Source organism: Macrotis lagotis, chromosome 6 (genome assembly GCF_037893015.1).
Source record: "Macrotis lagotis isolate mMagLag1 chromosome 6, bilby.v1.9.chrom.fasta, whole genome shotgun sequence".
In the NCBI taxonomy this organism is placed as follows: Eukaryota; Metazoa; Chordata; class Mammalia; order Peramelemorphia; family Peramelidae; genus Macrotis; species Macrotis lagotis.
The window spans coordinates 71,958,088-72,102,266 of record NC_133663.1 but is presented as its reverse complement, the minus strand read 5'-3'; the positions used below and the strand labels follow the sequence as shown (position 1 = coordinate 72,102,266).

Sequence of the window (144,179 nt, the reverse complement as noted above, 5' to 3'; positions counted from 1 at the left end):
TTCCCCATTGCATTGCTTCCAAATAATTCAGTTCTTCCAAATGCTAAGTGTTTGCTCAGACTATTAGTCTGGGTTTGTAACTTCCCTGGGTCATAGGTCTGTTTCTTTATGTTCCAGTGAATTTAAGTAGTGGTGACTACTATTTATGAAGTATTTGGAGATTCTTGTAAGTAAGGGAATAAGATCACTCCATAGAGGAAACTTAGTGATCCTTTTGTCTAACCTTTTCATTTTACAAATGAAGAAATGGAGACCCAGAGGGAAAAAAATTATTTGCCTAAGACTATACATGATGATGGTGGTGGTGGTGGTGGTGGTAGTAGTGGTAGTAATTTTAGTGATTGTAGTAACATTAGCTACTACCAGTAATAGCAATAATATTAGCATCAGTGGTAATAATGGTAGTGGTGGTAGTAATACTAGTAAATAGTAGCAATAGTGGTAGTGATAGTGATGGTGGTAGAAGTGATAATAATAATAGTAGTCGTAACAGTAGTGGTAATGATGGTGGTACTAAGACTAAAAATAGTAGAAGTAGTGGTAGTGGTAGTGATGGTGGTAGTAGTAGTTGTAATAATACCATTAATAGTAGTAGTAACAAGTGGTGATAATGATGTTGATGATAGGGAGGGGGGCTAGTAGCCGCAACAGCAGTAGTAGTAGTAGTGAGATGAAAAGGAGTGGCAACGGTGGTGGCAGTGGTGGTGATAGTAGTAATAGCAGTAGTGGTAGTGGTAGTAGTAGTAGTAGTAGTAGTAGTAGTGGTGGTGGTGGTGGTGGTGGTAGAAGTGATAGTAGCAGCAGCAGAGATAATAGATAATAACTTACATTTGTAGAACACTTTAAAATTTTCAGAGGGCTTTAAATAGTTGATGTTCACACAACCCCAAGAGGTAGGCATTATTTCATAAATTAGGAAATTGAGACACTAATAGGTTAAGTTCCTTCCCCTGGGGCACCATAACCAGTAACATCTGAGGTTGGATTTGTTCCTCAGTCTTTAAGTCCAGGATTCGGAATTTGGATTCAAATCCAGTCCCCATATCCAGTTTGCTGTTTTTTTATCTGTATTTCTAAATAATCTGTAAGAATGAAGTATATCTCTTATGTCAAAGATGATAATACATGGTTTAGGAATAGTGTTCTGGGGGGCAGAGTCAAGATGGATGAAGAGAATAACCTTTCCTAGGAGTTCTCTCCAAAATATTTCAAAATCCTTAAAATTATAACAAACTAAATTTTCAAGAGGAATCCACAGAAAGATCCACTGAGGCAATTCCCCAGCCCAAGGTAACCTGGAAAATTGTGGGCAAAGGAGCTCCAGCCTTCTGGAAACAGCCCATGGGGCACCTGGGTCCTTGGGGGTGCAGGTTCCTGACAGCAGAAGCAGTTTACTAACCTGCCAACCCAGGGAGCACCAAGCACAACTTGGAAAATCAGCAGGGAAAACTCTGACAGGGCAAGCACAGAGCCCAAGCCAGCATGGCCCTCCTCAGCATGGCTGTGGCCCTCAGCACAGCCCAGATCCCAGGAAATGGAAACAGGCCCATAGAGCCACCCAACAGGAGCCACCAATAGCTGCTTCCAAAATGCTCAGCCCATGGGAAGGTAAGGCAGTGGGGGGAGACTGTCAAGATCTTTCCTCTGTCTCTGGGGCAAAACTCTGGGACTTTGTCCATATTCAGACCCTGATCACAGTCTGGGGCCCCCATACTGTCATAGAGCAGGGAATCCTCCTCACAGCCCTGGGGCAGAGAGGTGTTTGTGTGCTCATCCACAGACCAAAGCACAGGCAGGAAAGCAGTCAGAGTCTCTCATAAGACCTTGAAGGAACTGAGGTCCTTGCAAGGGTGTCCCAATAATACTCAAAAGCTCAAGAAGCACCCCAAAACCAGGGCACAGGCTGAGGAAATGAGTAAACAGAAAAAAAGGAACCTTACTAGACAATTACTTTGGTCCTATGGAGGATCAAAATATACAATCTGAAGATGAGAAAGTTCAAGCTTCTGCATCTAAAGACTCCAAGAAAAATTGAAGTTAGACTCATGCCATGACAGCTCAAAAAGATTTTGAAAATCAAATAAGGGAGGTAGAGGAAAAATTGAGGAAAAGAAATGAGAGAGATATACAGGAAAAACATGAAAATCAAGCAAATAGCTTAGTCAAGGAGATCCCAAAAAAAATGCTGAAGAAAACAACATGTTTAAAACAGGTTTGGGTCACATAGATAGCACAATCCAAAAAATTAAGGAGGAGAAGAATGTCTTAAAAAGCAGAATTGGTTCGATGGGAAAGGAGATAAGAAAGCTCTCTGAGGAAAACAAATCCTTCAAATGTAGAATGGAACTAAAGGAAGTCGATGACTCTATGAGGAATCAAGACACAAATATTCAGTACCAACATGAAATATCTCATTGAAAAAACAGAGAACAGATCCAGAAGAGATAATTTAAAATTATGGGAGATACCTGAAAGTCATGAGCAGGAAAAGAGCCTTGACTTCATTTTTAAAGAATTTCTATAGGAAAATTGCCCTGATATTCTAGAAGCAGAGGAAAAAATAGAAATTGAGAGAATCCACTGATCTCCTCCTGAAAATGATCGAAAAAATAATCCCCAAGAATATTATAGCCAAGTTCCAGAACTCGCAAATCAAAGAGAAAGTATTAAAAGTAGCCAGAAGGAAAGAATTCAAATATCATGAAGCTACAGTCAGGATCACATAGGGCTTAGCAGCATCCACATTAAGGGCTCATAGGGCTTGGAATATAATATTCTGGAAGGCAAAAGACCTTGGAATGCAACTGAGAATCAACTACTCAGAAAAACTGAACATTGTCTTCCAGGGGAAAAGATAGACTTTCAATGAACCAGGGAAATTTCAAATGTTTCTGTTGAAACATGCAGAGCTGAACAGAAAGTCTGACCTTCAAGTACAGGACTCAAATGAAGCATAGAGAGGGTGGATGGGAGGGATAAATTATGAGGGACTTAATGGTGAACTGTGTGTATTCCTGCATGAGAAGATGATGCTGATAATTCTCACATGAACATTCTCATTCATTAGATCAGTTAGAAGGACCTTATATAGACAAGGCACAGGAGAGAGCTAAATTTGAAGGTATAATATATTGTAAAAATGGAGTCAATGGATGAAAAGGAAATGTACTGGGAGAAAGGGAAAGGAGAGGTAGAATGGGCTAAGATATTTCATGTAAAAGAGTCAAGAAATAGCTTTCACAATGGTATGGAAAGGGGGGAGGTGAGGGGTAATGAGGGAAACCTCATTCTCATCAGAAATGGCTCAGAGAGGAAACAACACACATACTCAATAGGGTATAGAAATCTAAAAGAAAAAAGATCAAAAGGGGACAAGGGGAGGGGAGGAGGGATGCAGGTGAAAGAAGAGAGGGTAGATCATGGGAGAGGGGAGTCAAATATACCACATTTTCTTTTTTACCTTTAATAAGGTGGTAGGTTTGGGTGGCCTCTCCAGGACCAAGGGGCTGGGTAGTCACTGTGTCTTGGGGTGGGAGGTAGCCTTGGGGCCTCAGGGCCAGTGATCTGTCTCCTGCGCCACTCTGCTGCCCCATCACACATTTTTAAAGAGGGACAGAGTGAAAGGAGAAAGAAAATATTATAAATGATATTGGGGAGGAATGGATGGAGGGAATTACAATCAACAACAGCAACTGTAGAAAAATATGGAAGTAACTTCTCTGATGGACTTGTGATAAAGAATGTGATCCATCCCAGAGACAGAGCTGGTGGTATCAGAACACAGACTGAAACATTTTCCCCTCTTTCTTGCACTTTATTTTTCATGAGGCTTTATATTTTTGTGGGGGGGATTATGTTTACTCTTACAACAAGAATATTTTATTAATGTGTAAATAAATAAAAAATAAAGACAAAAAAGAATGAGAAAAAAGAATAGTGTTCTGCACACAGTAGGCATTTAATGTTCATTGAAATACTTATCAAAAAAAAATACTTATCAAAATTGAAGGCCCATAGAACACTCTGGAGCTGTGATATATCTAAGGGTCCAATTAGCAACATTTCAATATACAAAGGGATTTTCTTGGCCCTAGAATCTGTCTTCACTTTTCACCTCTCATCGTTTCCCAGTCTCTAAAAACCTCCATCTGATAGCTGATCTTTTCTAAATTAGAAGCCAAAGCAATAAAGGAGAAATATACTCTTAGACAGGTGGGAATCGGGAGTGGGGGTGAACTTTCGCAGTGATACCTAACCTCACAAGGCTTCTATCTGTCCTTTTTGTCAACAGTAAGCTCATAAGATTTAGACAAGGAAGGACCTTCAAGGTCATCAGAACTAAAGCCTGAAGAAAGGTAACATTTTTCTCTCTGAGACAAAAAGGAACCTTTGGGAACCCAAGTCTGACCCCAGGAATGATTCAAGATGAGTTGCAGCTGCTCTCTAATGGGGTACATAGACATAGTTAGTGAACAAGATAGTGCTTTCCCCAGTTTCTTTGTCCAACAATACAGGGGTCTGCACAGCTCCCGGTGCCTTAGGGAAACAGTCCTGCAAATGGAAAACGGATCAAGAGAGAACAAGCTTTAGATTCTTTCCTGAAATAGGATTTGTTCACAGGGTGCTGTCTGGCTCCCTGACTCACTTTGATTCCTGGTCAACCTGTAATTTTCCAGGGCTACCTTGGATGTGTGTCTGACAAGCAGAGGGGCAACTTCAAAACCAAAACAGACCTGGGTGATCATAAATACCTGTATTCATCTGACTCCTTGGACTTTTTGCTTTCAAACATTCCCTTCTCGCACAGTTTGTACTAGATTTGCCAATAGATTAAAGAAAAAACCATGTGGCCTACAAAATTTTACATGGTTCCACCCACATGTCCCAATACCACCCTCTTTCCTTCCCAATGACCCTTTGCTCCTATTTTTCACTCTAGTATTACTATGTTTAGAGAACATAGTTCTCCAACATCCCTAGAGAACCCTCTCCAATCTTCTGTCAATAACCCAATGTTCTTAGCCTCAAATAAAAAAGAAAGAGGAGGGGAAGGAAGAGCAAAAATAAACTGCAGGTTTTCTTCCTTTTATTTCAGGTACCTTTTGTATTTGGTCCACCCAGTTCTTTTTTCAGGCTTGAATATGCAGGTGCATTTTGTTTTTCAATGTGCTCAGAAAAAAAATCAACCATTCATTCAACAATATTTATCAAGTCTCTACCTCCTTTATGTAAAGCACTGATTTTCTCATGAAGAGAGGAAACCCTGTCCCTTCCTACTTTACAACCTAGTGAGGATGCTAGATAAGTTTATACCCATTTTACATATGAAGAAACTGAGACAGAGAAGAAAAGATCACTCAGCTATGGAAAGAGCCAGGATTCTTCCAACTCTAGGTTTAACATTGTTTCCACTCTACCACATTGTGTCTCTACAATCAGACATAGCTTTTTGTTTGGGTTTTGTTGTTCCAAGTCTTTGGGATAATATCTTATGCAATATTTTTTTCCAATACTCTCATAAATTTTGACTTTTTTAAAGTTAAGGCATAAACTATGTGGTGATATATTCAGTGCTAAGTTATAGATGTAGAACTCATATAAAGTGAGTCCAACTTTCTCATCTTACTGATGAGGAGGCTGAAGTCCAGAGAAATTGAATACTTGTAACATTTTAATTAAAAGGAAATGGTAGTGAGAATTGAGTTATTCACACTGACTCCATCTTTTGACTCAATTCTGGATATAACTGAATTCCCTTTCTATTGAATTATGGGAACTATGAGAGAGGGGGGAAAAACTGTGTTGCAATTTTGATCCTAACCCTGAATGGCTGGGAAGCTGGACAATCTCTACCTGCTGCTTACTGACCCTAAACTAAGGACCTAGATTATGCCATCCTAAATGCCAGTCAGATCCAAAGAGCAATTCAAGGTATTTTCTCATAATTATATATATCAATAAACTTACATGTTTTATCTGAAAATTGGCACCATGGAATAGAACTACCTCTTTTATTGATTTCAGGGAATTGTATCCTTTTCACTCTTTTCCTTTCAGGTTGGAAAGTTCCTAATCTTTCCTCCAATTAGAAATCATATTTCCCAATTGTATATCCAGGTTAATTGCTTCCTTTTAATTAATTTGTCTTATTTGTTTTTAATGCATAGGAATCTGTCTTCCTCTGTATTGGGGTCCAGTGCCAAAGCTGAAGGCCTGGTCCTGATTTTATGCAATTGATATGTGTTGCTTAATAAATTGACATACTCAGAAGTCTGAACCTTTGCTTCCTCAGTCATTTCATCTTTCACTTGTCACCAAGGATTTTGTGAAAGAGTTTATATTTTAATCTGGGGCAAGAGGACATCACAGAGGTTTCCACAAAGGAATGAATAACATTAATCCTTGTTTGGAAGATGAGCTAGAAATCTGGAGGTAAGAATATTGGTTGCAAAGTTTTTGCAATACTCCACACAAGCAAGAGGCAGCTAGGTGGCGTAGTGGATAAAGCACTGGCCCTGGAGTCAGGAGTACCTGGGTTCAAATCCGGTCTCAGACACTTAATAATTACCTGGCTATGTGGCTTTGGGCAAGCCACTTAAACCCATTTGCCTTGCAAAAAAAAAATCCAAAAAAAAATACCCCATACAAGCTGAGATAAGTACCTGAAGTAGAGAAGTAGCTACATGAGAAGAGCAGAGAGCAGAGATGCTATGGAGGTACTATCAATAAAATTTGTTAACTGATTGTACATGCAGGTAATGGAGAATGAGGAATAGGGAATGATCCCAAGGTTGCCTAGCTGATTGACTGGGAAAATGATGTTGCCCACCACAGAAATAGGGAGGGAAAGAAGAAAGGTGGTTTAAAGGGAAAGAAGATGGATTTCTAAATGCAGATACGCTAAGTTTGAAATATCTCTGGGTCATACATAAAGGGCTGTTCATCAAATAGTCTGATGATTAAAATCTGGAGTTCAGAATTTAAGAGTCACCAAATACACTAAGAGAAAAAGTGAAAGCAAAGAAGAGGGGTTCTATGTCAGAGCCCTGAAGCATATACTATTGTAGATAATTGAGACACAGATGATGTTTTAGCAAAAAGGGCTTAAAAGGGGCAGACAGACCTCAGAAAAGCCATAAAAGAAGCACAAAGAGGAGAAGTAGCCAGTAGGGTATAGTGTTCAATAGGGTCAGACACTGTTGAGAGGTCAAAAAAGTAATAGGACTGAGAAACAGCTATTAGATTTGGCTCACAAATGAATGAGAGTCTCCTTCTCTGCCATTGAACATAAAAGCTTCCCAGAACAAGCCACACCTAGGAAAATACCAGACAGGGTGAGGAAGCCTCCTGTCATTGAAACTAAAATTATTTTTTGTAAAGTTTCCAAAATTGGTTAATACTACATAAGGTTCCAGTGTGGGATATTTTTTAGTGGGTAGGGGCATATTCATAAAGGGGTGCTTTCCAAGTTGGCAACCAGCCTTGCCAAAAACCTGTTTAAATATATATCTAGTTAAGAGTAAAAAGTAAGCTATGATTCAGCACATGAGTGACAGTATGCTAAATTATCTTTTAATCTGTATATACAATTTCCCCATTTCTGCTTGAAGTCCTGCATTTATAGATATGATCATTATCTCATTTCCATTGAGAACATTTACATGATTTTTGACTCCCAAGTAAGGAGATTGCTTCCACACACCCCCAGGGAGCCTCATTATTTTATAGTTACATTGCTTGCATTGATCAGTCACTTGAGAGTATATCTGCTCTAGATGTAGTCCAATCCCCATATTTTACAGATGAAAAAACTGAGACCCGAGGAGGTTAAATAACAGGAATCAAAACTAAAAGAGATGTAAAAAGATCATTTGGCTGAGCTTAATCTGAGCTATGTGAACTTGTTTCTTAGAAAATATTTTGATACCTATATCTAAATATCTTCCATTGCAATGTTTTGTAGTTTATTTTATAGATTTAAAAATATTATCCTGAGGAAAGCTCCTCAGGTTTCAGTAGACTAAACAGAAAAATTTCAAACCAGGATCTTATGTAGCATTAGCCAATTTTGGAAATTGGCAAAAAATATTTTTAGTTTCAAAGATGACAGAGGACTTCCTCACCCTGTCTGGAGTTTTCCTGGGATAGGGGAGGGGTGCCTTGTTTGATCCATGGCATAGACAATATTAAGAACTCCTGGTCAGAAGGAAAAAAAAATCTGAGACCTATAGGTTTAGTGACCTGCTTCAGGTAATGAAGGCTGAAAAGGAAGAGATGTTCTACAGTACAAATCTGTGTTTCCACTGGTTCTGGCTTCTGCATTCCATATCCTTGGTTTCACAATAAAGTATGAGGGTTTCTCAAGTAAGCCTTCATGTTCTTTGGGCTCCAGATGTCATGGATCAGTAGCCAGCAGCTATGGGTCAGGTGAACTTAGCAAACACTCTTCCCAACTTTCTAAAAGGGGCTCCAACCCTTTTAATGGAATCCCCAATGCTTCAAAACATCAGATCCTTTCTCTACCAACTCATCTCCAGCCCTTCTCCACAACACCTCCCCAGGGAACCCACTGAGCTGATATGTCCCCAGTAGCTAACACTCAGAAAAGAAGGTAAAAATTCCAGGAAAGGGAATTCCCATGGCTGTCTAAAAAGCATCAGAAACCAGTCATGCAAAGATATTTGGAGGCTTCCAGCAGCTCTGGTCCTCTTTACAACTGTCAGCAGGAAGGTGATTTTGTAATGGCATACACTGTTGAGGTGAAATAAATTTTTAATAATAACATCAGCAGAAAGATACACTGGCTTTTTAAACCTATGATTCTGAGAGGTTCGAGCCCTCATGTCCTATCAGTTCAAGCAAAAAAGGAGCCAGTTCTATGACCTAAGGGAGCTATTCTTCCCTTGATCTCTTTTACAAAGCTTCAAAAGATTCCAGTACCAGACAGTGAAGGACAAGACTATTGCCAGATAGAACAGAAATGAATGGTCCCAGAGAACCTTAGTCCCCTCTCGATTTCTCTCATTTACTCAAAATTCCATTCTCCATACCTTTCCCATTGGCATATTCATTCTGAGTAATTTCCAGAACCTATAGCTTGTTCTTTCAATAACAAACATTTCTCCCATACCTACTATATCCCAGTGCTGAGGAAGGCATGAATTTTTCTTCTTTTTTATGTATTTATTTTTATTTAATTTTTTCATCCATATGCACATGTATGTTATTAAGTTACAAAATTTCCTTCCACCCTCCCTTCCCACCCCACCCCCCAGCAGTAAACAGTCAGGTTAGCATTGGACATACATATTTTTTGATAAACATGTTTACAGATTAGTCATTTTCAGTATGAGGAATTGGGATTAAGGGAAAGAGATATATAAGAGATAATTTTTATAAGGTCTTCATCAGATTCTGAAAGGATGAGTTTTTTGTTTTGTTTTGTTTTTCTTCCTCTGGATGGAGATAGCATTGTCCATACCTGGTCTCACATGGCTGTCCTAGCTCTCTGAACTACTGAAAGGAGCTGCTTCCAACAAGGTTGATCACCTCACAATGTTGTTGTTAATGTGTATATTGTTCTTTTGGTTGGAGGCATGGATTTTTTTAGATTCTCAGAGGTGGAAGGGACCTTAGAAGTTTTCTAATTCCTATTATAGGAATCCTTCCCCTCAAAGTCTTAACTCTCTTGGATAATAACAAGCTAGAAAGAGAGATAAACAAGGCATGGACACAAATAAACGTGAATTTTAAATATGATTAAACTCTATGATGAGCTACATATGTGTTAGAACATTCACAATAGCTATCTCTTATTACAACAAAGAGCTAAAAACAAAGACAATGTCTATCGATTAGAGACCAACTCAAGAATGGTGGTATATGAATGTAATTAAATATTTCTGCTATCAGAAACAATGAATATCATGAACACAGGGAACCATGGGAAGACTTAGTTGAACAAATGATTCAAAATGATATAAACAGAAGCAGTAAAGCAATATAAATAACTACAAGAAGGAAACTGAATATTTAAATACTATAAAATTATGACAAAACTTGCTCCAGAAAAAAGTAGGAAGGCATTTTATCCCTCTAATATGTACAGGTTTGGGTTTATGTGTGCAATATTATAACAGACTTTTTCTAAGATTGATCAATTTTGCTCATTTTTTTCTTCTTTCCTGTTATTTGTGATAAGGAATGATGTTCTAGGAAAGGGAAAGAAGAGGGATACATTGAAAAATGTAAGTTATGGATTTTTTACCAAGATAGTTGACTGAATGAGAGGCAGAAAGCACAACCACCATCTACTTATATCAGCAAAACCCTGAAGCTTACACCATACTGAATGATGATCAAAAAATCCAACAAGAAACTATAGTAGTGATTTCTTGCACCCCCAGAACTGCATAAGAGGTCACCTAGAGGCCCAAGAGGAATAGGAAAGCAAGACTGTCAATTCCAGCAAAAGACTCTCCTAATAAATCTAGAGATTTGAGAGTCATAAAAAAACAGCAAGAAAGAAGACCTCCTCTCATAAAGCTCTAGAGTTAGGATCCTGAAAGCCCTGAAGAGTAGAAGTAGACAACAGCCTTCCAGCTCAGACTGAGATACTTTGATTCTGACTTCTCTTTCCTGAGATATAAGAGAAAATGAATCCCCAAAATCCAACACCTTGAGCAGCAAAGATCTAAGTAGGAGATTGAGGACAGCAGAGCAAACCAGAAGACTCAAGACAAGATCAAATAGAAACAAATACCTCCCTCAAAAGTCCATCAGAAAACAGAACCTGATCCTACCAAATAGCCCCAGTTGAGAAATTAAAGCTAGACTATATGAATACCAAGACAAAATGGAATAAAAAGAGTTTAAAATGAAGTAAAATCTCTGAAATAAAGAATTAAAAGAAAAAATAGTGTAAGAGAAAAATGAAAAAATTTACACAAGGAAGACTCCCTGAAAACCACAATAGATCAAACAGAAATTAATAATGCCATGAAGCAGAAAAAAGAATTAGAACAAAATCAAAAGATTAAAAAAATAAAATTAAGATATCTGATATAAAAGTAAATGATACCCTGAACTAAGATAAGTACAGTAGGACAAAAAAGAAAGGGATGATTTTAAAAGTTTTTGAGAAGGTAGAGTAAATAGGTCTTGATGAGTGAATAAATGTAAGAAAACAAGAGAAAAGGAAGTGACAAAAATTGTTTATTTGATCCTGGCTATTTAGAGAAATGGTGCTTTCATTGATAATAATAGGAAAGTTATTAGGAGGTATATATTGGGGTAAGAAAATGATGCTAAATTGCTTTGGCAAAATTAGTTTAAAAATGAGGCAAGTTATTGTATCCATGTGAGGATATCCAGTGCACAATTAGAGGTGTGGTTTTGGAGGTAGTAGTCAAGGCTACAAGAACTGAATCAGAAATCAGTAACAATACAGTAACAATTACAGTAACAATATTATATGATGAACTGTGAATGACTTAGTTATTCTCAGCAATACAGTGATCCAAGACAGTTTCCAAGATTCATGAAAAATTCAATTCATATTAGAGGAAAAAACTAAAAATGCAGATCAAAGCAAACTATTTTTCATCATATACTTTTCAATTTTTTTGCTGTGTATTCTTTTGCAACATGACTAATAAAGAAATGTTTTGCAGAATTACACACATGGGTAGCCTATATAAAATAGCTTACTATCTCAGGGAAGAGAGGGGGAAAAAAAGAAGAAGGGGAAGAACTTGGAACTCAAAAATTTTTAAATAAATTCCTTTACATATAAATGCATAAAATATTATTTTAAAAAACCAACAATGGGAGGCTAGGTGGCACAGTAGATAGAGCACCAGACCTGGAGTCAGGAGTACCTGAGTTCAAATCCAGCCTAAGACATTTAGTAATTACCTAGCTCTGTGGCCTTGAGCAAGTCACTTAACCCCATTGCCTTGCAAATAAATAGATAGATAGATAGATAGATAGATAGATAGATAGATAGATAGATAGATAGATAGATGAATAAATGAATGAATGAATGAATAAACAAATAAACAAATGAATGAATAAACAAACAAATGAATGAATGAATAAATAGATAAACAAGCAAACAAGCAAGCAAATAAATAAATAAATGAATAAGTGAATGAATAAATAAATGAATGAAGAATAAATAGATAAATAAATAGATAAATGAATGAATGAATGACTAAATAAACAAATGAATAAATAAATAAAATGCATGGATAAATAGGTAGATGGATAGATAAGTAAGTAAATAAAAGAATAAATAAATAAATGCATGAAAGAATGAATAAATTAATAGACAAACAAATAAATAAATAAAACCAACAAAAGGTGCTAAGGACTCATCAAAAAAGTAAGAGGAAAAATAGAATGAGAAATGTAATGGACACAAAATGGGGTAGTATCAAGATGTTAAAATCCTCAATAGTGCTAAATACTACAGAGAAGACACAGAAAATGAAGAAAGAGGAAAAGATATTTAATTTGGCAGTTAGGATATTATTGATGAACTTGGCAGAAGCACTTTCAGGAGAGGTATAGACACTTTACATATATATATATATATATATATGTATGTATGTATGTATACATATATAAAATTGTCAAATGTCATGTAAGTATGCTTTATGTACCTACTATACTTTAAACTACCTTCAAATATACAATATAATTTCATCTAAATTTTGTAAGTTTCCTGGCATCTAGCATAATGATTATAAGCATATAATAAATGTTTATTGCTCAATTGAAGATTGTCATTGAAATAGCACAGACATAATACAGCAATCAAAGGCTCATTAGATTTAAAATTAAAAGAGTTATTAGTGATCATCTAACCCAATACCCTTTTAATGATTGTATGTTACATCTCTGGAGGATGCTCCAAGGAAATCTGTGGGTTTATTTTTTATTTCTAAGACAGGAGAAATATGAAAGCATTTGAAAGTGGAAGAGAAGACTAGTTAAAAGTGGGAAACAGAAGATATAGAGAGGGATAACAGATGGAGAAAGACTCAGGAGACTAGGGTAAGGGATCGAACCAAAAATGTAAGTCAAAGGGAAAAGGTTAATCTTGTTTAGAAAAAAAGTCAACACTTCTTCTGATATAGGAAGTAAGGAGGAATGGTTAGGTGATGACACAGAGAGTATAGAGAAGTATAAACACAAAGACTGTATAAAAGTATAGACACAGAGACTGTATAGAGATATAGAAGAAAATTGAAGGAACACAAAGAAAATGACATCAATCTTCTCAGATAAGCAGAAGTCAAGGACTTCTCTTAAGAAATCTCTGATTCTATAAATCCTTCAAGAAAGTCTATAGTAATCACTCAATGTATTTCATTCTTGATTTAATGAGGCTTTATTTACCCCCTACAACAATTGTGAGGAGAACTATTTGGATTCAGTGGGATTACTGGCTTTACATATACATTCATACAGAAATAGTCATTTTTATTTTGTTTTGTACAAGACATACACAGGGCTGATTCTGGTTTGCTTTTATATGGAATGATATCTGTATGATATATGGAATGATATCATTCCATTTGTCAAAATGATGCTCTTTGTTCTTAGTTAGACTCAGTGTCATTGATGGGCTAAGTGAGACATTTTTGTCCAACATGGAAAACAGCTGAGTTATTTGTTTTGTTGAATAAAGAACAAACCTTTTGAAGTTGACTTCCATTAGTCCAGCAAGAAACTGTGGTTTATTAATGACATTTCAACTGATTTCTTCTGAGATGCTGTTCTTGTTAGCTTTATAATAAAATGGAACTGAAAAACAATTCTCTAATTTTAGGTGAAAAAAAGTTTTTGGTAGAAAGGAAGGAAGAAAGAAAGGGAAAAGAAGGAAAGAAAGAAAGAAAGAAAGAAAGAAAGAAAGAAAGAAAGAAAGAAAGAAAGAAAGAAAGAAAGAAAGAAAGAAAACAAAGAAATGAAGAAGGAAGGAAAGGAGGAAAGAAAGAAAACGAAGCAACAAAGAAATGAAGAAGGAAGGAAAGGAGGAAATAAAAAGAAGGAAAGAAAGAAAGAAAGAAATCCCTCAAGTAACTGCTCAATACACCACATATATAGTTTATCTGAATGTTTACTCAGTGGGGAGGTGATGTATAATTCCATTTTCATACTTTCAAACTGACTAAGAGTGAATATCTAAGGGAATTCTGAAATACCAGGTACCCCAAATTAAAGGTAAAATCATTACACTGAGTTACAACCAGAAATTATGTCTGGCTTTCAGAATTCTTGTTGTAATTTAACCTCTTTAATAGTAATAAAAATGGAGCATGTCTGACTCATAGAATGTTGGAGCTAGAAGGTATCCTGAGATCATTTAATCCAAGTCCCACATTTTACAAATGAGAAAACTGAGAATCAGAGAAAAGAAGTGACCTGTCTGAGATCACATAGTGAAATAGTGACCAAAATTGGGTTCGAAATTGGATCATTTAATGACTAAATAATGATTCTCCTTCACTCCCCTTAAAAGTATGTTTCCCTTTTCTGTCTCCCCCTACCCAGCAATATAACTTTAGTTCTTCAATAAAGACATCATGGTACAAAGAAGAGATTGTTGATTTTGGAGATAGGGAGATAAGGCTTGAGTACTAGTTCTGCCACTTACTACCTTTATCACCTTAGGCAAGTCACAACCCCTCTCAGACTCAATTTCCTTATCTGTAAAATGAAGGCTTTGAATAAATGACTTCTAAGGTCCTTTTAAGCTCTAAGTCTTCCAATAAAACTTACTATAAATGAGTGAATATATACAAGATATAAAATATTCTGACTGACAGGAGAGGATATTATAGATAACCTAAATAAGCCATTTTCAGAAAAAGAAATTGAACAAGCTATAAATGAACTCCCAAAGGGAAAAAAAAAACCAAGATCACATGAATTTATAACTAAATTATATCAGGCAGTCAAGTAATAATTCATTCTAATAGTATGTAAATTACTTGCAAAAATAGAAAAATAAGAGAGTCTATAAAACTCTTTATATTGTATAAAAACAGTCTTGATACCTACTCTAGGGAGAGACAAAGCAGAAGACAAAAAAGTAGAATATCCCCCATGAATATATCATAAAAATATTAAATGAAATGTTAGAAAAGATGTTACTACAACATATTAAAAGGATCATATGCTCTGACCAGGCTGAATTTAGGTCAGGTTGCTTCAATGTGAGAAAAACTATTAACCTAATATGCCACATTAATAAAAAATATTAAAATGATTATTCATTAGATATAAAAATTTCAACAAAGCCCAACATCCCTTTGTTTAAAAACAATAGAAAACACAGAAATAAAATGTACCTTTTGAAATGGTAAGTAGCATCTATCTAAAATACAGATACAACATTACATTTAATGGTAGCAATACAAGGATATCTACTACTACTATTAATATAGTGCCAGAAATGATACTTAGGCAGTAAAATGAGAAAAATAAATTGAGGGAATGAACATAGCCAAAGAAGAAATAAAACTTAATTTTTGTAGATGAAATGATGATCTATTTAGAAAATCCTAAAGAAAACCCTACTTAATTAAAATAATTACTAGCAAAATCTCAAGGTATAAAACAAATCCACATAAATCATTAGCATTTCTTTATGTTACCACAATATAATGAAGGAAGAGCTACAAAAAAGAAGTATATATGAATATATTCATACATATTGGGGCAAGAGGTGTTCAGGGAGCATTAGCACCTCTAATATAAGGACTACTGAGCCCTTTTCTGAACTGCTTTCCACTCTTTATGTCCATTGGACATCAGCCTGTGCCTCCAAAAAACTGTAGTATGCACATCAGCTACACCCTGATAAACCTTTTTTTACAGATGGGCTAAATTATATAGAGGGTAATTGAAGGGATCTCAAACCCTCTGGTGAGTTAGGGGGCTATCTACCCTAAGCGTATTAAGTCTTCCCTTGGTGGAATGGGTGGATGAGAACAATTCATTCCAACAATCATGAAGGCAGCTGAAGCAGGCAGTGGGGAGGGCTTAGAATCTGGTTAGAAATTGAAGATGCCAAAGTCATGCACTGCTTCTAGAGTCATCAATAGTTGTCTTGACTCTGTCTTGCCATTGAACCATGGTGACTTTGGAAGAGAAAGTGAGGCCAAATTCTTTGTACAACTCTACCTCACTTAAATCTAATTTACACATGAATCAAAAGACATCACAAATACTATTTTATAATTTTTACCTGTCTTCCTCTTACCTCAACTCAATAAAATTCCTGGATGCAATCTCACAGTAAACAATAGCATCTAGTAGATCATGTGATTGTAAAGAGAAGAGACAGACAGAATGTGAAAATGAAGAAGGAAATGTGTGGTGCAGAGTGCTGAGCTGATCACAGACTCATCCTATCCAAGCTAACTATTCACAATCAACCAAAATAAAGACCCCAAAGCAAAAGGACTGCTAGAAAAATTAATGTCAAAAGATTAGAGTGAAAAAAAAAAGAAAAAAAAAAAGCAAGGGGTGGCTAGGTGGCGTAGTGGATAAAGCACCGGCCCTGGAGTCAGGAGTACCTGGGTTCAAATCCGGTCTCAGACACTTAATAATTACCTAGCTGTGTGGCCTTGGCCAAGCCACTTAACCCCATTTGCCTTGCAAAAACCTAAAAAAAAAAAAAAGATTAGAGTGCTTCTCTGAGAGAGAATAGCTTGTTGCTCACTTGAAAGGAAAGTTGAACCAATACACAATTGGCAATAGGGAGTAGAAAAAGAGTGGGAGACTTTCAGAAATCTGGTGTACAGTACTGTATTTGCTCATCTGAGTCAGAACATTCACAAACATCAAAATTGGCTTGATGAAAATGATGGGGAAATACAGAAGCTGTTAAATGAAGAACAAGACTCCATAGGGTTTACCAGCAGGATCATTCATCCATTTCTAAGAGGGAAGCATTTAATTACATCAAAAGTAAAATACTAGTGAAGTTTAGAGAGACGAAGGATTCTTAGATCAGGAAGAATGCAGATAAAATTCAGTTTTATGCACGTAGCAACAATCCAAAGTGTTTTTATGATGACTTGAAGGCTATTTATGGGAAAAAAAGACAGATGGTACAAACTCAGTGCTGATGGAGACACCTGAATAAAAGGGACACAATGCTAGAGACAGATGAACTGAACACTTCCACTATTAAGTGTCCTTAATAGACCGTTATAAATCAATGCAGAAACCATTGATCATTTACCTCATATTGAAGTCAATCTGTCTCTAACTGAAGTGCTATCTGAAGAAGAGGTTTTGAATGCCATTGAGTTCCTTTTATGTCACAAAATACCTAGTGCTGATTCTATTCCAGATGAGATTTACAAGGAGGGAGGTTCATTGCTCATCCAAAACCAAAATTTTCTAGGTTATATGGCATGAGGACTTTATCCCCCAGGAATTCAAGGATGCTTCCATTGTCCATCTCTTTGAAAGTAAAGGGAATAGATTGTCCTGTGACAATCACACAGGGATGTTTCTCTCCAAATCATTGGTGGTTAGATTCCTGCCAGGGCCCTTCTTAATAGTCTGATCCTTCACCTGGAAGATGGTAGCCTCCCTGAGAGCCACTGTGGCTTCAGAAAGGGTCAAGGAACAGATAATATAGTGTTTGCTGCTCAACAACTCCAGGAAAAGTGCCAGGAGAAAAACAGTTCTGTATACAATGTTTATGGATCTAACCAAAACCTTTGATACTGTGAGTCAGAAGAGTTTATAGAAAATGATGTAAAAAACTTGGTTACCTGGAGAAGTTCATCAGTATTGGGCATCAGCTTCATGATAACATACTTACCCAGGTTCTGGACAGTAGACAATGCTCTCAAGATTTTCCAGTCACTAATGGAGTGAAATAAGTATGTGTCCTTACTCCCATGTTTTTAATATAATGTTTTCAATCATGTTGTCAAATGCCTTCACTGAGGATGAACACAGAACCAAGGTCAGCTACCACACTGATGGTAAATTCTTCAACTTGAAAATCCAAGCCCAAACTAAAGTGGAGGGAATGTTAGTGCATGATCTTCTGTTTGTAGGTGACTGTGTACTAATGCAGCCTCTAAAGCTTAGAGATAATAAAGTATGGATTGATTCTCTGCTGCTTATACTAATTTTGGTCAAATAATTAACACCAGGAAAATACAGGTGTTCCATCAGCCTACATCACACCATCAGTCACAGAAAATTGAGAGGTTTTGAATACTGTGGACAGGTTCACTTACCTGGCAATGTACTTACCAAGGAGATACACATTGATGACATACACATTGCCTAGGCTAGCTCAGTATTTGGAAAGTTTCAAAGAAAAGCATGGAACAGCAGAAATATTAGATGGATTACCACAGGTACATAGAGTCATTGTGCTGACCTCATTGCTATATGCATGTGAAACTTGGACAATCTACCAGAGCCATGCCAGGAAACTGAGTCACTTCCATTTAAATTGACTTTTTTATTCGCTTTTATTTTTTTCATCCATATACACATGTATATTTTTTAGTTACAAAATTTCCCTTCACCATCCCTTCCTCCCCAACTCCCCTCAGAAGCAAACAATCAGGTTATCATTGTATATACATATTTTTGATAAACATGTTTATAGGTTAGTCATTTTTGGAATGAGGAGCTAGAAGTAAGGGAGATACATAAGAGATAGTTTTTATAAAGTGTTCATCAGATTCTGAAGGGTTGCTTTTTGGAGGTTTTTTGGGTTTTGTTTGGTTTTTTTTTCTTCTTCTGCATGGCAATAACATTGTCCATAGCTGGTCTACTATGGTTGTCCTAACTCTCTGAACTGCTGAGAGGAGATGCTTCCAACAAGGCTGATCATCTCACAATGTTGTTGTTAATGTGGACATTGTTTTCTTGGTTCTGCTCCCCTAGCTCCACATTAGATCCGCTAACTCATTCCATGCTTCTCTAGAGTCCGACCATTTGTGTTTTCTTATAGAACAATAATATTCCATAGTATTCATGTGCCATAACTTGTTTAGTCATTCCCTAATTGATAGACATCCCCAGTCTTAGGAAGATTCTGAAGATTACCTGGCAGGAGAGGATACCAGACACTGAGGTCCTTTCTTGAGCTAAATTGCTGAGCATTCCAGTGAGTACAACTATGTCATTTGAATGCCAAATGTATGCTTGTCAAAAAGACTAAATTGTGGAGAACTCATACAGGGCAAGCACTCACAAGAGGATCAGAAAAAGTGTTACCAGGATACTTTGAAAGTCTTAAAACCTTTGAATTTAATTGTGCAGCATGGGAGTTATCCTAGTATGGTATGCCCACATCAGAGAAGGTACTGTTCTCTATGCGTGAAACAAAATTGAAGCAGCTCAAAGGAAACATGAGATGTGCAAGTTTAGAGATCCCATTTCAAGTGTTCACATGGACAATTTGTATCCACCCTGTGGTAGGTCATTCCATAGTGGTCCGTTCGGCCACCATTGGACACACTGCAACTTGACCCTAATATATTCATTGTGGTCTTCCTCGATAACAAAGGACAAAAACCAACTAACCAACATTTCACTCTAAGATTTGCAAAACACCTTATAATTCTTGTCTCATTTGATCCTCACAGAAATCCTTTTAAGTAGGTACTATTATTATCCGCATTTGTCAGACAAGAAAATTAAAACTGATGGAAGGAAGTTTATTTTCCCAGTTTATTAGAACTAATATCTGAGGTAGGTATTCCTGACTCCCAAGCCACTTTGAGCAAACCTTCAACCTTGGCCTCATTGTCACCAACCAACCACCTAGCAAATCTACTTCTGGAGATAAAGGGGATAGATCAGAGTTCTAGAGATAGGAGAGATCTCAAAGGCCATCTAATCTCATCCCTTGTTTTACAGATGAAGGCCCTGATACTCAGATGAAGTGATTTGTCTAGTGGCCCTCACACAAGTAGTAAGCAAAAGAGAAATTTGAACTCGGGTCTTCTCTCTCTCTCTCTCCCCCAGAGTCATGTTCTTCTTACAGTACTTCATTGCAAGGGCATATAGGTTTCAAGGGAATGAACTTAATGCAGAGTTATACATATAAAAAATCTAAATTAGAAGATGAAACAGAGCTAGACACTTGATTTAGGGGGGATGTCTTTTGAGACAGTATAGCTTGAAGGAGTTCAGAATAATTCACATGAAATATCCACTCTTCCTCACACTGCCACCAAGAGATTTTGGAGCCCTGATTCTTCAAAGCAAAATTTAAAAGTGCATTTCCCTGTTTGTTCTTTCTTTCCAATTGCTCCCACTTCCCTCAGCCTCTCAACTTTATATTTCATTACAGTACAAACAACCCTACATGTTTCCTGCTCCTTCCCTCAGGCTAAGTGGACTTATTCATGCTCGAGGTTTAAAGAGGAAGATCAGTATGAAGGGCTAAAAAAAGAGATTGAGAAGTGAAAATAAATTAGCAGGCCAAAGAACCAGAGCCAGCTCCAAGTCCCCAGACCCTTCCCTCCCAAGAATACCTTGGCATCTCCTTCCAGAGGCCAGAGCTCTTTTGGGGTCCCACTCTAAGTCTGCCTTTCTTCAGGACTGATGGCAGACCCACCCTGTGAAATTCATTCACTCATATTTGCACATTTTTCCCTTGCAGAAAGTTGTGACTTAATGTCTCCCATATAGTATCCTTTCTCAATGGACAGGTGAACGTCCGGATCAAAACATTTATTCTGTGTCTTCATTTCATTCTGGCCTGCACTCCTCACCCTCCTGACCTTCTTCACAGCCTTCTTACCCTGGAAATTCATCTCATCCCTTTAGTCTCTTCTTGTAATCAATTACTTTCTTCCAAAATCTCCATTTCCAGAAAGCACCTAATAAATGTTTGCTAACTTAACTTGACTCCTATGATTTCATCATGATATGACCAAAACAATGCACAGCTAGTAGAAAAATCTATGAAGTTCAAGAAAAATCTATAGCTGGTGCTTGAAATCTCAGAAGGAACTTCATTTAGTCCAACTCCTCCATTTTACAGATGAGAAAATAGCTATCAAGAGATAACATGATTTTCCTAAGATTAAACAAATTTTGTCTAAAACCACATAGGTGTCAGAAGCAAGATTTGAATCCTATATCGCTAACTCTCCAGTTAGGGTTTGCACTATTATTTCAATTTTCTGCTGTCTTCTCCTCTTGGACATAGAGGGGATAGCAGGAATAGAATCAGAGCAATAGAGGTAGAAGAGATCTCAAAGACTATTTAATCTTACCTCTAATTTTCCAGATAAGGATATTGAAACTGAAATTACTCTTCTCTTCTTCTAACATTTCTATAGCATATTACATTTCCAAATGATTTCCCCTCTCCACCTCCAATAATCCCAAGAAGTAGGTGGTGAAAGCATAGGTATCCCTTTCTTACAGGTGAAAAAGCTAAGACTAGACATGAGAGTACAAAGAGAGATCAATCAATGAAGATATTGTCTTAATTTTTTAAAAATTCTAAGTAAGAGGAAGTGTGGAATAAATGAATAGAGGATTGACCATGGAGTCAGGAAGACCTAGTAAAATTGAATCCTACTTCAGATTCACAGTAGATTTTTGACCCTCCCTCCGGCAGTAAGTTGTTTCACCCCATTTAAATTCCCAAGACCATAAATTGCTACCAAGTTGTCCATCTGCATTGAAAGAGGGAGGGGAAAATGGTGGGAGTAGAGTTCCCCACAGTGATGAAATCACAAGTACCAATGAGATTTAAAAAAAAAAAGAACAAACCACAATGCCACCCACTCTACCCTTTCCATTTTGTATCTGCCTTATGAAAAGAAAAGAGACTTAATTCGACCAGAAGGACTCCCTTCATGGTTTACACAGAAGTGGACAAGTCCTCATCTTTCCCCTCTTTCCCCATACTTTCCATGATCGCCATAGGACTCACAGTATAGGCCAGCTGTTCTTGAACAGACCTTTAGGAAAGACTGGAGCATGCCTGGAGAGGAAATAAAAAGTATGTTCATGTCTGGCCTCAATTGCCTCATCTGGAAAATGAGGGGGCTGGACTAGATCATCCTTGGGTTTCCTTTGACTGCTGTGGTCTGGGTCTATTTCTACATCATGTGTTCTCCAAGGTCTCTGAATCCATAAGCTTTCTGCTCCCTTCCTCCATCAAAGCCCAAAAGAAAAATTCATTTGAATTCAGAACTTACCCAATAGTTATATAGGAAAAAAAGCAGAACTGGAGAGTTAGCTGGGGTATGTTCTAAAGTAGCCAGGAGCTGTCCCCATAAAACAAGAGACTAGATTTTGTTATTGCCTTTCTAGAGGGAAGAAAAAATAGTGAAATCCTAGGACCAACATAATAAGCCAACCTCTCTTTTCATACAGTCTTTCTTATAATTGACAAATCCTTGAAAATGACTTTTAACTTTCAGCCAGTGAGCTGGAAAAGGTTTCCTTATTTTTGTTTCCCATCCCTCTCTTTTTACTTAAGTATTTCTCTGCAAGGGGCAAAAATGATAAATGCTTTCTAAAGAATAATCCTCTGGTTTCTTTCCCCTTGAGCCTGAGTATGTCTTTGATCCTTGAATTCCAGAAGTATGTTATATTTAACAAATGTATGAGCATCACATCACACTGTGGTAAACACCATGCAGAATACAAGTGACATAGAAGACACTATTCCTTGCCCATAAAGAATTTACAATCTGGTTGACTTTTTGTTTGTTTGTTTGCTTTTGTCTTTGGCAATCAAGTTAAATGACTAGCCCAGAGTTACACAGCTGTCAGCCAGGGTTAAGTGACTAGCCCAGAGGCATACAGTTGTCAAGTGTCTGAAGCAGGATTTGAACTCAAGTCCTCCTGACTCCAGGGCAGGTGTTTTATTCACTAGATTCGCTCAGTTGCCCCTCTGGTTGACTTTTTCAAGAGAATTCCTTCAACCTTTCATTGTATGATAGTTTATAAGACTCCTTTGTTATAATCAAAACAAAAAAACATTATTTTAGTTATGACATATAAAGAAATTGTGAACATGTAAAGGAAATTCTAGTGTGGTAATTCTTTTTTACTAATATATATTGCAAACCATTTATGATTTGGTAAGGTCTGGAAGAGGGGTTCTTAATCTCTTTGTATGTCATGGACCCTTTTGGCAGGCTAAAGAAGTCTATGGACCCTTCTCAGAATAATATTTTTAATTGTATAACATAAATGATATATAAGATTACAAAGGAAGCAAATTATATTGAAATATAGCTATCTCTCTATATATATTTATATGTACACATGTATATATTTTAAAATATTCATAAACTCTAAACAATGTATACAGATGTGTGTGTGTGTGTGTGTGTGTGTGTGTGTGTAAATGTTCATTGACTCCAAATGTGATCTAGAGTAAACTGAAATAGAGGTTAAATCATCAAGGATGATTCAATAAGACTTGACGAAGTGCCTACTGTGTGCTCGGGAATACAAAGGCAAAAGTGGTACAGAGTCCGCCCTCGAGTTATTTAACTTCCTATTTAGGGGGAAAAAAATTGCATACAGACAAGTTAGTTCAATTTCTATGCAAGCTAAATTGAGGGGAAGGCATTAACAATTGGAGTCCAGACAATTGGAGCAAGCCAGGGACTGCATTTGAACCTGGTTTTCCTGTCACTAAGGCCAGCATGCTTCCCATTATGCCTAAGCCACCTCTATGTTCTATCCCAATAACAAAATTAACAAAACAAGGTCACAAATATTCAGTCACAGTGAACAAAGGAAGATATCATTCCTAGATTTAGGGGAGCAGATAAACGTGTCTCTACTGCCATCTTCTGGATCTGAGTCTGAGTGTCTGGACCACTCACATACTGTGACATAGAGCCAACATAAGCAATTTGAGAACTGTGCTTACAAGGAAATGAACTTTGAAAAATATTAACGTACAAATCACTATAGCTGCCATATTAGTAAACAGTTGACAGCAGATAATCATCCCTGAAACTGCAGGCCTTTTAAATGAATGCAGCCATAGAGGGGAAAATTCCAAAGCCTATTCAATCTGTGAGTCGGCAGCAGCATTTAGGGAGCCAGTACCTGCCAGAGAGGAGACAAGGGACACAGAAAAGCCAGTCCCTAATCTCAGGAGGATGATTAATATTTTTAGATGTCTCCTATTTAAGAGACTTAGCAAAAGGAAAAAAAAACTAAAAGAGAACTGGAAAGAACTTCAGAGGCCATCCAAATCAATCTCATTTTTCGGATGTAAAAGCTGAGATTTAAAGAGAACAAGTAGTTTGCCCCAAGATCTATAGCTCAAAGGGGGGGATTTGAATGCAGTTTCTTCACTTTCAAGTACTTGTCATTAAAAAAATATATTTTTGATATTTCAATGGATCTTGGACCTCCTTATTATGGGTATTCCCTCCTACATTGCAGATTGCAACATTTCCATGCCTTTGCAGTCTGAGTGAGTTATATCCATTCCTCCTGTATGTCATCCAGAAAATATCAACTTTCCCATTAAATGGGTTCAAGGTTTTGGTTTTATTCTTTTTCTAATATTTTTTGGAAATACTTCATTATTTCTTGCCCTTGTGACATGCTTTGAATTATCCTGCCTGAAAGGAAAATCACAAATTATTTTGGATATACATTGGACTGTTTTCCCCTTTATGCATGGACAGAAGCTCCAGCTAAGCTGACTCCTGAGTAAGGAGGGGTGATCCAGGCTAATTGAAGGAGCTGACCCACAGGTCCAAACTGAAATTCCATAGATGCTACAATAGGTATTGGGGGGGGAGCCTTCCCTCAGAAGGTCAGTCACCTTATGGTGTCATTTAATGACCAGCTGGCAAAGAAATCAGTTATGACATCAACAAACCTGCTGCCAAGAAGTTTACAATATGACTCAATTAACCCTAACTCAGTCAAGAAGATGACTGAAAGAATAATCATATGACGGTATGTTCCAAATCACTAGTAAACACAGAAAAGTACATTAAAACACCCTTGAAGTTTTTTCTCCCAACCTAAACAATGACAAAGAAGCCCAAATAGAGCAATGTAGGAGGGACTGAGAGAATACAGGCACGGAAATATTTATTGCTGATCAAGCTATAAAGTCATCCTGGAAACCAAACAATTTAGAAATATGTAGAAAATTGTAGATTTCTCTGCGAAAAGTGAATGCTACAAATTCCCCTCTGGAGAAGGCATGTGATGGATATGAGAAAATTGTAATATATAATGAAAAAGATATTTCAAAGAACAGGAGCAAAAGATGTTATGAAGGAATTATATGATGGGAAGAGAAGATGTGTTTATTCAAGGAACAAAAGTGAGGAATCCCCAATGAATCATGAAAGTACTCTAGCGGTACACTTCCATTGTCAGAAAAAAGTCAAGAAGATCTCAAGGGCACTGGGTAGACTCCCCATTAAAGTTTATGAAAGGAACATCAAGGTGGCACAGTAGAACACTGGTCCTGGAGTCAGAAGGACCTGAGTTCAAATCCTAATTCAGACACTTAATATTTACTTGCTGTGTGACCCTGGTCAAGTCAATTAAGCCCAAATGTGGGAAGAAGAAGGGAGGGAAGGACAGAGGGAAGGAGGAAGGAAGGAAGCAAGGAAGGAAGGAAGGAAGGAAGGAAGGAAGGAGAGAGGAAGGGAGGGAGGGAGGAAGATTAAGGAAGTACTTACACAAGAGTCTTAAGAATGGGTTGCAGTTTTCATTGTTACAGAGAATGTCCATATTAGCAAGATTCCAATTCCTTTTAGGTACTTTGAATGATTTAAGAAAAAGTTGAGGGACTGGTGAAAATTTAACACAGATTAGAGACTAGAAAACACTGATATTCTCGTCTCATCTTATAGATGATGAAGCTGGGATGATTTTCCAGGTCATACAGCAAGTTAAGGACAAAGTTTGAATTAGAGTTCAACCCTCCTGACTCCTAGTACAGGCATCTTACTACTCAATTACCTGTGCTTTAAATGAGCCTTCCATAAAATATGGTTAACACTCAAACTGTGTGGAGCCCAATCTCTCCTTGGTGATTCACGAGGCACTTCAGAAGCCTGTCATGCCTCAGAATCATATGAGGAATATCAATTATCATTTGCTATGGATGTACAGAAGTAGCTGGCAATAGCTCGTTCTGGCTAACAGAATGAATGATATCAGTAGCTTCCTAGTACTATACTTAACTGATGCACAGAGTATAGAGATGGTTGAATTTATGGCCATGAAATGAGAATCTCCTGTATTATCATCTGTCATTCAGGGAGTGCTAAAGCTGTGCATAATGCAGAGAAAACAGTTATTCCAGTAAGAGCTTTTACTGCTAAAGAAAACAAGTAGCATTCTAACTAGCAATTCTAGTACTCCGTACAAAATGCATCCCACCGTCCCCAGCAAGGGACCCTCCTAGAAGACCCTTAAATCAATCTTTTAAGACAAAGTCAAGACAAAAGACAAGGCCCAGAGTAGAAGATAATCCAATGAGAGAGGGGCTCAGAAAGGAGTCACTGGAAGGTAGCTACCCTGGTATTTTGTAGAGCCATACCTTTGCCATGTTAAGTAATTATTCTTGCTAAGAAATCAAAAATAATAATAATTATTATGTTGATTTGCCTACTGAAGAAATCCAAATGCTGTCAGCACCCTTTGAATTTTAGGACCTGTAGACCAAAGCCTGGACTGTCCCACCTTGGTTACAGTTCTGAAAAGAAGAACTAGATAGAATGGAAAATTCAACTTTATGCTATGGTAGTCTTTCTTTTAAGACTGTACATGGTAGAAAAGACAAAAAAAAATGTTAAATATGTAACTGATTTCATCATTAATTGTTTAAAAAACATATTTTTAAATCAGTTTTGCCAAATGGCTGAAAAAAAAAAGCCCCAGCACTAAATAAGTTTCCCCCCAAGATAAAACCAAATCTATTGTTAAAGAAACTTGCAGGGATGAAGGAATGGAAGTATTTTTTATGTTTTTTGCTTTTAAAAAATGAAAGAAAGAATAAATGAGGAATGTAGGGTTTGTTCCCCCCAGGGAAGCATTCCCTATCTCTCCCCCTTCTGCCAACCAGCAAATGTTCTTTGGAAGAAGAAAAGTGTTTATCAAAACAGACTCTCAAAATCAATCACTAATGGGGAGAAAATCAATAGAATATTGTGTACTGACTCAGGTCTTTGGAATTATTGTTGCTTGCAAATGAAAAAAAAAAAATCAGGTCTGAGTCCAACCAGAATACAACGTGAGTCAACAGTGACCTCTAGTGTGTGATGAGATTTATAACAGCAGATAAACTGATTTGTAGGTCATCAGAAGAGAGAGAGAGAGGCAGGGTCTTAAGGTTACAACAGCAACAGCAAACTGGTTTTTCCTAGGTTCTTATTAACAGAACACTTTATTTTACTGTTTAGATCCTGTGCAGGTCACTCTCAATGACCCAGGCACCTCAATGACACCTTATATAGTTCTGTTTCATACTTCACTCAGGGTTTCTTAGCAATTTTTTTTAAAAAGTTAATATATATATACATATATATATATATATATATATATATATATATCTTTAGTTGCAGTCTTTTATATAATTTTAACACATACATAGGAAAATAAGTAAAATTCCTAATGCTTAATCATTTGTGTGTGATGCTTTTGATACCACTGATGAGAATTCATTCAAATGTTTGACCAAGTAAACCAAAGACCCAGCAAGATTCTCTTTTCTACCAGTCTCAGTTAGTCATGAGACTGTGAAGATGCGATATGCTGTAGAAAATCATCATTTTTTCAACAAATTTAACCTACATGCCTGCAAAGATCCCATCATAAGGTTTTATGAAGATCAGAAAGTATATATAGTGGTCTGTTCTCACTGATTTCTTGAGTGCTATGATTGTCCAAAACAACTCTGAATATTTTTGGCCAAATATTTTATAGTAGGCTGCCTTTATTCTGAACCTAACTACATGGTACAGTGGGTACAGCACCAACCATGATACTTACTATGTTACCTTGGACAAATCACTGAACCATCATTGCCTGACATCCAGGGCTCTCTCCAGTCATCTTGATTCATAAGCCACTGACTCCAGATGGGTCTGGAAGAGAAAGTCAGACTAGTGACTTGGCACATTACCTCACTCAAATCCAATTCATGTGTTTGTCATAACATCACCTCCCTGATATCATGGTATTCTTCAAAAACAAAGGGCAAATATCATCATCATCATCAATTCTACTTATCTAATATATTTCCTTCTTCAATCTCCATTCTTTTCTGAAAAGTTCCATATTCCACATAAATCAGTCTTACTGTCTAATCCCTATTGTGTCTCTGCCTTTGCCATTAGAGATAGGAAATCATTCAGGTATGCTTAAGCAAGAACTTCTTCCTTCCCTATAAGACTCATAAACTTTATCCACATTATCAAACTTCCCTGGGGTTAAGGTAACAAAAGAACTTGACTTGTCCAGTTTCATTTTTTTTAAATGCTCTGCCTTAGTTGGATTTCACAGTGAGGTCTCTTGCGGGCTCATTTTCTTTTCAAGTTGTTTTTGTGATGCAGAATTATTCAGTCTTCTGTTATCCTTCTCTGTGATTTGGTTCAAATGAGCAATATGTTCCTAACTGCCTTATTTTTACTTGGCAAAGTAAGAGTGATTTCTTTATTCTTTGGGGCTCTCTATTATGGTACCTGGCTTTATCCTTCAGACTTCTTAAAGCAATTGTGAGTTGATGTCTTTGCTTTTGTCCATTTTCCACATTTTTAAGCTGATAGATCTTAGAAATCAATAATTCAAACCCTTCATTTATAGCTATGGAGGTGAACTTAGGTTACAAAAGTAGTGAATATCAAAATTTAAACCCAGTTTTCTAACTCCTAATTCAGTGCTCTTGTCACTATGTCATTCTGCTCCAATATAAATTGATGACATAAAAGATTATGGCAATGTATCATGATAATGCATTGATTATGTAATACTTTGTAGCTTACTAAGTAGTTCACAATCTTATAATGTAACCATTGCATACCTCACTTTATAAATGAAGAAATTGAATCTCAGAGAAGTTAAGTAACTTGCCCAAGATGACTCAGCTGATGATGTTTGTCCTTCATTCTCAAAGAAGACAATGAGGTGTATATATAGAATATATCAGAATGATTGGCAAGAGAATTGCAAAGACAAAATGAACAGTCATGTTAAAATGAATAAAAATCTTAATTTTTGAATGAAGAAAAATTCAAAAAATGTTTAAAAGTCCTTTTCAAATAAATATCTTTCAGATAAGTAATTTTACATTGCTTATATACTTATATAGATAGAAACCTATATAGATTTTCAAAGAGATGACCTATCTCAACTTCAGTTTTCTCATCTATAAAATGAGGATTGGACTAATTGATCTTTAAGATTCTTTCCACTTCCAAGTCTATGATCTCTAAAGTCCTTTATATCTTTATTCCTGTTCAGCTCAACAAGTATTCTATATACTAAAGAATATGCTAAAGATTTTAATAATAAGTACCTGGAAATATATATATTTATATATAGATATAATTATGTCTTGGAATAGAATATAGGATGCACTGAATCTTCCTAAGAACTGTTAAATCATATTTCTCTTTATAAAGGATACAAAGACTGTCTTTTAATTTGCAAAGTAAGAATTATATGTAGTATATATTGTACAACAGCAATAAATGGACAGGCTTGGTGTTTGGTCATCCAGATGCTGTTTGGGGAAATTCCACAAATGGAGAACAAACTCCCAAGAGCTACCCCTCACAGGAAATTTCAAGGTAACTAGAATTTTCCCCCGTGGAGACTGTTAAAGGATTAGTTGTATTCCATGGACTCTGAGGTCCCTTACAGCTCTAAGGTTTTGTGATCCTGTGAAAGCTCCTGTTCCAAATGACTAATACTGAAAGAAATACAAATTGAAACAACTCATTACATTAAATTCATAGCATTGCATACAAATTGACAAAGATGAAAAATGAGGGCACAGGAAATGGTGAAGGGGTTGTTGAAAGGATGAACATCCATGTATTGTTAATGGACTTGTGTTTTGTTTGAGATAAAAATTCTAGAATCCCTAGAGATTGGAGATGTCATCAGCCATTTTATGGTTTACAAATGAAGGATGTGATATGAAGATAGGCTCCAATAGAAAGTAATAAGCAGAAGGAAGGAGAAGAGTCTTTGGCTCTAGGAACAACTGGTTTGCTAGTTAAGACTCAAAAAGTATTCATTAATGACTTAGAAAGTCTCTAGAGAAGTGCTCCTAGGTATCTGAGACCTGTACTATTAATATTTGTATGAATGATTTGGATTAAAGGATGTTCATTAAATTTTCAGATGACATAGATCCAGGAAGGATAACCACATATTGGGTAACAGTCAGAATCCCAACAAGCTATAACTTTAGTCCATATTTACTAAAATGAATTTTAGGAATAGAGTCAGATATTGGACCTTGAGTTTTGGTATAGGATACTCACAGGTAAGGAAACTTTCTCCACCAATGCAGTTCAACATCCTCTGGGAAACCCAAAAAGTTTCTTAGAGTGCTGTAGGTTTAAGTGACTTGCCCGGAGTCAGAAAGCCTGGTATAATTGAATAGGGATATATGTCACAAATACAAGATGGGGAACTATTGGGGGTGGGGCTTGGACCGTATGTGACAATATGAGTTGATTGCAATAGCTTTATTTAAGTATTTGAAGCTGACTCTTGGAAATATTAAACTGGTTCTTTTTAGACTCCAGAGAACAGTGTGTTATAGTAGATAGGGTACATAACTTGAGTCCTGAAGAACTGTATTCAAATTCCATCTCAGACACTTACTATCCACATTACCCAGGGCAAGACATTTAACTGCTTTCTCAGTTGCTCATCTGTAAAATGGTGGTGGATTTGATGTCTTCTAAGATCCTTTTGAATTTCCAATTGCTCTAACATTTTAAAACTATCCCAAAATAGAATGTGTTTTCTCAAGTGGTTATAGGTTCACACCTCACTAGAGATGTTTTTCAAGCAGAAGTTTTAATGTTCAATTCTCATCCCTTCTGACATTCTTGGATTTTCTCATTCCTTCCAAGGTGTCAATGACTATTCATTCTTCAATGTGTTGTTAAATCAGGGATACTTTGCATATTCACCACAGACTACTAGAAGTAAAACCTTTATCCCAGATTTAAATGTTTATTTGTAGATTATCAGATGCCAAAGGAACCTGCTGTTGATATTTGGAGTAGAAGGAATGGACATATTTCCAGTAACCCCCAAAATCATATTCTGGGACTTCTGAGGAGGAGTTAAGAGGGTGGCTCAAAGGTAACCTTCTCCCAGAGCCTTTCCCTACTAAAGATAAATGAAGTTTCTACTCTGACATTCATTCTACAGATCCCACCAAGAAAAAGAGAAGATTCAAAGAAGTTTTCAACTGTAGACACCATTGAGGATCTTCAGTGAAGGTCTGTCTCTTTGAGGAGGAAAAAGAAGTCCTGGAGGCAGAAGAGTGAGGGAAGGCAGCAGGAGACTTTTAGCCACAGTGCCATCCAGGTCCCAACATCTTAATAATAACAGAGTTCCTGACAGCTAGATAGCAAGCCAGCAGGGAGGATCCCAACCCCAAACAAAGTCTGAATCCTGAGAGCAGCGGGGTAAAAGACAGGACTGGGTCAGGAACAATCCTCTGCTAGGTCAGAACCTGCATAAAGTAGGAAACAAACCTCTGCAAAGGCAAGGCCTGGACTGCATAGGCAATATCTTGACCAACAAGTAGTCATGAATCAGATCCCAGGCCTAGCAAAATAAAAACTTGGATCTATATTCCATATACCTAGGAGCAGAACTTCAACAACAAAAAAGCTAAAAGAGCCCTCACTATAGAAAAATTCTTCACAGATAAAGATGACAACAATGCCCGAAGAAGAAAGCAGTGAAAAATTACTCACAAGAGAAGTATCAAAACAGTCTATAAATTGGACTCAAATACAAAAGTTCATCAAAGAGCTTAAAAAAGAATTTAAAAACCAAAGAAGAGAGGAAGAAGAAAAATAGAAAAAAGAAATGACAGTCATGCTGGAAAATTGTAACATGTTGACCAAAGAAATCAACTCCATTTTCATGGAGTAAAAATAACCAACTGGAAAAGGAAACACAGAAGAATGAAAGAGAAAGAAAGAAAGAAAGAAAGAAAGAAAGAAAGAAAGAAAGAAAGAAAGAAAGAAAGAAAGAAAGAAAGAAAGAAAGAAAGAAAGAAAGAAAAGAAAAGAAAGAAAAGAAAGAAAAAGAAAGAAAATAAAATCCTAAAAATTAGAATCAAACAGCTAGAAACTAATGAATCTACAAGACTACAAGATTCCATCAAACAAAATAAAAAGGCTGAAAAAATTGAAGAAAATGTAAAGTACCTTCTGGGGAAAATGAATGACCTAGAGAACAGACCCAAGGAAGTCAATCTATGAATCACTGGACTACTAGAAAGCCTGGACCAACAGAAGAACCTAGAAAGCATCATGCAGGAAATTATAAGGGAAAACTGCCACAAACTACTAGAACAAGATAACAATATAACAATTGAAAGAATCCACAGAACCCTTTTAGAAAGAGACCCCAAGATAAAAACTCCAAGGGCTGTAATAGCTAAATTACAGAACACTCAAATAAAAGATAAAATATTGCAAACAGCAAAAAGAAAACAATTCAAATACAAAGGAAACACAATCACACAAACACAGGAACTATCAGCCTCAACACTGAAGGATCAGAAAACCTGGAATAACATATTTCAGAGAGCTAAGGACCTGGAATTACAACCCAAAATGTACTATCCTGCAAAATTCAGCATATACTGTGATAGGAAAAAAGATGGATGTTCAATGAAATACAGGACTTCCAGGAATTCCTGACACAAAGACCAGAACTGAACAGAGAATTCAATCACCAAACACATGACTAAAGAGTTATATAAAAAAAGGTAAATGAAAAAGAGTACTGATAAAACAAAATTGCTGTAAACAAATGTTGGTCCCCAAAGGGGAAGATATAATAATTCTAATTATTTAGAACTTTATTTCTCTAAGGAAAATTGGAGGGTAGAATATAATTGAAGAGAATGAACCTAAAGGATAGGGGTATAATTTAGTTTCACGCAAAAAAATCCTGTAAAAAAAAAGGAGTGTTAACTTCAATTTAAGAATCTCATTACACTATGATTCACTTTAGTAACAAGGTGATAAGCACCTTGTCTAATGAGGGCATCATAAGCTGCAAGGATCTGACACAGCAATTCTGTTACTTTCAATCATTTGTAAAGTTCACAGTGAGACTTCCAGAGTCTCCAAGGACTTAGAGCTCTTTAATATTCTTGCAATTAATTAGAACTGCATCTAGTGCTTCACTTAACAAGGGGTTAAGTATTAAGTACCCTGGTTGGGGAAGGAGCTAAAGGGGAAGAGACAAATGGCCTTGGTTCACTTAGCAAGGAATTAAGTACCCTGGGGATGGTGATATGGCTTTGGATGATACTTTGCTCATGAGGAGGATTGTGTGTACTTGAAAGATACTTGAAAAGAGGGTATGATAAAAAAATGATTATAATTACAGTTTGATGCAATTTGAGTCAATTCTGCTAATCAAGCAATCAAGTAAACAATCTGATGATGACTTGATAACAATAAGAGCTTATCAAGTAATCAAACAAACAAATTGTGTTGATGATACCTGATTAATAATATGAGAGCACAAAGGGAAGATGCACAAAGATTTATAATTTTAGAGGGAAAGAAGGGAGAATGTGGATATTGAGTAAATGCTGTTCAATAGATTTAGCCTAGTGAGGGAATAAGATACATTTCTACTTGGTTTTAAAAATCTAACTTAATCTACAGGGAAGGGGGGAGGCAGGGAATGGGAAACATAAGGGAAGAAGGAACTGATAAAAGCGACAGGAAGGTATAAATGAAAATAAACAGAAAGTTAAATTCCTAAAAGTCAAAGGGGAAAAGTAGTAAAATTTTGCTGAGGAGGAATAAGAGAAAAGGAAAGAGATAAATATAAGTGGAGAAAGGTAGCATGGAGGGAAATACAGAATTAGTAATCCTAACTGTAAATGTGAATTGGATGAACTGTCCCATAAAATGGAAATGGATAGCAAAATGGATTAAAAACCAGAATCCTACAATATGTTGTTTAAAAGAAATACATTTGAAACAGAGAGATATACACAGGGTAAAGGTAAAAGGTTGGAGCAAAATATAATATGCCTCAGCTGAAATAAAAAAAAAAATCTGTGGTCCTGATTGTAATCTCAGAAAAAGTAAAAGCAAAAATCAATCTCAGTAAAAGGGATAAGGAAGAAAACTACATCTTCTTAACAGGTACCATTGGCAATGAAGCTATACTAGTGGTATAGCATCCAGATTCCTAGAGAAAATAATTACTAGGAGAAATAGACAGCAATAATAGTGGGAGACTTCAATCTCCCTCTCTCAGAACTACATAAATCTATCAAGAAAATAAACAAGAAGGAAGTTAAGAAGGTAAATGAAATCTTAGAAAACTTAGATATGATAGACATCTGGAGAGGCTTAATGGGAAATATATAAAAGAACAAATCTTTTTCTTGGTAGTACAAGGCCTTCAGCAAAACTGACCATGTACTAGGGCACAAAAATATAATCAAATACAGAAATTCAGAAATAATAAATGCATACTTCTCAGACCATGATGCAATAAAAATTACATGTAATACAGAGTCAGGGACAGATAAACCATGAACTAATTGGAGATTAAATACCTTTATCTTAAATAATGTGTGAATCAAACAACAAATAATAGAAATAATCAATAATTACATGCAAAAAATAATGAGATCATATCAAAATTTATGGGATGCAGCCTGTTTTGAGGGGAAACTTTACATCTTTAAATGCCTATGTGAATAAAATAGAGAAAATAGAAATCAATGAATTGGGTGTGCAACTAAAAAAAGCTAGAAAAAGAGCAAATTAAACAGCCCCAATTAAATACCAATTTAGAAATTCTGAAGATCAAGGGAGAAATTAATAAAATGGAAAGCAAGAAAACCATTGATCTCTTTATGAAGAAGTCATTATAATAGACAAACCTCGGGTTAATCTGATTTAAAAAAGAAAAAGAAGGAAGATAACAAAATTACCAGTATCAAAAATGAAAAGGGTGAACTAACCACCAATGAGAAGGAAATTAAAGAGATAATTCAGAGCTACTTTGTTGAACTATATGCCAATAAATTGGAGAACTTGTGTGAAATGGATGAATATTTACAAAAAAATACAAACTGCCCAGATTAACAGAAGAGGAAATAAATTACTTAAATAACCCCATTTCAAAAAAGAAATTGAAGAAACCATCAATAAACTCCCTAAGACAAAGTCTCCAGATCCAGATGAATTTACAAGTGAATTCTACCAAAGCTTTAAGGAAAAATTAAGGAACAATTGATTTCTATTCTACATAAACTATTTTAAAAATAGGAGAGGAAGGAGTTCTGCCAAACTCAGTTTATGATATCAACATGAAAGAACGAAAACAAAGAAAATTATAGACCAATCAACCTAAAGAATATTGAGGCAAAAACCTTAAATATATTTTAGCAATGAGCAAGTTATTATCAGAGTAATACACCATAATCAGTTTGGATTTATACCAGGCAGGTAGGGATTGTTCAACATTAGAAAAAAACTCGACATAATTAAACATGTCAATAGTAAAACCAAAAGAAACATATCAATAGTAAAACCAACAGAAACTCAATAGATGCTGGGAAAAAACCTTGATCTAAAACCATCAACAAATATTATATTTAATGGGAATAAACTCAGAGCATTTCCAATAAATTCAGGAGTGAAACAAGGATGCCCATTATCACCATTACTATACAATATAGTATTGGAAATGCTAGCAGTAGCAATAAGAGAAGAAAAAGGAATTGGAGGAATCAGAATTAGCAATGAAGAAGCAAAACTTTGACTCTTTGCAGATGATATGATGGTAAACCTAGAGAACCCAAGAAAATCATCTTTAAAAACTCCTTGAAAGAATTAACAAATTCAGCAAAGCAACAGGATATAAAATAAATCCACATAAAACATCAGCATTTCTATATATGAACAACAAAGCCCAAGAACAAGATACAGAAAAAAGAAATTCCATTTAAAATAACTGCAGACAACTTGGGAATCTACCTGCCAAGAAAAACCCAGAAACTGTCTGAACACAATTATAAAGTTCTCCTCACCCAAATAAAATCAAATCTAAATAATTGGGGAAATGTCAAATGCTCATGCTTAGGTTGAGCTAATATAATAAAAATGACAATTTTACCCAAATTAAATTACTTATTCAGTACCATACCAATCAAACTACCAAATAACCACTTCACCTAGAAAAAGTAGTAATAAAATTTATCTGGAGCAACCAAAGGGCAAAAATAGCAAGATAATTGATGAAAAAAAATGTAAAGGAAGGTAGTCTAACTTTACCAGATCTAAAAACTATACTATAAAGCACTGATCATCAAAACTGCCTAGTACTGGTTCAGAAACAGAGTAACAGATCAGTGGATTAGAACATTGCTAGAGGAGTTGTGAACAGATCCAGCCTTTCTGGAGAGCAATATGGAACTATGCCCAAAGAGCAATAAAACTGCCCATATCCTTTGATCTAGGAATTCCAATTCCAGAAACTGCAGTAAATGACTACAGAAATTTATTTGACAAACCAAAAGACATCAACCTCTGGGATAAGAATTCACTATTTGTAAAAAATTGTTGGGAAATCTGGAAAATAATATGGCAAAAACCATAGATGCACATCTCACACCCTTTACCAAAATAAGATCAAAATTGATACAGGATTTAGACATAAAGGGCTATACCATAGTTAAATTAATAGATCAAAAAATTATCTATCTGATCTATGGAAAAGGTATAAATTTATGACAGAAAGAATTAGAGCACATTACAAAATGCAAAATGAATGATTTTGACTATATTAAATTAAAAAGGTTTTACACTAATAAAACCAATGCTACCAAAATTAGAAGAAAACCAAAAAGCTAGGAAACAATTTTCAAAACCAGGATTTCTGATAAAGGTCTCATTTCTGAAGTATTTAGAGAACTGCATCAAATTTATAAGGTCATAAGTCACTTACCAGTTGATATATGGTCAAAAGATATGAACAGTTTGCAAATGAAGAAATTAAAGCTATATATAATCATATGAAAAATGTTCCAAATCACTATTGATTAGAGAAATGCAAATTAAAACAACAATGACATATCATCTCACACCTATCAGATTAGCCCAGATGAGAAAAAGGGAAGATGATCAAGGTTGGAGAGGTTGTGGGAGGATTGGGACACTGATGCATTGCTAGAGGAGTTGTGAACAGATCCAGCCTTTCTGGAGAGCAATATGGAACTATGCCCAAAGAGCAATAAAACTGCCCATATCCTTTGATCTAGGAATTCCAATTCCAGAACTATATCCAGAAGAAATCATAAAAAATGGGAAAAGTCCTACATGTTCCAAAATATTTATAGCAGCTTTTTTGTAGTGGCAAAGAATTGGAAATTGAGGAGATGCCCAGCATTTGGGGAATGGCTAAACAAGTTATGGTACATGAATACTTTGTAATATTATTGTTCTATAAGAAACCATAAATGATTGAACTCTAGATAAGCATGGATTGACTTATGGGATCTGAAGCTGAGCAAAGGGAGTAGAGACAAGGGAACATTATGAGATGAACAACTTCAATGGAAGCAACTCCTCTGGAAAATCAAGAGAACTTGGATAACTGTATCAGCCTGGTTATAGACTATATTATCCCCAACCAGAGGAAGAAAAACAAAACAAAACAAAACAAAACAAAATACACAGAAAAAAACACCCCTACTGAATCTGATGAACACTTTATAAAAAGTATCTCCTATATAACTCTTTCTCTTAATCCAAATTCCTCATGCCAAAAATTACTAATTTGTAAATATGTTTAACAAAATATGTATGTAAAATGTATGTATGCACCACATGGTATAGCATTCAAAAAAGTTGAAGGAGTTACAGCAAAACTCTACTGGTAGGAGATCTCAACCTCCCACTCTCAGATTTAGAAAAATCTAACCATAAAATAAACAAGAAGGAAGTTAAGGAGTTAAATAGATTGTTAGAAAACCTAGATATGATAGACCTATGGAGGAAATTGAATGGGGATAGAAAAGAATATACTTTTTTCTGCAGTACATAGACTTATACAAAAACTGATCATGTACTAGGGCATAAAAACCTAATAATTACAGAAAGGCAAAAACAGTGAAAACATCTTTCTCAGATCATAACAAAATAAAAATCACATGTAGTATTGGGCCAGGGAGATATGGTTCCAAAAAACTAAAACTAAATAATAACCTAAAACTTAAAAAACTAAATAACCTCATTATGCAGAATAAGTGGATCAAAATAAATTATAGAAAGAATTAATTATTTCATCCTAGACAATGACAACAATGAAGCAACATACCAAAACTTATGGGACATAGCCAAGGCAACTGTCAGGGAATATATTATATTTTCAAATTCTTACATGAATAAATTAGAGAAAGAGGAGATCAATGAAGTAAACATGCAACTAAAAAAATTAGAGAAAGAACAAATTTTAAAACCCCAATTAAATACCAAATTAGAAATTCTAAAAATTAAAGGAGAAATTAATAATATCAAAAGCAAGAAAATTATTGAACTAATATATAAAACCAAGAGTTGGTTTTATGAAAAAACATCAATAAAATTGATAAATCTCTAGTTAATTTGATTAAAAAAAGCAAAAAGAAAACCAAATTGCTCGTTTCATAAGTGAAAAAGGTGACTTCATCAACAATGAGGAGAAAATAAAAGTAATAATTTGGGATTATTTTGCCCATCTCTAAATTTCATAATCTGAGTGAAATGGATGAATGTTTACAAAAATATAAGTTGTCCAGGCTAAATGAAGAGGAAATTAAATGCCTAAATAACCCTATCTCAGAAAAAGAAATTCAACAACCCAGTATTGAACTCCCTAAGAAAAAATCTCCAGGGCCAGATGGATTCACAAGTGAGTTCTATCAAACATTTAAGGAACAATTGGTTCCAATTCTATATAAACTCTTGGGGAAAACAAGAGAAGATGGAACTCTGCCTAACTCTTTCTATAAAATGAATATGGTGCTGATACCTAAACCAGGAAGAGTTAAAACAGAGAAAGAAAATTATAGACCTATCTCCCTGATGAATATAGATGTAAAAATCTTAAATAAAATATTAGCAAAATGATTACAACAAATTATGACTAGGATAATACATTATGATCAAGTAGAATTTAACCCAAGAATGTAGGGTTGGTTCAATATTAGGAAAACTGTTAGTATAACTAATTATATCAATAACAAACCTATCAGAAATTAGGTGCTGAATAGATGCTGAAAAAGCTTTTGACAAAATACAGTACACATTCCTACTAAAAACACTAGAGAGTTTAGAAGTAAATGGTTTGTTCCTTAGAATAATAAGCAGTATCTGTCTGAAACCATCAACAAGCATTATATACAACTGGGATTAGCTAGAGGCATTCCCAATAAGATCAAGGATGAAACAAAGATGCCCATTATCACCACTACTATTCAATATTCTACTAGAAATGTGAGTTTAAAAATAAGGAAAGAAAAAAGAAATTGAAGGAATTAGAATAGGGAAGGAAGAGACAAAACTCTCACTATTTGCAGATGACATGATTACCTAGAGAATCACAAAAAATCATCTAAAAACTACTAGAATTAATTAGCAACTTTGGCAAAGTTGCAGGATATAAAATAAACCCTCATAAATTCTCAACATTTCTATATATTACTAGCAAGGTGCAGCAGAAAGAGCAAGAAAGAGAAATCCCATTCAAAGTAACTTTAGACAATAAAAAATACTTGGGAGTCGACCTTCCAAGGCAGACTCAGAAATGTTTTGAAAACAATTACAAAACACTTCTCAGGCAAATAAAAATCAGATTTAAATAACTGGGCAAATATCAACTGCTCATAGATAGGCCAAGCTAATATAATAAAAAATGACAATTCTACCTAAATTAAACTACTTATTTAGTACCATACCCATGAAAATTCCAAAAAATTATTTTAATGAGTTAGAAAAAAATGTAAGTAAATTCATCTAAAATAATAAAAAGTTGAGAATTTTTGATAGTGGCTTAGCCCTACCAGATTTAAAAGAAATAGAGAGGTGGATCAGTGCAATAGACTAGGTGCAATAGCAGGAAATTATTATAGTAATCTGCTGTTTGATAAACCCAGAGTCCAGCTATTGGAATAAAAACTCTCTCTTCAATAAAAGCTGTTGGGGAAATTGGAAGTTATTATGGAAGAAACTTGGATTAGACTAAAACCTCACACCCTATACCAAGATAAGATCAAAATGGATACAAGATTTAGACAGAAAAAATGAGACTATAAGAAAACTAGGAGATCAAGGAATAGTTTACCTGTCATATCTATGGAAAGGGAAGCAGTTTATGACCAAGAAAGAGATGGAGAAAATCATTAAAAACAAACTAAATAATTTTGATTACATTAAATTAAAAAGCTTTTGCACTGACAAAACCACTGTAACCAAGATCAAAAGAAATGCAGTAAATTGGGAAACAATTTTTACAACTAGTATTTCTGGCAGAGCACTCATTTCTAAAAAATATAGAGAACCGAGTCAATTTAAAAAAAAACATTCCCCAATTGACAAATGGTCAAAGGATAAGCAAAGGCAATTTACAGATGAGGAAAGCAAAGCAATCCATACTCATGAAAAATTGCTCTAAATCACTAATTACTAGAGAAATGCAAAGTAAAGCATCTCTGAGGTACCACCTCATACCCCTCAGACCGGCCAATATAACCAGAAAGGACAATGATCAATGCTGGAAGGGATGTGGGAAATTTGGGACACTACTACATTGTTGGTGGAGCTGTGAACTCATCCAACATTTCTGGAGAGCAATTTGGAATTGTGCCCAAAAGGCAACAAAAATGTGCATACCCTTTGATCCAGCTATACCACTACTGGGACTATACCCTGAAGAGATCAAGAAAAAGGGTAAAAATATCACTTGTACAAAAATATTCATAGCAGTTCTGTTTGTGGTGGCAAAGAATTGGAAATCAAGGGGATGTCCATCAATTGGGGAATGGCTTAATAAATTATGGTATATGTATGTGATGGAACACTATTGTTCTATTAGAAACCAGGAGGGATGGGAATTCAGGGAAGCCTGGAAGGATTTGCATGAACTGATGCTGAGGGAGATGAGCAGAACCAGAAGAACACTGTACACCCTAACAGCAACATGGGGGTGATGATCAACCTTGATGGACTTGCTCATTCCACCAGTGCAACAATCAGGGACAATTTGGGGCTATCTGCAATAGAGAATACCATCTTTATCCAAAGAAAGAATTGTGGACTTTGAACAAAGACCAAAGACTATTACCTTTAATTAAAAATTAATTTAAAAAAACATTATCTTATTATATGATTTTGTTATCTCTTATACTTTATTTTTTTTCCTTAAGGATATGATTTCTCTTTCATCACATTCAACTTAGATCAATGCATACCATAGAAACAATGTAAAGACTAACAGACTGCCTTCTGTGGGGGGTGGGGGAAGGGAAATAAGGTTAGGGGGAAAATTGTAGAATTCAAAATAAATAAATAATAATAAATAAAATAAATAAATTCAGATTGGGGTGTACTGGAACCAACTCTATCTTATAGCTTACAAAAAAGATTTTTTTTAAATTTGAGTATTTTATTCAAAATCTATGACAACTACAAATCATAACTTGAATTATTTGGGGCTTTATTGTCTAGGCTTAGAAAGTATTAATAATATAATTTAAAACCTTTAAACAATTATGTGTGTGTGCATACTTTTTGCCCCTAGATATCTGTACAATAAACATTGTTGGAGCTCAGTAGAAATACAGGAGAAATGGTCAAGAGATGAAGGTATCATCAGACAAGAGGCCTGAGGACTAGCGTCTAGTGACAGTGATGATGAGGATGATGATGATGATGAAAAATGATGAGGACAACTGGTATTTTCACAGTTACTTCATGCTTAGAAAGTGCTTTATTTCCATAATCCATTTGATCCTCACAATGCTCCTACACACACTTGGCCCAGCAGCCTCTGTCATCACTAGAATCACTTCAGTGCTATTTCCATGTGTGAATTAGAGTGTCCCATAATTCTGGCTCTGACTACATTCTAGGGCTTCCAAGTATTCAGCAGGACAAGTCCTGGTATCAGTAAATCATTAGGTTACAGATGGAGCTGAAAAAAACACAACATTATAATATTCTCTCCTTTCCTAGACAAGGACTTTATTTGGATTTTATTAAGATATATGGGGACATCTGGCTTATACAGCAGATGCATCAGTGTTGTCAATAAGTCCCTACTGAATTATAGTTCTGCCCTTGATTAGTGATGTGAAGCTTCCTTCATGAAACTACTCTCTATGTAGAACCACAACTGTGGTGTAGTGACTGAGGTGGTGGCCTAGGGCCCTAAAATTTAGAAGGAATTTACCCTTAACAGCTGTCATCAAGTATAAATAAATGAACAAGGTAGCAAGAATGATTCTTTAAAACATAAAAATTGTCACATGGCACATTTCCTCCCTGCTTTCCCTAGCCCAGGTGAGTTTCTCTTGACCAATTCTACTCTCCTTCCTGAACTCCACACACATACCTATCCAACCCCATGGCAGCCTTGCAGTGTCCTAGACTCCCTGACCCATCCACCCCTACTTCTTCTTCCCAGATGAATTTGTTTTAAGAAGTTAATTTGAGTATTTTGCATCATAACCTGAGCACATTTTGCATTGCTTGTTCCAGGTGCAAAAATAATGGCAGGGGATAGCTCTCTCCCTATCATAGATTAGTCATCAACAAATTAAAAAAGACAAAGCACAAAGGGAAAGGAGACTGATATAGATATACATCTTCCTCAATATATTCTCTGCTCTTATGTATATTACAGAAATATCGTGAGAATAAATCAGTGATGTATATAAAACCTACTAGCATCAGTGTATAATTTAGTATGTTTTTTATAATCAGAGCTGCATTTCATTACCAGAAAGAATAGTTACTTGAGTCTTACGTTTTCCATAAATGCAACCAATTTCATCTATTCAGTAAAACAAGAAAGTAGAAAGCATAAAAGAGAAAATCAAAGAACTGAGATAAAAACAATTTACTCTCCAAAGTCTTTTTTCCCCCTACAAATTGAGCCTATGTTGGAACAACACAGAGACATGATAGGAAAGGTGCCTTTAGAAATGTATCTAAGTTGCATTCTTCAGAAATAACAAGCCTGCTATTTTGCTGCTTATTGAAATAAGAAATATATTTAACTGGTCTATCATTTTAGTGGATCATACAGCAACAGTGTCTCTTAATTTCTTCTATAAATGCATTCAATTGACAAAAGAGAAAGCTAGGGCAAAAATATTCTAGACAATTCTCTTGGAGAAACTAAACAGGACTGGGTTAGTCAACCATGTAGGTTTGAATTTAAAATAAAAATTTTAAAGTACCACGATTTTTCACAGTAATCAACTAATAAATCCAAAAGTCATTTAAACCTTTAAAATAAGATGCTAATATTTAAAAGGAGTTTACTTATCTAGGCAAACCTAGCAATCTGATTCAAGGCTCATTTCTCAGTTGTACAAGGAATCTTTGAAGCATTGGTGGCTGAAAGGTATGTGTTCAATTGTGTTATTTCATTGAGTGTCCTTTCAAAACTTAAGGTAAGTCTCAGACCCAGCCATGGCAATTAGGTTGCAGGCCTTGGTTATAGCTTCCAGACCAAAGGCAGTTCATACATGTAAACAAAAGCACTGTGTCCTTTTCTTAGGAGACTATCATTCTCCACTAACCATTGCTGATGAAATAAAAATAAGAGTATGACAACACAGAAAAAAAAAGAAAACCCCAGTAGTGTTCTATTTCAATAATTCAATAAGATTTATTAAGGACCTATGATATGTTTCTGCTAGGTGCTATGCACATGAACACAAAAACATAAATATGTTCCTTTCACATTACATTTTCCTGGAAATGAAACAAAATGAATAAATCTGGTTAAAAAAACAAGTTTTCGTTAGATATCCCTCTGACTCCTATGGATAATAGGAAGAATGACATCATTGGATTCAAGAAACTGCTATCTCTATATTTATATGTAGATAAAGCCCAAATTTTCCATCTCAATAACAATAAATCCAGCCTATCTAGCAATCTAGTAATTAGAAGGGTAGAAGATCAGAGTTGAAAGGAATCTAGAGGTTATATATTCTAACTCCTATTTAAAAAAAATCCCCTTTACACATTTCCTAACATGTAGCTTAGCAGCTTCTATCTGAATGCCTTCAGTGACGGGCAATTAACTATTCATCAAAGCATCTGCACCATTTTGAACTATTCCCACTTTGGAAACCTGCTTCTAAACCAGGACTTCTACACACCTTTTTGTTTTGTTTTGTTTTATCCTACAACATCTTTTTTGCATAAAATGTTTGGTAGTGATGTTCCTGAGGAGCCATGAGGAAATGAAGTATTTTTTCAATGAGTAATGAAAGATCACACCACATTCTCAGATTTAGTGTTGGGTTCAGCAAATTTTATTGTACACTATTTGAAAGTAGTTCATCCTGACATGGTATAAGCAGCAGTTTCCTATCAACTAAGATCATTTACTTGGTCTTAGATGTTCCTGCCCTGCCACCCCTCAACTGTCCCATCCACCACTAGATTATAATCTATTTGAGGGCAGGACCCATGTCTTATTTATCTTTGTCTCCATAGGCACCTAAGACTGTGCTTTGCACATAGGAGGCACTCAGGAAATTTGTTTGAGTCTGTTGAATTATTGAATTTTCCATTCATGAGATCGGCAAAATTTAAAGTTCTCCAAAAGGAAGTGCTGAGACCATGGATTTTCCCTGATGGTTTAAACACACACACGGTGAGTCCTCCTAGCTATAAGACTATAATCTTAACCATAATTATCTCCTAGAACAAGGCCCACACTAGGGCTAGTTTAGTCCTTCCTTGGAGCTAGGAAGGGTTCCATATTTGTTCCCCTATCTCCCTCCTACTTGTAACCTTCCAAAGAAAAGCAATGATGCTTTGGCTGGTTGCCCTGAGTCCCCAGGGTAAAAGTCAAGTTCTGTTCCAGATCCATCTCTTTAGGGACTTGGAAATGGAAGGTAGGCCAGTTCCTTCTGGCTGTCAGCCAAGTAGGTCAGTCCAGGCTTTTTGGGGTAAGTGAGGCTGGCCATTTTATAAAACTCTTCTGCAGCATCAAGAGCAATGAGGCGATCCTGTCAAAGCAAAATGCAGAGGCATAAGTAGGCAAGGCAGTGGCAAAAGACCCTCAAAGTCACCATTGAAATTCCTAGATGGTGACACCATTTATTAATATTTACCTAAAACTTACATGAACCAATGCAAAATGAAATGAACAGAACCAGAATAACTTTGTTATGACTTAGCTATTTTCAGTAATACAATGTCCAAGACAATTCCAAAGGGCTCGTGATGGAAAAAATGCTATCTGCCTCTAGACTATGATGGAGTCTGAATGCAGATCAAAGCATACTTTTTTTTTTACTTTATTTTTCTTGGGTGTTTTTTTCTCTTGTTTTTTGTTTTCTTTCACATGACTAATATGGAAATATGTTTTGCATGACTGCATATGTATAACCTATTCCAAAAAACTTGTTTTCTCAAGAAGAATAAGGGAGGGAAGGAGAGAATTTAGACTCAAAACTTTTAAAAAAAGAAGTGCTAAAATTGTTTTTATTACGTGATAAGAAAAAATTAAAATATTAAATCAATGTTTAATCAATCAACATATATTTAACACTGTTTAATTGTTAATCTTATATAAATTTTCCCTGTGTTGATAATCTCCAAATTATCCTATCTATAATTTATTCATATATAGTTGTTCATATGTTGTCTCCCCCATGAGACACTAAGTTCCTTCACGCTAACACACACACAACAACAAAAATATGTGTATTCCATAGTTATGTTCATGGTTGACCAAATACCAGAACAAGATATGACCTAGGAATCATTTTAGCCCAAGTTCCCCTATTCACAAAGGAGCAAACAAGAGGCCTACTTTTCTACTTAAACAAAGCTAGTTGTCTTTGCAATGAATCAATCAACAAGCATTTATCAAAATTACTAAATGTTTCATTTAAATTTTTTATTTAATTAAAATATATTAAGTTTATTTATTGAAATGAAGTTTCTAATTATAATAGTTCACATATATGCAGTGCTTTATGGTTCACAAACAAATTTTCCTCACAGATCTATGAGATAGCAGTGAAAATATTATTACAGCCTTCCATCTTATGGAGGGAAAAACTGAGGCCCAGGGAAATAAAGCAATTTGCTAAATATCAGTCTTGGAAAATTTTAGAATAGAAATTCAAATCCAGACCTCCAGCCTTACAGGTTTGTCCTCTGAGAATTCTTCCCAACTCGGAGCTCCTGTGATTTAGTGTCTCTAAATCTATTGCTCCATGACTATACTGTCTGATTTCTGGAAGCCCTGACTAATTCATAGGGTTCTTGCAAATATCAAGGAAGATGAATACTATATGAGGAAATTTTATGTAACCTTAAAGCATATATAAATGCTAACTCTGATTATGAGGCAATGGAAGGAGTGCTGAATTTGGAGTTAGAAAATCTGGGCTCAAATCCCAGTTCTACCACTTAAAACCTGTATAAGCTTGGAGGTCACTTAACATCTCCAGGTCTCAGTTCCTCACCTGTAAATCATCTGAAAAGCAAGGAGGTTGAACTGATCTAGTTTACAAGTATATCCCCAATATGTAGATCATCATCCTTTACTTGAATATCTTCAGGAATGGGCGACTCACTGCTTATCAAAGCAGGATCTCTGGGGACCCTTCCAATTCTAAACCTATTATCTTATAACCTTTTGACCCTAATCCTAGGCTGTTAATTGCTACCTTGATTCCTCTGAACTTCAGCTTCCTCATCTATAAAATAAGGAGTGATGGGTGAGGTTAGAGGATCATTAAAGTCATTTTCTGCTGGAAAATACTATGATCCTATGATATGGTGAAAAGTGTACTAGACAGATTCTCATGACCAGGGTATCTGGAAACATATTAATGCAAAAGCCCTCAATGGGGTCACAGTCTAATGGGAAAGACAACAAGCAAACAATATGTACAAACAAATTTGGGGGGAGGGGCAGAGGGGGATATTGAGAGAATAAATAGGAAATAATTAAGGGAAGGGGTGTTTTAGTCAGGGAAGTCAAAGGAAAGATAAGGAAGGTCTTTTCATGATCTAAATCTATAAATGTGATGATCTTTACCCAATTATCTCTTCCCTATTCCTCTAAAACCCCATGACCTTTGGCCCAGAGCTGATTTCCCTTTTATTGACCCAGTTCAAATCTTATCAGCTCTATGTCACACTGTTTATTAAAGGCTCAAGAGGGAAACCCTGGGGACAAAGTCCATCTACAATGAACAATCTCATCAATTCACAGCCTACAAAGGGATACTAAAGCTAGATTTGTCTCAAAGACTAAACTGGGGTGGGGGGGTTGGTGGAGAGGGTTGGAATCTCTCAACCAGTCTTGTCCTATTATAAATATTAAAGGTTGTAGGTAAGTACAAGCAGCCAATGCCAGAAATAAAAGAGGTATTGAGGTCAAGTTTGAGATTTAAGAGCAAAAGAAGCAAAATTCACCCACTTACCACCACAAAGAGGTACCTCTCTGAGAGTTCCCAATTTGATGGGAAAATATTTGTCTCTTCAGCAAGTTTTAACAATATCTCCCGTGCTTTTCTTGTGTTCTGTGAGTCACTGATGGTGCTAAGTTTAGTCACTGATAATAAGGAGTCTGCTTCCTTCTGAAAGCCTAGAACAAAAAAAAAATCACAATTGTAAAGTTGTGGTTTGATTAGAAAATGATTGCCCTACAGGCAATGATCATTTTTTACTGGGATGCATTGGTGAAGTGGCATCTTCAGTCTTCTATATCCTATCTAGAACATTCATCCCTCCCCACCTCCCGTGCTTCTTTCTGAGTGTCCAAAGCCACAGACAGGAAGATCCAACCTATCCCAGTCTGCCATCCTCCTTATGGTGTCAAAACTATGGACTCTTTTTCTTTCTGACTTCCTTCTGATCCAAGTTCCCACCAGGTGCAGTGGAAAGGAGTCTTACACCTGGAGTTAGGAAACCTAAGTTCACACTTCAATTCTACTACTTAATAAATGGGTGTGACTTTGGTAAATCATTTAAAACTCTTATTCTTAGTTTCTTCTTTTGTAAAATAAAGATAAGAGAATAGAGCCTACTTCACCAGCTAGAGAACTATCTAAGTGTGTTATTGTTATTAGGTTATTAGCCTCCTAACAACCTAGTTAAAATAATTCATGCAAAAATGTGAATTGTGTGGTTCTTCAAGAATGTTCACATTTTTGAAACAAGAGATGTAATACATATCTTTAATTGCTGTCAGACAGAACCAATCCTGAGGTCAAAAAAATGAGTAAAATCCCTGGACTTTATGCTATTGAAAGATTGTAACCCCTAGACTAGCATATTTCTGCTTCCAAGAAGTAAAACTTGCCCTGCCCTTTGAGGTTTGTTAAGGACATAGATGAAGAAAAAGGTACCTTGGAAACCATCAGACCTAGTCCCCTAATTTTATAGATGAGGAAACTGAGACAAACAGAGGTTATGTGATTTGCCCAGGGTCACAAAGCGTCTAGTGTCTAAGGCTATATTTGACCTGACTCCGTGTCCAATCCTCTACTCACAACTGTTAGGAATAATAATAGCAATTACCTCCCAGGGTTGTAGTGAAGTTAAAATACTGTAAAGCCAATATATAATAATATAATTTAAAAATATAAAATAAAATAAAGTGCTTGGAAAACCTAAAGGCACTAAATAACACCTTTTTTAAAGTGTAAAAAGTTTTAATCTATTCGATAGCTGTATAGTTAGAAAATAATATATAACAATAAATAAAAATAAAAGCTGTATATATTATATTACATTGTTACATTGTCACCTTATATTGTTACATTACATTAAATTATATATTATATTGTTCTATTATATATATATCAGTTCAGATCAAATTATGTCATATTATATCACTATATTAAATTTATTATATATAATAAAAGTCATATGTGTAATAAGAATAATAACACTAGCACTTGTATATAGTAAAATTTGCAAAGCACTTTATATGTAACCTCATTTGATTCTCACAATAAAGCTGTGGGAAAAGGTGCTATTATTATACCCATCTTAAGAAGAGAAAGTGAGACTTAAGAGAGATTAGCTTTCTTGTCCAAGTTCATGTAACTAATAATATATGTCTGAGGCAGAATTTGAACTCAGGTCTTTTGACTCAAATAAAACACTCTACCCACTATGTATGACTAGAACCACACAACTTTAGTGGAATAAAAATACAGTACCTAAAAATCAAAGTGCATGTGTATCCATCATTAAGACATAGTAAATTATGAGAAAATGGAAACATTATGTAGCTTCTCTTTATGTGAGCTCAAGAGAGATAGAAGTGAGCAAATAATCTTCACAGAGTAATCAGGCAATTCAAGGAAACTTTTGGTCAAACCAAAAAGCAAACCAAAATAAAACAAAAACCTCTAAGGAAGATAAAATTTTTGAAGGAAATTTTTTTCTATATCAGAATATTTTTATAAGAATGTGGACACAGTGGGGAAAAAACTCATTAAATAATCCCAGCTCCTCATAGTTATCCCTTAGTCTCATGAGATAGCATACCTAAATCTTCCAAAATGCGTTTCCATCTGTTTCTCACTTCCCTTCGAGTTCTTCGTAAGGTGTAGATATCATAATTGAGTTTTTGCCATTCCTGTGGAATAATCACAAAATATAGTCACTATTCCTTGTACCTCTACAGTGTCCCTTTGCTTTTGCTCTTGACTTCCAGACCTTTTAAGCAAAGGGCCAACAAATTTGCAAATTCTCTTCCTTAGTCTATAAGAAGCGATCACCATAGTTTCAAACATACTACTACCCCAGATCCTACTAAGGCAGAGCTTTGACTAGCAATGATGAGAAAGCATCAAACATTTACAGTTCTTCATGGGCTTTCTATCTTCCTATTGTGGAGGAAATGGAAAGCTTAAAGATTCTGAGACAGAAGAAACTTTAGAATGCACCAGTCCATCCCCCCACCTCATTAAGTGACTTCCTGCCTGAGGAATTTCTACTTTGGTAACAGGTCTTACATTGTGGAGACTTTCACTGATTTGGAACTGAAGGAGACAGCAGCAGTAAGAGTCCCCAATTCATAGTGCCCTAGAATGGCCCAACCACTTAGTGGAAAGGTAGTCTTTGCACCAACTTTAGGCTTATAAGGGAAAAGAATGTTAAACCTTTGATCCTATGAAATCTGAGCTCCAATCAAAGCCCTTTCTGCTTTGTAGGAATCCAAAGGAATTTGTGCTCCCCTGATATAAGCCTTCAAGAACCTAGAATCACTCCCTCAGTTCCAAACAGTGGAAACAGGGTGGAATTTTAGTGGTAACACTGTACTTCATAAAATGGAGAAAGTCTCAGAACAAAACCCTGGTTCCCATCTTCTGAGCTAATCCTTTCTTGACAAAGCTTATCTCTCAGGTACTCCACAATTATTCAAAATTGCCCAATTCTATGGATTTCATGTAGGAAGCCTACTTGTAGGTCATAATTTTGAAATCTGAATCTCTCCACTCTCTTCAAAGGGAATTTGAGAGTTAAGTACTTTTTTTAAAGGACAGTTACTGGAAAGTATTTTTGCAAGGGCCCATTAGGGGATAACATTATAAACCATTTTTATACCATTCTCACACCCATTTCCTGGAGCTTAACAGAACTAGGATATTGGCCCTGTGTATTCCCTCTTAAAATCCCCTGCCAGTGGTTCTGGCTGAAAGGATAGGCCTCTAAATATCTATTTAATTCTATTTAATAAGGGGCAAGTCTCATGATACCTTAGCTCCTCCGGTTTCACAGAAAACTCTTCTCTCTTCAATGAAGGCCTTTGTTCTCCAAGCTAGTTTACTGTTTCAAGGTTAACCTTGCTCCTTGCTCATGGACTTTGGTGGCTAGTTAATTCTCACAGAGAGGATCATACTATGTGAACCAACTTTGTGGCCCTAGTTTTGACTGAATTTTACAGGAGACAAGGAAGGATGAATTTGTACTGGTATCATTAGGAAAAAGTACTGACCTTAGACCCAAGAAATCATAGGGGGAAAGAGCAAGAGAAGGGAGCAAGCACATATTAAGCAATCTAAAAAATTATCTCATTTGATAATATTAATATTAATTAGAGGAATATAATTTTGGAACTAGAAGAAGTCTTAAAAAGTTATGTAGTTTAATAACACTATATTGTTTTATTCATATAAGGAAATTTATTCTCATAGGAGTGACTCCCTTCACCCAGTCAATAAACCCTAGTGACTCCCTATTTACCTCTGGGATCAAGGATCAAGGATCAAGGCCCTGGAGTCAGGAAGACTCATCTTCCTGAGATCAAATCTAGCCTCAAACACTTACTGGCTATGTGACCCTGGGCAAGTCATTTAACCCTGTTTGCCTCAGTTTCCTCACCTGTAAATGAAGAAAACAGAAAACAACTCCAGTAGCTTTGCCAAGAACAGCAGCAACAAAATTACAGATCAAGTCTAAAATATACTCCTTGGCTTTTAAAACTTTTTCACAATCTCATTCCCTCCTACTTTGGAGTATGTGAAAGGAAATAAATTGTAAAAAAAAAAGATTCCTACTGACCTTCCTGGTCTCTCCCACATGGGACAGTCCATTTCCCAAGTCCTTATCTTTCCATTAGTTCTTTGGCATGACTTGGCTTGCTCTCCCTTTTCACCTTCATCTTCTGTTTTCCCTGATCTCCTGTAGGACTCACCTTCTATAGGAGACATCTTCCTCTATTTCCTTTCAGTGTCTTCCATCTGAGATATTTTCATTTGCACTGTATATATCATACATGGTTTGTAGTTTGTCTCCTCCATTAGAATATTAGCTTCTCAACACAGGTTCTGTATTTTGGCTTGCCATTTATATCTCCAGATCTTAGCACCATGTCTTAGATATAGTAGATGCATGATAAATATGTGTTCTTTGACTGACTTTGATTAAAATCATGTCCCTAATGAGTGGCAGGGCTAGGACTTGAAACCACATCCTTTAAATTCAGATACTCTGATCAACTCCAATGTATCACACATTCTCCTTGGTTTCAAATTCTGATGAATTGTGTCTGCTGGCTAGTTTAACCTCCTTTGTGTAAAATGAGAAATATAATGCTTATATTATCCTAAGGATTTGAAAACACAATACATATTATCTCATTCCTTCCTCACAAGGATCCTGTGGGGTGCCTGATTTTATTGTCCACAATTTCCAGGTGAGAAAACTGAGACTGAGAGGGGTTATGTGACTTGTCCAGGGTTACACAGAAAAATCAGTTAAATTAAACCTCAGGACTTCCTGATTTCAAGTCCAAAATTCTGTTTACTTTGCCACCTAGCTACCCAAAACCAGAGATCATCATAGATAACTGCTTGTGGCTTAACAGAAATGACACTGATCCATAAAAATTCAAGAACATAGTTTAATAGACTTTAGCATGCCAAAAATCCATAATTTCCAAATTATATTTATTCATAGAATACAAAGTTTTGAAAATATAGAAATGCAGCAGAGGAAATCAAATCCATGAGTGACCAGCAAAAAGTACACATCATTTCTATTATTCTACCTACTACTGGAACTGTGCTGAAGACAATTTCAAAGAATTATAGAATATAATCTATATACCAACATTTATTATTTATTCAATTATAAAAATGAAGACCCTATGTGATAGTAAACATTATATTAAACATAAATGAATAATAGTTAGATAGTGAACAGTCCCAGACTTATTCCTGTTAGAATTCTATAATGCTAGCTGAGATGAGATAACAATTTTATTATTATTATTATTATTATTATTATTGAATTTATATAGCAGCTAAGGCATTCAAAACTGCTACATATGTATGTTTATATGTACATGTATACATATAAAATCTCATTTGACCCTCACAATGATATGAGGCACACATTATAGATATTGTTTCTATTTTCTTCAGAAAGTCAAAAGCATTTAATTTTAAAATCTTTAAATTTAATGACAATTTATGAGCCTTAAATTTCAACAATTTCCCAGTCACATGATCAATAAGATGGAGGACCAGACATTTTCTCTGACCCTGAAAATGACTTAGGTTTCTCCAAAAGAGGAATTAAATGCAATTCATAAAGCAATTTCATCTCTCTAGGACACCAAGAACCAAATGAAGTAACAATTCAAAGAGTTAACAGCTAATTAGGCTAATCTCTAATCCCTAATATAATTATTCAGCAGCCCCTCCTGCTTTGGCAATCCAGTTCTAGAAGGGCTATACAAGCCAATCCACAGACTTGCCATAGAAATGAAATCAGACTTTCCAAAGCTCATGCTGGAGAAAAACAAAAGGTCGATGCTTGTTCTGGCTGGGACCACAGTTAGCAGCACTCGGTGTTAAATCAGAGCTCAGCCAGAGAACAGAGAAACCTGGATCAGAATACTAGCAGGATTGGCTCTCTGCTAAGCCTGAGGGAAAGTGCCTGGCATCTAACCAGTGCCAATTCATTTGAGGATTCAGAGTGAGGCCTGCGAAACATAAATTCCCTGTTGTGGTGAAGATTTATTTAGTTTGGAGGTCTAGTTCCCAGGGAAATCATCATCAAAGGGGAAAGAGACAAAAACTCAGCAAGTGGGAAAAACAAATTACTAAATATTTTAGGAAAAAATATGTCAAATATTTTGAACATAAGCTCAAAGTTTTTGTTAAGACATTAACAAGAGAAAGTAATAAAGCCTCTAGATCAATTAATTTAATGCAGACATCTATAAATAAATATTGTAAGACAAAAATGAAAGCAATAACTGATGAGACAGAGGAAACTAGATTCCCAAAGAAGCATGGAACCAAATAGGATATTATAGTGTGATAGAAAAGAAAAAAGAAAAAAATGTGAAAGCATAAAACACAGTGCCTGACTCATAGAAGGTGCTTTATTCATGTTGACTGAATGGTTGAATACATGGCCTGTATGGCATTAATAATTGACAGAAGAGAAAACCTTGAATTCATTGTGGCCAACCTCATCAAAGAAACAAAAGAGAATAATTAGTAATGAAAATAAACAGAAGTAAAAGACAACCTGAAACAAAAGAGGCAAAAAGCAATAATTCTGAAAGAAAACATAATCTCTATATAAGAAAAACATATTGCTCTCAAAGACAAGATGCATGAACTACTTAATGTAAAGTGAGGCATAAAAGGAAAAAATGATGAAGAGGGAGAAAATCCTTTTTAGGAAAAAAAAGTACCGAAAATGAAAACTTATAAATCAAATAAATGAAAAATTATAAATCAAAGTGAGAAAAGAAAAAGATTTTCTTGACTAATTAACAGAAAAGGAAAGAAAGATTTAGATAATTTGATGAAAGTGACAAGTGGAAACAAAACTCTGGAACTAGGGAAAAGGACAACAAATGGAGGAAGAAAGTTTTGAGAAGAGAACTGCTGTAGTAACTAAAATAATTAAGGACAATATGTTTTTAGAGAAGAATATGGAGAAATTCTAATTTGAGGAGGGAAAATCATTAAAAGCAAAAGGAGGAAAACACAGACCTCTCAGAACTTCAAATGTGAATGCATTAAACAAACCAATTGAAAAAAGTGACAATTTGATAAGAAAACAAATACCCACAATCCTTTGCTTTAAAAAAAACACACCTAAAAACACATATGCATACAAAATAAAAATTCATGACTAGAACAAAATTTACTATGCATAAAGTGAATTTTTAAAACCAGGAACTGCAATTATGCTATCTGATAAAACGAAAGCAAACCTTAACAACATAAAATAAGAGAATCAAGGGAAAATATTTTGCCAAAAAGAACTACAGACAAAATAATATCAATTATTAAACTTATGTGCTCCAAATGCTTCAGCAACTTAATTAATAAAAGAAAAATTAATTGAACTGTAAAAAGACATTGATATGTACTTCTCAATCTTGCCTTCTTTCCCCAGGAAATTCATTATTAGGAAATTGCATTCTCCTACAGCAAGATTGACAAGACTGACTTGGTACCCACATCTCATCAGTATCCTCTGGTCCTCTGAAACTCTGATTGGAAGACAATGATATAAGTTCCAGGACCTTTATTTAAGGAGAGGGCCCAGTACGGTCTTCTCCTCATTTCCCACCTAGTTACCCTATTTTTGGACTGCTTTAGATTTCAAAATCATATCCCTAACTCCTGGTGCCTTCCCTTTGTCCTCCTCTCTCTCCTTTTCCCTACCAATCCTCCCATTTTAGCTTCTTTTTGTGTGTTGCCTTTTGCCTATTAGATAGTAAATTCCTTAAAAGTAAAAACTATTTTTATTTTTATTTATATTCCCAATCCTTAGCACAGTTCTTGGATCATTGTAGGTGTTTAAAAAATATTTATTGCCTGACTGACAGATAAAGAAAGTGAGATCCAAAGACTTGTTCAAAGTGACACAGTCCCAGAAATGGGACTAGCCCCCTCAAAATTCAGTGCTCTTCCTCCTAAAGGATGATAAAATACAACCCGCAAGAAAGCATTAACTGCATCCTGATTCCCACCTCTGCCTAACTAGTCAATGAAGCAAAAACCAGCAGTAAAGTTACAGCCCAAACTAGAGAAATAATCAGAGGTATTGCTGTTAAATATCTAACACCTGGTTCTCCAAAAAATAAAATATATCTGGGATATCCTTTTAAATTTAATCTGCATCATTAACATTTTCTCTCCAACATGATCTTAAGTCCAGACAAAGCAACAAAACAATAAATGATTTGAACTGTTTGCTGATTTCCTAGGCATAAATTTTCACACTCAAAATTTAACAATAACCTTTCAAGAGCCTTTATGAAGCTCTAGCTCACCTTAGGAGATAATTTCAGGTTCAAAGAAAGTCTCCAAACACTTTTTAATGTCCTTAAGCATGCCTGGCTGCTAAGTACATGGAAACTCTTAGATTCGGTATGGTTGTTAGGGAAGTTAAGTGATAGAGTGGATATAGTACTTGGCCTTGAAGACAGGAGGAGCTGAGTTCAGATCCGACTTAAAACATTTGACACTAGTTCTGTGACATTGGGCAAGTCACCTAACCCTAATTGCCTCGAATCCAGGGTCATCTCCTGTCCTCGTGATTCACATCTGACTACTGGACCCAGATGCTCTAGAGGAGAAAGTGAGGTTGGGGACTTAGCACAGTATCCCCTCACTCAAAACCAAGTCATGTGCTCATCATGGCATCACCTCCCTGATGTCACTGTCTTCTTTGAGAAAGAAGAATAAACATCATGGCAGTTGGCTATACCCACTCATTTTACCAAATTGCTGGCTTGGCTTTCATCCATTATTAATGAGCCTAAGAGCAGAAAATATAACATTAAAATTGTTTTAAATTAAAGATAATTAATCAAATGTCAGTATGGAATCATGAAAGTTCTACCCAACTAAAAAGCATTGTCAAGCAGTTCCTGATTTGTCATGCACCATCAAAAACAAAATCTGGTCTCTAAGTGAAGAAAAATTACTTATTAAAACAGTGCTATATCAATTCAAACTTATACTAAAGTAAGCAGTTACAACATTTTAAACTGCATTTTTAGAAATAACTTCAAAAATGATTATGGACAATATTGGGCTCTTAACATGGGGGCCATAAATGTGGGCTTTTAAATATATATATATACTTTGTAACTATTTCATTATAGTTTCCTTTCTTATTCTATGTATTTTATTTTATTCATTTAAGAACATTATTCTAAGAAGGGATTCACACGCTTAACTGGACTGCCAAAGGAGTCCACTATACAAAGGATTCTAATCTAAAAAATGTTCCCCTTAATAAGTGAACTTATAACTTTAACAGTATGAAAGTCAGGTTAATTGAATCATTAGCTTACTGCAATCAAAATGGAATTTGGAGACCATCTACTTCAAACTCTTCATTTTATAGAAGAACAACTGAGGTTCATAAAGATCACATGATTATCCAGGATCATCAGCTATGATAGCAAGTGTCAGAGGCAGGACCTGAACCCCAGCCCTTTGCCACCTAATCCAGTACTCTATTTACAATCCCACACTGGTATAAACATAATTCTCAGGATGGGAATGACAAGATATTTCTGAGGAAAAAAAGAACAACTTCAATATGCTGATGGACTGAAAGAGAATGAGAAGATTCAGATTTCGTATTCTTTTCAGGTTTGACCTCCTGAGGAGGTACAAAGCTTAAATTTTCTAAAGCTGCTCTTGCAGGACTCTAAGTAGACCTGATAATTTACCAGTCAAGCGATGTGCTAGTTGACACAGATGTCCACACCTGGCCTCATTTCTCCTTGACCCCAAAGCCTGTGCCAGAGAAGTTGTCAAACAGAGATCTCACTGCAAGGATGTTGCTTTTGAAAAGACAAGGGCACAACCTCCGACACTACTTAGTCAAACCCTGATTCAGAGGAGGTGAGAGAGAGAGAGAGAGAGAAACAAGAGTTTCAAAAAAAAGTAAGAAGGAGGCAAAGATTTGAGTGACTGATGCTCTCCCTTCCCCTAGGCAGAGCTGCTTTCTGCTCTTTTAATTTATATCATTATGTCCACTCCTGGACATAATGGACACTCTACTTTGTACATTGTACTTAATACAAAAAAAATTCTCTATTGAAAGAATATCAACCATAGCAAAAATAAATTTTATTCAATTCTCTTAAATAAGAAACTGCTCCAAGCAGATGCTAGATTTCTTATCAAATTTTCCACCACTAGCATCAAGAGCTATATCCCCATGTCTTTGGTATTAAGCAATCTGTTTACTGAATACTACTAAACAGATACTTGCCCCAAACCTCAGAGAACTTACATTTCTAAACATAAGACTGTTTCAGAGACATTTCTTTTAAAAGTACTAAGGTGGACCTATATGATCAGATAATTACTGCATAGCTAAATATATATATAAATTTTAAAAAGTCTGCATAGGGGAGATGAATATTTGTGTACACCTGCAGATTAGCCAAATGTTCCTGAATTAAAGTTGCTGCATAGGTGGTAGGACAGACTACATTGGAACCTTTCAATCTTTTCCTTATGGTTTCTCACCATCTTATGTCATTAAATAAAGACCCATGAGTAAGCACCTCTTTGTGTTTCCAAAGTGCTCTTGGACCAGTTCCTAAAATAAATGTCAGGGGTTTTTAAAAGAATAAAAAAAAATTTGCTTTTTCTTCTTTTTTCGGTATCTATTTTGTTTATTTATCTTTTATCCCCTTGCTTCATGGAATCACACACTGGAAACAGGACTTTTTCATTGTCTTTGATAATATCCAGTGCAGTGTCCAAACACAAAGGAGAAGTTCCGTATGGTTAGAAGGGTTGTCTACATACTCCTGTTTGCAATGATATTGTGCTGATGGCAAAAATTTTGGACAACTTCAGAGCTTACTTTTGAGATCTACAACCACTTAAGAAGGGTTTAGCCTAACAGTACAGAGAGAGAGAGAGAGAGAGAGAGAGACAGAGAGACAGAGAGACAGAGAGACAGAGAGACAGAGAGACAGAGAGACAGAGAGACAGAGAGACAGAGAGACAGAGAGACAGAGAGACAGAGAGACAGAGAGACAGAGAGACAGAGAGACAGAGAGACAGAGAGACAGAGAGACAGAGAGAATGAGCATGTGTCCCAGGGAAAGTAAACTGGATTAGCAAAAGCAAAAAGAGAACATGGGTTCTCATCTCTTATCTGTCATTTTCCATGTGACCTGGTATACACCACCTAATGCCTCTGTGTCTGTTTCCCCATCTGAAAAATAAAGGAAGGAATGGGAAAAGATGACCTCTAAAATCCCTTCTTAGTATCAATCTATGATCCTATGGAGAAGAAAGCCTTTGTTCAGACTGCGATATAGGCAACTGGATGAATATCCCATAGAATTGGTCTATCAATACATAAGCAGTCGAATAGAAGAAAAAGAAGGGACTAGGTTAGGTTTTGAAAAGTAGATGACCCTTTCAATATTTCCAAGTTGTACTCTGAAAGAAAAAAAAATCATCTTTTTAACATCAATGGTCTTCCAGTGATGGTGTAAATCATGGGGCATCCAATCTCCAAGAAAACAAAATTTAAGAATTATGAAAATCATTGGATGCCTAAATTCTATGAGATAAATGTTGGGGGAAAGAAAGAAGATTAAACTATGTAGAACGTTAAGCTAGAAGGAACCTTAGACATCACTTGGTCCAACTTCTCACCCATGTAGGCATTTCCCCCCAGTGCCACACCTCCCCATCACATTCCTCATTCAGGATTATCTAACATATAATCTGCTTTTTAAAAAACTCCAGTTTTTGTGGTATATGTATGTCATGGAACACTATTGTTCTATTAGAAACCAGGAGGGATGGGATTTCAGGGAAACCTGGAGGGGTTTGCATGAACTGATGCTGAGTGAGATGAGCAGAACCAGAAAAACACTGTATACCCTAACAGCAACATGGCAGTGATGTTCAACCTTGAAGGACTTGCTCATTCCATCAGTGCAACAATCAGGAACAATTTTGGGCTGTCTGCAAAGGAGAGTACCATCTGTATCCAGATAAGGAGCTGTGGAGTTTGAACAAAATGCAAGGACTATTCCCTTTAATTTAGAAAAAAACAGATATCTTATTGTCTGATCTTGTTACCTCTTAGACTTCTCTTTAAGGATATGATTTCTCTCTCATCACACTCAATTTGGATCAAGGTACAACATGGAAACAAAGTAAAGCCTGACAGAGTTCTTTCCATGGAGGGGTGGGGGGAGGGAAGCAAGATTGGGAGGAAATTGCAAAACTCAAATAATATCTTTAATAAAAATAAATTTAAAAATTAATTAATTAATTAATTAAAAATAAAAAAACTCCAGTTTTGGCAGAAAGATAAATTCACCTTTCCCATTGTTTCACAACTCTAGCTATTAGAATTTTTTTTTTACCTATACTGACGTGTAAGCCATCTGCCTATAAGTTTTCCTCATATCGTGAAATACATAAAATTACAAAGGAAACTAATTATATTGAAATACAAGTTTACCCCAAATTAAGAATTTCTGGTAAATGATCTCATCACCCATTTGACTTAAATAATCTAAGCAGCCTAGAAGCCAAGTTAAGGAAGTTAGTATGGGAGGATGAATCTTTATTTGTGACTTGGGGGAAACCTGTCATCACCAACACCCTTACCTCATCCTAGTCCTCACTTCTCATGCCCAGACACCACCCCATTCCCTACCATTCAGTAATGCTACCTTGCATCCAAGAATGAAAGCACTATAGGGCTTTCCCACAAGTCTATTCTGCAATAATGCAGGTACTAATCTATTTTCTTATTTGACCTTAAGAAAACATGTCATTCAATCATCCTTCTTCTCTGAAATGTTCTCATCACTCCTTTTTTACCCTCAGGATGTAGCCTGGTGTGATCTGAACATCCCCTTCAAATCCCTAGAGAGGCTTTTAAAAGGATAGGCTTACACAATCAATTTGATTCATATGAGTTGCTTCCTCCTCAGAAGTTAATGAGCTCCACAAACACTGGAAATAAACTTAACATTTCCTTAAAATTTCTTTTTGTTTTCAAGTGGGAATCAAAATGTATCTTCCTAAAAATGCAGATAGAGGGGCGGCTAGGTGGCGCAGTGGATAAAGCACCGGCCCTGGAGTCAGGAGTACCTGGGTTCAAATCCAGTCTCAGACATTTAATAATTACCTAGCTGTGTGGCCTTGGGCAAGCCACTTAACCCCATTTGCCTTGCAAAAACCTAAAAAAAATGCAGATGGAAAGGAATTTCCTATGGGATTCACTTTCTTTTCCTAAGAAGGTGCCTAGTTTCATTGATCATTAGGCAACTAGGCACTTGTCTTAACTTGATATCACAGGACAGGTGTATGGGTCAATCTTTTTGAGAAATGACAACTATCTAAAACGAGGTCTGTCTGGTAAAGACTGATAATCACTGACTTCCCTTGTTGGAGGAAGAGAGGCAGAATCATAGAGTAGAATTTTAAGTCAAAAGATGGAATGAAAGGAAAGGTCTCATATTATGTGTATCCATTTTCCATTTACAATTTAAGTCAGCAACAATAGCATTTACTATTTGCTAAATCATTTTCATTCATGCTTTCTCCTTTCCATAGTCATTCCTAGGGAAAAAAATGTGAAACTATCCAACATTTCTAAAGTGGTTTATGGGGAGTTTGGGTGTGGATGGGGAGGGAATGAGATGAGACTGGACCTTTGATTTCATTGATCTGGGTGTTCATAGGGAAGGGGCACTCTATCAATGTCAGTAGACATTCTCATTGAAACCCAATGGATCAGCAATGCCTGTTAAGCTAGAAGAGATGATTTATGAAGGCATGTCATGATAGGTATCTGTGGACAACTCCCTTCATCTCTCATCTAATATTCTAATACTTAGAGAGAAGAAGCTGACCTAGTCTGGTAGAGGGAGTACCCTCACTGTGAACTCCCCATGCTGATAAAATCCCAAGAAAAGTTCCTGTCCTTATCCAAATAGTGAAACTACATGATAACTGAGCTTCTTCCCAACTATGACATTTTCTAAGTGTGGTACTGGAGAAAACACCACTGAGGGCAGTGATAGGAACCCAATCATACTAGTTTTTCACAATCAACTGCTAAATTTTCAGTATTAGTATTTATTCCTGGGAAATCAGCAAACAATACAAACTAGGATTTGATTTATTGTTCTGTAGATTGTCTATATTTAAGAAAATCATGAAAAAGGTATATAATACAGATTGAATTTAAAAGTGTGTCATATATAATATTTATATTTATTCTTCATTCATTCATTGGTTTACTTATTGGTTTTATTCACTTATTTATTTGTTGGTTTTGCTTTTAATTTATTCTGGCAAAGAAGTTGTTAAACATTAACCAGTACTTGCCTGGTATTAAGGTTTATTCCTTTATACATATACATACACCATAAGCAGGGAAAGCAGGGAAAAGGTGAAATAACTTCATGCAACTCTATGCTTCGTCCACAAGGAGGCAAACCTCTTCGAGTCTACTTGCTTCCCCTATAAAGCTTGGATGAAAATTCAGGGTCCCCAGTGGATAGCACACTGGGCTGCTATAGCAATCTATACATTGCTCTCTAAAAAGAGGATGATTTTTGATTAAAGAATGAAGTCATGTGGGACAATTAAACCTATTGTGGGGTAAACAATGGATTCATACCATCTGGGGAAGAAATTAATTTTTCTTGTTGTGTGCTGCACAATTCAGTTTTGGGAACTTTGATCAAGTCATATAAACTCTCTGTTTCTACATCTGTAAACTGATAAGTGTGGTTATTTCTTCCAGGGCTAAATAGTTTGGTACTATGAGCCTATAATCTCTTGATTTCTCCAAACTTTGGCCTGAAATCTTATAGCTAATTCCTATACTTTAATTGTGTTCATTGATGCAAGAATTTTTAATAATAATTTTAAAATAATTTATCATATCTGTGCAAATACTTTAAATACAAATAATTATAAAATGTTAGAGTTTTACTTTTAAATAAACGTTTTTACCCTCCTCTTTCTGGTATGTGGAAATGTTCTTTGTCTATCGATGTAGTTTGATCTTTAAGAATTATTCTTAAAATTATATTAAACTATAATTATATTTAAATGACAAATGGTCCAAACACTTAGTTTATCTACATGGTACAGTGGATAGAGCTCCAGACCTAACAGTTCAAATTTAACCTCAAACACTTACTAGCTATGTGATACAGGGCAAGTCACTTAGCCCTATTTGTCTCCATTTTATCATGTGTAAAATGAGTTGAGAAGGAAATGGCACAGCATTCTGATATGTTTGCCAAGAAAACCCCAAATGGGGTTGTGAAGAGTTGTACATAACTGAAACAATTGAATAACAACTCTATTTGTTGGAGAGGTCCTATGTTTGCCTTTTCATGTTTCACCTTTTTATCTATAGCATCAAAAGAATTGATGTAGAGGCAGCAAAAGATAAGCCCAGAGTCAAGGTGCTTCCCCTCTCTATTTTGATATGCTGTTTGTTGTTACTGCCACTATTGCTATTGCTACTGCTACTGCTACTACTGCTATTTCTGCTTCTGCTATGGTTAATGCTGCTATTGCTACTGCTGCTTCTGCTATTACTATCACACAGCCAGGGGTCAGCAGAAGCTCAGAAAACCTAAAGCTTTCCGACCTGATTACCCTGACCTAAATCTTTATCTGATTTTTTCATTAGCTTTAATCAGGAGGCAGTTTAGAGTCACTGATGCTGCCTGTCTGTTAGCAGAGCTGTGAAGGATATTCAACTGAGAGGCAGGTTTGATTTTTCTACATTCCAGGGGTTCCATCCCACCTCTAACAAGTCAGATGGGTAAATCTGACTTAGCTGTTCCCACCCAATGGGCAGGGTGAACTAGAAGGATCCTACTGTAAGGTAATGACATTCTATGCCATCCCTGTTCTAGTATTTCAAAAGTTATCATGTGAAAAGGGGGAATTGGTTTTGATGTGACAGGCCTCAGACAGCAGAATTAGAAACACTGAGTGGAAGTTGTGAGAAAACAGATTTAAACTCATTGTAGACAGCCCCAAAACAGTTTGGAAAGAGACCAGGTTTGGAGCCAGAGGACACAGGTCAAGTCCAATGTCTACCTCTTACTAGTGACTTTAGTCAAGTTATTTAACTTCTCTTGTTTCCGTTTCCTAAAAATGAGACTATAAGATTAATATAAAATAAGGGAATTTCACTGAATGATCTCTGATGTCCCTTCCAGCTCTAATATTTATGAACATAAAGAAGAACATCATAACAAACGGGCTGCCAATAAAATTGGTGAATGAATTCCTATCAGTAAATGTCTTCAAGCAGAGAGTAAATGAACATTTGTTAGGAATGCCTGAGAGGGGATCCTTGATCAGATCTAGGCTGGATTTAAGATCTCTGGGTTCAATTCTAACTGTAGGACCGGCATCCTGAAACTTGTATAGTTAAATTTCTATTTGGTAGAGGAGAAAAGGACAGGAATCAACCAAAAATGAATGACTAATTCAAGCACTCCTCCAAGTTACATCTAAAAGCTGGGCTGCCTTCTCCAAAATAATAACTCACATTTATAGACACCTTGTTCAAGCTTGCAAAGGGCTTTTAGGAATATCATCTCACCTAAGCCTCCTGATGATCATGTGAACTAAGTACAAAAGGTATCATTAGCCTCATTTTATAGGATATCAAACCTAGGCTCTAAGAAGTCAAGCTATTGGTTAGAGCTTGGAGCGGCAGGAAATGTCAAAACCAAAGTTTGAACCCAGACCTTCCTGAATAAAAGTCTGACACATTTCAATTTAGGGGTTCTTAATCTATGAAATAAAAAAACACACTTTTTGATATCTATATTTCAATAGAATTGGTTTCCTTTTTAATCTTAAGTAATTTATTTTATATACTTAAAAGCATGATCAATTTACATTTTATTTTATTTTTAATTTATGGAATAAAACAGGCATTCTATAATACAGTGCAATAAAAAGTACATGAAATGCAAATCTACTATGCAGATTTCCTATTCCTTTCAAATATACAAAAAAATTATGTAACTTTTTACATTTTTTTCTTCCCTCCTCCCACCAAAAAAAAAAAAAACCCAAACATTATTGTGAGTTTTATCAGATTGCCAAATGATCCAATGATATACACAAGAAGGTTAAGAACTCTGGATTGATACCATAATGCTTCTGTTAATGAAAAGTAAGGCTCTCTCTCTGTTTAGTGGTATATCTCACCTGTCTTTATATTGACTCAAAAATAGTAACATGTTAGCCCAAAGCCCTGATATTTCTGTATGTGAAAACTAAGAAAGCCAGAAAGAGCCTGGAATAGGCTTGTGTTCCTTGTCATGCCTACGTAGCTAACTTATTTTTAAGCAAATTAGCTTCCCAAAACTGTCTATTCTAAAGTTAATTTTTGCAGCTGCACTTCTGACTTTCTCACTATTCGGATTCATAGGACCAGAAAGACTTACCAAGACTCTTAATAGATACCTCTACATCCAGGGAGTAATAGTAATAACCATTCACACTTCTAAATTACATTGGGTCTTTAATAAAGTGCTTTCCTCAGGAGAACTCTGAGGAAGATGATGTACGTATTATTATTCCCATTTTACATATAAGAAAACACAAGATTATCTCTGTTTGATCAGATCTAGACTAAATTTAAGGTCTCTAGGTTCAATTCTAACTATAGGACTGGCATCTTAGGATCTGTAATAGTTAAATCTCTGCCTAGGTAGAGAAGAAAAAAGAAACATTGGTTGACCAACCAGAAATGGATGGCTAATTTGAGCACTACTCTAAGTTACCATCTAAAAAGAGAGTTAGTTGCCTTGTTCAAAATAATAACTGACATTTATAGATACCTTGGTCCCAGGGTCGTGTGTGTGTGTGTGTGTGTGTGTGTGTGTGTGTGAGAGAGAGAGAGAGAGAGAGAGAGAGAGAGAGAGAGAGAGAGACAGAGAGAGAGACAGACAGACAGACAGACAGACAGACAGGAGACAAAGAGCAAGAAAGACAGAGAGACAGAAAAAGACAGAGAAAGAGAGATTATAAAGATTCAGATTCACAGGATTTAAAGTTGAAAGGAACTTCAGAGATCATCGAATCCAGCCTCCTTGTCTTCAGGATGAGGAAACTGAAGCCCAATGAATCCTATAACTATTGCTACTTGTGGTGGGAGTCAAACCTATGTCTTCCTATTCAGATGTCTTCCTATTCAGATCTCCACCTTCTCTACCATATTGTGTCCATAGCCTAAAGAAATCAGGGCAGATAAACAAAAGAGGAAAATAGGATTCAAACTTTTAAAAGGTTCAAGGCAGGTAGATATGTAGTTTAAGTTTGGAATCAGGGATTTAAGAGTTCACATCTACCCTTAGACCCTGAACAAGTGACTTCATCTCTGCCTCAGTTTCTTCAACTATAAAACTGGTGCTAATAATGTCACCCACTTCCCAGTGGGATCCAGTGAACTAATAGGCTAAGTGCTTAGCACAGTGTAGGTACTATATAAATGGTATTGGGTTGCAATAAATGTTATAATCAATTTATAAATGTTAATTGCAATCAAAGTCATCAAGGCTGATCTCCTCATATTATAAGTGAGGAGGCTAAGATTCTAGGTGAAATGACTATTCCAAAGTCCCACAATAGAGAGCTGAGGCAAGATTTGCTACTGAAGTCATTATACAATGTTCCCTTTCAAACCCAGATCTCCAAACTCCAAAACCTATTTGATTTCCACCACATCAAACTATTTCTCCTATTGTGATGTTTGATTTCTCACTTCCAAGGAAAATTCTTCACAAACAGTTCAGTCCCCTGTGACCTACAGGCACACACACACACACACACACACACACACACACACACACACACACACACATATACAAACATGCACACATTCATATATATGTGTGTTTGTATATATATACACACACATTCATATGTATATATGTTTGTATACACACAAATACATATATCTCCCTATCCTCACTTATCTGGATAACTTTTCATTTGGGATTCACTAAAATGTATACTTTGCTCCGCATTTGTTTGACATTGTCTTCAAGGAATGTAGAATGGAAGGCATCAGCAGAGCAAAAGAGTCAGCAGAGACCAGGAAAAACAGGAAGAGAAACTAAAACATGGGACATTGCACAGCAAAGCTGAGATCATCACCAAAGCTGAACAGGAATAAGGATGTTTAGCAAAATTAGTAGAAAGAGGAAAAAGCAAAAAAGGAGAAAGAGAAAGGAAAGAAGGGAGAGAATAGAAGGATTGCAGTTTGTTTTATTTAAACTTCAAAATCAGGTAGCAAGCACCTTTTCTGTAAAATGTAGGAATACTTTTTCAGCTCAGTGTGATTTGAAGCTAATAAAGCAATTTTGATGTCCCAGAATTTTCCTTGAAATTTAAAAAATGTTTCCTTTTATAGACTAAATAGCTCATATATTGTAGAGTTAGCCCCTTTCTTCTAATAGAAGAACAACTGAGCATTGCTTTACCACTAACCATTTTCTTTTTTTAATTTTCTTTTTTGTTAAAATTTATTCAGTATTTTATTTTTCCCCTGTTACATGTAAAAACAATCACCAACCATCTTACTTATAATTATTTTCTCTATAATTGAAGTCTGTTACTAAAGATCCTTTTCTTCTTTGGGCTTTTCATTAACTTCACTTTTCTTCCTAAGTTTTATTTTCCAACTTTTCTATCTGACTCAATTCCTAAATAAACCTAATTAAAGTTTTGGCACACTATTAGCAAGATTTCTATGTCACAAGTGGCTTTTGAGCAAAGATAATTGAGAAGAGAAGGACCAAAGGAAACTTACTTCCCTGAGACTTGAATTTCTCACATGTAAAATGGTAATAATTGTGCTTATCTCACTGAATTATTCTGAAGGTCAAATGAGATGTCATATAAAATGCTTTGTAAACATTATAAAGATGAACTACTAGTATTCATAGCCTTTCATGAAAATGAAATATCTGAGTCTTCTCATAGTTTCAAAAGACAAATATTCTAAGACGATTCCATTGAACTTTTAATATTTCTCAAAGAGTCTCATTTCATTCCCAGGAATCAAGTACACCTCAAAATGCAATCAATTCAAGCCAATAAATATTTATTCAGTTTCTAAGTTATGCAAAGTACTTTGCTAGGCTCTGAGAATACCAAGACAAATATGAAACAATCCTGGCCTCAAGGAATAATAATAATAGATAATATATACAGCCTTATGGTTTGCAAAGCATTTTACAAATTTTATCTTATTTAATGTTCCTACCTTAAGGATAGATGCTATTATTATTCCCATTTTTATAAATGAGGAAACTGAGGCAAACAGAGTTAAACAATTTCCCCAGTTGCTTAGCTAGTAAGTGTCTGAGGTCAGATTTTAATTCAGATCTTCCTGACTCCAGGTCAGTTGCTCTAGCAACTGCTACACCAACACATTCCAGTATGCTACTTTCTACAATATGTACACACAGAAATAAATACAACTAATTTTCAGATTTAAGGGGATATGCATAGTCTTCCTATAAAAGATGAGACTGAGCCAAGCCTTGAAGGAAGCTAAGGATTCTAAGAGAAGGTGAGGAGTGAATACAGCTCAGCCATAGGAATCAATATTTACAAAGACACAAAAATAGGAGATGGAATATTGACTAATATTCCAATTTGACAGGAAAGCAGAAGACTTGGAGAATTCTCTTGACCTTTGGAAGAGGCATACCCATTAGCCAGGGTTCAATGACTATAGGGAAAAGCGGGGAGGCCAAACTGAAAATAAAAGAGAGAATTAACAGAATGCTGAACAATCTGCCTTCACTGATAGCAAATTCAGCCTCCTAGGTACAGATTTGGTTTTCATAACCTTTTAGGCTCTGATAGAATACATGGACAATTACCATCATTCTGAGGCAGCATAAAATAGAAAAAGTAAAGTATTTTACAGGAGATGGCAAGGAAAAGAAAGTGGAAGGAGGGTGAGTCAAGGGAGAAAAGGGGAATTGGGGAATGCAAGTGGCAAGATATTAACTGAATAAGAAAACATTAGTTGTTTGAGGGCAAGAGACATGGCAAAGAGATTAAATGCTTTGACAATTGTGAAAGTAATCCTCTTAGACAGTCTCTTATCCAAGGTCAGTAAGTCTTTGCTGGAAAATCCCATGAGACTTTGTACTTTACCATATCCTTACATAGTGATCGCTGACTTTCTAATATTAGGCCTCAGTGATTGGGGGATTTCTACTTTTTCAATTCATCAAGATGTAATGAAATTATTATGTTTCTTGTCCCACCCCTGCTTCTGCCACAACTGCAACAGAAGTGACGTAAAATAAATGTAGGTTAAAGTCAGTGTTTTTAAATGTTAGACCAAAGAAGTTATATTTTTATCCTAAATGTAATAAAGAGCAAATGGTCATTTTTCAATAGGAGTTAGACACGGTTCAATCTATAAACTGAAACATTACAATTGGGTGTTCTGTGGAAGCAGGGAATACAACCTGAAACAAAATGTTAAAGTTACTAAAAGTAAAACACATTTAAAAATTAGTCTTTCAGTAATTAGCTAGAAACACAGGTTACCCCAATTTTTCATAATTAATTACCAAGTTTTATAAAGTCTCAAGTTGAGACTCATAGTCAAGTTATCCCTCTACCTCATGAGTTCTGAGTGCAACAATCATTTATATTATTATTTCCTTGTTGGATATCTTCCATAGGAGATTTTAATTCATCCAAATAAATTCTTCAAATCATTTTTAAGAGAAGTCTAATAACATGACAAGATAATTAGTAAAGTGGCTTCTTGTTGTTTAGTTGTTTATAAATTGTGTCCCTTTGGGGATTTTTCATGGCAAAGATAGTAGAATGACTTTACATTTCCTTTCCCAGATCATTTTACAGATGAAGAAACTGAAGCAGACAGGGCTAAGTGATTTTCCCAGGGTCATGAACCTATTGAGTATCTCAGTCCAGATTTGAACTCAGGAAGAGAAGTAACTAGATGGTACAGTAGACAGTGTTAAGCCTAATAGGAAAACCTGAGTTCAAATCTGGTCTCAGCCAATACTAGCCGCAGGGCCCTAGGCAAGTCACTTATCCCCGTAAGTCTCCATTTTCTTATGTGTCAAATGAGCTAGAGAAAGAAAGAGCAAAATACTCCATATCTTTGTCAAGAAAACTCTCAAATGGAGTTACAAAGAGACATACATGATTGAACAACAACATTTTAACAGCTTTAACATTCCTAGGGCTTTCTCTCCCATCTTTTGTTTCTTAGATAATGCATTGTTTTATTTAGAAGAAATATATTTTAATGATTCCCTTTAATAGATTTTTTGATTGCCAAGTGGTATTTTAATACCATTCAGATATAATTCTTAATATTTAATGGCTCAATATTCAATTTTTTATGTTTGTTTAACATTATCATTACAAAATATCTATAAACAAGCAGGACTTATAAATATTGCCTTTGAGGATTATCACAGTCTTTGACTTCTGTACTCATGACTTTACTACTTCTGGTGATTCACTTTAAGTATGTCTTTACCTTTATTTTTAAATTTTTATTTAAATACTTATTTAACTCAGTTCTGTACTCCTGGCTTATGTTCATTCTGAAAAGATATAAAATAGACCTAAATATAGAGGAGATTCTACAATATTTAATGTCCATATAGAAAAGTGTTCTTTATTTAAAACATGCCACCAACACAATAACATTAAGAATAATTCATAAAAAATGTGGTGACTTGTATAATAAAGAAGGTAAAAAAATAATATAACAGGATAGCAAACTGTCCCAGAATTATTTCCATCTGAATTGCATTGAAAAAGTAAAGCACAAGATAGTAGTAGTAGTAGTAGTAGTAGTAGTAGTAGTAGTAGGAGTAGGAGTAGTAGTAGTAGTAGTAGTTGCTGTTGTTGTAATAGCAGAAGTAGTGGGGGTGGTGGTGGTGGTGGTAGTAGTAGTAGCAGTAGTAGTAGTAGTAAACGATGGCAGTAGTAGTAATAGTGGTAATATAGTGGTGGTAGTGGTGGTGGTGGTAGTAATAGTGGTAATAGTACTGGTGAATGGTTATAGTACCAGTAAGTGATAAATGCTAGTGGTAGTAGAAGTAGTAGTAACATAGTAGAGGTGTAATGGAACCAGATAAAACCATCAGCCATAATTATCCACATATAACTGAGCCACAAAAATTCAAGAACAATATTTTTAATAGATGTTGCCATACTGAGCACTAATATCTAAATTACAGTACAATGAAAAATCTCAATATATATATATATATATATATATATATATATATATATATATATATACATATATTTTGGGATTTTGCAAGGTAATGGTAAAGGTAAAGTGACTTGCCCAAGGTCACACAACTAGGCAATTATTAAATGTCTGAGATCAGATTTGAGCTCAGGTCTTCCTTACTCCAGGGCCAGTATTCTATCCATTGTACCAATTAGCGCAATATTGAGTCAACACAAGAAATCAAAATTACATAGAGAACATGTTATCTCCATATTGTATAAATGTCAAATATTTCTTTGTGTTAGACCAACTTCTTTTGACATCTGCAACTAGGCACAGGTAAAACTGTGAAGTGGGATAAGTTTGGACTGGCTCTCCATCACTTATTTACAGCTTCCCTCTTATTTGTGGGTACCACTCACATACTCAGAACACTCCTGTAAAGATTCTCTTGGGTAGCTCTAACTCCTGTTCTGCACCTGTTGCTGTCCATTCTGGACCCTCCTTCTGGTCAAAGCTAGCCAGTCCTGATTTCTGTCCTCTAGGGCTCTGTTCACAGGCAGGTAGCCAGATAAACAAATTTGTCCATCATTAACAACTAATAGGCTAATTGAGCTAAAGTGCAGCTAGACAGGTTTGAATTGTTACTCCTTCCAGGATGATTTAGTATTTTAATTGAGCTTCCAAGGGCTTAAGCCAAAGAAGAAATGAAAGGTATGTATTTCAACCAATCTAGCAGGGCCAGGAGGAGTGATATTTTGAGCATGCAAGAACTAGCCGAGACCTTGACTCACAGGAAATGTGAGCTTGCTAAACTAGGGAGCAGAAAAAGCCAGAGGGCCAAGGAAAAAATGGGGCAGAACCAAAGGATAGATATCCCCCCCTCCCCCAGTACCATGTCTGTAGGATTCATATGCATACAATTCATACTTTACTCATAATGGGGTCATATAATCAATTGATACTTCTAGTAACATTAATAATAGTAATAGTTAACAATTGCTGGTGGTGGTGGTGGAGGTAGTAGTAGTAGTAGTAGTAGTAGTAGTAGTAGTAGTAGTAGTAGTAGTAGTAGTGATAGTGGTAGTGGTTGGTAGGGGTAGTGGTAGTCGTAGTGATAGTGGCTACTACTCAGGATAAAAAAAAACATTTAAGCCTTTTTCAACCAAGTAATATAATCATTATTATTGCCAAATAATGATTATAATTGGAAATCAGTCAAATAATGATAATAGCTGTGGTCCATGAAAATTGATAATAATGATGGAAAACAAAAATAATGAAAAATCTGTACATATTGTATAATGATGTGTAAAGCATTTTTATAAGCATTATCTCCCTTAATCCTCACAACTCTGAAAAGGAAACCTCTAAGGCTTGGAAATGTTAAGTACAATTGAAACAATTTTGTGAAATTCTATTTGAATGTGCTTCATTTTTTTTTCTTTTAAGCACTATTTTGTGAGGACTGAGTCTGTTGGGTGATGAGGTGGATAAATTACTAGGCCTGTGGTCAGGAGGACAGGAGTTCAAATCCTGCCTCTGACACTTACTAGCTGTGACTCTGGGCAAGTAATTTCACCCTGGTTGCTTCAGTTTCCTCATTTATAAAATAAGCTGGAGAAGGAAATGGTGAACCAACAAGAAAACTCCAAATTGGGTCATGAAGAGTTGGAGTTGCTCCTGTTGCCTCAGTTTTCTCATCTGTAAAGTGACCTGGAGGAGGAGATAGTAAATCACTCTACTATCTCTGCCAAAAAAAAAACCTTAAATGGGGTCACAGAGTAAGATGAAACTGAAAAAAATGACTGAACAGCTTATAAGAATTCAGTCTCAGTTTCTTTATCAGCAAAAAGAATCTCCTTACCTTACAAGACCTCATCTAGATCTAAATCTATGATCCCAAATTCTAGGTTTCAACCAAACTTCCATAAGGAGGTGCTTACTTAATGTTTTATTTGGTTAGATTTTGAAACTTTAATTTGAAAGTTTTCCTTGTGAATGAAGTCCTTACAACCCAAACAAGTTATTTGATTACAACCCAAATTAAGTTATTTAATCTTAAGTCACTTGTCCTCTCCAGTCATTAATTTCCACATCAGTATGAAACAAAGGAGGTTGATCTAAATAATTTTTCTTTTCAAGTCCCTTTTTGCTTTAAAATTCTATGATTTGGTTAGCAGAAACAACACTGTCCCATACCTTTCACCTTACACAAAACACGTGAAGGTTTGGTCCACAAAGTTATACCAGGCCAAAGAAACACAGGGCTGGGGGGCCAAATTGCAGTATGGGAAAAATGTGTTCTGGCCCTGACTGAATGAGTGATCTCTCCATTTTACACAAACCTACCTTTATTTTTTTTTGCTGTTTTTTGCTTTTTTTTTTATTTATCATTTTTATTCTTCCTATTACTGCTATTCCTGCTATTTCCGTAATAGGCCTTAAGTAAATGTACAGGTCCATCCATTAAGCAAATGTTAAAGTAATAATTTTTAGGTTGTTTTTCAGTTGTGTCTAATTCTCCATGACCCCTCTTTTGGGATTTCCTTGGCAAAGATACTAGAGTGGTTTGACATTTCTTTCTCCAACTCATTTTACATATTAAACTGAGGTAAATGAGGGCTAAGTGACTTGCCTAGGATCACACAGCTACTAGGTATCTGAGGTCAAATCTGTACTCAGGTCCTCTTGATTCCAGGCCCTGTATCCCATCCACTTTACCAAGTTGCTTCCCTGCCTCCCTGCCAAAAAAAGCATTATAAATTGCAAACAGTAGCACAATGAAAATAAAAGTAAACTGGGACTAATAATAATAAAAAATATTTAGAATGGCATACTCTGCCAATTAGGAAATCACAAATTAACATAAAATATGGCATACAATGGGAGAGTTTTTTGCAATGAGAAGAAAGGGAACAATTTAAAAAGATTCTCTCCAATTACTTTATTCATGATTTTCTATCAGCCCTTCTCAAAGCATGGGCCATGGACCCCCTAGAGTCCCAAGACCCTTTCAGAGAACTCCCATGGTCAAAACTATTTTCAGAATAATGCTAAGACAGAATTGCCAATTAAAATACTCCTCCTTTTCTGACTACTTATCTAGGTGAGGCCAGATTTTCTTCACAAACCTCAACAAAAATTACATATCACAACAGATTGAATACAGAGCAGCTATAAGAATCCAGTTGTATTCTATTAAACCAGAAATTAAAAAAGATTTACTAAATTTTGTAAAACAAAATCACTCCTCTCAATATTTTTGTGTTTTGGAAAAAATTATCATTTTTCAAAAAATGTGATATATATTAACATGAGTGTATTACTGTTTTAAGTTAATTAATAAATATTTTAAGTCTTGTTTTATGGTAAATATTGATAGATATAGCCTACATTTTTAAAGAATCTCTTTTGACCTGTCAGGAAAAACAAAAAGAAATCTAACAGAATCTGAATGAATGCTACATTTACTTTTTAAAAATTTGTCTTATGTTCTTCCACCCTATCCCATCGTTTTCTTTCTTTTCCCTTTGTCCTAATTTCTCATACACAAAAATGACTAATAGATAAATATGTTAAATATAAATGTACTTATACAACCTTTACCAGACTTTTCACCACAGAGGGGAGGGAGTGGGAAGGGAGAGTGGTAGAAAAATGTGTAACTTATAAATATACAAGTGAATGAATGTTGAAAAACTTTCATAACATGTAATTGGAAATTTTTTAAAAATAATTTAAAAAAGTTTTGGATCCTCAGTAATTTTTAAGCATGTAAAGAGAATAAAATTTTTGAGAACTGCTGCTTTAATTTGCATCTAGTAAATTTTTATTGTTTTATTGTTAGGAGACGTGTAGTTGAGAAAGAAATTGGAAACAGGCCACAGCTGTATAAGGATAAGATCTCCCAGAACTAGGGCAGAGAAACAAGTACAGTAGGGTGGTGTGAATGATAGGCTAGTCTGTGTCTCAGCATTCCATTGAGGCTCTACCTTTCATTGTTGGGGCCTAAAAGACCAATTTTAAAGTGTCTCTCCCTGATTCATCTCTATCCAACCTTCCATCCCAGCACAATTCTCAAAAGTATAATAGTGGCCTTGGAAGACTGTGCTATCTGGCTGGCTGTTTTCAGGGCCAGAGTTCAGACTGATCAGCAGAAGAGACTGAGGGACAAGCAGGAAAGAAAAGGAGGATGAAAAAAGAAAAACAGATTCTCCATATCATCTAATAGGCCTCCCTGAATTATCCATCCCTTTTTTAAAAATGATGACCTCCCTGAAAATCATATGTTCAAAATTAAATAAAACTAGAATTGGTTAAGTGTTGCCAACCCATGCATGCATTGTCTCCTAGGCCTGGATTAACTCCAATATTAGGTCAATGACTTCATCTATAGTCTCAGGAGCCCTACTCTGGCAAGGTTCCCATGATATCATCACCACCTGGCATCCTGAGTCTAGATCATGGCCTACACCAGGTAAGGAGAATGAGGTGAGACTCCTACACCCCCTCCTTTCCCCAGGTGTCCTGTCATCTTCTTGGCTTGTGCCCAGTTCCCTGCTCTATCTCTGCTGCCAAGGACCAGGGACACCTGGTTCTAATACTCTTTGTTCTGTAAAGCAGGTGAAGGGACTAGCTAGTCCCTTGATGGATGGCAGAAGGAGGTGTTACTAGGGGTGATGCCCATCCCTTTCCCTTCTGCTGTCTCCTCCTTGAGCTCTCCCTAAGCTACCTGCAGTCATTCAGTCAGAAAATATTTATTAAGCACTTTATCATGTGCTAGGGCTTTATGCTAAACCCTGAAAATACATAGAAAGACACAAACTGTCCCTATCTTTGATTATCCACTGTGCCTCCTAAGGGCCTCTGGAGCAGACAGGTTAAGACCCTGTCCAGGATCACATAGCTAATAAATGTCTGAGACAGGACCTTCCCAAAGTTTAATACTATTCACTGTACCACCTCCCTGTCTGAAACATAGCAGTAGGACCTGGAGATATGAATTTACTAGTTCTGAAGTCTAATGGGGTCCAAATTAAATATTCCAACTGGGATCTCAGATGGCCTCAACCATTACTAGAGAGTTAAGAAAGAAGTGCAGTCACTAATCATTTATTAAGTGCTTACTAAGCAAAGAGTTGAGGATAAAAAGAAGGGGAAAAAAACTCAAAATCATGACCTCAGGCCTTAAAGAGTTCACACCTTAATGAAGCAGACAACAAGTAAATAATTAGGTTATTTGTTTGATCTTTCAGTCACAACTCCCCATTTTCAGAAAACTGAGGCAAACATGGTAAACCCAGGGTTCTAGAAACTCAGAGGTCAGATTTGAACTCAGGAAAATAAGTCTTCCTATCTCCAGACCCTATGTTCCATGTACTGTACCACCTAGCTACCCCCAAATAAGAAGGAATCGCTATCTATTACCATTACTCATAATGTCCTTAGTTTTTATAACCTGAATATGGAAAGCATTATCTTGGAAATTCCCAAGCAACTCACCACATTTAGTCCACCAGGTTCAAATTCCAATATTTGGTAAGTCCCCACACAAACTTAAACTCAGTGGACCATTTATCAGCACCCTTCTACACACCAGAAGTATCTGAACTTCCTTTCTACCTACAGACAAAAAAGTGTCTCCACATAAATCCATTTCACCAACTATGGAAACCTTTATTAACAGTGGATTTATAGGATATGCCATTCTAAACCCTAACATACTGAACCCAGAGGATCGTCTGGGGAGGGGGGAGTCATCTGGACCTGCCAGTGAAATGGCTTAAGCTTTACTCCACCCCAAGTACCCACAGACACAACAAACATAACCCAATCCCAGAAGAAACTTATTTGTCTTGATCCGGGCATGAAAATGTTTGTCTTTACAGGATACTCAGCATTATAATGCGTCCAGAGTGTAGGAGACTATGGTGGTTTCCAATTCTCAACAGATAATAGTCCAAAAGAGTATGCCAAGTTGTCCTCTGGAGAAATCCAAGCTTCAAATGACACTTCACTGGATTGAGAGGCAGTCCAACTAATCAGTCCATCAGCAGGCATTTAACAGCACCCAGATATGCACTGGAAGTATCCAAACTAGCTTTCTACCTACACATAAAAAAGTCTCTCCACATACATACATTCCACCAACTATAGAATCCTTTAAGTTAACAGATCCTCTTTTAAAATGAAAATCTCCACCTCTGCCACCCTTTAACCAATCAGCCATTTGTACTTCAATATGAAAGTACTTTAATATGGTTTCCTTCCAACTCCCATCTGTCCCCAGAAGCATCCATGGTGCCTTACAGAGAAACAAAATTGTTTCATATCATCAATCTAGAACTGTAAGAGACTTAAATAGTCCAACCCCTTCATTTTATTAATGAGAAAACTGAAGCCCAGAGAGGTTAATGTCTCCAAATGAGGCTGGATTTGAACCTTTCCCACTATACTCTTGGGTCCATCTTTTCAGTAGTACTTCAATGGCACTCTATTCCCTATCACTTTGTCTGACAACTTGCAACAGTTTTTAACATCAGAACCAAAGTTGGAAAACTGTAAAATCTTTAGGTTTATGAGACAAGAATGTCAAACATTTCTGTGATGACTACCTACCCAAAACTAAACAGACACACCCCTCAATGACTCAGCAGAGACCTGTCAGCACACCTGGAGCCCAGATTTTATTATGCATTTAAAATTCAATTCCACCAAACCAGAAACAAAAAACTATGATTTTTATGAGATATCAGCAAGTATACACAACCACTTGAATCAAAAATCTATTATTTGCTCTGTCGGAGGAAAGCTTTCAAACTGAGAAAAAAATCATAAGATTTAAGTGGTTCATTAATAATAGAAAACAATCACAACAAAAGGGAGGGGTACTACTTTATTTCTCCAGAAACTGTTTTATAATTAGTTGTGGTAATTACTGCAAATGGGTGTAACCAACTTTTGACATAAGCTACTTGGCCTATATTACAGAACACTAAAATGGTCTGATGCATTTAAGGATTGCATATGTGATAATATGATACATATTTAATAAACTGGCCAAAAGCTATGACCATGGAGCCAAGACAGAGAGTTTGTTAATATTAAGTAAAAAATGTGGTCTCATTCCAAAGCACTTTGGGGAATTGCCATCTGGAGGGGATAACAGAAAAGCAAGGTTCAATCTCTTAAGAAAATATTAATAATAATAATAAATATTATTAATGATGGTAAGAATAGATATTTATAAAGTACATTAAGGTTTGCAAAGAGATTTGCAAACATGATTTCATTTGATTGTTCAGGGTGTGACCTTTCAACTACATCTTCAGGAAGTCAAACTGTCCTCATGAGCAGTTTTGCCCTTACATACTATTACATACTAATTCCTTGCCATCTGGACACCTTTCTTTGCATGGAGCCCTTAACCTTGGACTCCATTTTTCCATTCTTGCAACAGATAAGCAAAAATAGTACCTGTCCTCAAGAAACTTACCTTCTGAAGATTTGAATAACTAGAAGCATGCAAGATCAGGTGGAAGGTAATCTCATGAGGAAAGAAAATAGGAAGGTGGGTGGGAGGGAATTAGGAAAGACATCAAGCAGAAAGCAGAATTTGAGCTGGGTGTTTGAAGGAGGATAGTGAAGTTAGCAAGTAGAGATGGGGGGTCAAGGGGAAGAGTATTTCAAGTATTAGGGGAGATAGCCAGGTGATTCAGAATCAAAGGCCTCCTTGGGCTCCATGTAGCACCATGAATGGATCATTTCAGTTTAATCAAAATGGAGTTAGACTCACTTAACAAGAGGAAAGGATGGTTGTACTGGTTAAATAATGTTTAGTTAAATAGCATCTACATTATCAGACTCTAAGAACCAAACCCAGTTTGTAAGCAGGAAGATTGTTCTAAATTTAGAGAAAGAAATTCTTACAGTAAAAACACATTCTTTTATAATTTAATCAGGCAAGGGTTATTTGGACAGATTCCAGAATCCTTATGACCCCCCCAAAAGTATTTGTTAAGGACAAAGACATTTACAGAGGCCTTTGAAAGACCAAAAAATATGTGTACTGTATATGCATGAAAAGAAGAAAAGGAGGCAAAACTCAATACATTCCCAATTTTTTTAAGTTAAAATTTTTCTTTGATATATTAAATATAACATTTTAAAAGTTAAAAGTCAAACTTAGTGACTGGTTCCTTCAAAAAAATTTATCCAGGTGCAATATGCTATCATCAAAGAATGTTGGCACACTGTTGATGATTGTTTATTTTTCTTAAATTCTCTAAAATAACCATCTTCTCTTATTAAGGAGAGAGTGAATACTCTTTTTGGCTATGCCAACTTGTTAAATCAGGCCAGAGTCAAGATAAGCTTAAATTTACCTTCTTTTTTGTGTATGTGTGTGTGTGTTTGTTTATTGTTTTACTGTTGTGTGTAGGGTTGGGTTCTTTTTCCCCTATTTAAATTCAAGAACTGGGAAACTGGGCCTCCCTGTGAATTTTAAACCAATGACTCAAGGCCAGACTGACTACTTGGGAGAGGACCTGCTTCAAGTACTGGCATTTCAAATTCATGTGATGGAGTCCTATTGCATCCATTTCCTGTGAACTCAGCCCATACTGAGTCAAGTCAGAGAATGACTTTAGCAAAAGGTCATCTTCTATCTACTCAGTACAGATTTCCTTGTAGAATAATAAAACAGAGAAAATGAAAAGCTATTTCAACAGCAAAGTATAATTTTTCAAACAATAAATACTCAAATGTGATTTGGTTGGATAAAGGTAGAAGAGAAAGAGTTAAAGCACCACTAAAAAAGATCCAAATTATAATCCATTCATCTATTCTCAAGCAACTGGATTAGTGCATAGTAGTTGAAAAGACAGTGAATTTGGCAACAGAAGAATTCTTGAAGGGTCTTAGCAGTTACACTCTCTGGTCTCAATTTTCCCATCAGTAACATAAGGGATATACTAAATCAGTGGTATCAAATTTTTAAATCTTTGGAACCCTTTATAATCAAGGAGCTTTTTTTTATTATGGTTTTTTCAAAATTTTCCATATGAAATATTTTCAACATGATAATACATATATAGCCCATAACAAATTGCTCTTGTGGGGAGGGAAGTAGAAAAATGGGGGACTCAAAATCTTACAGAAAATAAATGTTGAAAATTATCTTTATTTGTAATTGAAAAATAAAATAAGATTTAAAAAATTTAAAAAGATTTACCATATTAGAAACAAAAATGGATATAATTCTTAAATGTTTATTGATTTATTTATAAATTCTAATAAATCCATTACAAGTTAACAGAAATAAAATCTTTTTATGAAAAATAACTATTTTCCAAAACAAAAAAAAATTGAGAATAGCATTATTTTACATATTGTTGCAAATCTCTTGAATATCTGACTTAATAGAACACAGCTAGATTCCCTTATCTGCTTTTGCAATCTATTGCAATACATTGTTTTGTTTCAAGTTTATCAGGAAAATCTGTACTCACACAGATATGTATTTGGAAAGGGGAATATTATTGTAATATAATATAATATAAAATTATAAGATTAATATAATTATGAAACTGATTTAAATCTTGACCCAAGGGTCCTTAGGCCACACTTTGAGAATGATGTGGAATGGATTATCCCTAAGGTCCACTCCAATTCATCTTCCATATTAAGTAAGTAGGGTCCTATGAACATTACTCTAGCTTACAACTCTACAAAAGACTAATAGTAAAAAGGAAGCTGCTCAGCCCTAAAAACTATTCAATCTAAGGTTATATTTTTGAAAATTTATGTAATACAAGGCATCATGCTATGTGCTGTGAGGAATACCAAAAAGTATACAACATGATCTTTTCCCTCAGGTAGCTTACAATCCAATTGGTAAGAATAATTATAAACAAAGTTAGCAATACATAAAATAAATGAGTACAATTAAAATAAAAAAATTCACAATGTAATTCTACTTCATCATGGTATTTCCTCATAATTCATCACAATATTTATTAATTGTGATTTATCTTTGATTATTAAGCTAAATGCTAAAATAGCTAAAGCAATGTGTTTTTCATCACTTCTTATGTATAAATGGTATCGTGTTCTCAAAGGGAAAGGGAGAGGTTAGAAAAAGGGAGAGAATTTGGAACTCAAAATTTAAAAATGCATATTAAATTAAATAGCTTAGAAGTATATATATATATATATATATATATATATATACACACACATATATATATATTTCACATTCTGGTTAATGTTAATATATACCAAAAATTTTTCATTTTACACAGTTTATGTTAAATCTTAAAAGAACAAAAATAAGTTGTAATTCTTTTTAGCAAAAACTTACTACTATTAATAGTTTGTTAGCACACCCAGTGCATTTGAGTTTGTGTGTGTGTGTGTGTGTGTGTGTGTGTGTGTGTGTGTGTGTGTTAAGGACTGATGACTTTTTTAATAGCAAATCCTCCTTATTTTCGCATCCCAGGATTTAACATTAGGTAGATCTCTATAATTACTGTTAAAATGAACTCAAAGACAGGAGTCAAGAAGACCTGAATCTAAAGCCTCAGATACATGTTGCGTAAGGTATGACTTTGCCCATTTTCTCATTCGTAAATTATACATAAAATAATAGTACTTACTTCATTGAGTGACTGTGAGGATCTAATGAAATTTTAAAAAGTTGTAAAGCAATTAGCCAGCCACTGATCCACAGCCAGACTCATTGTGCTATATTAATATTATCATCCTCATCCTCATCAAAAAAAATAGTTCTATGAATGAGAGGTCTAGGTGATATTGAAAATGTTGGAGAGTTGATGTTATCTTATAATATTAAATGTAAATAGATTACTGAATGTAAATATATAATATAGAAATAAAATGGCCGAATTTCAAAGAAATCCTGATTATGATAAAAGTTTCTGGGTTCTAGATGATCCCTACAAGTAGAAACTCAACTGAAAATCAATATAAAACAAGCAGTCAAAAAAAAAAATCAAGAGCTAAGCATGGTTCAGTCAAGAATTGTACGTGTAAAGGCAAAATGGAATGTGCTCCTAGAGTGAGGGAGAGATACAAAGACAGAGATAGAGATAGAGAAATAAAAAGTGAGAGACAGACAGAAACAGAAAAACTGAGACAGACAGAGATAGAGGGAAGAGGAAGAGAGGAAAGGCTCAAAGAGAGAAGGAACTTAAAGGGAAAGAAGGAGAGGAAGAGAGAGGAAATCATTTTCATGTCTAATGAGGAATTTAAAAAGATGACTAGCAACAAAGGACCTAGGATGTTGCAGATGACTGCATCCTTGCATAAAGCAGAGGAGGTGTTAAACTATTGTGAATTGAGTCAAGGGGGAAAAAACACAACAAAAACAAACAAGCAAAACATTCATGCAGGACTCAAACACAAGTAAAAGAAATACAATCCACATACATGCCTCTGCTCTTCAGTTAAGACAAAAATGACTAGGTCAAAAAGAAAAAACTGAAAATTGCCTCTGGCAGGAGAATGAGTTCACCTTACAAATAGACTTGATCCCTTTGATATGTTTTAAATACTGACTTGAAATAGAAAATGACTACTTTGAAGAGTGAGTGGAATGTAAAAATGTTTCCTTCTCATTCAAAAAGATTTTCTGTCTTCCCCATCAAATCATAAGAGATCAAATATGTTTCATCAAAGTTAAATGGAGAACTGGGTCGATTATGGTCCAATGGAAAAAGCTTTCAACTTTTGACAGTCACAGTGTTTGTACTGCCATTTAATATTCATGAATCCTTGAGTAAGACATTTCAAATTGCCCAGTTCTTAGTTTACTCATATGTAAAATGATAGACATGTTAGATGCCCTTTAAGGACCCTTTCCAATACTGGAGCTGGTGTCCTATTAGATAGAATGGGGGGGGGGGACTGGAGAAAGTGGAGAGGAGAGAAGGAAGGTGAAAGAGTAAGAAAGAGAGAGAGAGCCCTGAATTATATGTGAAATGTTTGTAATTCTGTTTTTGCTTTGTCTTTCAAGTTCTGTTCATCCCATCACCCTTTATAAAAAGTTTATTTTAATTTAACTGGTTAAATAGAACTGAAGCAATGCTGTACCACTGTATATAGAACATGGGACTGGGAATCTGAAACACTTGATTTCAACTAGTACCAACATTTAATAGCCAAGATAAGACTTAGCATTTGTCTGTCTCAGTTTCTTTATCTGTAAAATAGGGATTATTAATCTATTATTATAGCACCTACCTCCTATGGTTTTGTTAAGATAAAATGAGGTCAGGTTTTGTAAATATCTTGTAAATTTTAGAACAGTACATAAATACTAGCTGTTATTATTGATCAAAATCTCAATTTAGCTTATTTACCTTTTGCTTGAATAAATCTAAAACTAATAAGTCTATTAGTCTCTGTTTATGCAATTGTGGGAAAATAAGATGTTACTAGAAGACTACCAGATCTATGCATGTGAATTGTTAAGATACACTTGCTGGATCTGACATTTTGAGTCACCATAGCTTGTCCAGCTACAGAATCCCACTATTGTAAACTATACAATGTAAATCATTTGATAAACTGGCTCTGATGTTAGAGCATCAGCTTGAAGGCCAACATGGTATAACAGAAAAAATCCTTCATCTGTCCTCAAGTTCTGTCTTGATGTTTCACAGTATCATAGATTTAGGGCAAGAAGGGACCTAAGAGGTGACCCAGACCAACTTTTTCATTTCATAGATGAGAAAACCGAGATCCAAAAAGTTTAAATAACTAAACCAATGTCTACAGGTCATCTCCCTATCTTTGGGTCTTTGTATAAGGTGGTCTCCATGTGTGAAGTACCCTTCTTTTTCACCTTGGCCTCCATATTTCTTCAAACCTTATCAAATGCCCTTCACCTCCATGAAACATTCCCCGATCCCCCTATTTAATTAGTATGGTGTTATGTTGTATAGTTCATTTTATCTTGAAATTAATTATCTGTTTAGATATTATTTTCTCTCCTAAATTTCAAGGCAGGGATTATTTTGGATTCTATCTTTCTGCTCCTGGTATCTAGCACAGAGAAAGGACTTAATAAATGTCCCTTGAATGTAAATTGAGTTAAACTGGTTTCTTCAAAGAAGTAGTTTTTTGGACTCACTCCAAACCTTCTGCCTTGTGAAAATTTGTGCCAAATATTTCACCTGTGGAGAAGGAAACACTAAACACCTACATAAATAGAAACTATTTTCTAAAAATTTAAGCTCTACCACTGGGCAACAGCATGGATGAATAAGCTAACAGAGTAAATTAACTTTATGTAAATAAGGAATCTGATAGTGCATTCCACAGCTGTAAGAATAACAGGGAGTTAAGTTATGTATAAAATGGGGAGGAAGAAGGGGGTATCAAGAAAAAAACCTGTAAATGAGTCAACCTTGGACTCAAACTTGTGGGTTAATGGGAAAGCACACAAAGGATGGGAGAGCCTAGGTCCTTTCTGATCAGGTTTATGCCCCAGCAAAGACAAGTCACAAGTAGATCTAGAAGCCAGGCATCCCCTGAATTCTCACCACTCAGTCTCCAACAGTGACCTTTTAAAATTCAAAGTCATTCTAGAGGAAGTGTGGCAAATGTGACTATATGGGCTTAAAGGGACTCTCTAACTTGTCTGCCCTGCTCACCACATAAGCCACTCTAGGAGAACTTTCCCTATTCCAGAGTTAGGTACAACAATACATAAGGAACTGAGAGTTACTACTACATAAGGACTTTCCTGCTGCTCTTTTGGTTGGGAAGATGGGAGGGACAAAAGGAAGAACTGAGTCTACTTTCACCAACAGAAACACAAATTGGTCATACCTAAACACACTTATGACAATTTGTTCCTCTCTGCAAGAGAGAAAGAATCATGTACTTTGGCACAAATACATGTATATCTAATTATTTCTCTGACAGAAATAAGAATATAAAAATGAAGAGCTAGAAGAGACTTTAGAGGTCATTTAATTCAACCCCACTTATTTTACAGATGAAGAAAAGTCAAGATCCACATGCTTTCAGGCAAAAACCTTCTGAAGTTCCCCACAGCCTATCTCTGTGTAGCAATTAAGGCCTTCTACAAACTTGCATCACCTTTTTTTCCCTAGCCACAGGGCAAAGGACCTAGCTTTTGGTCTTTGTTCAGGTCTTTATACCTGTAATGTAGATAGATTTATATCTAGCTATAGATATAGAAATATGTTTGCTTACCTCCATTTCCTCATCTGTAAAATAAAAATAATAAAGTATCTACTTCCCAGGATTATTGTAAGGATAAAATGAGGAAATATTTGTAAAGCACTCTGCAAATCTTAGATTGATACATCAATGCTTTCTTATGATTATTTGTATCCATAGCCTAGTATCTGATACAGAGTAACCATTTAATAAATATTGATTGATTGAGTGATTGATGACAAAGTCCAAAGACATCTTATTTCTTTACTAAATCCCTGAATTCCTGGTGAAGACACATTTACCCATCAATTGGCTTAGTCATTCACCTACATCATTGCCCTCAGTTACTTAAAGAGGTGGCTAAAGTTGAGGACTGAATTTGGGATTGGGGTAGGATCTTCCCCATCAGAGAACAATAACAAAGAAGACAGTTCTCAAGGACAAATAGAGAGAAGATACTTTCTATCTTGTATGCATCAGATGTTTTTTATATAGCCAATGCCCAAGAGTTGTTTTCAACTCTTCTCATTCACAGTAAGACTCAAGAAAATGGGAAGTATTTGTGTATAGTCTATGTCAGATTGCTTGCTTTCTCAGTGGTGGAGGATATAAGAAAATTGGAAACTCAAGAAAATGAGGGACTCAAAATTTAAGAAAAAAAATCACATTTAATTCACATATAACTGGAGGAAAATATTTTTAAAAAAATGGTAAGTCTGCAAAAACCACTAGAGTACACTCAGAGACAGAGGTCAGGCTATTTTGGCCATGAAGTATTGGCACATAGTACCTACAGTAAGATGTTTTCTTTTGAATGAAGGGAGAAAATAGCCAAACCTCATCATGCTCAGCTGCCTGTACTCTCAAAACACTAAGTCCTCACCTTCTGACCTATTTCTTAATTTGTCAGTCAATAACTTTAAGGACTTAAGAGCCTCCTGAAGCTGTTTTGTGAGATCTCATTAAATTCATTCCTCACAAGGGCGGAAACTGCTTTGAAGCATGCTAAAAGCTACTCTTAGAAATCATAGTGTTTGGGTAATGTCCAAAATCAGTGACTCCTAAGTGAAAAACTCAAAATCTGCCCAATAAAACCTAATTTGGATTTCCAAAGTTCAGGAATGGTGATGATTCAATCCAACATCATTAATTCTGTATTATCTATGAAGAAATATTATGCCAAATAAGTTAGGCAACATTTCTGGGGGAATGTTTGCTTTATAGTACTTAAGACACCAAACTATTTTCAAGCACTTTAATGGCATCCATTTGCAGTGATATAAATAGGCCATAAATTTGTGATAATGAATCTTAGCCAATTGTTAGAATGAGTTAATTAAGGTCTTCTTTTGGAAATCCCTGAATGGTTGAAGTCATATTCTTCTTCCTTTTCCTCCTCTTCTTCTCTTTCTCCTCTTCTTCCTGTTCGTATTCTCCTTGTTCTTTCCCCTCCTTCTTCCTCCTTCATCCCCCTGCCCCATAAGATTTCACTTCCTAACTCTGGGTGCCGGTCCTCCCATGCTCAGAATACACTCCCTCCCCCATCTCTGTCCCTAGTAGCTTTAAGATTAAATAACTTATAACTCAAGAGCTTTCTTCTTTGTATCCCCCCCTCCAATTTCCTTGTATCTTCTTTATATATTCTTTCTATGTACATGCTGTCACTCAATAGATTATATACTGCTCCAATAGGTTTCTTGAGAAGAGGGATCATTTCATTTTTGCTTTTATATCCCCAAGGCCTAGTAAAATGTTTGCCACTTTAGGTAGGAATTTCATACAGATTTGTTGGTTGATTGACTAATGCAATGTAAAAGAGTGCGCTTATTTTCTAATTGAGAAAATGCAGGCTAGAGAAGCGAATGCTTGCCCTAAAGTCATACAGCACTTAGTTTGTGCTGGTATATACATGATTTTGTAAGAGGATCTGTGATTTTATTAATCTAGGAGTTCTCATCATTACTGCAGATTGCAACCTAGTCATAAATGCCCATCCTATGTAACTCTTATCTATGTCCTCCCTGGGTTTGTCATAAAATGTCTACTCAGTGTTGGAGATTTTCCTCACTTTTCCCTGACTTTGAAACGCTATCAGTGAAAAAATCTAGTGGTCCATCTTTCAGCCCTCATTCTTGCAAACTAGCTTCTCTTCTTAGCTTACACTTCCCTGATGACATCAAGTTTTACTCCTGTTCTTCAGAGTTCCTCATTGGTTATTTGTTGCAAACTTCTCATGCCCACCATGAACGTCTTCACTGACCTTTGTGTAAGATTCACTTTTAACTCTTCAAATGCAAAATATCACATATCTTTACTGCCATATAGAAATACAGATAAGATGTTGGTATTAAAAAAAAAAACCTTTGCTTTTGTGTAAAATTTAGAAATAGTAAAATAACTTTATAATTCTTCTATGGAAATCCAGACCACTTTCTTTCTCCTTTTTAGTTCTAGATTCACAAGGCAATCCATCTGTCCTATCTATTTCAAATATACAAAGTACTGGACAAGTTATATAAAGTGTCGATCCAATTGCACACTGAAATCTGAGCACTAATCGGGCTCCATATATTTGGTTTGGCAAACCAAATAAATGCTTATAATTATCTTCCAGTTCCTGAAGCTTGAGGGTCCAAAAGACAAAATATATGCAAGCAGGAACATCTGGAATACCTTCACCATCCATATGAAATCCCTTGTCCTCCTTCCATTTTCATCCTTGAATGTTGTTGAAATGATTTTGCTTAGTTGGATATCTGGAATATATTTCTTCAAATAGGTTTTACATTGTTTTTCTCTACTTAATGAGACAATATTGCTCATGGTCATCCATTGTCTTTATAAATAAGATTTTACAAACAAGTGTATATTCTAACACAGCATTGCCTTTGGCAGCTATCTCTCTCCATTTCGTAATTAAATCAGATCTTTGCTATCATGATTGGTTCCTCTGGGCTCTTGAGGTCTCCTTGTAGCAATTAATTTACACTGGACCAATTTCTATATAAAATTATTATATTCAATATTGATATTACTTCTATTTTCCATTTCCCATTTTAATTTCCAATGAATTTCTCAGGATTAAATTGTTTCACTTGTGTGCCATATCCTTTTCTCATTATTATTCTTTCTTCTTGTTTCATAATAATTCTGATCTCAGCTCTAGTAAGAGAATGATTTGACTATATAAAGGCTGTTGACCATTCTTTGGGGTAACTTTCATATCATTAGCAAGTTCTTTTCCCCTTTCTTTTGTTATAAAATCTATTTTGTTCTTTAAGGTACTATCTATTTGTTCCTTTCCGTGGCCACAACCTTCCAATTTTTTAGAGTATTCATATTATAGAGTTATAAGGCTTTTTTTTGAAATCTAAAAGCCAGTTTCCTTCTTCCTGAACTATATTTTCCCAGAATCAACTTTTACCATTTTTGTACTCATCACCCTGTAAGAGAATATATATTGGTTTAACTTGCAGCATTTTATCAAATCTTCTTAGAGAAATGTATCCTTTTAGCCTCAGCAAATGGTATTGGTATATAGAGTATAATTATTTCCCGGTGATCTGTCAATACTGATCCTTACTCCTGCAATATGAGATGACCAAACATCCCATAAAATAATATTTCTAGTTGCCTTTGGGTAAATGATAAAAACTTTTCTACCAATTCCTTTCTTCACTTTGCCAAGGAATAGCAGTGAGGCATCCTTCTATTTAGCAGAAATTTCCTCCTTCCTTCTGATTTCATTTATAGCAATTATAAACTATAGCAAAAATGTCAAGTTAATGCAATTCAGTTCCTTCAGTAATATGAAGATATAAAATCCACTGGATTGGGATCTTAGAGTACCAATAATTAAATTAAAAGTTCCTTAATGATCTAAAAACCTATGTAAGTCTTAGTACCTTCTGCTCCCTTTTCATACCTCTCTACCACTACCATCCAAGAGTGGAGTGCTGTTATATATTGCCCTGTTAAATATTCAAATAAGAAAAAAGTCCATTTTTCTTCAAACAACTGATAATTGCCATCTCAGGCAGATCTAAATTACCAATATTTTACCATACCTGATAATATGAAAAATGGACCCTCCAAAGTTACTTGCTAGATGACTTACCTCAGAATCTTTGGGCTGCTGATTTCGAATGACAATCAAATTATAAAGTATCCTATCATCATCTGCTTCTGTATGGGATGCATCATGAGGTATACTCCATAAATTCTTCTCATCATCCCTCACTAGAGTTGCTCCAAAAGATGAATAAGGATTGTTGCCACTAGAATTGAAGGTGGGGGAAAGGAGGGAGGGAGAGAAAGTAAAAAGTACGTTAAATTTAGAGAATGAACATATGTAGTACATTTTTTCTTTGGCTTACACAATTAGTCTCACAAAAATACTTATAAATACCTATAAGACAAAATTGTTAAAAGCAAATCAACAAAATCTTCTGTTACTTGTGCATGACAGCACTGGGGTAGTTTAATCTACTTGCTACCAATTTCTGAAATTCAAAAAGTTTTTGATGGTTGGGTTCAAATTTCTGAGGTTGAAATAAAGTGCCAGATATGTAAGCAAAGAAAGTATGCCCAGGAAGAACTGGAAAGGCTTTCTCAGAATCAGAAGTCAACTGGTCAGTCCAACTCACACATGAAAAGCATCTCCACTATAGTATATCTAACATGCATTTTCCTGAATCCATCTTTGGTGTCTTTGAAGAGCTGTGCATCATAATAAGATAAGCTCAATGAGAACTCTCTTTATCTTGGAAAGACAGTCCCCTTGCCTTTTTAACAACTTCTTCATATACCAGGGCTATATTCTTTATATTGGTTTTTAAAGGGTTGGGGATGGTGGAGATAACAGGAAGACTTAAAAAAAAATCAGAGAAAAGAGGCACAGGACTGAACATGAAGGTTCCAATTCCCTCAAGAAAACTAGCTAAAAATCATTTACTCATTCCTTAAATGTAATATTAAAAGGACAAAGGGATAACCCTAGGACCAAAATGATTCAGCCTTTATTATGAATTTAACTCTGTTGGGGGGTGTGCAGGTTGAAAACAATTTAGGAGAAATGAAAGAAATGCATGAAAGAAATATTCAAATGACTCAATTTTAATATTCCCCATTTTGTTTACTAGATATTTTTTCCTTCAAGTGATCATACTATTTTTGTTTTATAAGGGTGATCAAATGAATTTAAATCCCCAGATTCAAGGCTTATGGCTTACACCTAATTTTAAGTATTTCTGACCCAGAAATGTCCCTTACTGTCCTTATCATGCTTTAGTGCAGAAATAAATCAGCTGCAACTCAAATGGACAAGACCATGCTACACTATACAGACTCCCCCTATCTTAGAGCTCCCACTCCTCTGAATCATAGCTAATTGCTAACATTGGTATAGCTCTTTAATGTTTGTAAAGTGTGTTACATATTGTATCATATGATCTTTACAAGGCTGGTATTAAATATTATCATAATCCCCATTTTACAGATAAAAAGATTGAGATTGAGAGAGACACAGGCTCACCTAATTAGAAAGTGCCTGAGGCAGGATTCAAACTCATCTTTCTGACTGAATCTAACATTCTAATCACAGGGCGATTTAGAAGAATCACAGCTTCTCCTTTGACCAACCTTAAGAAGATTCACAAGATATAGTTGTCACAAGGAACCCAAGATCTGAGGAACCTGGCCAACCCAATGTATCTCTTATGGTATTCTAAACCATTTTCTAGTCAAAATAAAATGTTCAGCTATTTTCTGTCATTTAATTAATGTGAATTTAGCTATCTAATATTTGAAAGAGGCAATGCAGCACATTCACAGTGCAGCTGGGCCTGGCACCTGGGTCCATGGCAGAGGGGGTAGTTTCTAGACCTCTAACCCAGGCATCATCTGGGACAGCTGGAAGGGGTGGTGAGAGAACTCTGCTGCACCAGCATGGAGTGCCAGCCTCAGAGCAGCCCTGGGTGAGAACCTGCAGCCAGAATCAGCAGAGTCACCCAGAACTTCCAGAGCTCTCAGCCCACAGACAATAAGAGGGTCTGGGAGACTGCAGAGGTCTCTTTGCTCTCCCTGGAGCAGGACTCTGCTATTTCCCCACATTCAGATCCAGGTTACAGTTTGGGCTTCCATACCACCATAGCAGAGCAGGGCCTCTCCAGCTCCAGAGCAGAGGGATGACCTGTGGTCATCTACATCCCAGAGCACAGGCAGGAGAGACTCTCATAAGACCTTGGAGGAATTAAGGTCCCTGTGATTTGTCCCCCAAAACCTCTAAAGCCTTATAAGTGTGGTAAATCATTCATAGGCTGAGGAAATGAGCAAATAATAGAAAAAGAAGAATCTGACTATAGAAAATTACTTTGGTTCAGTGGAGGACCAAAATACATACTCAGAAGATGACAAAATTGAAGCTTCTGTATCCAACACCTCCAAGAGAAATAGAAAATAGAAAATGGGTTCAGGCTAGGGATGAGTTCAAAAAAGACTTTGTAAAGCAATAAGGGAGGTAAAGGAAAAAAATGGGAGGAGAAATGACAGCGATGCAGATAAATCATGAAAGCCAAGTCAACAGCTTGGTGAAAGAAATACAATAAAAATTGAAGAAAATAACTGGTTAAAAAACCAGTTTAGGCCAAATGGAAAAAGAAATACAAAAGGCAAATGAGGAGAAGAATGACTTAAAAAGCATAACTGACCAGCTGGAAAAGTAGATAAAAAAGCTCTCTGAAGAATCTAACTCCTTCAAATGCATAATTGTACTAAAGGGAGCTGATTACTTTAAGAGAAATCAGGAAGAAATAATACTATACCAAAACCCCAAAATTAGAAGAAAATGTGAAATATCTCATTGGAAAAACAACCGACCTTGAAAACAGATCCAAGAAAGATAATTTAAAAATTGTTGGGCCACCTGAAAGTCATGACTAGACTTCATTTTTTTAAGAAAAAATATAGCAAAATTGCCCTGAGATCCTAGAAGCAAGAGGGAAAATAGCAATTGAGGGAATTCACTGATCACCTCCTGAAAGAGATCCCAAAAGAAAAACTTCCAGGAATATTCTAGCCAAATTCAAAATCTCCTAAGTAAAAAAGAAAATATGAAAAGTTGCTAGAAACAAACAGTTCAACTACCATGGCTCTATAGTAAGGATTATACAGGATCTGGCAGCATCTATATTAAGGGTTCATAGGATTTGGAATATGATATTCCAGAAGGCAAAAGATCTTGATTTACAATTGAGAATCAACTACCCCACAAAACTGAGCATCTTCTTTCAGGGGAAAAGATGACCTTTAAATGAAATAGGGGACTTTCAAACTTTTCTATTGAAACAACCAGAGCTGAACAGAAAGTTTGATCACCAAGTACAGGGCTCAAGTGAACCATAGAGGGGGTGGATGAGAAGGGCTAATTATGAGGAACTTAAAGATGTTGAATTTTTTGTTTCTGCATGGGAAGAAGATACTGATAACTCATATGAACTTTCTCATTTATAAGAACAGTTAGAAGGAACATAAATAGACAAGGCACTGGAAGGAGCTGAATATAATGGTATAATATTGTAAAAAAGATGGAGTCAATGGGTGATAAAGGAAAGTACTTGGAGGAAGAGAAAGGAGAGGAAGAAGGGCCTAAGATATTTCACATAAGCATCAAGAAAAAGCTTTTACAATGGAGTGGAATAGGAGAAGATGAAGGGGAATAAATGAATGAATGAACTTTCATTCTTATCAGAAGAAGCTCAGAGAGAAAATAATATACACACTTAATAGGGTATAGAAATGTATCTTACCCTAGAGAAAAAATAAGAGGAAGGGGATTGGATAAGGAGGAATGGTGTGAGGGAAGGGGGGGGGAGTAGGTGATAGAAGAGAGGGAAGATCATGGGAAAGGGTACTCAGGAACAACACATTTCTCAACAGGCCCAGGATAAAAGGAGAGAGAAAGAGAATAAAATAAATAAAAATGGGGAGGAATAGAGTGGAGGGAAATACAGTTAGTATTAGCAACTGTGGGAAAAATATTGAAGCTACTTCTCTGGTGGACTAATGATAAAGAAAGCAACTTATCCCAGAGACAGAGCTTTTGGAATCTGAACACAAGCTAAAGTACACTTCTTTTCTCTCTCACTCTTCTTGAGGTTTCTCATCTTTTTGGGAAGGGGGGGTATGTTTACTCTCACAACAAGATTATTATATTAATATAAAATAAATAAACAAAAAAGATTTTTAAAAAGACAGTCAGAGAAGAGCAGAAAAGGAATGAAAGAGGACAGTGGTGCCATTAACAAGTCTCAGGGGTAGAATTAAACGAATATGGATTGATCAAAGGGAGAAGTAACTTCAGAAGTGACATTATCCAGCTCCCTCATTCTACAGATGAGGAAACCTAATTTTCAAAATTTTTCATAATTGATAAAAACATTTAATATTCAAATGTTCTTGCGACTTTCAAAAGACAGAAAAAAGTTTCTTAGAAATTCCAATACCTGTACAATAAAATCATTCTTCTATTCATTACTTAATGTAATAACAGCTATAAAATAAAAAGGGGCAAATTATTCTTCAAAAAAATATTTGAAAGAAAGATAAAACTAAGGTCCATGTAAGTATTTTAACTAGTTTGTGCTAATCATGTTGTTTGCCAAGTGAATGACAGGTCTTAATGGAAAATTTTAGTTCTCAAAAGATGAAAATTATTTTGAGGTTAAGGATCACATAGCTCCAGCAACACTTATACCAAAGTTGGAACAATTCAGAGAAGACAGCCATGGGCCCTAAACAAGAATGTTGCACAAGGTCAGGAGGCAAATTCTATTTTTTTCAGTAATGACCCTCCTCAGACCACAAACAGTACTTTATACATCTCTAAGACAATACCACTCTATTGCATTACTATAATCATCTGTGTTTGTATCTTGTCTTTCTACTAACCCTAAAGTCCCATGAAGACACTATACCTCATCTAAATTGTTTTTTTCAGGAAAATCTAGTTCAAATCCAGCCCCAGACACTCACTCTCTATTATGACCTTGGGGAAGTCATTTAACCTCTTTGCATCAGTTTTCCTGATCTGTTAATGGGCATAATACTAGCATCTATCTCCTAAGACTTTGGTGAGGCTCAAATGAGATAATATTTGTATAACATATCACAGTGCCTGGCACTATTATAAATATTAGTTCTTATATTATCTCCCCCAATGTCTAACAGAATGCTCTGTACACAGTTATAAATATTTGCTAAATGGCCTTCTTTCCTATATCCTACACAAAGGACATGGAAGGTACTCAAAAAGTACTTATGGAATAACAATAATAATAACAATAATTAACATTTAAATAGTATTTAAGGTTAGCAAAGCAACTTATAAAGATATTCCACTGATTCTCACAATAACGATGTGATTATCTCTCTTTTAGAGATGAGAAAACTAAGGATGAATAAGTTTAAGTGACATGTTTAGGGCCACACAGATAATAAATATATGAGGCCAGATTTGAACTCAGCTCTTCCTAAGTCTAGATCCTGTCCTATATTCACCATGTTATTTATCTATCTCACTATGCCACACCCACTATCGCAAGAATTGAAAAAGTATTGAAGAAAATGCACTATCAAAATGCAGTATCAAAATCACTAAAGAAGATTCAAGAGCTATTTAGGTTCACCGCCTTTTTAAAACTTCCTCAAAGCAGCAAAATCAGAAATCAGCAAGGACCTATGTCCTTAATATATAGCATCCTGACCATGGGCCTAACCCACTCTTTCTCTGCCAGACCACAATTTCCTTTTCTCTTCTGGGTATAATACCATAACCCACAGTATCCTCTTCCATGAAAGGAAACAGAAACTTTTATGTTTAAAGTTCCCAAGAAGTCTCGTGAGGCCCTCCCACGGATGTAGCACTCCAAGTCAAGGGCAGGGTCTACCCACCAGTCATTGAGTTATTTTTCTTCTTTCTATAATCAATACCTGTGTGTCCAAAACTAATAAAAACAAGGCAGGAGTTATCTATGACTTTTTGCTAATATTCTCTAACTTTCTGGTCCCCAGACTTTGTGTACTTGCCCCTACAGTTTCTTTTAGGGCATCTACAATGTTTCTCCAAGCCCTGAACTGAAGCTTTCTCTGCTGAGACTTTTCCCCCCATTTTGTTTACATTTTAGGTTCAACTTTACCATCCCTCTTCCCAACACAGATATATGTGTGTGTGTGTGTGTGTGTGTGTGTGTGTGTGTGTGTGTGTGTGTGTGTGTGTGTGTGTGTGTGCGTGTGTGTGTGTGTGTGTGTGTGTGTGTGAAACCATACAATCCATAGTCCATATGTCAGTGCTTTCTCTGGCATTGAATATAATCTTCTTTCCTAAATCCTTTGTAGCTTATTTGAATATTCATTTAAGCCTATCTAAATTTCTGATACCCATCATTCACAATGGATTTGTTAGTTCACCAGTTTGGGCCTGTTTGTCACTAATTAGGTTTCATTGTTCTCTAAATCTTTAAGAGATGTTCATTTTTTTGCAAGGCAAATGGAATTAAGTGGCTTGCCCAAGGCCACAGGGCTAGGTAATCATTAAGTGTCTAAGGAAGGATCTGAACTCAGGTACTCCTGACTCCAGGGCCGGTGCTCTATCCACTGTGCCACCTAGCCACCCCGAAATGTTCATTCTTTAGCTCTCTTCCCTCATATTTTTGATAGCATTAATTCACAAGATAAACCAAGAGTGAGAGAATTAACTTAGATAACTTTGGACCATTAGGAAGGCAAAAATATAGGACTGAAAAAAATCTGTACCCCAAGGATGGAGAAGGGAGAGAACTGTCCTGAGATTTCTGATGAAGTTTGTTAAGGTCTCTTTTTACAAAGCAAGTACAGTGTGCTGTAATAGCCACTGGAGTTTAGGGTTTAAAAAAGCAACAGAAAGATTAGAAGAAAGGGAATAAAATAATGCTAGGCAAAAGAGTCAGTCTGACTTTCTGCCTGTGTCCTCCTTCCCACCCCCACCCTCATTTTAGTGCTTTTTCTTCTCAGCCATTCAGAATCCTTCTCTTCCTTCAAGGCTCAGATCTATCTGATATCACCTGCTCCAAAAATCTGTTCTTCCTCCCAGGTCTCACTAAAAATGCTCTCTCCTTCCTCAAATTTTCCTAGGAAATTCTGTTTACACCCTCATTTCTTATTTTTATTTTTGTATTTTTGTTTTATTTTGTTTTTTCTTTTATTTATTTTTATTTTGTTTTATTTTGTATTTTGTATTTCCTCAGTAGAACATAAGCCTCTTAAAGGCAGGGACTTTATAATCTTTAAAATTCCAAGCAACTAGCTCTGGAATACATGAAAAAAACCTAAAAGATCTGTGGGATTAAGAATTTAAGACATAGTTCCTGAAAGGCCCTAAAGAAAAGGAGTTTCTACCACTCCTACCAATCCCCTTTCCACACACTGCTCCCTCCCTCCCAATCCCTACAAGCATCTGCTGATAGTAAATAATTTATTAGCATCAAGCATGAGAGGCCCCTATGACATTCTATACTGAACAGATGCCTTTCACTCCAGTAGAAAGGATGAGAAAGTCTCAGAGATTCCACCCCCAACCTCCCCTAAGGGTCAATTACCAAATTGATCTTCCCTATTTTACTTGAATAATGTCTCAGCTAATAAGATCTTGAATGGTTTAGAAAGGTTGATCATCCCTACTAGGGTCTCTGGGAGACACATTATATTGCCCACAAACTAATCAGTTGGGGATAAATTTCTTTAAGGAGAGTTTCAAAGTGAATTCTCACCATTGACTGAGCTCAAGGACTGGAGGTCACACACTCATAAGGCCAGATTTGTTGATGATATAAACTCTGAGGACTTCATAATCCATCGCCAAAGGTCACTATAGCTGTGTTTGTTCTATTTGCTTATGACTAAAGCTCAAAAGAGCATAAAGAGACTTCAAAAATCAACCAAGAAATCTTCCATTCTCACCTACCTCAGGTCTGCCTTCTTAGCCAAACACATATGAAAGCTAGCATCTTTGAAGGCAAAATAAATTCACAAGATAAACTTACCTATCTAATTTTGAATACCTTTCAGTATTACTTTGCTCTTTAGTCTGTTAATATGAATAACAATCTGCTGGTCTGGACACAGTATCTCATGGATATACCCCTGACCTTGAGTCAGGAAAGGGAAAAAATGAAAGAGCATTTTAGTTAAGTGCCTTCTATGTACAGGCAATTGCTAAGTGTCTTACAAATACTATCTCATTTGGTTTTTTGTAAAAACTCTGAGAGATAAATAATATTAGTAAACCCATTTTACAGATGAGGAGTTGAGGCTAAGAGGGGTTACTTATCCATTGATCTATTTGCATAAAAAAGCACTATAGCAGGACCAATGCTACTTAGGAAGGGGGCCTCAAGCCACATTAGCAAAGGCTATGGAGTATGAAATTATGATTGGGTATGACATTAATAACAGTATCAGTTCAGAGAATTTCTTCCTGGCTAATTTGCCTCTAATTAAAATAAACTCTTAACAGATCGGATTTATTTTTTTCATGGACCATGACATATATGTCATATCGTGTTCCTTATTCCGACTTCCAGACCAAGTCTTTGACCTTTTTACTCGCTTTTTCTTAATAAATTATAAAGATGACTCTTTATTTCAACAACTATGATAAGAAGACTTGTTATTTATATAGTACTTTAAGATTTGAAATGTGATTTACATATCTAGGGTGTCCCAAAAGTCTTAGTGAAGTTTTAAGCCTTAATAAACTAAAAGCTTTTAGGGCAACCTATTTTATTTTATTTGAACCTCATAATAATTACCGTGGGAGGCAGACTCTACAGGCATTATTAATTCCATTTTATAGATGAGGAAGTTGAGGTTCCATGGAATTAAAAGATTTGCTTCTGGTCCTGTAGAAGATTCCCTGACTTCTTTTGTCATTATTCATAATGCCAAAGAAGTGGTAGGAGGTAGCATGGTTAGAGGTCTGAAGTCAAGAAGGTCTGAGTTCAAATTTAATCTCAGATACTTACTAGCTATGTGACCTTGACCAAGCTTTTAATGTCTGTCTGTCTCAGTTTCCTCAACTACACATGGGGATAAGAAGAATACAAATAATAACTCCCAGAGTTCTGATAATCAAATAAGATAATGTTTATATATGTCTGGCACTCAGTAGAATTCATAAAAATGCAAGCTATCAGCTGCATAACCCTGATTCCATTCATCCATAACTTAACATATTTTACACTTACAGCAGTGACATATCTCAGTCCCTTCCCTCTCAAAGAGTGTGTTATCCTTACATTTACAGGTGGTTAAACTGGGTTCAGAAAACTTAAAAGTAATTTGTACCTTGTTAGTAAGTGATTAGCATCAGAACCAGGTTTTAGGATTACTAATCTAGGTCTGCTAAACTACACTAAACTACAGTGTCTCCGTGAAGGGAAGGGAAAGGAAAGGGAAATAATTTCACTCTACAGAGCATAAACTCCCATTCTTTTTTTGTATATAAAGATAATAAATTTCCAAGCAAAGGAGAACAGAAATAGATATTAGTTGCCAGTGTGTTTACTGGTAATTAAAATATAATGACTTTCCTTAGAATATAGAGCTATGCCATTATAAGATTTGTTTACCAAAAAGCTATGGATAATCAATTTAATTCAACACATTTTTGGTGGACACATTTTTTACTGCTTACTGTCAAGTATTTAAGATGAAGAAGATACATCCTCTGAATCTTATTGAAACAGTTTTCTCCTTATGTTTATGATAGGTTGGTATGGGGGAATAGAACAGAGAAGAAAAAAGAGAAAAGAGAAAGCTGATGAGACAGGTATTTAAGTAACCAGAGAACAAGACAGAATATGATAAGTCTCCAGGAAGAAGTGGGAAAAAAACTAACACCATTATACAAGTTTCAGAGAGATTGAATCTGGCTTTTGGGGATAGGAGAAAACGAGAAAAGGGATGAAGAGATGGCACCTTGAAGGATGAGCAGTATTTCAAGAGGTAGAGATGTAGAGAAAGAACCCCTGTGTAGGCAAAGGAAATGGCGTGAGGAAAGGCAAGATGGTGGCAGAGATCAGGGGCTACTCACATAGGAACAGTAAAGGGCAAGCATACATTTAGCTAGGTATCACCAATTAGGCTTAGGTCAGGTTCCTCTGGGAGGGCTGATCCCTGCTTCTCACCCCATCAAAGTAACCATGGAAAAGTCTAGGAGTCCTCTTCCATCTCCCCTCTTTCTGTGTTGTTTTCCCCATTAGATAAGCTCCATGAGTTCAGGGACTGTCTTGCTTTCTTATATATAAATTCCCTTGAAAGCTTTGCTCATTGAGCTCATCTACTGCTACTATCTACTTCAAAGGACCATAGACTGAGAAATGGAAGATTTAGTTAGAATTTTTTTAGGGGTCAAATCCAACCCTATCATTTTATAAATGAGGAAACTGCAACCCAGAGAGGTTAAGTGCCTTTTCCTAGGTCACCTTGGCTAGTAAGTAAGGCAGAATACAAACACCAAATGATCAAGTTTCATTAATTTCGTAATGTATTTGTTCTTCTTCTACCCACTTTTGTTCTTCCGTCTTTAAATTCCCCTTGATTATCTAGCATCTGGTTACTTGCACAGCATTCAGACCATCACCATGATGGAATCCATCTTATGGGAGCACCTTCCTGGCTTCTCATTCCTTATTTGCTTCTACTGTTGCACCTCCCTCTGACTTCATTATTCACATTTGTTGTCTTGGCTGCTCATCTAGCAGCTATTGGCATGCCCAATTCCCCTGTGCCCAGACAAGTAAAGTTCATGCTCTTGGAATCTGGGCGGGGGCAGCAGGTTTGGACACAGGGAGAAGAGACAAGAAAGTAGGATAAGAAGTAATACTAAGAATGAAAGAATTAAACCTAGCCTAGCGGCATCTCATCTCAGCCAGAAATAGTGTAGTACAATAGAAAGAGAACATTCCTACAGGCAAAGTCTGGATTCATAGACCACCTATCTATGTGACCTAGGGTAAGACACTTGAACTCCTTGGGCCTCAGTTTTCTGATCTGTATAGTGAATGGCCTCTGTGATCTCTGCTAGCTCTATTATCTATCAACCTATAAACCTATGCTTACCTTTGACCTCTTCATAAAACCATCTCTCTCACCTGTCTGGATTTATTTCATCATCTGTGAAATGAGAGGGTTGAACTAAATGACCTTTAAAAACCCCTACCAGCAATTTGAGTCACACTCCCACTCACATACTCATGCTCATACACATACTCTTGGTCAGGTGTAGGTTGGACTAGCTGGTCTCAGAGCATCTTCTTAATCCAGTGTTCCCAGAATGAGCCTAAGATCCTGAGGGTGACCCAGGTGGAGAACAAGGGGCAGGAACTCAAGAGGCTAGACTTACTCTGGTCTCTTTGCCTTTGCTAACCTCCAAAGACTGTGGTTGCCTGCCTGAACCTTCACCAATTCTCCTTATCTGCTTGGATTTCAGGCTTCTAACCAGATTCTTTTGGATTCCTCTGGTCTGGCCTGCCCTGGCCTGTATAACTATACCACACAGCCCAACACCAAACAGAATGAGAGCAAGTTCTGCAAATATTAGCAGAGTAATTCTGGGCATAACATTTTATTGGGTCTTAGTTTACTTAGCTTTAAAAATTAGGGACCAGACTATACCTCCTCTAATATAGTTTCTCACTCTAAATCCTATAGTCACTGAAGAAACTTTTGGAAATGAGACAAGGACAAAGAGGCCTGTGATCTAATCCCAACTCTCCCATTAACTTACTAGTTATATCATTTTGGTCATCCTCCAAAGGCAGGGAGGTAGCCTTATTTATATGCCGTATCAACGTGATGCTATTGTTTAGTTGTTCGGTTGTGTCCAACTCGTCATGTCCTCAAATGGGGTTTTCTTGACAAAGATACTGTAATGATTTGCTGTTTTCTTCTTCTTTTACAGATAAGGAAACTAAGGCAAGCAGCTTAGGTGACTTACTTGAAGTCACACAATAAGTGTGATAATAAGTCTGAGACTGAATTTAAACTCAAAAAGAAAGTCTTCCTAAAACATATCCAGTGATCCATCCACTTCTCTACCCAGCTGCCTTATATCAATGTAATACAATATGCCAAAAATGAGAACATGGGAAAAATATAAAATTCAGAAAAATGGAAAAAATTGAAGTGCTTCTCTAGGCACCAGCAAGCATCTGGTGCTAATAAATATTTCAGAAATACTATCTAATGAGTCTTAATCTGTGACTACCACAGACAATATCTCGATCAATTCATGAGTAGATCTCTGACTGACAGGTTACTTAATTGATTTCTACTATGTTACTTAAAAGGTTTTTTGTTAAAGAATCAATCATCAAGCACTTATTAAGCTCCTACTGTGTACCTGCCAACATGCCTGGTACAATGAATCTTAAAACTTACATTCTAATGAGAAAGATAAAGTTCATTTATCGATTTAAACTCAAAGCAAAGCTAGGAGGTGGGAATGTGAGTTTTACTGATTCCATCTGGTATAAACAAATATAAAAATAAAATAGACACATGGACATGCCACATTCTAATATGATTAGAAATATCCCTATTCCAAAATTCACCAAATAGTGCAAATTCCTGGTTTCTGTATATTTTAAAAGGTATTTGAAGGCATAGAAGAATAGAGAGAAACAAGCACTGGATCAAGAGACAGAAGACCTAGGTTCATATCACATTTGATCCACGTGTGTTAACTTCTGTTTCACCTTCTGTTAACCTCTGTGGGTCTCAGTAAAAAGGCTGTGTTGAATGAAATGGTTTCTAAAGGTCTTTTCAATTCTAAATCTACTCTTCTATAATCAAAAACAATCTTAAAATATTCCCCATGGGTTTTGCATGTGATAAACTAAACAAATATGTGTTGAACTGAGTTGAATTCAGTGTTATTGTTGTTCAGTATATACAGTTGTGGCCAGCTCTTCATGACTCCAGTTGGGGTTTTCTTGGCAAAGATACTAGAGCAGTTTGCCAATTTCTTCTCTAACTCATTTTTCACATGAGGAAACTGAGGCAAACAGAATTAAGTGACTTGTCAAGGGGCAAATAGCTAGGAAATTTCTGAGATTGAATTTGAACTCAGGTCTTCCTACAGAACTATCCAATGTGTCTCCTAGCTAGAATTGACCAAAACTTGATAACTTGAATTATTCAATTGTGAAGAATTTGAGAGCCAAGAGGGAAGAAACAGATTATGTATTATAAGTTGTTTTTTGCCCCATTACAAAGGAAGTTCCTTGAGGGCAAGAGCGAGCATTATACTTTTACCATATCTCCAACATCACTCAACATAGTTCTAGATGTATAGTAGGCACCTGATATTCTTGCTAATCACGTAAAGAAATAACCTTTGGAGGGAAAAGGCTAAAATCAAGCATGTGTTAAACTCTGAAATTCCCAACTATGGAATGTCTCAAAAGTGAAAATGTAAGGAATGCATTGTTTTTAGGCTGAAGATGATACAATCACAAGGTTTACTTTCTGCTAGTACTGAGGATCTTTTAATTTATTTTTAGACGGATTCTTCGTATTTGTATTTATTTGGTATATGTCATCTCCTCACACAGAACAAGTTGAAATATAATCTGCTATTTTTCTCAAGGCAAGCTTCCACTATCTTCAGGATGAGTGGTGAAGTGGAGACACTGAAGGGAAGGCAGACAATTTGCCAAGAATGTCCTTGCTTGGATGTATAGAGAGCACAGGCCTAGACTCAGTGGACCATGTGAGGTCCTGCAGCCAGATGCTCGGGTACCAGCAGGTTTTTCAAATAAAGCAGAGGACCTTCCATATGGGGAGGAGAAAGACTGAAGATTGGAGAGGAAGGAGAGTATAGGGTTACAAGTTGGATGTTGGCCTTTCCTCAGGAATTGAACCCCCAAAGACCAAAGGATCTGTTTTACAGATGTGAAAAGTGAGTCTCAAACATAGTAAACATAATGACTTGCTCAATTTCAAAGTACCTAAAACAAGAGTTCTTAAACCTTTCTGTGTCCTAAACCCCTCTGATAGTCCAGTGAAGCTCATGAACCTTTTCTCAGAATATTTTTAAATGTATCATATTGAAATATGATCATCAATTTAAAAAGAAAATATGGAGGACCCCAGGTTAAGAACTCTTGACATAGAGAAAGAATGGAAAATCTAGGTAATGCTTCTCTCAGTATCCTTGACATGGCATACTGAAGAGAGTTTTGAAATAAGGACACTTGGATTTAAATTCTAGCTTGACACTTACTACCCACGTGACTCCAAGGCAAGTCATCAACCACAGTTTTTCTCAGGTGTAGAATGGGAATAACAATACTTGCAGAAGGTTGTTGTGAAAATCAAATGAGATCATGTGTGCTTAAAGTGATGAATGAGTATAAGCTTCTATTAATCTGTGTAATATAAATGCCAGCTATTATTATCCTACCCCTGAATCACCAAGCAAGAAAGCTACAAATGAGGTGATTTTCTTGGAGCATGATGACAGGGAAAGCCAGTTTGGCTGCCTACACACAACCTCGTTGTGATCTGCTCTTCCCTAAAACAGTTGCTGTATAGATATGCATCCAAGTCATCCATAGCAAGCTAAGGTCCTATTGTTTTTCTAATGGGTTACCTGCAAAGTTTACAGGCAATGTATTGAAAAATAAAGAATGTCACTTCCTTTTGTAGCTAAAAATTGGAAAAAAGTCAATGCCCGTTGATGAAGGATTGATTGAACAAATTGTAGTATGTAAACATTAATGATAATGTTAAAAAATCAATGTCAAAGGATAACAATTTGTTATAAAAATTATGACATGAATACATGGGAAGACTTCAATGAATTGAAGCACAAGTGAAGTAAACAGAACCAAGTAAACAAGATACACAATGACTTCAGCAATCTAAATGGAAAAAAAAAAAACCTACAAATTGAATGCTACAAAGTTATGACTAAACCAGGTCATATAGAAGAAAAAGAAGAGATTCCCTTCTTTTTAAGTGTATTTGTGTATTTATATATTTATGCATTTGTGTTTATAGGTATGTATATATATATATGCACACACATATATGTGTATGTCTATGTGTAAATATGTGGTTAACACACACATATATTGAAATGGCAGACGTGGTTGATGTTATTTTTGTTAACCTTTATTTCCTCTCTTTTTTATTCTTTGTTACAAGGGATGGCTCCCTTAGAATAAATGGAATTGGGAGAAGACCAAGGGGAAAAGGACATATTGTGAAATGAAGGTGAGGTGATGTAAAAACAAATGAAAAATGAAAACAAAAAAGATAAAAATAATTTATGTGAAAATCTTACAAAATTGAAGCATGCCTATTCATTCATTCACCAAATATCTGTCCTCTAATTAATTCTCATATTCAGAGTCATAGCCATGCATACTAATAATATACATGGGGGCAGCTAAGGTTGCAGGGGATAGGGAACAGATCCTGGAATCAGGAAGCCCTGAGTTCAAACTCCACCCCAAACACCTGACATTTACTAGCTATTTGACCCTGGGCAAGTCACAAGTCACAAGCCTGATTGCCTTGCTAATAATAATAATTATTATTATTTTTATCAGTAATAACAATGATAATGATAATAATTATATACACAAGGATTGCAGATGAACCTTGAGACATGAAAAAAGCAAAGTATGAAAATTAAAAACATGAAAAACTTGAATGGGAAAATGGCACATTTAGGGAACTTACTGAAGAATTATGAATTAAATATCCATTCAAGAGTAGTACTGGACTTCAAGTGAGGAAGACATGAGTTCACATCCTGATTCTGACACTAACTGTATAATCATAGGGAAGCTACATCTCCATAGCTTAAGTTTCCTCACCTATAAAACAGGTTGTCTCTTGGGATTATTATGAGTCTCAAATGAGAAAAAGTGTTTTGCAAATCTTAAAATATTATATTAAATGTCAATGGTTATTGTAGTTATTTTAACTTTTATTCCTTCACCTAAATTCCCAACCTTCAAAGCTGTGGAAGAATGGATATAGCAAAGCTTTTGGTAAAACAGGTAAATGATATCTACAAATGAATCCTCCTTATAACTGCCACAAGTACACATTCAGCAACAGGTGTCAGTCCATCTGTTGTTAGAATTAATAATTAGGAAGGAACGATATTTCTCTGAAACCAATTACAATAGCACCAGTGAACCTCGCTTTCCTTCAGTGAAAGCGGAAGCTTCATCTCTCATGGCTTTTTCATAAATACCCCAAGGCTCTCTCTACAAGTTCTCCAATTACAGAACCAGATTATGGTATTCTTCTTGACTCTTCAGGGCATCCAGGGGGAGTCACATGGACCTCTTGGTCACAGGCGACAACAGAATAAAATCCAAGGGTTTGAGGGTCTCTTACTGTGCACTGGACTATTGCATTGGTGTGGTATATAGGAAACAGCCCTGAATGAAGCATAAGAAGACATCAGACGACTACCTCGACCCAAATGACTCCTCTGAAATTTAACAGTCCAAGAAAAAGAACCCCTATTAGTTTAAATTCGGGGTCTGCTCTATATATCAGCACTGTAATTTTAGGCAAGTCCCATAATCTGTCTGCCTCTTAGTCTTCTCATCTATGAAATTATGCAAAGTACTGAATTGCATCCTTGGGGTACTGAATAAATGAAAAGATAAGGTCTCCACTTTCTTCAAGGGAAAGTTTGTTACTTAAAATGTTGCATGCAGTGTGTAATAATAGTAATAATAATAGTAATGATAGTAATAGTAATAGTAGCTGATATTTATATAGTACTTACAAGGTTCACACAGAACATCAATTCATTTTATTCCCATAAAAACCCTGTGAGGTAGATGTTGCTAATATGCCCAACTTACAGTTAAAGAAACTGAGTATTAGAAAGATTAAATGACTTGCATGTACCACAAGGACTCATTTCAGTGCTTTGCATAAATTAGATACTTAGGGAGAAGTTAGGAGTCAGGAGGACCTGAGTTCAAAGTTGACCTCAAGATACTTAATACTCAGCTGTGTGACCTTAGGCAAGTCACTTAACGCCCCCCCATTACCTTGCAATAAATAAATAAACAAACAAACAAATAAATAAATAAACAAACAAACAAATAAATAAATAAATAAATAAATAAATAAATGAAATTAGTGTTTAATTACATTTGTGGAATTTAATACTTTCTTCATTGATAATTTATAACTCACCTCTCTTTAAGAGACCATAAAAATGAAAGAATGAACTGAAGAGGGACTTAAGTCATTCTCATGCAGTAAACTATAATATTAATTTAATCAAAAAATGCAAAATTTAATAGATTTTTACTTGAACCACAAAGTCCTTCACTTATCTATGAACATAGTGATCTGGTCATCAATCTATCCAGTTACTGTTCCTCTCCCAAATCCCAAATCCAAAGGCTCAGACCAGAACCCACATTATATAGAACCCCAAAACTTTAACTGACCTAAAAAAAAATCTTAAGAGAGTCAAGCATAAAATGGAGGCAAGATCAAAGAAGCAATGAGCATAATTGCAAAATGGAACAAATTCATTGACTATTCATGGACTGAGGGAATAGAGTTGAAGTTTAAATAAACTTACTTTGCTAGCTGAGCTCAGGGCTGCTAACAAGCCCCTGGAATTATAAATTCCTCTGATACCAATTGGCAGGAGTTATTAACCTTGAAGAACTCAAGAATAAAGTCAAACAGGTAGGTTTTATAGACACTGGAGCTTTTTGCACCCCCACCCCCACCCCACCCCAGGCCAGGCAGATTGTCTGACTATCATGACCCTAATTAATAAGGATTTAGGAAAGTAAAAGCCCAGCTGAAATGAACTAACAGGAAGTCATGGAGATGGGGAGTAAAGGAAATAGGGATTAGAGAAAATCAATCACAGAGAGAATGACTATAACAAAAATGAAAGATCAAGCATTATGAATTCTTAAAAAATGACATGCATCAATCCAATCCAAACAACATTTATTAAGCACATTGTATATGCAAAGTATCTGATAGCTGCTAGAGATACAAAGACAAAAGAGAGCTATAAGTGGTACTATCAGCACCTGGGGAAAGAAATTGAAGACTGATCTCACTTCAGTTCAACTGAAATAGCTATTTTACTTTAATTCTTGCAAAATACTGGCTAAATCCAATTGTTTCTAGGCTACTATTGTTCAGTTGAGTCACATCTGACTCTTCATGACCCCATTTGGGGTTTTCTTGGCAAAAAATATTGGAGTGGTTTGCTATTTTCATCTCAACACAGTTTATAGATGAGAAAACTGAGGCAAAGAGGGTTAAAGCATTTGCCCAGGGTCACATAGCTAGTAAATGTCTGAGATCAGATTTGAACTCAGGAAGATGAGTCTTCCTGACTACAGAAACTCTATTGCACTGTACCACCTATACATCTAATTTAAAGTACTGATTTTCAGTACCCAGAAGCAAAGCTCTGGTCACTCTGGATGCCCCATTTAGAGATGAGATGTGGAGTGTTAAAGGGAATAATCTGAGAGTTAATGTTAGTGATATGCATAAGGACCCTTTCCCCTCCTGATCTATATCTAGTCACTGGATCTAGATGACTCCAAAGGAGAAATTGAGGCCGGAGACTTTGCCCAGCCGTCCCTTTCTTAAACCCAATTCATTTGCATATCATAGCATCATCATCATGGCATGGCATATCATGGTCCTCTTCAAGGACAGGACAAACAACAACATCAGCTTTCTCAGTCCTGCACTTTGCAGTTCTTTCAGAGTCAGGGTTTTAACCACTGCAGAAGGTTCCTCTGAATTGCTTTATAACACAGAAACCACTAGAGACAATGATGTAGTCAACAGGAAAAATACTCTCACATGATATAGTACTTGATGATTTACAAGGAACTTTCCTTACAATAACCTGTGACATAATATCACGGATAATATCTAGATTTAGGATTAGAAGAGATCTGAGAGGCCAACCTCCTCATTTTTTCAGATAGACAGGATCACCCTTAGAGGTTGAAAGATTTGTCCAGGATAATGTCTAATGACAGAGTTAGAATTTAAATACAAGATAATGACTCCAAGTCTAAAGATTCTTCCATGGTATCTCATAGTCATTTTGAAGTTAAGGAAACTAACATTTATGTTGTACTCCAAACTGGAGTGAGAAACAGAAACCAGTTGAATTTTGGAACAGAATATATTTACCCAGGGGTTGCTAGGGGTAAAAACCCAAATCTAACAATGATGAGAATAGAATGAGCAAGGTTTTTAAAGTATTTTGAGGGTAGGAGGTATCATGAACAAGCAGGGTACACAGAAGCAGAAATAGCAGTTAGATATATTTCCTTGTCAGACTGTTGCAAACATGTGACATAGTATAGATAGAAGGCCAATAAAAAATGGAAGGGGGTCAGGGTTTAACATGTTTCCTAGGGTACAGGACAATCACATACAAGAGAGAGGGTCAGGGTCTGTCTGTGGTACAGGACAGTCACATACCAGGGAGACTTAGGTTGAGGGGAGTTTACTATCTCACAACTCCAGCTGCACCTGGAGAGGGGGAGGAGGCAGTTTTAGGAGGGAGCAGGAATATTGCAGAAACAGCAAAAAGATTAGGTTAACAAAAACATTAGATGAGTCTCAGATAAAATTTATGGTATATCTTGTGATTCTCATTGAAACCTGTCAGGATGTTCCCAGACCCAGGTGCCAGACAAACTGAATTTCTGAGGAGTTTCTAGGGACCCAGAAAAGTACCAAAGACCCCCTTTACACAGGGGTTACACAAATATTAATATTGTACTTCATTCAAATTAAGTTTAAGTGATTTATCCAGCATCATACAGATAGCAATTGTCAGTTAATGTGCAAGTCCAGGTCTTCTCTCTTTTCACTGACCCATTTTCCACCATATGATACTATCTCTCTGGGGACAATACACTCTCGTAAGAAACCCCTAGAGTCACCACATATAACCTTGGGAGTGTGGGAAACACAAATGTACAAACCATTATATAAAGGAGAAAGTTGGTCATACACTCTCCCAAGGAACCCCTAGAAACACCATATATAACCCTGGGAGTGAGGGAAACTCAAGTCCTCAAGTCTACAAACCACTGAAAAAAGGAAAAAGCTTTTCAAGGGTTAAAAAATAAAAAGGGTCAGGGAAAAGAAACAAATGAAATATTTACAAATGAAAATATAATATGATAGAGAAAATAATAGCATTGCTTAAGCTAACTGTGGATGGAAAAAAATGTGAGTTTCTTCTCCAAAGAACAACCCTATAACTTATGGCATACAAGGCCAGAGCAATGGTATACCACAAAAAAATTATTTCCAACAGTTTAGGTTGCGAAAGAACATGTAACTTTCTTCAAACATCTTATAAGCATTATCAGTGCTGACCAGGCATCTAATACTGTTGTCTCCCAGAACCAGGAAATCAGACCCAACTGACACTAGTCTAGCATTATTTATTTATAAGTCATGGCATCACCTTCCTGATGTCATGATCCTCTTTGAGAACAGAGAGATGTCAAACAACAACAGCATCACCACCATAATTATCATCATCATCATCATCATCATCATCATCATTATCATCATCAACAACCACAACACAGTTTGCCATCACCTTGTTAAGCCACAAGCTTGGAAGGATTTGTTAAGGGGATCCTGCATTCTTCATTTGCATCCCATAGTCTAACCCTCAGAAGTTCTTTTATGCAATGTTTAAAATATTCATGGTTCCCAGGTAAATTTTCAGTCTATGTAAACTTGGATTTTATTAGATAAACTAACCACTGATTTTTAGGAAAGAAACACAAATATTTATAAAGTGCCACTCTGGTCTAGGTACTATGCCATGTGCTTTCCAAATTTTATCTCATTTCACCCTCCCAACAACACTTGGGTACCAGTGCCATTATTTTATAGTTGAGGAAATGAAGGCAGAAATTAAATGACTTGCCCAGATCACAGTATCTGACTCTGAAACTTGAACTCTGGGCTTCCTGACTAGATCCAAGGCTGAACATATTGAGGTATGTAAACATTAACATTAATATTAATCTTTTAATTTTCCTCCACCCTCTAAAGAAACTTACAATTTCCTTATAGAGGCAAAACTAAAATAATGAATCTGGCATCCCATACAAGGACAAAACCCCTACCTGAGCATTTTCACTGATCTGGAAATTTCTCTCTCCTCATTTCCATCTTCTGGTTTCTCTGGCTTCCTCCAAGTTCCTGATAAAACCTACCCTTCCACAAGAAGCTTCTGAAGATGCTTTTTAATGTGTACACCTTTGCTGATCATCTCCAGTTTTTCATATATATATATATATATATATATATATATATATATATATATATATATATATATCTTGTTCAAACATAATTATTGTATGTCACGTTCCTTTTTAGGTTGAGAATTCCTATAGAGCAGGGATTGTCTTCTGCCTTTCTTTGTATCCTCAGTTAAGGCATAACATAATTGACAGAAGAACAACCATAGCAGCTATCATTCCAGTCACTGATATCATATGACCTTAGATAAGTCACAAAATCCTTCAAGATTTCAATTCCTTCTCTGTAAAGTGAGGGAATAGAGTAAGTGGCTTATAAAGTCCCTTCTCAATTAAAATCTAGATTCATATATTCCTAAGTCACAACCTCTTTGTGCTTCAATTTCCTCATGGGTAAAATGGGGGCAACAATATTGGTATTCCCTGGATCATGAAGTTTGTTTGAGGAAATCAATTTGAAAATTTAATTTAAATATAACTTATCTATATGGTATATATGTGTGCATAATTTTAGAATAGAAATTATAATTAATATACAGGAATTCAGAAGAGAAGGGGATCTATAATAGAATAGTCAAAGAAGGTTGTAGAAAAGAAGTAGGTCTAATGAGTTTTGCTTTGAAGGATTTTAGAAAAATACAAGGATGAAAGGAGGGCATTCCCAGTTGAGGAAAAAATCATGGAAGAAATACAGGAAGAGTTGGAACACAAGAGAACTACACTGGCTAGGTACTCTGAAGTAAGATTACATAGTCCTTGGAAATCAGGCAGAAGTGTTTAGGTGTGAAATGATAGGAAACACTAAAACTTGGAAGATGAGCTATTTCACAAATAAAATTCATGTTTTTGGAAGGGAGCAGTGGTGTTATTTTTTTTTTTGTTTTGATAAAACCCTTCTTTTTGAGGCTACTGATGCTATATAAGGTTGGTTAGTTTTAAACTACAGTATATCACCAAAATTTTCTCTGTTTTACTTTAAACATATTATTTCTGAAATTTCTACCAAAAGAGGGATATCCTCATGAAACATGATGATATGTTTGGATGTGAAATGATAATTTATGCTGCTATATCCTCAACCCACAGGCAGTTCACACATAGGGAGACTGGGGGATAGAAAGGACCTGAGAGGTGATATAATCCAACTCTTCCAATTTACTTATGAAGAAACTGAGACCAAGAGATTTACCCAGGCTTCACAGTGTATCCTAACACAGTCAAATCATCCAATGAGATCCAGTATTCCTTGGACTGCCGATTGAAGAAAACCAACCCACTCATTTTATAGGACATGGGTTCAGAGAGATGAAGTGACTTCACAGAGACAGGAAGAAGCAGAGTCTCTCTAACTCAAAGACTATATCTTTTCATACTAAAAGAGCACAAAAAATGTCAAACTAAAATTATATGTTGTGGGGGGGGGAGGTAAAGTGAAATCCAGTTGGGCATAATGGGTGAAGAACAGGAAAGAAGAATAAGGATATCCAATAGGCATCTTAAACTCAACATATTCAAACAATTCACTATCTTTCCCATTAAACTGTCCCATCTCTTTTTACCTTTTCTGTTACTCTAGAGAGCCACACCATCCTCCCAGTCCCTAAGGTTCACAACCTAGAAATCATTCAAGGATCCTTGCTATCTTTCATCTCCTCCACCCCCCCCCCCCACACACACACTAAACCATTGCCAAGGACTGTCAGTTTTTATCTTTGTATCATCTCCTGAATATGCCCACCTTCTCTCCTCTGATACTGCCACCACTCCAGCGCAGACCCTCCTTACTGCTGCTGGTGCGTCTTCCTGTCTCAAGTTCCTCCCCACTCCAATCCTTCCTCCATTTAGCCCCTAGAGTGATTTTTCTAAAATATACTTCTAATCATGTCTCCTACTCCTATTCTCTCCAGGGTCAAATACAAAATTCTTGACATTTGAATCCCTTCATAACCTTCATAATTCCCTTCTAATCTTCCTATTCTTCTTATGCCTTACTCCCCCAAAAACATACTCTTCAATCCAATCCTGTGATATTGTCATCCTGGTTGTTCCATCTAGAAGACCTTCCATCTCTCAGGATATTTTCTATGGCTATACCCTAGGCCTGGAACACAATCACTCTTCAGCTCTGACTTCTGGCCTTCTGCACTTTCTATAGGAAACCTTCCTCAATCCTTCAAGGTTCTAGAGACTTGCCTCAATTAAACATTTCCTATTTAGCTTGTGAGGTCAGCTAGGTGATGCAGTAGAAGACCTGAATTCAAATCTTACCTCAGACACTTAACAGCTACTAGCTGTGTGACCTTTGGCTTAATCCTAACTGTCTCAAATCAAGGGCATCTCCAATCATCTTCCTCCATATCTGACCACTGAACCAGATGGCTCCAGAGGAGAAGGTGAGGCTGGTGGACTTAGCATAGCTCCCCTCTCTCAAATCCAATTCACCTGCATATCATAACATCACCTCCCTGATGTCATGGTCTTCTTCTGGACTGAAGGACAAACATCATTTACTGGATAGCTTGTTTTGTTTCTATTTGTTTGCATGTAATCTCTTCCATTAGATGGTAAATCCCTTGAGGGCAGGGACTGCCCTTTATCTCCTTTTTGCCCCCCTAGAGCTTAAGGAGTGGCTAAATACTGATTCACTGGATACTTGATAATATATCTTGACTAATTTGATTTAAGTCCTGCCAGTGGCTTACTTTGTTCAGAGAACCTGAAAAAGTTAACATAACTTCTCAATGGCCCAGGAAGCTAAGACTAGAAATTTAAAAAAATAAATAAATAAACAAACAAAGCCACTGGAGTAGAGGGAATTTCCTACACCAAAGAAATCACAGGATTATATGAATCATTTTACATGTGAAGAACTGAGCTTAGGGAGAATAAGCAGCATATCTAAGGTCACACAGCTAGTAATATTCTGATGAAGGATTTGAACCCAAGCATCCTCCTAAAAAAATGGGAACCCTAAAAACACTGTACTATGATTATATATATTTAGACCTGAATAGGACCTCAAAAACATTCAGCCTTCTCATTTTACAGAGAAGGAAACAAGTGGACAACCCAATTGACAGGTAAAACAGTGGATAGAGCACTAGGCCTGCAGTAAGGAAGGCCTGAGTCCAACACTGGCCTCAGACACTGACTATCCATGTGACCCTACACAAGTCACTTAACCTCTGTTTACCTCAGTTTCTTCTCCATTATAATGAGGATTATAAAACCTCCTATCTTCCAAAGTTGTGCTATGTAAATAGTGGATATAATTATTAATAATAATATCTTCTTTCCAGAGTTGTCATTATCAAATAAGATAGCACAATATACTATATGATACTTATTATTAATTTTATTATTATCATTAATAGTACCAACTTCCCAGGATTACAGCTTGAGGATCAAATGAGATAATATTTGTAAATGTTTGTAAAAATTATATTTGTAGAGTATAGGGTCTAGCACATAGTGAATTCTATATAAAAGTCAGACATTAGCTATTATTAGCTGAGGCCTGGAGAGGTTAATAAACCTAGGGTAATACAAGGGAGGATTCAAAACAAGATCTTCAGTAGTTCAAGTTGGTCCCTCTGACCCTCCTGTTTTGATCAGCTAAATGACACAGTGGGCAGAATACCTGCACTGAAGAAAGGTGGAACTGAGTTCTTATCCAGTCTCAGTAGTTTTACTAGCTGTGTGATCTTAGACAAGTCATTTAACCATAATTGTCTCTTATCTCCAGTCTTCCTGATTCATATATGGTCATTGGATCCAGATGACCCTGGAGGAGAAAGTGAGATTGAGGAGGCATCCTTTCATTCAGAGCCAACTGATATGCATGTCATGGTCTCACCTTCCTGATATCATGGTCTTCTTTGAAATGGGCAAATATCCTATTCTAATCCCTTTATTTTTGGATTTATCCTAATCTGAACAATTAAGATGATTCCCTCCCAGAAATTTTGGGGGATCTCAAATTATTCAGAACCTGAATTTTATATGATTAAACTGTCTTTTTCCAAAACAAAGGACAAATATACTATTCTGATCTTTATTTTTAGGTTGACCCTCATCTGAATAATTAAGATGCTTTCTTACCACCAATTTTTGGGGCCCCAAATTATTCAGAACTAAAACTTTATATGAATAAACTATCTTCTTCCAAAATGGACAAACATCCTATTCTGATCCCTTTTATTTTTTGTTTGACCCTAATCTGAACAAATAAGATGCTTCCCTCCCAGTAATTTTGGGGGGCCTCAAATTATCTGGAGCCAGAAGTTTATTTGAGTAAACTGTTCTTAACAAAAGAAAGCATTCCTCCCCCATTTCTAATGCAAAATATCAATGAATTGCTTTCCTGTACTCACTACAATGAACCTTGCTTGTAGTCTATATTAGGTAGATGACAGAAATCCAATTTCCACTTCTTTTCTGAGGGAAAAACCCTGCAGTTGGTATAATGATGATATTTGCCCTTCATTCTTGAAGAAAACATAGCATCAAGGAGGCGATGCCATGACTTTCAAGTGATGGTGATGTCTGTCCTTTGTTCTTAAAAAAAGACCTCTGATGCCATGTCAAGAACATGGATTAGATTTGAGTGAAGGAGTTCTGAACCAGATTTGAGTGAAGGAGTTCTGAACTAAGTCACCAGTCTCACTTTCTCCTCCAGAGTCATCTGGATCTAGTGGCCAGATATGAAGCAGGATGACCGTAGATGGTCCTGGATAGGAGGTAATCAGAGTGAAGGGACTTGGCCAGAGTCACACAATTAATGAGTGTCAAGTGTCTGAGGAAGGATTCAAACTCCAGTCCTCCTGACTCCAAGATCAGTAGTGTTCTGTCTATTCCACCACCTAGCTGTCCCTGATCCTTCTGAAACCTTTAAGATAACTGCACTCACACACCACACACTATACCACACACACACACACACACACACACACACACACAAGATAACTTCAGGCAGCCCCACAAATACACAGTTAAGATAGCTTCACACAGACACAGGCAAACAGACACTGACATATACACAGACAGGCATGGTTAAGATAACTTTTCATACACACAGACACAGACACACACACACACATACACAAATGGCTAAGATAACTTCACACACAGAAACACAGACACAAACTGAAACAGGTACACAGTTAAGATAACTTCACACAGACAGACACATAGACACAGACATAAACACACAGACAGACACAAACAAGTTAAGATAACTTATCACTGACAGAGACACACAGATGACATAGACAAACAGATACACGGTTAAGATAATTTCACACAGACAGACGTACATACAAATGGTTAAGAAAATTTCTCACACACATAGACATACAGACACAGTCACAGAAAGACAAAGACACAGACATAAACACAGATACACAGTCACACACAGACATACAAATGGCTAAAATAGCTACACACACAAAAAGAAACAAAGACACACAGTTAAGATAACTTCCCACAGACACAAACATAAACACAGTTAAGATAACTTCACATAAACAGACACACAGACACAGACATATACACAAATGGTTATGATGTCTCACACACAGACACACAGAGGTAGATATAGACAATACACACACAGATATGCAGACTTACAAATGGCTAAGATAACTTCATCTACAGCTACAGACACACAGAATCAGAAATGAACACACACACAGACACAGACATATGCACAAACAATTAAGATAACTTGTCACACACAGACACACAGACAGACTCAGACAGACACACAGATACACAGACACACACAGACATACAAATGGCTAAGATAAATTCACATACTGACACAAAAACACACAGACAAACTGAAACATGCACATAGTTAAGATAACTTCACACAGACACAGACATACAAAGGCTGACACACAAGGGGTTAAGATAACTTCTCACATACACAGACGCAGACATACATATACACAGATACACAAATGGTTAAGATAGTTTCATACCGTGCTCTGTCACTCGCTCTCTCCCTCTCTCCCTCCCGGGAGAGGTCTACAAACACACTCCTCTCCTCCCCAAGCATCTGCTATCACTTGTCCGCTCCCCCAAGGGCTGCACAGCCAAGAAAGTTCAGGCCATTCGGGGACCTCAGGATAAAGCCAGAGCCGAGCTCAAGAGGATTTGACTTAGTGTGGCCAGAAGGCCGGCCAGGCACAGAGAGAGAGAGAGAGACAGAGACAGAGAGAGAGAGAGAGAGAGAAAGAGAGAGACAGACAGAGAGAGAGAGACAGAGAGACAGAGAGAGACAGAGAGAGAGAGAGAGAGACAGAGAGAGAGAGAGAGACAAGGACACAGAGAGAGAGACAGAGAGAGACAGAGAGACAGAGAGAGAGAAAGAGAGAGACAGACAGACAGAGACAGAGAGACAGAGACAGCGAGACAGAGACAGAGAGAGACAGCGAGACAGAGACAGAGACAGAGACAGAGACAGAGAGAGAGAGAGACAGAGAGAGAGAGAGACGGAGACAGAGACAGAGAGAGGCAGACAGAGCCACAGAGAGTGTCCGCAGGACACCAGACCCCCGGCAGGCGCACGCTGCCCACAGACCGCAGCCGGAGCCACAGCCCGCCCGCCCTGGCATCCCCGCGAGTCCCGGCGGCCGGTGGCTCGCTGGCACGGCCCTCACCTGAGCAGGGGCTCCTTCTCGGGCAGGTCCGGGTCCCCCCAGCATCGACACGGGCAGCAGCAGCAGCACAGCGTCCTCAGCCAGGCCCGCAGCCCCATGGAGAGCTGTCCAGGAGCGCCTGGAGCCTCGGCGGGGCCAGGCGGGGCGGACCCGGGCCGGCCCCGTGCCAGCCGGCCCCGTCCGCGGCTCTGCGCGGGCCCGAAGGGCGCCGGGCTAGCCAGTCCTCCGGCGGCCAGCGGCAGGCGGGTCAGCGCTGAGGCATCGCCGGGTCGGGCCCCGGGAGCCTCTCTCCGCGCTCGCCCCCCAGAAGCTGGGCCGGGGCAGCCCCCAGCCCCGGACAGCGCGTGCCAAGCCTGCAACGCCGAGCCTCGGGCATGGCCCGCGCCGGCCTCCGGCCGCCCCCGCTGCCCGGCTCCTCGGGAGCGCTGGGCAGGCGGCTGGCGGGCTCGCGGGGCGCCCTCCTTCTGCTTGTTTTTCCCTTTCCAATTCCCCAGCGCCAGGGGAGCGCATGCCCCGTGCGAGCCGGGAGCGCCCGGCCCCGGGGAGGCACGGCGCTGCCCTCTAAGGAGGGAGGCGGGGACTCCGGCCAGATGTGGGAGCCCACGAAGCCTCTGGCCGCGCGCACTTCCCTGAAGGCTGGCGTCGGGGCGAGAACCCCGGACCCCACGCGCGGCCGAGGCGGGCGCCGGGGGCTATTCCAGGCCGTCTATTTATACCTTTTTATTGGCTTCCTCCGCCCCGGCCTTCTCCCCTGCCCGAGAGATGACGGGTTCCTTTGGCCGATGCCTTCTCATGAAAGAATATTTGTGCCATAAGAGGAGATGACCCGATCGGAGGGTACGACAACTGGAAGGGACCCTGGAACTCGCCCCGTCCCACTGGGGACAAGGTCACATTGGCAACTCGAGTGAAACAGGTCCTCGGATCCTCTGCTCCAGCCTCTGCTCCTCACTGCTGCTCCCACCGGGCAACACTCTCCTGAGACTCTGATCCATGGCCTTTGAATTCCTGGTGCAATCATCGTGTGCGTGTGTGTACTCACGTTTAGAAAGCTAGAAATCGGACTTCAAGCCATTACCAAGGAGTGTTGATCGGGACAAGAAAGAGAAACACAGAATTCGGTTTTAAAGTCGATTATTGCAATTGTTTAAAAGGACTGGGTCTTTGGGTAACTGCCCCGAACCTTATGAAGCTACAGTATAACAGTGTCAAGAGAAAGGAATTTCCATTGGGAAGATGGCTAAAATTCAGACTGCCAGTGATTAAGCACCTGACCTTGGGCAAATCTTCTCAACTTTGGGGGTTTTGTAGAAAATGAGGGGAACTGCATTAGATGATTTCTGTGATTTCTTCCAGCTCTAAATCTAGATAGATAAATAGATAGGGAGGGAGGGAAGAAATTGTGTGTGTGGAGAGAGAGAGAGAGAGAGAGAGAGAGAGAGAGAGAGAGAGAGAGAGAGAGAGAATAGATAGATGATAGATACAATAGATAGATAGATAGTTGAATAGATAGATAGATAGATAGATAGATAGATAGATAGATAGATAGATAGATAGAGATAGAGTTCCCTTAAGGCTTGACTTCTGCCTTTAAGAAGCTTCCCAGCTACTTGAGATAAACTCTCAAGAAAAGATAAATACTCCTGAAAAGTTAAATCCCAATTCAAGACAGCAAGAAATAGCATAATATTAATAGTTATCATTCATAAACACCCTACATATATATATAAAATGTATATGTAATATATTATGTCTGTCTGAATCAAGGCTTAGTGCTCTTACCCATTATGCCACCTAGTTGTCACAAGGAAATAGCCAGTATGGAATAATCTGAAACACTGGAGGGGCAGTAAACTGGTTCAGTGGCCCTGGACTAAGAATCAGAATCCCTCAGTTCTTTGGTTCTTTTTTTTTTTATTGATTTTTTTTATTTATCCAATTTCATGTTATGAAAATTTTTCAATATTCATCCATGTGCATATGCATATTTTTTTAAGTTAAATAATTTCCTTCCTTCCTCCCTTCCCACCTCCCTCCCCCAGTAGCAGTCAGGTGAACATTGTACATACATATGTGTGTTTAACAAGTTTACAATTCTGTCATTTTCAGTATGAGGAATTAGGATTATGGGAAAAGAAAGAAAACCATGAGATAGGAAAGATATACATAAGAAATTTTTTTTTTAAAGTGTAGTATTCATTCAGATTCTGAAGGGTTTTTTGGTTTGGTTTGGTTTGGTTTGGTTTCTCTTCCTCTGGATAGGGTTAGCATTGTCTATAGCCAGTCTAATAAGGTTGTCCTAGCTCTCTGAAATGCTGAGAGAAGCTGCATCAATCAAGGCTGATCAATTCACAATGTTGTTGTTAATATGTACAGCGTTCTCTTAGAATCCTCAGTTCTATAAGACTTAATCCATCTGCTTATTTATTTAAATCTAGCAAAGTCATGTCATTTCCTTAAGCCTCACTTTCCTTGGATGTAAAATGAGGACTTTAATGTGATTGGTAATGTACATCTCTAAATTCTATGCTGCTGTAACAGTTACATGCAATATATAATTTGTAATGCCACACAAACCATGTTGGTGGTTTTCAATGTCCTGTCTGCCTACATATAGTTAAAGATCATCATTATGATGTTTGCCCTTTATTCTCAAAGAAGACCATGACATCAGGGAGGTGATGCCATGCCATTTATGTAAACTGGATTTGAGTGAAGGGATTGTGTGCTAAGTCACCATTTCAATTTCTCCTCTGGAGCCATCTGGTCCAATATAATCAGAATGACTGGTGATAATTCTAGATGCAAGGCAATCAGATTAAGGTCACACAGCTAGTAAAGCTTCTGAGACAGGATTTGAACTCAGGTCCTCTTTACATCAGTGTCAGCAATCTAAGTCACTGCCCCATCTAGTTGCTTCATAGATAGATAGATGGGTGGATAGATAGATGATAGATAGATAGATAGATAGATAGATAGATAGATAGATAGATAGATAGACAGACAGATGATAGATAGATAGATAGACAGATAGATAGATGATAGATAGATAGATGATAGATAGATAGATAGATATAGAACTATACCATAACTTGTTCTTAATAATTTATCAGATCAAAGATGAGTAACAAAAACAAACTAACCAAAGCTATTCCTTATAGTAGTACAAGGACTTAGATGGAATGTCAATATTTCATTTACTAATTTTTTACACTGTTGGGGTGCCCTTCTATAAATTTTTGCCTCAGTGAAAACTTCAGAGAGTACAAATTTCCTCATCTGTGAATGTGAAGTGAATTTGATAATTTCAGTCCTCAATCCCATGATCCTATGACCTTTTTAAAAAACATTTCCCCAATTATATGTTAAAGCAATTTGTTTTCACACTTTTTTAAGTTTTGAATTCCAAATTCTATCCCTCCCTTCTTTTCCTTCCTTTCCCCTCCCTCCATCCCCTTCTCTCTTCCCCTCCCTGAGTAGACAAGCAATGATCCTATGATCTTAAGTCCCATTTCTACTCAACTAGCTGAATTTTCTCACCATTCTGTATTTCTATGACATTTTTCCATCCAAGAAATTAACACATGAACTATTTCTCTATGTTCTACAAATCAGATCGCTGTTAGTTAACAAGAAAGCTGTCAAACTGATCACCTACATCATCTGGGTTGAAGTTTGGAATTTACCAAAACCTTCTTCCTTATTCTGATGTCAGGCAGGAGAGTACCAAGGTTTCACTCTTGACTAAAAATAGTTAAGTTGCTTTTCTATTCCCATTCTGTGTCTTGAAACCAGCCCCAACCACCATCCCCACCACTAGCAGCAGAAGTTAAGACTTAGGAAGTGTTAACTGGGCATCTGACACTAGACTTATTTGTGACTCAGTAAAGTTTCTGATTTTTAAGGTAGCATCCGAGTGTGGTTTGTTATTTCCTCTTGGTACTTTTTTTAAGATCACAGATATAGAATCAGAGATATTATAATATAATAAAAATATCTGGCATTTAGGAAACATTCCAAGAAATGTTTGCTATTATTTTTTCCATTTAGCAGATGAGGAACTGAGGTTCATAATGATGAAGTGACTTGTCTTGACTCAATTAACTAATAAGTATATGAGGAGATTACAAACTGATCTTCTTACATCAGTTCAGAATTCTATCTATTTATCCATGCTGACTCTAAGGCATGTGTATATGTGTGTGTGACCACACACATATACACACATGTGCACATATGTACATTGTGTGCATATAATGTTATACTCATGTGTATGTGTTTGTCTTCATTGTCTATTTTTGGTAGGTGCATATCTGATGCATATATGTATATATACATGGGGAGGGGGGACCCTGGCAAAAAATAGACAACCAAGATGTAGCACTATTCCCTAAAGCTGGAGTTCACTGGGTCATGGACCTTTTTATTAGTCAATGGAGCCATTCTTGGAAAAATATTTTTAAAAGTATGAAATAAAATATGTAAGATTACAAAGGAAATCAAAGTCTAATGAAAATAAAGGTGTCAATTCTTCCCATTAGTCCCTAGGACTGATATCTACCATCCTTTCCTGTAACATGGGTTAGTGTCTTGCATCTTCCTACCCACTAGTGAAAGGGAATGGTTTTCCATAAAAGGAAACAAAGCCTAATCCAGGGTCTAATTGATCTCTGCAACCCTCTAGTCACCCAATGGCAAAGGTTTGGAATCTAAAGAGAATAATTGTTAAATTTTCAATGTGAGCATTTACACCCCATAAATTCTACAAATCAGAACTTGATTCATTATTTTATTGACTGTCTACTAGACCTGACAAGACTTAACAGAGTGATGGAGAAAATGTTAATAATGAAGTTTTATTTAAAAGTGTGTCATGTGCATTTGTCCCCCAGAGAGCTAGTTGTTAAACATTTACCAGCACACCAGTGCCTAAGGGTATTATAAAAGTATCACCCAGTTTGGGTTGGAGGCCTATCAGACTTGGTAAGCATAACATAACACAAGTCACCATATGCTGCTGACCAGATATGTTTCTATTTGAATTTGAGATTATCTGAATATCCTTGCAGTGTTAGGACAATTAACCTCCTTTTTTGTTAACTATTTAACAGCTAACTACTACCTCATTTCCTAAAGTTGAGTCTGATTTAGGGGAATATTCACCTTAGACCCACCTCTAAAACTATACACATTTATGGACCTTTTGAAATCTATCCATGTACTTCAGGTGAAAGACTTCTATTGTAAAGTTATGCAGTCCATCTATCAATTTAGGCAGGGTGGGGAAACTTTTTTTTTTTACCAAGGGTCAAAACTTAAAAATTAGCCTGCTATAGTTGGTCAAACATTTAATTAAAGCACCTAGATCAACTGAATTTTTGAATCCTACATTGGCAGTCCCAAACTAAATGATTTCGTGGGTTTTTTACCAGCCATGGACTGGACATTATCTCCCTTGGCTTAGGGCAATGTTCTCGGAACCTAACTTCGAACTCCAATGAACTTAGGATCATAAATTGAGAGCCAGAAGGGTTGTCAGAGGCCAAATTAATTGCTCCTCCTCCTCATTTTGTGGACAAGGAAACAGTCTTAGACTTGCCCAAGTTTATATAGGGAGCAAACATCAGAGGTAAAATTTGAACTCAACTCCTAGGAATCCCAAATAAGGGATTTTTCCACTCTATCACATAACCTGTGAGCTCATCCAGTCCAACTCTTATTTTAAGACAGGGAAAGTAAGATTCAGAAAGTCACACTTTCTTACACAAAGTCATACTCTTAGGATGTGATTAGTCAATCAAAAGTATTTGTTTATTAAACATTTACCATATGTCAACTTCTAGAGATACAATGAAAGACAAAAATAGGTACAGCTTTCAAGGAGCTCACATTTCAATAAAGAGATAATATGAAAATAACTATATACATACAAGATATATAGACGATTAGATGGTGCAGCAGTTAGAGAGCCAGATGGAATCAGGAAGTACCAAGCTCAAATCTAGCCTCAGACACTAAATACTAGCTGTGTGTTCTTGGGTGATTCACTTATCCTGTTTGCCGCTTCTATAAAATAAGCTGGAGAAGGAAATGGAAAACCACTCTAGTATCTTTGCTAAGAAAAACTCAAGAGTCACAAAGAGTCAGATGCTGCTGAAATTATTTAACAAAGATAGTTAGATATATCATAGATAGATGAAAGATAGATGGATAGATAATAAATAAATAAATAAACAAACAAATGAATAAATAAACGTGTGTGTATGCATATATACATAAATATACACACATATAGAGTGCCTTGTGCTCTCTACAGGGGACATCCTCCATCTACTACTAGATGGAAGACCAGGAAAAGTCTTGAAAGAAAGTGAAATTTGAGATCTCTTAAAATTTCAGGCAAGAGACACATAGAGATGGAATGTTGTATAAGCAATAGCAAATAGTTGTATAAAGAGGATGAAGAAAACTAAAATCTAAGAAGATTGGAAAGGGAAGTAAAGAGTTAAATGGCAAATAAAGAAATTTGTATTTAATCTTGGTGTTAAAAAGATTCCATTGGAGTTTATTCAATAGGGGAGGGTGGTGAGAGGATGACATGGACAGATCTTTGAAAATATTACTTTGGCAGTGACTAAAAGATAGTTAGAAGCCAGGAGGGACAAGCCAGAATCAGGATTTCAGAAGAGATCTTGTGATTCTAGGTCCAGAAGGCTTCCACGACACCACAATGATTCTCAGAAATTTATGACTCAGGGCAGCTAGGTGGTGTAGTGGATAAAGTACTGGCCTTGCAGTCAGGAGTACCTGGGTTCAAATCCGGTCTCAGACATTTAATAATTACCTAGCTGTGTGGCCTTGGGCAAGCCACTTAACCCCATTTGCCTTGCAAAAAAACCTAAAAAAAAAGAAAGAAAGAAAGAAAGAAATTTATGACTCAAGCTCACAAAGTCAGTAAATGAAATTGCTGGAATATGACCCCAGGACTCTAACCTTGACTAGTCCTTTATTCTACATGATACTGACCATCTGATTTTTTGCTTCCATCCAGCATCCTCCAGGGCTCAGGGACCTCTGGTGGTCAGAGTAGAGATTTTATTTTCCTTCTGTCCTAAGACAAAACCCCACCACTACGATTTCTTTATTTCCACTTCTCCTCTTCCAGTGCTCCAGACCTACTTTAAGATCTCCCTTAAGTACAGGTAGTGTCTGTGATATAACTTTGAAAAGTAATAATATTAACTAGAAAGCCAGGCTAGTAAATGTCAATATAAATGGAACACATGAAATATTTTACATAGAAGTGTAAATATTAAATAAAGTGTTATTGATTTCCCTGGAATGAATCTTAGAAAGCAAATCCATCTACCTTTAGGGAACTCTCAGAGGTAAGGCAATTATTACCAGCCATGAAAATGGAAATAATCATCACACCAGACCACACTTTAAAGTTATTCACTTTTCTCTTCCAAAAAAGTTCTCCAGTTTCAGGTTCATCCTTTTTCCACCTCCCTTCCTCCCAGATTCCTTCAGGGTAGAAAGTTTGAACCCTCACTCCCTCTCCTCCCTACCCTGCAAGGTCATTCTTGTCTCTTCCCCAACTATTATCATAGAGAATCTGCTTGATAATACTGTACATCTCTCAATGACAGTCTAGCTTGGCTAATCTAAATTAGAGTTGACCAACAATCACCTTTATGACCCCTTAAACACCATAGTTAGGATCTACTGATATCTAAAGAACAGTTGACATGATCCCTTTCTCCCAAGGTTGCTTAAAAGGGATCTCTTACTTCAAGGGCCATTAGGTTATACGGCTATAAGACACTAAAATAAGTCAAATTCCAATAACATTGCATGTATGTCAGTGGTACTGCCCAGATGCAGCTATATCCCCTGAGAGCTCCAGGATGTCCTCTTTATTCAATTTAATTCAACAAGCTTTTATTAAGCTCCTGCCATGCACTAATCACTGTCCTGGTCATGAAGGTTATGAGAGAAAAAAATGAAATAGTCCTTGTTATGATCTAATGCAAAAGTCATCTGAATCAGTCTCTGTCAATATTCCCTCCACAGGTTCCACCCTTGCCAAAAATACCCTTGGAGGAGACTGAGATCAAAGAAGGTAGGGAAACTGAAGACAGAGGACTTCTTTTTGAAAACAATAATAAACTACACATCAAAGTGCAGTCTGGACAAGTGCAATTATTATTTCCATTTCAATGCCTAGTAATAATATAGCTCTCTGAGCTTCTCATTCTTCCTGGAGGTAGATGGACCTGCCTTCTTGGATTCATTCCAGCTCAATCAATATTTCATCTAATATTTGCAGTTTCTATATATCATACAAAATGCATTCTAGTCATTTATATTGATCTTTTCTTAACTCAGCCAGTCAATCAATATTATTACTCCTCACAACAGATGCTCAAGGAAAATCTTAATGAATAAATTCATTGCTTATTCGTTAGGTATAGATCACAAATATCCTGGCTCCTTTCCTAAAGCAGTATGGTTTTTCTTTTTTCCCTTAGGTACAAATCACAAATTTCCTAGGTTTTTTTCCTAAAATAGTATGGTTTTCCTTTTTTTATTCCAATAAATATTGGGTTACAAGATTAGATAATCATTAAAGGAGGAACAAAAGGTTTGGGGTCAAATTGCCCTTCAACATTGCCCCAGAATTTGGACAGTCTAAATATTCAATAAGTTGAACAAGTTAATTTTCTTACCCAGTACTCAAAGCTCCAGGTTTATATGTACTGTATGTATATTTTAAACTCATATCTCTTAGGTTCATGTTTCCAACCTCACCTCAAAGTTTCCTGTAGGAATCTTCAGAGTATAAATCATGTCTAGATATCCATTGATGCAGATAAAAGGGTTCACCAGTTACCATGCAATTAATTAAGTTTACAATGAATATCAGATGGAATAACCTTTATTTTATCTCAGTGATTAAAAGAAGAAAGCACAAAGGACACATATAAGCCATCAATATCATTCTTCTCCCTCTTTGGTATCCCTCTAAGGCAACCATACCACAGTTTTTAGCCTCATTGCACCAATCTGTGATTTGAATATCCCACAAAAGAGACTTCTAACAACTATGGCAGACTTTCTCATACCTATTCCAGCAAAAACTTGGAAATAAATACCAAATCAAAAATTGATCAAAAAATTCAATGACAATCTATAATAAATGATTTAATCCTCTGCAAAAGTACATGGAAAAAATCAATCAACATCCCACAGGCAATAAAAACAAGGACCATAAGCAATCTCTCAAATTTATGAGCCAAGAACATGTTTAGTTTGCAAGGTTAGGTGTCCATTCAAAAATCGAGAACCCTGAGAGAATGGATCTAGCTATATCAGAAAGCTCTACGATCAGAACCCTAAAAGCCCTGGGGATGAGAAGCAACCAGCGAGACATGACAGTACTCAGTCTGAGAAATCACAAGTGTCCAGAGTTTCGAGTCCCTAGCATTCTGTTCTTAGAGGTCACTAGAATCTCTGAAGAGCCATCACTCTTGTCCTCAAAAACTGTAAGGGGAGGGGGAGGGCTAACCCTTGGAGTTTGGAAGTCAGAACAGAAACCCATAGTACTTAGATGAAAGCAATCAGAGTTAATTATCCCACCCTAAATCACAGGAGAGGGCAGAGCAGGACCCTGACAGAAAATTTCAATTTAGGATATAAAGCTGGTAATATGAGTAAATCAAAGAAAAGTTCTGCCATTATAAAGAATTTTTGTACATCCAAAAATAATTTTTAAAAAAGAAAGTAACAGGGTGGCTAGGTGGCATAGTGGATAAAGCACTGGTCCTGAAGTTAGGAGTACCTGGGTTCAAATCCGGTCTCAGACACTTAATAATTACCTAGCTGTGTAGCCTTGGGCAAGCCACTTAACCCCATTTGCCTTACAAAAATAAAATTAAAAAAAATTAAAAATGAAATATATACTTTTTAAAAAAGTAAGTGAAATGAATTTGAAATTCATAGTCCCATATACAATCTCTTTTTTATTCTGTGATGTATTTGGAAATTCTATTTTTTTAAAATTTTAAAAAAAATTAAGGGAAACAAATTTAGAGCTGCTTTTTTATTTTTAAAAAAAGTACTTCCCAGGGGCGGCTAGGTGGCGTAGTGGATAAAGCACCGGTCCTGGAGTCAGGAGTACCTGGGTTCAAATCCGGTCTCAGACACTTAATAATTACCTAGCTGTGTGGCCTTGGGCAAGCCACTTAACCCCGTTTGCCTTACAAAAACCTAAAAAAAAAAGTACTTCCCTAACATTTTAGAATTCCAAGTACATTACAGTATTACAGGTTACCAAACGACAAAAATGCATTATGCATCTACTAAGTGATAGGATTTTATACTAAGCAAATATAAAAAAAGAAAAACAATCCCTGCCCTCAAGGAGTTTATAATGTAATAGAGGAAAAAAATCACACAAAAGGAAGCTTTAGGAAGAGAATAAAATATCTAACCTAGGGATGTGGTGGAAAATATCAGAGAAGATTCAAAGTAGTTCAATCAGGTTAGAAGTAAGGAACTTTTTAGCCTAAAACTATTATAAAGATTTGTGCTCCTCATGGAAAGAAAATTAACTTAAGATTGTTGGAGAGGCCCTTTCTGTTAGACCTGCTTTATCTAAATAACACACAGTAATGTCAGAGAGAAAGGTATAATGTTTGACTCCTTCATTTCTTTTCTTTTAAAGAAAGATTTTATTTATTTTGAATTTTACAATTTTTCTACTAATCTTTCTTCCCTCCCCCAACCCCCCACAGAAGGAAGGCAGTTTGTTACTACTCCTCCAATGCACAGTTCTTGCTTCTCTTCTCATCAGTTCTTTTCTCCAATGGACCTGAATTGTTCTGGAACTTCTTTCTTGATAAAATTGGGTTGAAGAAATACATTCTTAAATAAATGTTTATTGACTACCATCTCTGCTCCTGACTTTGCCATGGTACTTTGTGTTGTAAATGGCTTGTGAATACCTAGTCCTGGGTGATTAAAAATGGTATTTTATTAAGACATCTTAGTAAATGGCACACCTCTCTCAAGGGCAGAAGATGGAGGAATACTGAAAATGTTAGGCCTTATATGCAGTTTGAAAGGCTTTGTTCCTACTCTTTCATGCCAATCATTGCTGGGGTCATAATCTAATTGATATAATATGCCCCTCCCATAAATTTTCCCTTCCCTACTCATTATACTAAGGAGCAAGAACAACTACTTCCTTGAGCATGGTAAAGGAGAAAAAAGGACACAGACCCTAGGTTAATTTAGAAATAGATGAGGCAGACCTGCCCTAATCTCAGGTTTGGATAAGATTGAGGCTAAGGCTTTTGTCCTACACTCAGGTACCTCCCCATAGGCAACAATATAGACCGGTCCCAGTCTTTGTAATGTAAATTAACAATTCTCCTTTCACATTCTTGAGGAACCTAAACACCCCATATTATTCCTCACACTCTGTCCTCAGCTCTCCCTCAAATTCTCTCCAAAATGGATAAATTTGAGCTAGCTCTGATTTACAACCTAACCTAACTATAGAAAGACCAATCTAAGATACTGCCTGGTCAAGTTACTTAATGTTAAGTTCCAGTTAGACTAGCTGCTCAGGATGTGCTAGGTTCCGGCTGGCTAGTTTATCCTTACCTAGGAGAAGGGGTGGGAGACAAATATGGAAAGTTCTCCAAGATCTCCATTTATTTACCAGAACACAAGAGCTTAAATATCCTCCCTAGTCCCTGGTCCGCTCCCACTCCTGTGGCACTCTTCAATAAACCAGTAAAACAGTGCTTAGGTACTTGAGGACACCAAGTGATGAAAGTTTACAGTACTCCCACACATAACAGTCCCTTGCAACTTAGCCCTATTTTCCTCAGTTTACTCATCTGTAAAATGAATTGGAGAAGGAAATAGCTAACCACTTGATTGTTTGCAAAGAAAACCCTGAAATTGGATCAGAAACCCTTGAATAGGACTGAACTATCAGTTCATCCTCTATAATTGAGGTATAAGAAAGTACCCTCAATACTATCAATAAGCTGCCAATGATAATGTTTATATCAATCCCTGAAGTCACATCCTTTAAACTCATTAAATTGATCGATTTCTCCCATTAACTCGCTATATCCATCATTTTCCAAACCAAAAGACACAATGACATGAGAGAGAAGAAGTAAAATAGAAGTTAATTATAACTCCTACATCAACACATTCACTTTTATCAATCAAAATAAGCTTTTCAAAATTAAAGGCAACAAGAAGACATATGAAGACTTCATTCATGTAATGCAGTAATTATTTAACATAAATGGTCAAATCTTATTTCACTTATACCTAACTTCCCATTTTAAAAAATTCCGAACTTAACAAACATCAACTAAAATGAACATTTCTATATACAATGTAAAATAGAGAAGATTATGCAATGAAACTGCAGGTCTGTATTATGTACAACTTGCTTTTCTTTTTAAGTACATAAAAAACTCAATGTAACTATTGCAGTCTTTTCTTCTTTGTGATTCCTTTAGTTTTCATTCTTTACCATGCATTTCAAAAACATTTCAATAGCTTTCTTTTTAAATTATTTCCTTTTTTTAAATAGAGGGGAAATTCAATCCACCATCCAAATTGATAAAAAAGAAAAATAATAATATAATTGTTATGAAAATGTGATAAAATGTGATAAAATAGACTTTTTCAAGAAAAAACAAATCCCACATTGGTGATATGTATTCAAGAAAGACTAGTACCTTTAGTGAGAAGGCTTCTGAGCCCTTTTCAGAATTGCTTTCCACCTTTGATGTCCACTTGAGCCACCTAACTCTCACCTGTGACTCCAAGAAGGTGACCTATACACAGAGCCACACTGATGGGGATATGAAGTCTTTCACTGGTGGAATAGGGGAATGAGAGCACTTCATTCCAATGTCTATGAAGCCAGCTGAAGCAAGTGCTGTGGAATGCTTAGAGCTTGGCTAGACATGGAAGACACTAAGGTTATCCACTGCCTCTAGACCTGCTGTCTTAACTATGTCTTGCCATTAGATCATGATGACTTTGGAATAAAGACTGAGGCTGATAATTTCGTGCCGCTGCCTCACGTAAATTTATGCATGAATCAAAAGACATAACCATACAACTTTACCATTCCTATTTCAAAGTTTTGTGATGACAGGAAAGTAACAAAGAAGCAGATGCATATATACTAGGAGCTGTAGTCTCAAGCCTACACACTGGTGGCCCAGGTCATAGGGTTGTTTCCCCACTGAAAATAAGAGTGAGATTCAACAGTCAGTGGGGTGACTGAGCAGTTCTTTTAAGGATCCCACTGTTTACCTCCTGGTATGAGGAAGGGGCTAGAAAAGGTGCCCTAAAATTGTCTGCTTACCCAACCCTGGTTGATTACCTTGGCAGGTGGAGATCCCACTCTGCAGTCAAGACACACAAAAAATCTACAAAAGCTTATTCAAAGAAGGATATAAGCAAATGGAATATGTGCACACTCATAAATAACATAATATTCAATAGACCAAATACAGAGAAGCTCTTATTGAAAGAGAACTCAGTTGGTATCACATCCAAATAGCAACTCAGAATGAAACAAGGATGGCAAATGAAGGTTAGATTACTGAAATCAGAACTGGATATACATTTTTCTGGAATGACCATGGTGAAATGGAGCAACATGAAGATGGGGTAGGTTTTACAATCAAAGCTAATCTAGTCAACAAGTTTGAATGCCTACCAAAAGGATTAAGTAACAGCTTAATGACAATGAGACTGCCACTTGCAAGAAAACACCAAAGCCACTATCATCAATTCCTATGCTCCCAACCATGACAAACCCTGATGAAGTCAAAGAAAAGTTTAATAAGACCTGGAGACCCTTATCATTAATGTACCAAATGAGGACAAACTTATAATTCTAGGTGACTTTAATGCTAGAGTAGGCTGAGACCACCAGACATGACAGGGAGTGCTTGGGAAGAATAGAGTTGGAAACAGCAACAGCAATGGTAGCCTACTACTGAAGACTTGTGCATCTCATGACCTTCTCATCACAAACACTATCTGACATTCAACTAAATGGAATAAAACTTCCTAGATATACCCTAGTATCAAACATTAGCATCTAATAGATTGTAAGAGGGAGAGACAGACAGGATGTGAGAGTGACAAAGGCAAAGCATGGTTCAGAGTGCTGGACAGATCACAGATTCATCCTCTCCAAGCTAAATATTCACATTCCACCAAAACAGTAGCCTCAAGGCAAAATGACTACCAGAAGAATTAATTCCAAGTGATTAGACTGTCTTTCTGAGCAGGATCAGTTTGTTGCTAACTTGGAGGGAAAACTGAGTCAACAAACAGTTGGTATAAGTGGAGTGGGTGAATTTCAGAGATCTGGTGTACAGCACAGCATATGTTCATCTGGGTCAGAACACATACAAACATCAGGACTGGTTTGATGAAAATGATGGGGGAAATACAGAAGCTGATAAATTAAAAAGAGGAATTAAACAGGGTTTACCAGCAAGATAGTTCATCCATTTCTAAGAAGGCAGCATTTAGTCCCGTCAAAAATAAAGTACAAATGAAACTTAGAGAAATGTAGTGCTCTAGGCAGATGAAATGCAATTCTATGCAGATAGTAACATAACTAAGTTCTGACTCCCTGAAGGCTATATATGGGCCAAAAACCTATGATACATCCCAACTATTCAGTGTTGATGGAGCCACATTGATTTCTGATAGGGGCATGATCCTAGAGAGATAGGCTGAACATGTCCAGTATTTTAATAGACCATAATCAATCAATGCAGAAGCCATTGACTGTTTAGCTCAAGTTGAAGTCAATCTGTCCCTAATTAAAGTTCCAGCTAAAGAAGAGGTTTTTGGATTCCATTAACCTCCTTTCAAGTAGTAAAGAACCTGGTGTTGATTCTATTCCAGCTGAGATCTACAAAGTAGGTAGTCCATTGCTCATCCAAAAGTTGACTGAAATTTTCGAGGTTATATGCCCCCTTACAAAAATCATTTTTGAAAGAATTCTTTTGCATAAATACTTTCCTTACCCACAGGAATCTTTAGTAAAAGCTGAAATACGTCCAATATAGCTTATCAAAATCTAAATTTCAATTCCAGGTTTGGTTTTTTTTTTGAAGCAATGTTTCTGGGGGCAGATAGGTGGTGTAGTGGATAAAACACTGGTCTGGAGTCAGGAGGACCTGATTTCAAATGCAGCCTCAGACATTTAATAATTACATAGCTGTGTGGCCTTGGACAAGACACTTAACCCCATCTGCCTTGCAAAAAACCTAAAAAAAATTGCCTAGCTGTGTGACCTTGGGCAACTCACTTAACCAGATTGCCTTAAATAAATTAAAAAAAACTAAAAAACAGTGCTTCTCATAAAAGGAGACTATTATTCCTGAACTTTGTTTGGATATTATAAATATGGCTGTCTTGATGTGTTTCTAAAACTGTGTCCTTTTGAAATTCACATAAATACTCCATCTTCCTCTTATTTACTTCATTATGTGCTCCTGACAGAGGTTCAGAATTCAGAATTAACCCCCCCTCTAGAACAGATATAAATGAGAGTATCTGATGTTCCTATTTCCTAAAGATCTCATCTTTTCCTTTCTTCCCCTTTTCTTCTCTTCTTTGACTGTCTATAAGTAGTTTAACTCTTTGTTTTTAATGCTCCCAAACTTTTATTTATAACAAACTCTTGAAACTAAAAAATACCAGTTTAAGAATTAATTATAAAAACATTTAAAGAATGAATAATCCCTATGTCACATAACCTATTTTCAAAAATAGAAAAAGGTGGCATCATAGAATTTTCTTCTATGAAATAAGCATGGTCCTGCTAGTCAAATCAAGAAAAAATCAATTAGAGAAAGAAAGAGAAAGAAATGCAATACTGAAGTACAATTATTTAATAAAACATTATAAAAGAAGCTAAAGCATCTTTTTTATTTATTTATCAATTTGTTTTTAGGTTTTTACAAGGCAATGGGATTAAGTGGCTTGCCAGAGGCCACACAGCTGGGTAATTATTAAGTGTCTCAGGCCAGATTTGAATTCATGTACTCTTGACTCCAGGGCTAGTGCTCTGTCCACTGTGCCACCTAGCCGCCCCCTATTTATCAATTTTTATAAAAAAGATTCATTGTGACTAATGTGTTTGTATCAAGAAATTCAAATAGTGTCCAGTGCTGGGAAAATTGATAACAAAAATGGAAATCTCACAATTATATCAACAAAAGACCAAAACTGTATTTGAAAAAAAAATCATTCTAAGCATGTTAACAAAAGGATCTTTCCCTAATTAGTTTCTAAGCATTTAATTAGCATTATTTTTAATGTAAGAATACTATAATCTTTCTCAGTAGAATCATGGTAAAATAGGGATGTCCACAATCTTCATTATTTATTTGATAATTTCTTGGAAGGAAGTAGCTTATTAGCCTTAGGAAGAAATAGTGACCTTGAGTATCTGTAAAAACAAAAACAGTTCTGTAAATTCAATGTTTGCATCTAACATGTTGCTTTTTCCCCACTCTGTGTAAAACAGATCAAACAGGATTTTCTTGTTTCTAACAAGGGAAACACTTTTTTGTACAGTATTAGATTATGATCAGTGTTAAAAATATAAAGCAATATAATAAATGGGGAAAGAGGTAAAGTAGATTTCAGGTAAAGATTTTATTTTTCTTTTATTTTTTCATTTCTATGTAGATATAATTTTCATCATTCCTTTTGCAAAATTTTTCTCCTTCCCATCCTTCCCTCTCTCCATCCTAAAATAGCAAGTAATATGACTTGGTTATACATGCACAAACATAGTACACACATTTCCATATTGGTCATTCTATGAAAGAAGAATCAGAAGACAAAGGGAAAAATCATGAGAAAGGAAAAGCAAAAAAAAATTAAAAAGTGAAAATGTTATGCAATGATCTTCATTCAAATTCCATAATTCTTTCTCTGAGTGTGGCTGGCATTTCCCAGTGTAGGTCTTTTAGAATTGTCTTTGATCGCTGTATTGCTAAGAAGAACTAAGTACATCATAGCTGACCATAGTGCACTGTTGTTTTTAAGGTGTACAATATTCTCCTGGTTCTGTTCATTTCACTAAGCATTAGTTCATGTAAGGCTTCCTGGGTTATTCTGAGATCTGTCTGCTCATTGTTTCTTGAAGAGCAATGTTATATACCACAACTTGTTCACCATTCCCCAATTGATGGACATCCCCTCAATTTCCAATTTAAAGATTCTATTTTCATTACAGAGAGAAACCCAGGAAAATTTCTCTATCTAAAACACAGAAATTCTAAAGAATCACTTGAAAAATCTGTGAGTCAATAGCATTATCATTGAATACCATGATACTATTAAAGAAAATTTTAAACATTAGGATATTATAGACTGCTAAATTCTAAATAAAACAAATGAAGTGGATCAAAACAGCATACTACAAGTTCAATTTGTAATAAATTTTCTCGTGGAAAGTCTGACTATAACAGAAGATATGAGTTAGAAAGATAAAGAAAAGTTTTTTTATTTATTTGGTAGCACTCTACCAATATGAATGCATGCCCCCCCCAAGGAATTTCAGCCCCACTTTTCAGCAGAACATGGAGAAACCAGTTACTCTGATGACTCCTAGGGCACTGAGAATTTGATTATTGAAGTCAGTACTAACATAGTTTCTGTTCTTGGCAAGTCTACTCAGCTTGAAAAGTTTCAAGTACAAGCCCAGTTGGTGGACTGTATATTATCTAGGACTTAGCCTACTCAGTTTTTTTTTGGGGGGGGGAACAATTCATCACTATTTTGAACCAATAGGAATGAACTTTTCAAGTTATCACAACATATGAAAACCATCTATTAAGACATAGCTTTATAACTATGCTGACAGAATAAGAACCTTATAACAACAAAATTCAAGATCCAACAAAATATATAAGTAGTATTCCTTAGAGGTGGTGGTTTATCTGAATGATCTCACTATAAGTTATAAAAATGTAAGAAATATTTCCTAAGGAAATTATTGGTTCAACTTCGATTTGCCGATCCAAAATTTTGATTCACGTGTCATCTTTCCAGACCATTTGAATAAGACTTGAGTAATATGGTACTCAATAGAATGAGTACTGAATACTGTTCCTGAGAAGATAGAAGCACTCATACCTTGAACATATCCAAATAATTATCATTAACTAAGGATATTCTGGAATTTGGTAGTTATCATGTGAGATTGTGAAGAAATGTGAAAATTTGTGGAAAAAAATCCATTTCACACATGGATCAATTGTTGGGAGAAATCATAGACAGAAGAGTACAAGGAAGTTTAGAAACAGGGTCTCATTCAAAAGGAATAACCTACCTATATTAACCTTTGAAAACTACTTGAATAGAAAATGTTATCAAACCTTCAAAGATCTAAATAACTTCCTCATATGTGTATTTTGTTGAAACTTGCCAACTTAAGTTATCTTGTTATACTCTGATGTAAGACTGGTTAGCTTGGAGGCAGTCTTGTACCAGGAGAACTCAGAAACAATGGGAACTATCATAATATTCAAAAGTTTGAATTCTTCTTTTTATTTCTAATGAAAGATTTTATTTATTTTGAGTTTTACAATTTTCCCTCAATCTTGCTTCCCTCCCCCTATGCCCCACAGAAGGCACTCTGTTAGTCTTTGTGTTGTTTCCATGGTATACATTATCTAAACTGAATTTGATAAGAGAGAAATCATATCCTTAAGGAAGAAAAATAAAGTGTAAGGGACAGCAAAATTATATAATGAGATAATGAGTTCTTTTAAATTAAAGGTAATAGTTTTTGGTCTTTGTTCAAACTCCACAATTCTTTCTCTGGATAAAGATAGCCCAAAATTATGCCTGATTGTTGCACTGATGGAATGAACAAATCCATCAAGGTTGATCATCACCCCCATGTTGCTCTTAGGGTGTACAGTGTTTTCCTGGTTCTACTCATCTCACTCAGCATCAGTTCATGCAAATACTTCCAGGCTTCCCTCGATTCCCATCCCTCCTGGTTTCTAATGGAACAATATTGTTCCATCACATACATATACCATAGTTTATTAAGCCATTCCCCCAAATGAAGGACATTCACTGACTTTCCAATTATTTGCCACCACAAACAGGGTTGGTATGAATATTTTTGTACAAGTGATGTTTTTACACTTTTTCAAAAGCTCTTCAGGGTATAGACCCAGTACTGTTATTACTGAATCAAAGGGTATGCACATTTTTATTGCCCTTTGGGTGTAATTCCAAAAAGGTTGAATGTGTTCACAATTCGTTCAAAAATGTATTAGTGGCCCAGATTTCCCGCATCCCTTCCAACATTGATCATTGTCCTTTCTGGTTATATTGGCTAGTCTGAGAGGTGTGAGGTGGTACCTCAGAGATTCTTTAATTTGCATTTCTCTAATAAGTAGTGATTTAGAGAAATTTTTCATGTAACTATGGATTGCTTTGATTTCCTCAACTGTACATAGTCTTTGTATATCCTTTGACCATTTGTCAATTGGCTAATGGCTTGTTCTTTTGAAAATTTGACTCAGTTCTCTGTATGTTTTAGAAATGAGTCCTTTGTCGGAAGTACTAGTTGTAAAAATTGTTTCCCAATTTGCCAAATTTCTTTTGATCTCGGTTACAGTGGTTTTGTCTGTGCAAGAACTTTTTAATTTAATGTAATCAAAATTATCTAGTATATTTTTAATGATGTTCTCCATCTCTTCCTTGGTCATAAACTGCTTCCCTTTCCATAGATCTGACAGGTAAACTATTCCTTGTTCTTCTAGTTTGTTTATAATATTCTTTATGTCTAAATCCTGTATCTTCTGCAGCTCTCTGTGCTGGGACTCACCCTCCAGCCTGACTGAGACTCACCAGACCTCCACTTCCCTGGCCAAAGATTCATGACTAATGTTGGTCCTTGGACCCACCACTCACCAAAGCCTCCAGGGCCTTAGGTCCTCTGGCTTCACCCAGCTGCTGTCCCTGTACTGGCCCTCGGCTCTCTGTTTCCCAGTTCACCTATGGTCCCCTGAGACAGACCATGTTGGTAGGTATTCTTCTCCTAGCTTCTTTTTCTGGGCTTTGTCCATTGAATTTCTGTTAGGAGGTTTCTTTCATGTTATTTTTGGGGAAAATCAGGAGAACTTAGCATAGTGCCTGTCTTCTCTCCGCCATCTTGGTTGGAAGTCTCTGACTCAGTTGCTTCATCTTTAAAATGTAAATAAAAAGAGTACTCACCTCCCAAGGTTGTTGTAAGGATAAAACACTTGTGAAGCACTTTGAAAACCTCAAAGTGTTATGTAAACACTATCTATTTTTCTATCATGATCACTATTATAATTATTATTGGATTAGAAGAACATTCCATTTGAGTATGATTTCCTTGGCAGGATCAGGTTTTGAAAGCAAATTCCTCAAGGAGATAGCTTGACCTGGCAGAAATTAAGCAACCTGTGTAAGGGGATAATAGACAGAGTATGTGGCCATGAGGAGTTCATTCTGAGAGTCATTGAGACCTGGGACAACAGGAATGTCCATACCAGAGTGCTCTGAACTCAGGAAGGAGCTCTGGCCCTTCTCTCTCTTTGTTCTCCTGCCTTTCATCTTTATCTTCTTGAAGATTCCACATTTTTCCAGGATACAGACCTTTTGTGGCATACCCGTTATACTTCCACAGGCCTGAAGATGAGGGATGCTGATACAAGGGGACTAGGCTTATATATACCCTTATTTCAACTATGTAAGTCAGAGATGTAGCATATACCTGCAATAAACTCCTTGCTTATCTCTCACTGGCTGACTTTCATTATTGAATATGCGGGACATGTCCGGCAGAGCTCCCCAAAGAGTTGTGTGAATTAAACTGAGACCCGGCTGCCCAGAGTGGACCGCAACAGAATTGGCGTCCAACGTGGGGCTAAAGGTAAGGGCAGGAAAGAGAACCGGGACCTTGTCAGTAGGACAAGAAGATAGTGAAAGTACCTTCGCTACTTGAGTAGGCGGGGAAGATGGGGAATAGGTTCCCATGGTTAAGCCAGAGGAAAGTGAAATTTGGGCCACACAGTTATACAAAGTTATCAAGAAACAAGGGATTACTATACAACTAAAAGATTCATGGACATTCATTGAAAAAATACAGACTATATCACCATGGGCCCAGAATATAGAAATAACAAAAGATAGATGGCAGGTAATAGGAAAACAGATGACTAGCTATGAACAAGAATGCCCTGATTATCTTAAAGAACTAGATTTCTTGATAATTAGTATAGTGAAAAATGCTTTTGAGGGAATGGAGCAACATTTCTATATAGAAAGCCAAACAGACAGTAAAACTATATATAAAAAAAAAAGAAAGAAAAGAAAAGAAAAGAAAGAAAAGAAAAGAAAAGAAAGAAAAGAAAAGAAAAGAAAAGAAAAGAAAAGAAAAGAAAAGAAAAGAAAAGAAAAGAAAAGAAAAGAAAAGAAAAGAAAAGAAAAGAAAAGAAATAAAGTTGTACAGGAGGATGAAATTTGGCCTCCTCCTCCCCTGCCAGCTCCTTCTTACTAGTTTAAGAGAGAATCTCCCCTCACGGCATTCCTGAGACGTCAGGAATTTTGTGTTTGTGGATATGTGTTGAGATTGTCAGTTTGGAAAATTCTATTGTGTTTGTGTAAACTGTGCTTGTGCCTTGTCTGTCTTTATGTGTTTAGATTGTCTGTTTACTTGTGTGTTCGGGCTCTTCTATTGATTTGCTAGATGGGGAGAAAAGTTCCCCTAAAATTGTCCTTGGGTTGCCTCATTTAAATTGCTGCTCTTTGTTATTCTGACATCTAATGCCCTCACTGGCTCTCCCCTTGAGCCTGCTTTCTGTGAGTAATCTGATCCCCCTCCTCTTCCAGGATTTTTTGTTTTTATTTTTAAAAAAGGAATGGATTCTGATGTTAAATTGACTGAGGCCAAACTACTCACCCTGTTATTTTACTATTATGAGGAGCCCCCCCTCCCCAATTCCTTTTTTATGTTCCCTTCTCTTTCCCATTCTCCTTGATTCTGTGCTGCCGGAGTGTTTCCCTCTCCCTCCCACTTTCAGGAGGGAGAGCTACTTCAGGAAGAATTAGTAAAGTAAGTGTTAAAAAGGACACTGAAGTTAAAGAAAACAGCAAATATTACCAAATATGTTAAACAAAGAAATCATAGAAAGAAATGCTATTTTAATTTGAAAATAGGGAAAATAAATTTCAGAAAGACAAGAGAGTCAGGTTAATCCTAAAGTGTATAATGTGGTTACCAAAATGCCCATATAGGGGAAAGTAAATAATTAATTTTTTTTCCAGAATGATATGGCATCATTAGAGCTTCAGGAGTTTATCAATATAGATTCAGATATTGTTAGTTATTACAGAAAATTATGGGACATGTAAGGGTTGAATAATAGAAGACCACCACCCCCAGAAAGAATCTAGGATGGTCTCTCTCTATAAAAGTTATTTAGTTTACTCTATTTGAAGAAGGGGGGCAGGGAATATTCTAATTAGGCTAAGGGATTTTTGAATGACTGCCTTCTCCAGGATTCTAGCAGTTGTAATCAAGAAATGTTAAATATTAAAACCTTGGAAGGAAAAATGCATTGTGAAAAGTGGAATCATATCTGTAGTTATATGGCTGTATAAGCTATGTGACTCTAGTTCGGAACAGTATGAATTAAAGTCAAGAAGAGCTAATGAAAAGGAATGGTGGAAAAATGTGAGTGGTATAGTTTGAGTAAGAGATTCTGAAAGTACTGGAAAGAAAATCCAGACTTAGAGACAATTGGGGTTTCTTTTGAAACATTTGTTAAGTATGGAAAGGTTTGAGCAGGTTTGACTTTTTATACAAAAGATGGATTTTTGGGAACTTTGGAAAATGGTGTACAAATCATTATAAGAAAAGAAGAAAGTATAGAACTGTAAGTCTATAGGGAAATATGTGTTTATATGAGGTTGGGCTGATTTAAAATTGCATTAAATTGGTAATTTTTGCAATGTTTGGCAATGAACTGATTAGAAAAATAATAAACCCCATAAAGTAAAAAGTTTGATATGAAAGCAATTGTAAAGTAAATGTTAATTATGTTATTATTGATCCTATAGTGTGCTAATCTAAAGACACATGTAAATTGAATTAAGGGGTTTGTAAAGAATATGTTTGAGTTTGGATTCTGATGTTTTATGGCTCCTCCAGAGTTATGGGAGTCAGGACAGACTTGTGAGTTAGCTTTAGAATAACTAAGAGGAAGTTAATATTTTACACTGATTGGAATGTGGATCATGTATCTGGGAAGAATCTGGAATGAGTGAGTAATGATAAACAATAAAGGTAAAGAATTAGTACATATCACTTTGATATCTCAAATTGTGGGGAATCTCTCATTCCTAGAATATAGAATGTTTTAATATTAAGAATTTAATTTAATAACAAGAATTTAATATTAAGAAATGTTGGTCAGTAAGGATAGAAAGTTTTTATAAATGAAAGCATTGAGAAGTTAGTATTGCACTGATAAAGATAAGAATTTGCAAAGTTTTTAGGCTTTTGAAAAGAAGATGATTTAAAACTAATTTGAATATGACTTTTGGAATTTAAGAGAAGTATGAAGAAAATCTTATAGTCATAAGAAGGGATTTTTTAGCAACAATTGGTCTTAAGAAATCTTTGTAATTTAAAAGTTTTAGGGAATAAAGCATGTCACTGGAATTCCTTACAATCCTACATGTCAGGCCATAGTGGAACATGCTAACAGAAATATTAAGGCGATCCTCGCTAAACAAGAAAGGGGAAGAGGACGTCTATCACAAGGAATTCTAGAAAAAGCAATATATATGTATAATTTTTTACAAATTTCTAAATTGGACAATTTGTCTTCAGCCATGAGACATTTTATACAAATTAAGAAACAGCTGGAAAGAAAATACTTTAAAAATAATTCTGAAAATAAAATCTATGGTATTGGTAAAGGAGCTTGATGGCTCATGGTATGGACCTTACAGAGTATTAATATGGGGTCCAGGTTTTCTTTGTGTTTCCACAGATCATGGAGACAAATGGGTTTCTGCAAAAAGAATAAGAAATGTGGAAACTGAGGAAGAATCAACAAAAGAGAAGGCAAGGCAAAAGAGGAAGAAAGAATAATGCTCATAAAAGACAAAGATACTCATAAGAACATTTATGATGATGCACTTGTTAACTGTAGGAAAGGCTAATATGATTGATCATTGATGGGCTCTCATTCCGTCTCCACCATGGTTGAAAACACTATCCTGGACAGATACTATGCTAGAATTTATTTTACATGGAAATCTTTCTTGAATGTACGATGAAGGGAGTGTTGAAGAAATAACAAGTAATGAATCCATACAGAACTTTAACAAAACAATGACTTTCATGGGATTGATTAAAGGATTTTCTGTGTACTTCCAGAAAAAAATGGGAGGAATCTGGTTGAGTACTGAATGGAATTACACTAAAAGTATTGTACCTGCTGATAGATGGTGTACTCAGATTGTGGATGGAAGGATATCTTTGTGGGATATTGCTGTAAAAACAAATAAGAATTCTATACAAATTAACACCAGGAAATATCACTTATATACATGGTGATTAAATGGTACTGAGATACCCTTGAATGAAACTAAGCAATATCAAGGAAACAGGTTAAGTTCTTGTAATGCTACTTACTTATGTATCATTATCCTGGTTTCATGCCCTTTAAATATTGCCATACTCATCAGTGCATCAAAGTACCTTTAGACTTTATGAATTATACAGAATATTTAATATCTTGTCATAATACCACAAGAGACATGCAAGATAGAGGAGCAGTAAATTATCCTTGACTGCAATATATATATATGGATCTGGAATAGAGGTTAAAGGGATAGAAACATTTGTTGCATTGGTTGGGGGACATACTGTGCAAGGAATGCCTGAATTGGTTAATATTGATATAAGAAATAATATAACTAGTAATATCACTATTAGTGCCAGGGTATGCTTGGGTAAGGAATATGCATTTTTAGTAGAAGGAAAATCTAATATTACATTAAGTAAATATTCTGATGGGGTGTTCAATTTAACCTGTATGAATTGTTTAGTAAGAACCTGCATAGGCCCTAAATTTGCTGTAGGTAGAAAAGTTTTCAAAGTAACATGACCACATTATGCATTTACTATTGTAAAAACAAAAAAAAATTGTTATAGAACACATAGTGATCATATTTTTGAGACAATTAATGAGAAAATATTATCCTTTCAACAGAGAAACAGAAGATATATTTTTTTTTGTTATTTTGGGCATTACATTACTGGTAGAAGCCATTGTGGCTTCTACAGCCCTTGCTATGTCAATATCTAATACTCAGAATCAAATAGTTGAAGCACAGGGCTTACAAGAATTAATGCGGAATGTTTCAGTGGGATTTAAACATCAGCTTCAGGTAGATGAACAATTTTATAAAGCATTATATCAATTGCAGAAAGCCACTATGTTTCTGGGAGGAGAAGTACAATATTTGGAATTACAACAAAGGTTACAATGTGATTATAGATATAATCAATATTGTTTGACCAAAGCACAATATAATGAATCTCAAGTAGAATGGAATGTTATTAGAGACCAGCTTCATGGATTGAGTATGGAAAATGTTACATTAGAATTGTCAAAATTAGCCCAAATAGCAGATTATATTGACCAGGCAGCAGATTCTGATCAGTTCTTTCATGCTCAATCTGGTGGTCTGTTGCATATATTTTTACCTTATATATTGTTTGGTATTGGACTTTTATTATTTTGCTTGTATGTGCCCCTTGTGATGCAAGTCCTCATCTCATGAATAAGAAAGGTTCTGATTGATGTTTTTGTTGATCCTCCAAGACCACGCTTTTCTGGGAATCCATAGGGCACTTTGCACTTAAACAAGAAAGGGGAATTGTAAGGGGATAATAGACAGAGTATGTGGCCATGAGGAGTTCATCCTGAGAGTCATTGAGACCTGGGACAACAGGAATGTCCATACCAGAGTGCTCTGAACTCAGGAAGGAGCTCTGGCCCTTCTCTCTCTTTGTTCTCCTGCCTTTCATCCTTATCTTGTTGAATATTCTCAGGAAGGACCTTTTGTCCTTATTCCTCTGCCTTTCATCCTCATATTGTTCAACTGTCCCAGGAAGGAGTTCTAGTCCTTATCTCTCTACCTTTCATCTTTATCTTGTTGAAGATTCCACATTTTTCCAGGATACAGACCTTTTGTGGCATACCCTTTATACTTCCACAGGCCTGGAGATGAGGGATGCTGATACAAGGGGACTAGGCTTATATATACCCTTATTTCAACTATGTAAGTCAGAGATGTAGCATATACCTGCAATAAACTCCTTGCTTATCTCTCACTGGCTGACTTTCATTATTGAACATGCGGGACATGTCTGGCGGAGCTCCCCGAAGAGTTGTGTGAATTAAACTGAGACCCGGCTGCCCAGAGTGGACCACAACAAACCTGAAACTATGTCCTACAATCTCCAAGGAGTTCTTTAGCCAGAGCATTTT

At 36.3% G+C, this 144,179-nt stretch overlaps 1 protein-coding gene across 1 annotated transcript; it reads right to left on the bottom strand.

Annotated features, from left to right (window-relative positions):
- Positions 1-43,535: 43,535 nt before the first annotated feature.
- Positions 43,536-117,708, bottom strand: MREG (melanoregulin). The gene is made up of 5 exons (XM_074191425.1): positions 117,529-117,708; positions 89,605-89,764; positions 50,022-50,112; positions 47,945-48,108; positions 43,536-45,508 (listed from the first exon to the last, which is right to left on the bottom strand). The coding sequence occupies exons 1-5, from the start codon at positions 117,624-117,626 to the stop codon at positions 45,374-45,376; spliced, it is 648 nt and encodes a 215-aa protein (XP_074047526.1). The 5' UTR covers positions 117,627-117,708; the 3' UTR covers positions 43,536-45,373.
- Between the last annotated feature and the right edge of the window lie 26,471 nt (positions 117,709-144,179).

Excerpts from the sequence above, each read along its gene's own strand:
- MREG (XM_074191425.1), bottom strand. The coding sequence starts at position 117,626 with ATGGGGCTGCGGGCCTGGCTGAGGACGCTGTGCTGCTGCTGCTGCCCG. Across the intron at positions 48,109-50,021 it reads ACGCATTTTGGAAGATTTAG|GCTTTCAGAAGGAAGCAGAC; the intron begins GTATGCTATCTC and ends TTTTTGTTCTAG. Across the intron at positions 45,509-47,944 it reads AGAGGTACCTCTTTGTGGTG|GATCGCCTCATTGCTCTTGA; the intron begins GTAAGTGGGTGA and ends TTGCTTTGACAG.